Source organism: Papilio machaon, chromosome 20 (genome assembly GCF_912999745.1).
Source record: "Papilio machaon chromosome 20, ilPapMach1.1, whole genome shotgun sequence".
Classification (NCBI taxonomy): domain Eukaryota; kingdom Metazoa; phylum Arthropoda; class Insecta; order Lepidoptera; family Papilionidae; genus Papilio; species Papilio machaon.
Genome location: NC_060005.1, coordinates 1,732,668 through 1,876,846, shown reverse-complemented (window position 1 = coordinate 1,876,846; position 144,179 = coordinate 1,732,668). Strand labels below are relative to the sequence as shown.

Below are 144,179 nucleotides of genomic sequence, written 5' to 3'. Positions count from 1 at the left end.
GGCTTGCAATCTGCAGGTCCTGGGTTCGAATCCCGCAATGTACCAATGTGTTTTTCGACTCTCGATTTACATATGTACATTTATCCGACGTTCTTAAGGTGAAGGAAACATCGTGATGCAACCTGCACATATCTGAGAAGTAATTCAAAGATATGTGTGAAGTCAACCAACCCGCACGGGGCCAGCGTGGTTTACTATGGCCTGGTCACCCCTAACTCGGGCTAGGCTCCGAGCCCCTCAGTGGGGACGTACAATGAGCTGATGATTCTTATTTAAAAAAATACCTGCAAATTGTCAGGTCACCATGAATCCAATATATTATTTTCGTATTTAAGGGAAAAGATAAAACGAATTTTAGTTTTAATTTTTAAAAAATTAAGAAAAATTATTTTTTGATGTACCATTTTTAAAATTACTTTTTTATGTTCGTTGAGTTTTTTTGCCAGTTTTTTTTAGTATGGATTTTGGTCAGAGCGACCGAGGCGTCTGATTCCATTGACACAAGGCGCGTTTCATTTCCGGCCGCGCTGTCCATTGGCACATTGGAAAAAAAAACATGTCTCACTATTACACCAAACTTGATTTGACTGTGAACAACGAAAGCAGTGGAGATGTTCTTGCTTGTATTTTTATAAAAATATTATATTTTTGTCTATGTCTTCATACTTCTAATACAAAAATGTGCGTTTTTTACCTTCAGTTTGATACGTTATAATGATTTTTCTTCAAAAATTTATTCAATCTACAATATTGCCGTCGTTAAATATATGAACCTTTACTCATTTTCACGAATATAGTTCAAATTTAATTTTATGATATATTTTTATTTTTATGAGTTAATAACATAATTTAAACACCAACAATGGCTAACAATAAGAACTATTAGGCTTTAAGCGTGATATTCAATAGGTCGTTTTACGCATTTGAAATAGTATGACATTAACCTCTATGCATGTCTTAGTTCTATTCGATTCCGGCGTCAGTAAATTGAAAAGCAGACTCGAAAACCCCTTTAGTATGATGTGTCACTACTCACTACAATAGAGAACGGAGCACCTACACCCCACGACACAGACGGAGTTACGGAGTTATCGTTTTAAAAATTTGACACACGGAAAACGTTCCGGATGTAGATTGCTGATGTATGAATCTTTAAAAAACGTCAAATGAAAGAAACGAAAAAAATAAATAAAAATAAAAACTTTTTTTTACCATTTGGTTATTTTTTAACATAGTAACAATTATTCACTAACCTAAATTATAAGAACACAAATTAAAAAGTTTTGTTGTAAGTCAAGTAAAAAAAAAATCTAACGAAATTTAACGCATTCTAAATTTAAAAAAATAAATTAAATAACGTAATAAGATATAAGTTGCCAGTAAGAAACAAAGATTAGCAATATATCTGTTTTGTTTTCTATTACCATATTACTCCAAATTGTATATGTGTCGTGGCTCAAACTTAATTTCATAAAGTTTCTGTTCTGCGATCCATCACAGGGTTTTATTGAGTTACGACCCCAGCGCCCTCTACACGACGCCGACTTAAATTGCCGACACTCAAAACAATTATAACCATAAAAATTTTAGGTTATATTATTAATATTTATGTTAGTATACAGTAGGTAGAAAGTAATCATAAACTAAGTTGATAGAAATTACTGTTTTGGTTAAGTTTTTGTAAGAGTGAAAACTTTAAAATACTACCAAAATAAATACTCTCGTAAATGTTATGTACACGGATATTAACATATGTAAAAGATCTAATACTATATAATTGATAAGTTCTATGTGTGTTATAAATGTTGAGGTTATGTTGAAATAAATAAATAAATAAAGTGTGTGACTGTGGTTACAACTTATAAAGCAAACAATTTTATTAAGTTTAAAACTTAAAAATATAGATTAGACGATTGTATAAATAACCTATAGTAACTAAGCATGTACCCACTCGAGTTTCTTTTGACAGCCTATATTCGTCATGGTTCATAGGAACATAGTTAATTGATGCACATATCTTGATTCTTATTACCAAGGTGATAAAGTTTAAAACGTTTTAAATCATGCTTTAATGATGTGGTCTTAACACATGAGGCTGATCACACCCGCGGGTACCATACATCATACGCACGAGGGGATACGTATCGGACATTTTAAATTTGGAACAGAAGATCCATTTTCGAATTATGGCAGATTATAATTTGTTTTTAATTACGGCCAGAATTATATATTTATAGTAATCAATTGAAATATTAATTTTATTTTAATATGACATGTTTTAACGTAATTCCGATTTCAAAAACATTCTTTTCATAATTATGTTTATTCTTAAAAATACATTAAACAAAGATAACAATTATTATTAATTTTAAATATCACGCAAGTTTAAACTTCAAAAGTTAGTAATTTTGTCTAAATGACACTTTTATTTCACGACTTAATAAAATTTATAGCAAAGAATCACGGTTGTATTTTGTCAGTCTTCAAAGTCACAGGTGCTAATAATTATGAACATAAAACCAAGAAGGGTTCTTCAATCCTTCCCCTTTGGTATTAACACTGAGAAATTAAAGATAAGACATTGCAAGAAATGAAATTGGTCGCAAATACAATTGGATCTTTTGTTTCTTTGCGTACTTTACCAAAATATTAAGGAGGAAAATTTTATTTTGAATATTGTAAATTGATTTTTATACTTTGAAAGATTCAATAAAAAACCTTATTATAGTTTTAAGCATTTATTGAAACTCAACGGAGCGTCTTGCTTGAGTAGAAATTTGTTTTATACAATTTAAATCCAAACCCAAATGGGTCTTAGTAAATTGGTCGGTTTTTACATAATCTCGAGTTAATGATTCGAAATTATGTCGTCGTTTTGTAACTGCGATCTACTTTTGTGCCAGCATTGTTGATATTTTAAACCGCCATATTGTTAACGGCCATAAAGTTACATGTAGAATGAAGTAATTAAGTTGTTAAAAACTTATTAATTGCTGCATTATAACTCAAAATTTACATTCGACATCGATGTTACATAGGCTAATGTAAAAAATCATTATTAAATACGGCAGTATCACATTTAAAAAAAAATTCTGAGTCCAAAATCTCTGTATAAAACATATCGTCATCCCTGTCATTATATTTGATAAAGTAGAGATAACAATATGTTTTAAACGGATTTTTACTTCAGAAACCCTCAGTTACTGTACTTTAAATTATTTTCTAGCCTTCGTTTTATCTAAATGTCACGAAGACCACACATTTTATAGGGTATCTAACCTTTGCATACCCTGCTTTTGTCTATCGCGAGGTTGTTTAAAAAGGTCGCGAACTGGCAACCAAATATCACGGCCTTTGCGCCCTGCGGACTCCTGGGATTAGAACCCTAGAGTTAACAAGGTGATTAACTGTATCATAAATATTTTTTTACAGACAAAAGAAAAAAAGAACAAAAAAAGATTTATATTTCTCACATTTATAATTTTAGTCTGCAATAACACTAGTAAGTTAAATAAACAATAACACATCTACATAGTTTGCTATTCAGTTTTGACAGGCGTTGCGTTATTTTTCTATATCATAACTAGCATGGGTGTTGCCAGGGAGGTTTAGGGGTTACCTGTCCCCTAGAGAAACGAAAAAATACAAAATAGGTATTTAAACTACTTAGAAATAAATATACTAATAGAAATAAATAAAGATCCAGTCAAAAGCACCGCTGGCGACCTTCTTGGTTACTAAAATCTTCTAAATATCCGCACAAATGTTTTAAATTCTTTCTGGTATTCAAAATTAGCAGGCGCTTGATACAAATAAAAAAGCGTGTCGTTTATCTCATTCCGCACAAAGGGGTGAGATTGCGAGCTCATCGTCAACTCGACTGTGAATATCTTGGCGGGTGGCGACTTGTAAAAACATCAAACAACACTTTATAAAGGGGAGACAGCGACACAGCAGAGCACTGTTGCTGGTTATAATTTTTAGACGACATTCTGTTGTATTAATATTCTATGTTCGTATCATAGAATTCTACTACCGTGTAACTTGTATTAAGACATAATCTAGTGTCTCTTTTATCAAAGAGAATATGAAGAAAGGCAATATGTTTGAAAAAGTGTTGCGACAGTGGAAATTTCTTTAAATTGATATAATTTTTCTTTTAACTTACTGGTATAATTGGCAATGTTAAAAAGTAAATTTCTCAGCGAAAGTAAATCTACGGAAGAATACTTCTGTGCAACGACTGAAAGAGTTTGATCCTCAAATACATTTTACCAAGAGATTGCGAAGATTAAAAGGATGGGAAGATAGAAACCGTCTAAATAATGTAACAATTAGTAAGCAGTGAAAATGTGTAGTGAAATAAGCTGGGCCATCAAACATATAACATATAACTTTTGAATAAATACGAAAAAGCAAAACCGTATTTTTATAATTTGTATGAAAGGAGTACGACTTTAGAAATTATAATAAAAATATGTATGTATAAGGGCTTGTTATCGAAATACGTTAGAAACTTAGTTCTTTATTATTAATAATTTGCAAACTTTTTTTGTTATAATATTTTCAAGTATCAAGAAAGTTTTACCATCGTACACATAAATGCAAATGGCGGCCGAACAATAATCGCGAAGGTAAAACGATACGCATAAAAATATCACAAAAAAATCCAGCATCGTTCCCCACGGGCTGAGATTTAACATATCTAATGCGATTTACGTGTACACTCCCCTTAGCACCTTAGCGACTGTCTGTAATCGTTTTAAGACGCCGTTGACTTGTCTACCTCCTTTACTTTCCCGCCATTTTTAATGCAGAGGGGATCAATGCCGCAATACCTTTTTATTTGCTTGTTACTGTAAATGTTGAATTTAAATTTAGTTCTGCATGAATGGAAGGATTTTGGAGTGTATTTTTGGTTTTTACTGCTTAATTTTATACTTACAGGAAGTAGCTGACGCCCGCGACGCCATCTGCGCGAAATTAAAAAATAATAGTAAGTAGCCTATGTGTTCTTCCAGATTATAATCTACTTTTATGCCAAACATCAACAAGATCCGTTGAGCTGTTCCAGAGATATCTTGTAACAAACATCTATCCAACCAATCTAAAGTTTCGCATTTATAATATTAGGTCCTTACATATGAAATTGGCGTTTTGTATGGGAGGAACAAAAAGTCGAATATTTTTTAATATAATATATTTAATTAATCAAAGTATGAACTTTCTAAATTTTCTATGCACTTTTGCCATCTCATAGGTAGTTCATTGATCCCTTTACTAAAAAAAACAGTCGCACGGGAATCAATAAAATCTTTGAAGGCGATTTGGACTGCCCCATCGGAGTTGAATTTTTTCCCTTGCAAGAAGTTATCCAAATTTCGAAAAAAATGGTAATCTGTTGGAGCAAGGTCCGGGGAGTACGGAGGATGTCTTAGACTTTCCAATTGAAGCTCTTCTAATTTAGTAGCCGTCTGTTGCGCAGTGTGTGGTCTAGCGTTGTCGTGAAGCAGCAGTGGCGTGGAGCGATTGACCAGCCTAGGTTGTTTAGCCGCTAGCTTTTCCATCATGGTTTGCAATTGCTGACAATAGACATCAGCCGTAATAGTCTGGCCAGATTTGAGAAAACTGTAATGAACAATACCGGCACTAGTCCACCAAACGCTTACAAGTAACTTTTTTGGGGTTAATTTTCGCTTGGGGCAGGATTTTGCTGGCTGGCCGGGATCCAACCATTGCGCTGAGCGCTTCCGATTATCGTAAAGAACCCATTTTTCATCACAGGTAATGATTCGGTTTAAAATACCTTCATTATTGTGCCGGTTTAGTAATGTAAAGCAACAGTCGACGCGCGTTTGCCGGTTTGCTTCAGTCAATTCGTGAGGTACCCACCTTTCAAGCTTTTTAATCTTCCCAATTTGCTTCATGTGAATTAAAACAGTTTTATCACTAACATCGCAGCCTGCAGCTAAATCGGACGTGGTTTGCGATGGATCCGCTTCCACAATAGCCTTCAACTCTTCATTATCAACTTGAGTCTCAGGCCGTCCACGGGGCTTGTTCTGCAGATCGAAATTTCCAGAACGAAAACGTTGGAACCAAAAACGAACTGTGTTTTCTTTTGCAACACGACCGCCATACACATCATTCACCCTTCGAGTCGTTTCCGCAGCCCTAGTGCCACGGCGGAACTCGTACTCGTAAATAATGCGATATTTTAAGTTTTCCATTTTGTAAAATGAGTGACGCAAACAGAAAAAAACAGAAGAAAAAAAACAAATGAATGACGGTCATCGAACCACAAATACATGAGTCTATAGCTGTACAAATTTGAATTTGGAATTCCTTACCAAAGAGGAGAAATTCGTGATTAAAGTGGCCAGTACGAAAAACGCCAATTTCATATGTAAGGACCTAATATTATGTGAACCAATATATACTTTTAATGTTGCAGGATATTTTCTTACATATTAATAAAAAGGTTAAGTTTTTATGTTATTAATGGGAATGTTTAGATGGATGGATGGATGTTTGTTTAAAGGTCTTTCCTCATCGGATCAACGGATCTTGATGAAATTTGGTACAGACGTAGAACATAGTCTGGGAGAATACATAGGCTACTTATTAAGTTTTTCTTTTATTCTGCGTGGACGGAGTCGCGGGCGGCAGCTAGTTTGTCATAACTGCTAGGAGGCTGGCTGGAGCATTTTAAGCATTTTAATGTTATTTTCAGCGCACAAGGTAAACATGTTGTGAGAACATCTTTGTTTTGTGTCACAATGTATGCTAATTTTATAAAGTGCTCGATTATAAAATGAGCTTGTTTTCAGAAAAAAAAAACTAAACTACAGCGTGAAGAATCTTTGGAAAGAAAGCTTTTGTGTTGATAGAGGGCGCCCTGAATTAAACGGTACACTCATTTGCGGACAATGGTGATAGTTTTACCATATTTATAGGGTTTTATGGACAGTCCTTGTTTTTATAAAAGTGTTAAAATAAATGTCACAACTTAAAAACACATGACTTTTATTACCTAATGATACTTTAGTGACAACAGATTAAATAAATTTGACAGATTATGGTATTATGTTTACTTTTACTGAAATATTTTATCCTGGAATTTATTATTATAATATGGAAGGCTTGTATTTGACGCGTAGTTATGAGATAGTGAACCTCCATACTAACTTTAAGTAATTGGCCTCACTTTAGGGTTGTTTTTTTATCTGCGTTCAAGAGTGTTGTTTTTCTAGATCCAGTACGAGTATTTAAAAAAGATGAGTACCTACGAGAAACTACTGGGTTATTGAAATAATATCGGGCGAAAATGGCACTAAATAGGAGCAGAAATTGGTTTTATAATTAAAAATTTGTACCTTTGTACATATATTTTTCATTCATTGTCTCGTTTCTGGATATTTCTGTTCCGGGTTTACTTTGAGCTTATTTTGAAATCTGTTGAGCGCTAAGTTTAATGTTGAATTAATATTACTGCTACAAAATAAAATAAATAAACTTAAAATTAAACAGTCTGTGACAACCCTGCCTGTCAGAAGTGGTAGGTCGCCTAGTCTCCTACAATAGAAGTCCCATCACAATCACAATGCTTGGCGCCGTCATTATTTACAAATGACTGCATACATCTAACACAAACTATAACGCTTTGAAAACCGATTTGCGAATGCGAGCGTCCTTTTCACACTTAAGGAAAAAATTATATGAAAGAAAGAGATGATGATAAATGATTATTAGTTCCAGAACTGACAGTTAGTACAATTGTTACTGTTAAAAATTTATGAGATGAATACGAGTATGACTCAATGATTATAGTGGTTTGCAGAGATGCATTGTTTATGGAGTGTCTTATGTAGTATAACCATATTTAAAATATTACATAATAATTAACTTAATAGAAAACGTATTCAAGAGCGTTGTAGGCGCAGTTTAAACGCTTGACCGAACCGGATTGAAATCTATCCGTTCAGATTCGATCTTCCCTATGTTTGAATGTGTTTTTCGATTTACATAGGTATGTACGTTTATTCGAAATTCTTACGGTGAAGAAAAACGTCGTGAAGTAATCTGCACGTATCGGCAAATAAATTAAAATATATGTGTGAAGTCAAGTCACACTAAACGTGGTTGACTATAGTTCAATCACTCCTAAATTGGATAGGTTTTGAGCTCCTCAATGGGGAATACATGAGATGATGAAAAAATGTGTGTTATAATACAGCCAAGGACGTAAGGTGAAGATAAGGAATGTTAATGGTTCTTATCTAATTAGAAACCAGATACGATTGAGGATTTTATGTAGTTTCGTTATATTGTTGAAAAACCGGAGTCACTCAGAGTTGACGTTTTTTTATTATAATCTACTAGACAAATAGTTATTATTAATCTAACATTTAATACATGTCCGAATGTTGTCGGCATGGTAATTAATTGTATGTGATCATTCTAGCTGCAGGGCATATGAGGCAGAGTAAGGGACGCGGGGCGTAGGGCTAGTGCTGGGGAATTTCATTACGCCGCCGCCGACGGGGGCAGGCCAGATTAGAATACCGCGGCCATTGTCCATTGAGTTATAGTCCGGACCATGTAGCGGTAATAGAAGTCACTGTTAATTTTTAGATTTGGACAATTGTGAAAATATCGATTTTTTGGTATGACTGGTTTTAAGATGAGTATATGATTGCTTTTAGTGACACCGAATAAACTCATAATTATGTACATAACTTCCTTTCTAAATTAGAGTGGAATCTTAAAGCAACTGATCTATAAATATGTACCAAAAACATAACCCTAGTTCGAGTAAAAATAAGGTTAGTAGTAAGGACTAAAATTCTCAGAAGTCTATTTCAAAAGTGTCCAAATTCATAAATTGCCTACAACATGACGACAGACGGCGCGGCACAAATTGGCCGCGATTGGACCATTTAATTGTTTGAAATATGCACCACTCTGTGTAAGGAATAGTTCTGCCTGTCCAATACAACTACTGTAATTACGAACGGCCTCTTTGCATTAAGGCCATTTGATACGATGACGTCATATTGAGGTTTGAAGTTGACTTACGACTCTATTTTTAAGGTAATTTTTTTTTGTTTATTTTTTAGTAGAAAATGATGAAATATTAATTATATTTACATCTTACTAATATTATAAATGCGAATGTTTGTTTGTTTGAAGGTATCTCCACAACGGCTGAATGGATCTCGATGAAATTTGGCATGGATGTAGAACATAGTCTGGAAGAACATATAGGCTATTTTTTAAGGGTTTTTTTTTGTAATTCCGCGCGGACGGTGTGACGCGAGTGACAGCTATTTATCTACAAAACATACTGTTTTTCTGTAGAAACCAATGAGACTTGTAATTAATTTATTATAACTGATAAATAAATGTAGGTACTGCAAAAGTTACTTGATATACGACTATCATGTTATTGCGACCGGGTAGTAACATAAAAATTCTTTAGTGCATTATTTAAAATGTATTAAAAAGTGTTTTGAAAATTAATGAGACAGCTATAAGTCTTGTAAGTGGTCATAAATTAGGCTGCCCCTTCGAGAGCTGTACACAAATTAGTGTTTTTAGATAAAGCTCACTTAAGACAATATGATGTATAATTTAGAAGCACGTGTTCAACTAAATATAAATAAAACAGATGTAGTTTTTACACTAGACTAGACGATAAAAAAGGTCGAAATGTAACTTTTATTTACTATTATTAGTTAAGTGGCAGTATTATCGCGAAAGAAGTTTATTTAATTTTTTTTAGAATAATACTTGTTTTTCTTTAAAAATATTGTGGCCAATATAGTAGTCGTAGTAGTCTTTTTCTAAGATTTGACAACCAATGTTCTTACAATGAAGGTAAACAAGAAGAAAATCAAAGATATGTGTGAAGTCAAACAACCCGTATTTGGCCAGCGTGGTTGATTATGGCCTTGTCACCCTTGACTTAGGGTAGACACCGAGCCCCTCAGTGGAAACGTTTAGTAACTTGATGATGATGATTCTATGCTATAATAGTGTTAGTAATAGAATGGGCTTATACTGTACAAAACTTGTTTAAAACCGTATAGTCTTCCTCTCTTTCTCTTTGTACAAACAGAGATGAATATGTCTTATTTTGGTAGTGAAATTACCTAATTAAATGGATAATAATTGGAGTATTTTGGGTATATGCGCACAACTGACTTGGAGTTTTTAAAAGGGTGTTTTATATAGGAGGTATATGGTTTGTTACATAGGGTGATTTATTTAAGTTAGCGCAGGTGGGGTGGGGTCAAAGGTGAGACTGGCCAATAGGAGCGCCGACCGGATATGAGGGAAATAGCGCGTAACCACTTCCGGTATTTTAGCTTTTTTTTTTTAATTATTGCATCGCAAGTTCCGCCAGGTGTGATTTTTTTTAGGAGTTCGGTGGTTGGAAATAAACGGACCGCGATTATAAAATAGACATTCACAACCAAATTTCCAATCGGCGTGATATGGCGATATAAATTGAGCGATTTACCTCTTCTTCTACGTCTATACAAACTTGTTGTACATAGTTATCATCTAGTTGTTTAAAAAAAGAAAAACAATAAATAAATTGATTATATAGTTCTTATAGCTCTAAGAGATCGACTGTGTAATGAGTTTTTTGTAAATCGCTTCCTAACTTTAAACGGAACGGCTTAACGGATCTCGTGAAATTTAGCATAAATGTAGATCATAGTCTGGAAGAACACATAGGTTACTTATTACGTTTTTTTTTAATTATGCGCGGACGGTGTCGCGGGCTATAATTAGTCACTAGTACGTTTATAAAAATATTGATAGTAAAACTACTTGGTACATTTCAAGTGAAGGAAATACAAATTAATCGCTTGTTTTATTTATCTCGTGGCGTGCGACATCTTGCCGGATGCGAGCAGTTGACTCAGACTGCTGTTGTTTATCACAGGATGTTTTATTACGCAAGACTATTAAAAGAAATGAATCTTGCCTTAAATAATAATACCGTTTTAACTTATAAAGAAGAGACGTATAGAGGGTGATTTAATATAGCTAGGCTAGGTTTCAAGTCCTTTTTTTGGTTACGATGGAATATTCAATTAATCAAATTAATTAAATTTTAAATCTTATGTATTATGAGTTGAGCTTCTTGTATATTAGGTGACATAATTGAACCCAGGTTAATCGTTTATCACCAACTAACTGACATTACCAACGAAATAAGGGCTGACGACTCCTACATCACTACCGCATTGTTTTCCGGCAAATTGGAACCAGTGATTAATTTGCTTAACTTCCCCTAGCGTGTAATTTTCCCTGACAATTATAATAAAACCCCCATGTTCTCTTATGTCTTAACAAATTTGATATATAAATGGAAATGTTTTATTGAAGTTGTAGGTCTTTCTAAATTGGACGTCGTATCTTAAATCTTTGTATTTATTTAGGTGACAACAGTGTCTCGGCAAATAGATTGCTACGATATGGCTACGATCAATATTGCGGTAAGATTATTGTACATATAAATTAACGATTCAAGTTATTGTTTAATTGTGTTGTATTACGAACCTTTAACATATTCAGCGTATTTTAATAGCTGAATTGCCTTACTAGATACTTCTTTACAGTCATAGATAGTGGAGTAATTCCAAACACGTATTTTTTACCAAAGATTAAAAAAAGGTAATTTAAAACAGAGAATAACAGCGTCTGCAAAGATTTCGGGGTCACGAGCGTAACTCCTTTAATCTTTCACCATTGATAAGATAATTTCCTTGAACATAAATTTCGGTAAGCTTGTTTTTAACCTCAGTTTCGGCGAGGGGTTTGTCCTGACAACGATATCAGAATATTCCCTTGAGGCCTTGTTACAGTCCCTTAATTACGGACACACCTATTTTCCTCGATTTGCTAGACTTATTTGCTTGGCTATACTTACAACCTTGTCGCATTTAAATCTAACAAGGAACGTTCAGAGTTGTGGTGCGTTTTTGAATGCGGTTACTATGACAAAGTAATAGCAGTCAGAGATCTTGAGTTTCCTTGTAAACAGGGGAGATATTGTTTAATTTATTGAGACGTTCCCCCTTCGGTTTCGTGTTGTGTGTCAACGGGTTAATTTAAAATGTTAAGATAGAGTTACTAATTCAAATTATTCGTTGACTGAGATTTTTATTTCTAGTTCTTTGTTGGATCTGAAATAAGTTTGATTACATTACGTCTTAGGTGAATTGTTTACTTATTTATCTACCTAACTATTTATATTTATAATTTTTTTATTATGAAACTAGCTGACACCCGCGACTCTGTCCGAGCCGTAATAAGTGGCCTATGTTCTACATCTTAAACGTGTTAAATTTTATCAAGATCCGTTGAGCCATTCCTGAGATACGTTAAAACAAACATCCATCTAAACATTCGCATTTATAATATTAGTAAGAAGTAAGATTGGTAACTCATTAGTAAACGACTAGTATTCCTAACACTTGACCGTAATATTGTTAAATGGGTCCTATGTGGTATACTATACTTGAATTATACAAAAATGCAAATGTATTTTATTGAGGGGATTTAACACGGACGTTGTAATCTGGGTACAAATGGACCCGCAAATAAATCAGAGGTGACCCGGGAGCGTTTATGGTTAATGTTTATTTAATTTCACTGCTTTATCAGGATTTAACGGCGAACCTCTGCACCGAAAGTATGATGGGATGATTTACTTCGATTCTCATTTGTTTTCAAGTGTATAAAATTAAATAGTAATGTATGTAATTAAAGAAAGAAAAAAATAAAAACTTGAGAGGTGTGTTGGGACACCCGGATGGAACGAAGTTCCTTTCGATTAATTAGTGAAGGAACCAATGTTTATTCTATGAATAAAAAACTTAAGTCTTCACAAGAAGTACATTTTATTTCTATGAATTTTCGTTATATTTTGTCAAGTCGTTGCCATGATGAAGTAGCGCTCATTCGTCTATAGCAAAAAGTGTCGTGACAACTTTTCGTAAGAATTTTTTCCGTCTAGCCCCCTTTCACAACGCGCGATAAGGAACTTCGTTCCAAAAACTATTGCCACACAAAGAATATAAAACAAAAAATAAACACAAGGCACAATCTTGATACAATAGTGTGGTAAAAGGAAGCCAGCTCAGCGAAGCAGGAACAGACTAAACTGTCCCTGCGCAGGTTTTCAGCTGGCACCTTTACAAAAAACAATAATTAAAAAGGCAACAAAAAAAGATAGAATTACATTAACAACAAACAATGAATGGATGTAGAAATTACAAGATACGTAGAAGTACTGTGTGCATAGTAAAGAGTTACTTCTTTGATTTTTTCAATCATGATTTTTGTACTGTTTTAATTTGCTAAAGACTATCGTGTAAGCAGTCTAGATATAGACAAAATGTTTAAATCATGGAGAATGCTCTACCGACTTGGAATTATATTGTCAACTGACGGTTGGCTACCTCAAATTTTCAAAACTTGTATAATTCGTAAAGTAGACTATTTTAATTTATTTATTAAATCAAGTATATACTTAATAAAATAAGTCCTTTAGTAGTGGATAACTTAAGACTAATGGTATGGGGTGAGCAAGCTGTGATAAATACATCTGTCGAAGTGAAGGTGGCCAATGTTGTGGGATTACGAGCAATTGTCCGAGATAATCCCCGATCGACACGAGATTTAGGAACAAATTGTCCCTGCCTCTAGCTAATTGATGGCTACTTCGGGTCATTCAAAGTGATTGTGAGCATCTGCTAGAATTATTTAATTTCTGATAGTAAGGTATTAGTGCGTAATATTCCGGAATTAGACAGTTGTTCTTCATATTTTTAGTCAAAGAGATGACCTATCGAAGGAATGGTAAAGCATAATTCTGGAGATAATTATTATGGAGTATTGAATAAAACTTAACGCGGTTTAAGTTTATAAAAGCTAACAAGTAACTGAAAGCGGAAAAATAATTTGAATATTGAAATATGATATGATTATATGAAAGCTTTTATTTAGTTTTTTTTCTATACATATGAGTAAAATTGGAGTGTTGGTACGTAATATCGAGAAAAAGAAATCACATTTGTTTTTCGTGATGTATTTTTTATTTTATGTTTTACATTTCTGATAACGAAAAATCAATTTTTTTTGTCTGTATGTTCGTAAAGCCGCGTTTGTTCCGCGTTATCTCCGGAACGGCTGGATCTATTTTGACGGGACTTGGAAGGGAAGGTGGCTGATGCACGCAGGCATGTTATAGGCTATGTTTTTTAATTCTGCGTTGACGAAGTCCGACCGCAAGTTAAAAACAGAATGATAGTTAGTCCTATCTAAAATGTATTGGTCAGATTAACTTAGAAGTCGGAAAGATAAATAAATATATCTTTTAGAATAAATCTATCCATCGACTGATAAAATTAAAAATATGCGGATTAAGATTTGTTGTACTAATCAACTACGAATTTTTAACCTATAGTGAAATAATAGGTAAGTCCGAGCATTCAATTTGCTAAGTGGGAATGGACTGGCGTAATGACAGATTAGAGGGTTCCCAACCACCTGAGCAGGGCGAAATATGCAATAACTCAACCGCCCCACGCCACAGTAATTCACCCGGATCGCGGCCAATAAATTCGTCAGGGTGATTAGTACGTGCCTCTAAATGTGATACAAGTATGGAGAGAGCTTCTACACGATGTTTAGTGAAATAGAAGACACGAATTTGAGATTTTCCTTGCTAACGAGCATGGTATTTTATAGTTACAAAGCTATGTCTCTTGTCTTTTAGTTTTTAATGTTAAAAGGACAATGAAAAGGTAAATAAATATGCATTATGTTTTGACCTGAGTGAAAAAAACTATGTTAATATTCATTAATTTTATTTATTATTTAAAATAATAATTTTATCAATAAATTTACTAAGATTAAATTGTTAGTTTGCCTTCAGATTCTATCATATTTAGAAGATTGTCTTTCATTATATCCTTTTTAAGTTTTTCCGCGACATTTCCACTGTTCGTATTATTTATATCTGGTGCTTCTTTTATATTTATGCTTGTACCTACAACGACTAATTCAGATGTTCGGTTGCAAGACATTTGATTTAGTGTTATTTCAGGTTTATTTTTATCTGTAATTTCACTGACGTCCGTGATTTCTGGCTCTTGACGCTCAAGTTTAATGCCACCGTGTGGTTTTCCAGCATATTTTTTAGCACCTTTCTGAGTTAATGTGATTTTTTTTGACTTCGACTGTCCTCTTTCAAACGGAGCTCTATCGTTGTATACATGTCCTTTCATACTTCTATTAGCATAATTATTTCTTACCGTTTTATTGCTCTCCTTCTTATCTAAAATTGTAATATTTTTACTTTTTTTCGGGCGTATAAATGTATTATATTTCACAGGTTCTTTGAATTTAACCGGAGTTTCTTTATAGGTAGTTCTTGTAGGACACAAGATTCTGTGATCGTCCGTATCTTTTTCTGCAATGTCAGAATAATTGTTTGTTTTGCTATTTCTAAATAAAGTAACAGTTTTAGCAGCGACTAGTTTCTTTGTTGTGCTGTAAATTGATGACCTTAATGCCTTACTAGTCGACGTATAAATAGTAGGATTAGAAGTGCAATCAAAGCAGTACTTACTCTCTTTGTGGTTAGTGTTACAATCAGTTTTAATATGAGATTTAGTTGAGCCCGGGTTGTCATCTGGGTCAGGGTATGGAGTTCTAGTAACGCAAGCTGTTTTTTGCGAGGGTTCGTGCTGGATACCTAGATCTGAATACCGTAGAACCTTCGGAAAAAGTTCTCTCTTCCCTCCTGGCCCCTCGTTGTTTGGTCTGTTAAACTGCATGCTGTTTTCTTCGATTAAACTCTCTGTAGTCATTGATTTTTCCTTACGTGATACGCACACGTGCAGACAACTACGTCCACGGCGCTTTCTTTCCTTTTTTCTAGAACATTTTATATAAATCATAGCTGGAATACACCAGCATATTTCTAGGAACAGAATAATCGTAACTATCACCACTTTCTTTGAGGCAAAATGAAAATGTACATCCTTAGATTTAGCAGGTTTTTCATAGAAATCTGTCATTTTACTTAATTCCTTCGTCTTGTTAACCAAGCAAAGTACACTATCCAAGCCAAAGTACAAGTTCTCGTCATTCAAGTGCGGTAACACTGTGTTTATAAGCCACGTTTGAAAGCGTTTATTAAATTCTTCTTCGTCGGCCATTTTAATGGATCTTAGGCAACTCTTTGCTGTATCGTAATATTGAAATAGTACCGTACCGGACTCTGGTGCATTTAAAAACATGAAGGATTGGTTTTTAAGCGGCAGGAACATTATTGAGGATGTATTACTCCAAGTAACACTGGGCAAGGGTATTTTTAAACCTTTATCATCTTTTTCATAATAGACTAGATTGTCACAGGGAGAGTTTCCGCTACCCGAGGAGGTGAACGTCGGAGGTGGGGCGATGTTGATGGCGACGGACTTGAGGATTCTGATATTAGGCGCGCTCCAACTGCTGCCGTCGGTGTCGAGGTATTTCCTAACATCGTCGTAGAAACTGAACATCCTTATTGCACTCTTTTTACTGACCGTACCGCTGTAGAATGCAAACTTAGTGATAGGTAGAAGCCATTGCTTTAAGTAGCCTCCTAAGGTATCGGACACTGCGGTGGTGATTATGTCATTTATTTGTGGGTCGGGGCTAATATTTTTGATAGTTTTGTAAATATCTCTAAAGTATGTCAACAAGCGTTTGATGTATTCTTCATTAATTTCATTGCTGGTGTCAAGAGGTGGGATAAGATGTTGGGAATACCATCTTGCTTGGAGCATAGCTATGTCATCTCTGGTCCATTTGTTTTTTGTTTTATCCTCGTTGGAATAGAGCACTGTGCCGACGTTCGGTAGCATCTGACAGTAGCTTAGGGTGCCGCACAAGACGAACACCAACACAACATCTACAGCTGCACTTCTGTACATGTAAACTGAATTATAAAATAAATCTTTATAAAACTTACAAAAAACCCCTTTCAAAATGTCAATGTCAATTGCTAATGTGACATTTTTGTTTTAGTAATGAAAACTTGAATGTCAGTTGAAGATAACAGAGATCATAATTATTTTTGAAAAAAAAAAAAATCCATTTTATTTTATGAACAACTAGCTTTTGCCCGCGACTCTGTCCGTGCGCAATAAAAAACAACGTAATAAGTAGCCTATGTACTCTTCCAGACTATGTTCTACATGTGCCAAACTTCATCAAGATCCGTTGAGTCGTTTCGGAGATACCTTCAAACAAACATCCATCCATCTAAACATTCGCATTCATAATATTAGTAAGAGTTAAGATAAAACACGGAAATAAATCATCTGTTCATTTCTTTCATAGAGATTGCGAGAAATTGATGGCTGTTGAAGCCCATTGGTTGAAATGACAACTTTTTAAGGTCGAAGGTGATGAAAATAATAAATTAGTTACACATTACGATTCCATTCTTTTGTAATTAACTAATATTCGATTGACACCAGAATATTGATAAGTCATGTCATTCTAGTTCTTGACACCATGAAAATTAACAAAAAACTTTCTCCTCCCTTACCTGTTTACAATAAAAGCTGTATGCAGCGGTGTGTCAGTAGGCAGTTCTTTGACAATAATCGCAGGTGTCATTTGTCGTCGAAACCTTCTCATACGTGGAGCCATCTCAGCTGGGGTGTGTATAAATCACACGAGATACAAGGTGAAGGGTGCTGGGGGGTGTTGTTTTAATTAAACTACTACAAATCGATTAAATTACTTCATAAAAAAAAAAAAAAAAAAAATCCAGTTTATTAGCCAAAAACAAAACAAATCACACTTATAAGGATATCGATTAAAGAGAAAAACAAAAAAAAAATAGTTTTTGGCTAAATGGGAAGAGGCTCAGCTGATGCTGCCTCCAGCCTGTCACTGAAGGCCGCGCTGGTTTTCAGCCTCCCCGTAATTTATATACTAGTATATTACTCTAACAAGGTACAGACAATCCAGTACAGGGGCAGTTGAGAGTTCAGCCATTCATTCATTCATGTGTGTGCGAGTGTGTATATGTGTGCGTTTGTTTGTGCGATAGAGATAAATTTATAGAAATACATACATATATACTCATGTCATGTCATGTGTATATATATATATATATATATATATATATATATGTATATATATATATACACATATATAGTATATACACACACATAATAAACATATAAACATATAAGTAAAATATATTCAGATATATATAATACATACATAAAATACATACACATATGTACAGTGTGTTTAACATCGATAAAGTATTTATTCAATAAAATATTTATTCAGGACTGAAGGTTTAATAACAACAAACAAACAACAATACAGACCGGTTATAAGGGTAATTTAGTTTTTTTAATGTTAATGTAACGTAGGTTTTGAGTCAAACATTGTCTCCTTAGTAAAACAGTTTTATATTTATTTTTAAATGTTGCAATACTCATATTGTGCCGCATTGGAGGTGGCAGGTCATTCCAAATCTTAGATGCATTAAATTTAAAACAACCATTAAATCTAGCCGATCTTGAATACGCTACAGCCAGTAAGTTCTCACTAGCCGATCTTAGATTTCTATTAACAGCGTTTCTTCTAAAGGTTAATAACTCGAATAAGTATGTCGGGTTCTGTTTCCACATCACTTTCTGAGTTAGACAAGCGTATTGAAGTTCTCTTCGAGCCCTCATGTTAAGGATGTTGTTTTTGTTCATAAAAGGCGTTACGTGCTCTCGTTTTGGTACTGCAAAGCAGTATCTAACTTCTCATTCTCATTCTCTAACTTTCATCGTTTTTCAAATTTAACGATATTGTAAACTAATTTCCGCACTAAGTGGGGCACTTAGCGTTTTAAAACTGAGAGGAAGCTTTAATTCTTAGAGACACACATACAGACTACACGAGTAGTTTTTTTTAAATCATATGACCAAATTGTAAGTGCCGTTTAATTCATCCAATTTAGGAGATATTAAGTCATAGAGCACACTACAGATAGCGTGACTTACGTTTGCTAGTATATACGGTTGTTAATTGTCACAGAGTAACAATGACTGATGACCTGTCTGTTATTAAACTGTCTGTTAGTAATTACACTGTTAAGCATGCTATACTGCGGGCCTACAACTAATTTTGTTTTGTTATTTTCACAAATATGTTTAATTTTAATATGAAAACGTATATTTATATATACGCATATAATATGCTATTATTACCTTTGAAAATAAGATTGCTTAATCATGTTTTCATATTGTTTTTATAGATTATTTTATGTACATTGTTGTGAAGAAAATAAATAGATGGCTCCTATCTAAACTATCGTTAGTTTGAAACGCAAATTTTGTAAGAAAAAAAATCAAACTTTAGTACGATTAATAACGACGAATCAAATATGAACACGTTATTTCCAAATTTAATACACACATGTGTATTAATAAAGTTAATATATAAAATCATAAAGCGACCATCGCTTTAAAATAGCAAAATTGTGACTTGCGATAGTCTACATAGGAGCCATTGTTATTAAAAAAATTAAATTACAATATTTTTTAGCGTTTTAGATAATAGGAAAATATTAATGAGAAAATAATTTTAAATAATTTAACCAAAAATTTACCTTTCAAGGTGTTTAATGCCACATAAATTTTATGAATCAACGATTACGATATTTGCCACTAAATGTTATACTGTTAACTAAAATCACGTATAGATGTGAATAAAGCATGTGACAAACATTCACTAATTAATAGTCATGCGATTATGTTACAATTCTGTGTACCAACATAACAATATTATGTTACACGTCATTAGGAATGTTACAACCTTAGTATTATCAAGATAGATTGAACTTTGTTTAAGCCGTTAATATATATTGAAAATTAATTGATGTGTGTATAAAATAACATGACCTTTGTCCTTACTTTAGTCATGATCATCTCCCTGGCCTTTTCTATTCACGTGGGGTCGGCACACAAGGTTTTGTAAACCTAAAAGTTTTGGCTTAAGTTTTTACGGCCGGCCGCCTGCCTGTTGCCAACCCACTTGGGAGAATGTCTTATAATTAAATATTAAACTAAATAATTCAATATGACTTCTCAAAACTCTCCAAAATTTAAAATGAGTATGAAAACATTGAAGCATCGGTGGCTCAGGGGTTAAGCATTTGACTTGCAATCTGCAGGTCCTGGGTTCGAATCCCGCCATGTACCAATGTGTTTTTCGACTTTCGATTTACATAATATGTACATTTATCCGACATTCTTACGATGAAGGAAAACATCGTGATGCAACCTGAACATATCTGAGAAAAAATTCAATGATATGTGTGAAGTCAACCAACCCGCATTTGGCAAGCGTGGTTGACTATGGCCTAGTCACCCCTAACTTGGGGTAGGCTCCGAGCCCCTCGGTGGGGACGTATAGTGAGCTGATGATGAAGAAAACATTATAAATGGAATAACTTTAAGCTCTTGTATCTAGTGGTTAGTGATCCTTATTTACTTCTTATTTTAATGTGAATACTCGTATACATTTCTTTTGGTATGTCTGTTATATTGAAAATTTGAAAATTAATAAAATTATCTTTGTGAACGTATTGTTGGAATATTATATAATATTGGGGTAACACAGTTGTAACAAAGTGTTTTAGTATTATCATTAACTAGCTGTCGCCCGCGACTCTGTCCGCGCGGAATTAAAGGAGAAAATTGTATCTGTATTCTATATGTGTCAAATTTCATCAAGATCCGTTGAGCCGATTCGGAGATACCTTCAAAAAAACATCCATCCATCCATCTCCGCATTCGCATTTATAATATTAGTAAGACTAGTAAGATTAAAAACATAATTTGGAGTTATGGAAAAATAAGTATTTTTAAACCTTTTACACTTGTATCGCCACCTAATTCGTTTACTAAACTAAGCTATGTAAAAGTTTAACATTTAATAAACCAAACTAGGTTTAAGGAAAACTGGAATTATTTTTAAAAATCCCTAATATTAGTTTTTTCCGTTATCCAATAGTTTCTGACAATAGTAGATAAATCTAACATCAGATTTAGACATCTGTAAGTTGATTAAAGTTACCTCGTACGGTGTGAGTTATAGAGGTAGGAATTGAGATTTATTGGCATTAGTTAAACGTTCGCTCAGTACGAATATAATACTTTATCTGCTCTCAGAGTTCAATTAGTCACTAAGCGACACCCTTAGTGTAGATTTATCATTGATGAACTGATTTCGATAAAATTCTTATTTCGTTTAGAATAACTATAAATTTATATAACTATTAATTTATATATTGTAAAGAGGTAAATTTGTATTTTTGTATGTAACGTATAAACTCGAAAACTAGTGGAGCGATTTCGAAAATTCTATTTCGGTTAGAAAGGTACACTATTACTGAGTAAAATAGGCTATATTTATTCCTGGAATTTTATTTAATTCGCGGGTAAAATCTAGTTATAAATGAAATGTAACATGATTAAAGTCTTAATGCACACAAAATCATCAAATGGTTATTACAGTTACTTGGTGCAGATTTTTATAAATCTATACTAATCGGCTCCCTTAGTGATACAGACACTGAGTACGGCTTAAATTGTTTCCATACATATGTATTAAACATATAAATTGCAAACAAGTACATAATATTATTGTTAAGATGTAACAACGAAATGAAAACTTTTACGTTGCGTTCAGGAAATTACACTTCGACTCAATTTCCATCGCAGTAATCCGAACGGAAATCTACTCCCGCCATATCTCAACTCCGAACGCACCTTTTGCCTCTTTGTTGAAAATGCAATTTTTATTAAAGTTTTTAATTTAAAAAAAAAACATTCGCAGTGAAATATGTTTTGTTTTTTTTATTATATGGTATATCCTCTATAAATACTTGAATAATATATTATTAAATTAGTATCACTGTTTATTACCACAAAAATATAAAGGTAATCTAAAATACGAAAGTGCTTTGTCATAATGAACCAAAAAAAAAACGATTTCAAATGTAAAACATTGTCATGGAACGATTAACACAAAATTAAAAAAAAAAACTTGGCGAATTAATACATTCTTAACAATAAAACTAAAGCCGTAAATAAAGCCTTATTTTTATTATAAAAATAAAATGTCAAACGTAAAATCACAGCGTGAAGATTTTGGTATTATCACCATTAGATGGGGCGCCACCTAGCTGCAATGATTGACAGCTAATAACCGCAGATTTCCCCTGAGACAGCACAATTTGTCCCCCCGACTCCAATGCGGATTGGAATCATCGACTAGGCTACCTGACAGTCTCTATCGATACTGACAAGTTATTACAGCCTATGCAATTATTATACAACTATACAATTATACAACTTTATATTTCAGGGGATTATTTAAAAAAAAGCGTGTTTTAAAACAATTTAAAACTCAAATAATACATACTTTTTAATTCAGTTTTTTGATTTAATAATCGATTGATACATAGATAATGTACGCAAAAATTAACAAGAAAGTTATGCCTCTAATTAATATGGTTTATAACTAAATTTACTCATAAATTATTTTAATAAATACTACTACTTACTTTTATGAGCCTGGAACAAAGTCAATTCTTCATATTTTTCTTTGTTGTATGTTTTTCCAGCATTATTTATTAAGTGTTCCCGGGCAATTGTGTTTCGAATTAAATAAATAATTAACCAATAACAGTTGAAATGTCAGCGCAAATGGAATAACGAATAAGCATCGCTCCGAAATTGCGCCTATCAATATTTAAACTGACCACAGATAACGAAAAAATAGATTGCTTTTCTTTAAATTAAGTAGTCTATGGTTTGGTTAACAGTTATACGCGTTTCAGTGAGATTGTTTATGTAAAGAGTAAGTGTGAAATAAGATTATAACAATAATTTACATGTCCTATTTACATTTTGAATTCGCCTTTTATTTTAATTTCGTTAACTAAGATGTACGCAAAGTTTTATTATAAATCAGTATAAATCTTAACCTATCTGAATTTGCGCGGTACAATTTGACATGTGTCATCGCAATGTTGCCAGTTACAATGACGATGATTTCCCGCGTCAATAGAGCGCGCTACCGGCGTGTGCCGGACATCGTTACTCGTGCCACACGTCGGTAATAACTTTTAATATTTATTTAAATAATTGGACACTCTGATTGACATACACCTGGTTAGATATTGGACAGTAACTTTAGAGAAAAAGAATTGTTATTAATTTTTTAATTTAATGCATACAGTAGTTCAGAACAACGAGTGAAAACTGATAGATATCGAAATAATTTGTATAAAATGGTATGTTTGGTTGTCACCTGTAAAAACCTGTAAAAATGTAAATCGCAACAAAAAAGTAATTATGGAGGTGCTGGGATTTGAACCCAGGACTTTCAGCATGCGAAGCAGACACTCTACCACTGAGTTACACCCCCAGTGTTTCATACTTTTGAAATTCAGTGTCATAAGCAAATGCTTTTTTAATGTTGGTTTCTTTGTAATAATATTATGGAATGTTCGACAAGCAATAGTACTATGTTTAATGAAATAATTTATTTTCTTTATTTTGCTGTAAGTAGAAACATTTAAATAGATAATTTTTGTATCGTAAATAATGTTATGACGCGCAAGGGGAATATAGATGGCGTTGTTGTCATCTAAAGTTAGGAGTTAAAACTACAGTTCAATCTCGTGTTATCATCCCGTCTGTTTTTCCAGTTGCTCCCTTTTAATTAACTAGTGAAAATATTATTATCATTCCGCCTTTGTCACAGTTATTTATATTTTGCTGCTATAACAATTTCGACCTTAAAACTATCAGATTAAAATGTTAATTACAAAACTTAGTTGCATTACAATATTAACGCTTTCAAATGTTTCAAATTCAATATAAACTGTTTGGAAAACTAATTTAGTGATATTGTAATTTCAAAATGAGATTAAATGACTGTACAACGAGTTTTCATTTTTTTTCGCGCGTTCTATAATAGTAAAACAGTAGCGGCGTTGGTGCGTAAAGAACACATAAAAATCATTTTAAAACCCCTTTGTTCGACCTCCCCTTGTTTCAACCCCTTGCCTCACAGTAATGTATAATTTGCGGTGAGTTGTGATTGACTGGAGGGAATGTCTTGTTAGCTATTATTGTTTTTTTTTTATCTGTACGCAATACAAAAATAAAGTAAAATATTTGTTCTAAATACATACCTGCACATGAACATAATACAAAAAAGTAAGTTTTAATTAGTATCCTTTTTTACTTTTATGCGTAGGTAGTTCGAAAAAAGATTTCCTTTTTTGAGTTGCCTATATTTTAGTAAATTTTATTTCATCTGGCAACATATCGTTTCTAATTAACCATAGATTTGAGTTGTAATCTCTTGAGTCTATGGATAGCGTCGTTTACTTAAAAATATTGTTTTTTTTGTTGAATAATGTTCAGTCCTATTTCTTATGCATGATTTACATTATTCTTGTGTGTGTTGTGTTTAAATTATGCCAGCGGCGATTTTGAGCGCTACTGTCCTGAACTGTACTGAAAGAAAACTGTTTTGTTATGGTATGGCGAAACAAAAGCCAAATAACTTGGCAAATTGTCATAATTGCAGTTACATAAAAAAATACACACTTTCGAACTCTTATCATGGAGTGTAAACAAAATTCTTTGTCTATTGACGGTAAAGTTTTATTAATCTCAATAGAAGCGAGAGACAAATAATATATTTTACTTCACTCCGGATAACGTCCACTCTTTATAACGTCGCAAAATACTAAGGTAATAGAAAGTAACCTGAAGGTACGCCCTTTTAAAGCACGCACAGTTATCCAACATTGTTTTACTGCCCTAATAGCATTTGAAATTGGCACAATGACCTGAGCTTTGTGAGCCGGTACGGGAAAAGGGTAAGTAATAAGTTTTCTCAGTACTTAATTCAATAGCCGTTTATGAATTAATGATAGGTAATTTTTTGTTAATTTTTTCATCACTTTAATGGAAAAAAAAAATATTTACATGAAAAATGATATAGTAATAGTAAGTAATGCGGGAAGATATTTAATACAATTGCTTGTGCTGTAGCTTGTAGCTTGTGTTGTATGGAACAGGTAATGCTCTAACATTTGTACATCTTCCTCGCTTAGATTATAGCACGGACCACTAGTAGCTGGATTTCCTCTATTAAAATAATTGATTAGTAATAATGTTTTTTCGTGCGAAAATTAATATATTATTTTAAATTGGCCATACTAATTTCGAGAAATTTAACATCTCACAGATCTCACATATTGTTATTTGCTAAGCATCAACTAAAAAAATATATTAATTCCATAACGTGGTGCATTAATATTATTGGATCGAAATTTTGCAAGCTAGTTTTGCCACTGGCGTAATCTCAATACATTTTTAAATGCACATCGGTTAATATATTTCAATTTATCTCATTATACTATTCATTTTAAAACCTTCAATTTGTGTACCAAGTTATCGAATGCAATTCTGTGAGGATCCATACGGCTGATCGGATCGTGCACCGCAAGTAGAACGGGACAGTTATATACAACTGGAAGTATGAAGGAAGAGGACGGCGTGGTAAGATGACCAACGGCAGTTAGGGGTCAAGGGTGAACGCTCTCGGGTGAGATGTTAAGGTACTGGTTTGGGAAACACGAATGCCGACTTTGCCGAAGGCTATGGGATATCTATTTAGGTTGGCAACATTGAAATATTTATGCTTCGTGTTGGTAGTGTTGGTAGCATGCAAATTTATTATCTACGAGTATATGAACAGACGGTTCCGTTAACACAATTTGATTGGATAGATTCACATTTTACGATACTTGGCAGAATAACACTTGCGTTAGACTTATTTTTGCAAATATAACACAAATGTGTCAATGAATTGTTAGATTTTATTTAAACTTTTATATCGGAACAATTGGCTAGGATAGTCTAACGGCAAAGAAAACAACATTTAATTAAACGCACGTATGGAATAGATTCAATTAGAATTGTAATTATTTTTCGTCTATAGGCTGGTATAGACTAGAGCATTTATTTGTAACACAACAACGAGCCGCTCTATGATATGTTCTAGTGTATCATCCCTTTACGAACCAAATGTGTATTTTAAACTGTGGTTTTACCTGTATTATACCATTCGTAAGAACGTTACATTTCATAGAGATGCCTGAAAAAATGCCCTAGTCTATATTCACCTTACAACTTGAAATTTATATTTCACTATTGTCCAATTTCTTGTAAGAATTCCATAGAACTGTTATATTTATCCGGAAAAAATTAAATTGAATTAATCTAATAAGAAACCCATCAGACCAACATACAGATTCTAAATAGATTAATATTTTTCTTGTAATTGCTCTTACGTTATCAAAACTATTACGGTTTGAACTTGTCAATATCAAGGTACCAATTAGATGTGAAAAAAATTAACTGTAAAAAGGAAATAGTCGAATTAGTTTGGTTGAACCATTACGCTACGACTTGTGCTACGGCGCGTCAAACTGCAGAGCGAAGTTAGTTTCCCATAAGAATAAAATCGTGTTCGCAATATGATTTGTTTTGGGATGTATTAACGAGGGCAGTGGACCGTGAAATTTGTTGTAAGCAACGCGATATTAGTATACATTCACGTATGGTTGATTTACGACCCCTGGATACTAAATCCCTGGGAATGGCTGAGGTATGAAGTCAGTTAATGTAGAAATTGTTTTGTTTCTCTTTAAGATTTTAAATGACTTTAGGTTGATTTATGAAGTTCGATGAAGTGTAGTGGTTAGACGGCCGTGATTCTGTCGGTTCTAAATTCGATATTTAGCTTTTAGTTTTTAATATATCACAAAATTTATTTTGAGAACTACATAATTAAATGGACTAGTAACAAAATATATTATCTACAGTTATAATTTATATAACTATCAAGTAATAAATAATCGGTGAAGCAATAAAATCTTGTGCTTTTAAAAGACAATCCACAATGTCGCCCCCTAGCGTTACACATCGGAATTCTATGAGCCACGTATTCCAAACTTAAACTATGCGAAGGGGACTTCCTATTTCTTACTATAACATTGTTCGCGAAATTTCTGATATGATTATCTGTAACTTGTTTTCAATACATTGCTGTGTCTATTAGGAAAAATAATAATATGTAGTTGAATACTTAGCGAGCAATGTAAAGTGGGTTTAGATAAAGATTCGAATATTTTCACTAGTTTGACTGAATAAAAAAATTGATATTTTATTGCGTCCGGGGTCCACTTTCTGTCGTATTTTATTCTCTTTACGTAGTTTTCTACGCATTATATTTCTTTATACCAAGATACTTTTGCGGTTGAACCTTTTTAGATTTGAACAAAAATGACTTTTGTGACCTTGAAAGAAAGAAGATGTTAAAACAATTTTTTTGTTCCTTTCTTTGTGGTTTGTTTGGTGCGTTGCATACGTGTTGTCATACGCACGGACGGACAGTATATCATTTTCTTTGTACAAATGGCGAACAATATCTCTTGCAGCTTCCTAATCTCGTCAGATAAACAACGGGACTAACATTCGACTATTGTCTTCAAAGGGAACTTGTTACGATTTACATTCATACTATTTTTCTACGTAACGATTTCTTACCGTTATTCTCTGAGACCAAAATCTTTGTAGAAAACATATCGTCATTTCTGTCATTAACTTTGACAAAACAAAGATAACAATATGTTTTAAACCGGGATTTTAATGTTATATGTAAAGAATGTTTTACGTATTCTGTACTAGTTTTTCAACACATTGGGGAATGTACTAACAGCAAAAACATTGACTTTCTATGCAAATTGTACTCCTAAGTTCTTTCCTTAGTTAAAGAATCATTAATAACAGCTGTTGCTTTATTCAACTTGACTAGAAGTCCGAACTATAATGAAGTGTCTTGAATATACAGATTACCTTCTTGGTATTAAGATGTGTTTTTTTTATTTCTCAATTGAGTCTGGCGACTTGACATTATGTAAACCATTTAGTCGTTTCCTCTCTAAATTAAAGTTTCTTCTAAACTTCTAGTCGTATTTAAGTCTCTTCCCACGATCAATCATTTACTAAAGACGTTTAGTTAAATCCGTCATATCTTTATACCATTCACCCACATTCGATTCGTTTTCAATAAGTCGCATTGACAACTAAAAGGTTGACCCCTAAATACTGAAATAATACCGCAAACCATGTTTGGACTTACGAGACAATCTACAAAAGACCTTTGTATTTAACCAATATAGAAATGCGTTTTGAAAAACACAAGATATCGGAATCTGTGTTTTATTGCATTGGAATAAATGTTACGTGGGTGTGTTGTCTCAGTTAATTATAATGTTGTAAGTGTTGACAATATTTTAGTACATTTCCAATTGTCTAAGGTACAATATCGTGGGAATTGGGAAGCGAACAACAGTTTAGTTCGCTTTCAAAAGTTTTATATTGACCGCAAGACATGGCGGTTACTTTATAACACCGTATTTAAAGTGCTATTCTTATTGTGGAGTGGGTGTTATTCATCTTGATACTTTTTACTTATTACTACTAACTATTATTATATATACTAGCTGTCGTCCGCGACTCCGTCCATGCGGAGTTAAAAAAAACTTAATAAGTAGCATATGTTCTTCCAGACTATGTTCTACATTTGTGCCAAATTTCATCAAGATCAGTTGAGCAGTTCCGGAGATACCTTCAAACAAACATCCATCCATCTAAACTTTCGCTTTTATAATATTAGTAAGTTAGTTAGAATACATGTAGTCTAACAATTGAGTTTTGGGTTCTTTTAGATCTTGAAATATATTAATTGTAGGTCATTTTACTACGCTTGCGTAGGGCCTTATTATTATCTATTTTGGGGCTTCTAGGAAAGGTAATATGTATGTTTGGTCAATGTAGTATAATATTTTTTATAAATTATTCATAGTAATTAAATAAATGTAGCACTTATTTCATTGAGCTTCAAATCTCCTCATACAGGTAAACAGTGTATATGATATTTTATTTTAAGTAACAAGTATCAAGATATATTCATCTTAGTATAGTGCGCGGGCGCCGGCTGCGGACACTTGAGGGACATTGTTTACTCTGTGTAGTGTCCATGATGTGATATATCGTTATAAATATTACTTAGGGTTATTGTGGATACTATACTCTACATAAAAAAACAAGAACATAAATATATACACTGAAAAACTAATAATAAGGCAAAATGTTGAAAAGGCAAACCTTTCGAAGATTTTCGCGGGTCTGTACATATTATGTTCCATTATTGCCTCATGTAAGTTGTATGTAAGTTGAATAACTTGACTGATTTTAAAGACTAAAGTGCGTACTGAACTAAATCGTTAAGTAATTCCTAACCCCTAAGCGTAGATCTAGTTAGAAATCTACACTAAGCAACTGTTTAAGTAATCATCAAATGAAGAGTATTTTACCATGAACAGTAGTCGTAAAGATTTGTTTTTTGTTTGTACCAATTGTGTAGTTCAACCAAACAAATGTCAAGTAATTACTCAGACGTAAGAATTCGCGAGTTGACTTGGTATCGTTTGTGTGTGGGGTGCAGAAGTCAGCCAGTCAGTGATGGCAATCGTCGCGTTTTTCATTACCTTCCCTTCCCTTCCTCGTACCCCAACAACAAAACCAACGCGCCTTTTGTCTCTTAACCGTACGGTGGCGGGGTACTCGCGGTAATCATGATGCATTTAAACATAAACTGAACTATTTTGTAATTTTCATTTCTGAATTTTCTAACCGCTGTCTAGGGTTAAAATTTTGTGACCTGTACTTGGATTTCGTTTGAAGTGTGTAGGGCATCTTGGTTATTCAAACTCGTAAAAGTTACCAGACAAATGTCTGCTAATGACAAAATGCTATGCAAATCATTTAAGATAGTTTATTTGGTCAAATTTTACTGATGCTGAAAGTGTGAAAATGTCTATTTGAAGACTTGTTTATTTACCTAAAATAAAATAAACAAGTGGCTTGAATCAGCTGACATTAGCGAAAGTGATGGCAGAGGAAAATAAAGTTTTCCCCGCGATTAGGAAGGAGTTCAAAGTAAGAGTTTTGTCATCGAGGCATTGTGTTGTGATGGGTTCTTTAATAATGCGCGGTTTGTCGCCGCCCGGGACTCAACCGCTGTTAATAATGCCCTAGAAAGTACCTTCTGTTCCAATAATTAGTATTGCGTTTGTATTTAATATTTGTAATAATAAAATATTTGTTTTTTTTAAAAGTATTATTGTAATATTGATGGTGTATTTTAGTAATTTAGTTAATAACCAAAATTAAACCTGTTTTATTGCTATTACTTTTTTTGTAGTGTATCAAAGAAACTTTAAACTACACTAGCAGTTGCCTGTGACTTCTTCCGCGTGATTTACGAATCAAGTAATTAATACAGCTTATGTCACCCGGGGATAGTATAGCTTTCCAACAATGTAACAAATTTAAAAAAAATGTTGAGTAGTTTCGGAGCCTATTTTATGCAAACAACCAATGAAATCTTTCCTTTCTATAATATTATTATGAATATTATATTCTAATCAGAAAAATAAATAAAGATTGCTATACACGATCGATATTACGTGAAATATTCGCACAGGTGAGCACACATAATGTAAGTATATCAGTTACATCGTGGCGGAAGTTTAAAATGTATTCATTGTATCACCTGACTTATCGTTGGTTTCTGAGATCGAAATCTCCGTTTAAAACATATTGTTATCTCTGTTTCGTCAAAGATAATGAGAGGGATGACGATATGTTTGATAAAGATATTTTGGTATCAGAAACCAACGATTAATGAACGCGATGGCACACGCAATCCGCGAACACATTGGTGTCCGGGGGATTTAATTAATGCCTGGAAAAAGCTGCCTGATGGATCACCACCACTTAATTAATGGCTTTTGTTTGTGTCGCAATAATCCTAAACATAAGTATAAAATCTATATCAATATATATAAAAGAAAGTTGTGTTAGTTACACCATTTATAACTCAAGAACGGCTGAATCGATTTGACTGAAAATTGGTGGGCAGGTAGCTTAGAACCAGGAAAAGGACATAGGATAAGTTTTACCCCGTTTTCTATTTTTTTTTATTCCGCGCGGACGGAGTCGCGGGTAAAAGCTAGTCTTATATATATAAAAGAAAGTTGTATTAGTTACACCATTTATAACTCAAGAACGGCTGAATCGATTTGACTGAAAATTGGTGGGCAGGTAGCTTAGAACCAGGAATAGGACATAGGATAATTTTTACCCCGTTTTCTTTTTTTTTTTTATTCTGCGCGGACGGAGTCGCGGGTAAAAGCTAGTAACATAATACCTTTCAGTGACTTGTTTTTAAGGCATATTTTGCTTAATACCTGAATGTTGAAACATTACCTTAGGTAATCTATCGCTAACGTAAGTTTGTGTTGAAGGCTTACCTGAAACATTAGTTCATTGTACTGTAAAAAAGTTAACATGACTCAGTATTCAAGATATATTCTGTGATGTCCACCAATAACTAAGACGGGTAATACATTTAAGATTCCGACTCAGCTGTAAATAGTTCTTATAAGTTGGAACGAAGTTCCTTATCGCGCGTTGTGAAAGGGGGCTAGACGGAAAAAATTCTTACGAAAAGTTGTCACGACACTTTTTGCTATAGTAAGTATGTTAACGACGAATGAGCGCTACTTCACCATGGCAACGACGTGACAATATATAACGAAAATTCATAGAAATAAAATGTACTTCTTGTGAAGACTTAAGTTTTTTATTCATAGAATAAACATTGGTTCCTTCACTAATTAATAGAAAGGAACTTCGTTCCATCCGGGTGTCCCTTGACACCTCTCAAGTTTTTTTTTTACTTGATGTTTTTGCTAATTTTGTCTGTGTTGTAGTTGAATGGTTGGAGATAGATAGCTGATGAAATCTTTTTCTAACTCAATTGGATTATTTTACCTTTAGTATATCTTCAATTCGGCCTAATTAAACCTCGAGGATAGACGTTATCTTCGAACTTGCTTCCTTTCAGAGGATTTGAGCTTATCCTCTGTTATTTCCATACGAAAATATCACATTAATAACACCGTTAATAGGAATTATAGTTCTTATTACAATAGGATAGAGTTTAAATTCGTGTTTTTGTGTTTTAGCTTTTAGGTACATATTTTGATGTCGAGCAACCCTCCTTGGGTAGCATTAATAAGTAGAATTAAGATTAAAATGATATTAAATTTTGATATTGTGTTTTGTTCGGATTATTTTCAAGGAAATTTTAATATGACCGTCTTTTTTACTTTGAGTTTTCATCGCTTTGTGGCGCTGTTGAGCGCTGAATATGCGGTTATTGTAAAAACGTAGTCCTCTGATTTTGAAGTCTAGATTACCTTTGAAGTTGTATATGCATGACTAATGTCATGGTCAATTAGTTGCACAAATTTTACTTCTTACTTATATTAGAAATGCGAAAGTTTATATGGATGGATAGACCAATCTTTGTTAGAAGGTATCTCCGGAACGGCTCAACGGATCTTGATAAAATTTGGCAAAGATGTTGAACATAGTCTGGAAGAACACCTAGGCTACTTATTAAGTTTTTTCTTTAATTCCGCGCGAACGGAGCCACGGGATATAACTATCATATCATAAAACTAGCTGTCGCCCGCGACTTCGTCAACGCAAAATAAAAAAAATTAAAAGTCCAAAGCTCGTCAAAATGGGGCCAGACGTTCCGGAGATTATCCGTAACAAGCGTGTCGTTGCGGAGAGACATAAAGGCAAAAATTTTAAAAATTGATTTATCGTTATCTTTAACGCAAATATATAGTGTGTATCAAATAATTTTTTTCGATATAATAGACACTTCAATTTTATTAACTAGCTTTTACCCGCGACTCCGTCCGTGCGGAATAAAAAATAGAAAACGGGGTAAAAATTATCCTATGTCCTTTTCCTGGTTCTAAGCTACCTGCCCACCAATTTTCAGTCAAATCGATTCAGCCGTTCTTGAGTTATAAATAATGTAACTAATACGACTTTCTTTTATAGATATATATAGATATTTACGGAGCATCCTGCTACAAGTATTCTATACTTAAAAGGATGCTCCAACAACTGATGTAATATGTATAAGTGTTTTTTGTTTAAATAAAGTATTATTATTAAAGTATTATTATAGATGTAGAGATTTTCACATGTTCTCTACTATATGATATACCTAATCACAAAGAGGTTTATTATTGGTATAAACACTTTTTTCGATTCTTCTGGCGTTGCGGATGTCCATGGGCGTCGGATCAAATAATTCTCGGTCCGTTGCTCGTTTGCCCCCTTCTCCTATAAAAAAAAAAAAAAAAAAAAAAAACACATGACGTAATGTGGAACCTACAATAGTAAAAGTAACATGCGAATTTCTGAATTTTTGGGTCATTTAGTTGTTAATTTTAAAATAATTAATTGACCTATTACCTTATCAGCTACCTATTTGTATTGTTTGCAAACAATTCACTTGTAACAAGTCTTGTTGAAAACTGAAGTTTTTATAACTCGTTCGTCCGGCGACATATTTTGAATAATTAATATCGGAGAAGGGTCAGCGTCCCCCCCGCCTGTCCCGCAATCCCCGCTCCCCCGCCTTTCAATCATCTCTAATAAACTCCTATTGAAATGAGACCGTCTTTTTACAACCGTGACGAGATATAGCGACTTTTAAAAGACATTCATATTTTTTTTAATTTGTAAAACGAAAAATAGTTATTAGTTTGATGTCACTGGCTAGTATTTTATATCTTTTTAAATATACGCTGTTAAAAATAAATTGAATACTTTTTAAATTTTGTTCGCTTTGCAGTTTGTTAAAAGACAATTATACAAATTGAAAAAGTTGCAAATAAATAAAACAATAACAAAAAACAATCGAAAAAGCTTTCAAGAAGTTAAAAACAATTAGCTTCTTCAGATAACTTATTAAACTCAACCCTTCTATCAAAAAACGCCATAACAATGGTAGACAAAGCTGTGGTGAGGGTAAAAACACAAAAAATTGTCTCGCTGCCCGTTGACAACATCCATCTCAATCAATTCTATACTCCCGGAGGAGGAACCCTTCGGTCCCTGGAGGCACAACCCTTCGCGGTCGTAACCCAATTAATAGTGAGAGGGTAAACCCTACTTTGAACCGGACTCGCGTGAACCACAAAAATCAAATTGAAATGTTAAATTAATTTGCTCGCAAGAGTGTTATATGAGATGAGCTATAAATCATTTTAGGTTTGTCTGTCTGTACAAAAAGTTACTATGCATACTTGAAAAATATCTAAACTGATGTTTGAAATCTAGAGAGGAAGATGAAGAGAGAGGCAACTGTTTTCCGTTTGACCCTTGCCTCAAAAGTAATTCTTGCTTCTTCTAAATATCTATACAAAAATGGAGATATACTCGAATTAATATAATATGTAATTTGAATACCAAAAGCAAGCGTTTTCTCCTGAAATAGTATTAATCTTTCAACAATAAATGTGAAAAGTGAAATGTAAAATAAATCAGTTGGCGTAATAAAACATGTTAGGATTAAAGGCGTGATATTAACTTGCAAAGTGGTTGCGATACGACAAGATCGCAGCGGGCGAATAAATAAAGCACGTAGATTAATAGCCCGGTCGACAACTTGTCACTTTACCCTACAAAATAAAAATATGTACATAAACCAATGCTGCTTTAGTATGCGAAGAGTTAGCTTGTATTTATTGTTGAGGGGTAATGTATGCGCGTCAATGTAATAAATTGGTTTATAAAGGTGTCGGATATAGTATGAGTTATAGCCTCGCGGTCGCTTCGAGTGTGGTCGCGTGAAACGACACTCGCTTTTCAATCGATAACTATTAATGGTGGCCTAACTTAGGGCTGCTGTACACGAACTGCCTTAAGGAATTGCATCAACAGACTCGACTTGTCAGCATGCATACTTCGTAATTTACAAACGCTTTTAGAATGTAGCCAGATGTACGCAGATCGCTTAAATCTTTCGTTGCTAGTAGAGACGGTCCGTATATGGCTAACCTTAAGTTTGCTTTAAGTATAGAATAGCTGTTTTACTTGATGATATAAACTTTGTTATTATCTAACCACTAAGTACGTCTCTTGACAACTTGATTTATGTCTGTTTAGTTTTTTATAACTCATTTTTCTCTACCCTGGTCTTGACAATATCATCAACGTGATCTAAGGCAGTACATCCGCTGGTGAACTTGCGTCTGGTCCAGTAAAGATAATCTTACTAATAATAAATGCGAATGTTTCGATGGATGGATGGATGGATAGATGTTTGTTTGAAAGTATCTCCGAAACGGTCCAACGGATCTTGATGAAATTTGGCATAGATGTAGAACATAGTCTGGAAGAACACATAGGGTATTTATTACGTTTGTTCTTAATTCCGCGCGGACGGAGTCGCGGGCGACAGCTAGTATGGTATAAAGTTTAAAATTTTAAGTAACCATCTATTTCTTAGTGAATAGTTTGTTTTACTCAACCTTTAATTGATTATTCAAAATACCCTTAGTGACCAATCTACATAAATCGAAATCACATACTTAAGGGAAAAAAAAATTGTAGAATTAAACTTTTTGGAGGCCAAGAACTACTTTGCGCAAGCGGAGTAAATAAGAGTCGTACAACGATCTGTAAGTTATTGAATTAAGCTAAGCTAAAGTTATTAATTTCCTTCTAGTGTTATTTATTATTTAAGTTGGACTGTAGGCTCACAAATTACGATTACTGTTGAATTAAATAATGTTTATTGAACTATAGCACGCAAGTAACATAGATAATTTTTCTCTGATTTCGATATGTTAATATTTAATATGTTAGGAAATGTAAGAGTCCTTTCAGAAAGACAGGAGAGGAGAGGAGAGCAGAGCAGATTTTTTTAACAAGCGTAAAAAGGACGTGAAATGTAAAATTAAGCCTTGTTTCAATCGTATAAAGCTCAATTTTACTTGCGATGAAAATTGCTTTCTGACCCTTTTAAATGCTACATACTACGTGATTTTGGTATAGCAATTTCTAAATAGACAAAATAGGTACTTTTTACTAGAAAAAAGTTTCTCACTATTTATAATATGACATAAAACTACAAAGACTAAAATTCTGCTTAAATGGCTTACACAATCACGATGCTGCTTCCTCTTCATCGGATCTCTATTACACGTACTGTTACAAACGATAACATTATTTTCTTTATCATCCATTGCTCTCTTGCAATGATGTATATCTAGAGCAAGATAAACAGAAACTTCAATGAATGATGAATATAAGTTATTCACTTATAGGTTTACAGGGTTTTAGTGAAAGATAGATTATAGATAACCTAAGATAATCCCTAGATAGAATGCGATTTGCCTTGCCGTCGGCGGTATGAAATTTTTGATCTTGTTGGTAGCTGAGTCAATATTGGTTCATACATTTTTGCCTTTCATGTATATTGATGCGATGGATAGTCTGTGTATTGTGCACTAATCTTTAGATCGGCTTTATGTTACAATGCCTATAGCGCACCTAAAGGCATGGGAGCTTGTGATACTTTTAAATGTCGAGTTAACTGAGAGCTAATACTTTGAACCACGAATTGAATTTTTTTCTATCTTTGCCCGAATATTATTTAATATCCAAATGTCTTCATACGTTTTTATAACTTTCTGATGTTTAGTACATTTTTTTTTTCAAAATTATCATAAATAAACATTCTTGGTATCCATTGTCATGTCACGTCAAAGGCGTCAGTGTCGTGTTGGATTTTCGTATAATACTTTCATTAGTGCGTAGAATCGCCGCGGGGATACGTCAAGAATATCATTTGTCACCCAATGCCCACTATGTGGCCACACTCTTAGCTGATTGGAATTGATTGCAATCAGGACAATGGATACTTTTAGGTCCTTGTTTACTAATTAACAACTTTTTATTTCACAATTAGAGATACATCTTTAGATCTGTCTGTCTGAAGCGGTGGGTATAAGTCAAACGTTTAACACGTTTAACAGTGGTAGATCCCGCAACAACAATATTTGTTGGGCGCACGAATGGGCCGGGTCGACCGGTGCAATACCACGACCACACAGAAGACTGGCGTGAAGTGGAAGCTCGTCTGATGAGTGTGGTCCCGGAGGCCTAATTTTAGTCTTCTTTCCCTTCCCACGCTTTTCCTATTAGGAAAGGATAGGAAGGGGAAGTGGATTTGGCGGAAGAAAGGACACAAAGGAAGGGGAAATATTATCTGTCTGTGCGTCCCCTTCTCCGTTGATTAAAGGTAAGCAACGCGTCTGCATTTGCGGATGTCTATGGGCAACGGTCGCCTCGCTATTTCGGCGAATTCAGATGGCCGTTTGCTCGTTTGCCACCTTTTGATAACTCACTAGCGCTTAATTGTAGTTGTTATGTAATTTTTTTCTTTTGTGTCATTTTCTTTGTCTAAGTTATGAACATATTCTGACAGAACCAACTGCAACAGCAGCACCTCTCTCGTCGGTTCCGATATTTTAGTTTGACTATACTACTCTTTCGTACTTCTTTACAAAATGATTATTGTAATAAAGTGAAAATTTCTGCAAATCACAAGTAAAATATAACTAATATAGATAGAATAGATAATACTGTTTCATGTGTTGTGATGGTATTGGAGATTTAATAGAGATTTAATTAATTTTGTTTGCCAGTGACCAGTGCATTAAAAAATAATACACTACTGAAAAGGATTATCTATCGATATGAACAAAAAAAAACATCAAAGCTAGAACTTTTCCAATTTCCCGCCAAAAACCCTCAAAAGGATTTGCATGCGGTCCAAACAATAAGACCTTGTGTTTTGCGATATTTTCAATACCGCCGCATGAGTCCGCTCGAGTTAGGGGTCTGTCTATTGTGTCGGTCTTTAATATCTGTGGGAATGGACATACCGACTCCATTTAGGTAATTTATCATTCTTAAACGAGTGTAGACTATCCGCTATTATCCTTGTAGACTTTCAACTCTAAAGGGCGAACTTTACGACTTTTGTCCAGGCATGTTCATATTAATGGCGGATCTCACCCTAAGAGCTACCGGTCTCCTTTCGTATTGATTTTGGGCACTGGACAGAGGTCCGATGTCCGAAGCTTATGAATTATTACCTATTCGGGTTCCCATAAAATTATCAATTTGAAAATGTTGGGTTATCTTAGTTGACCCCTTGGTTTATTGAAATTAAAAACGACATTTTGATGGTAAGACGTGTAGTCGAATTCAATGGAATTAAGAAATTATATTTATACATACTGGCTAACAATTTCCTTTATTGTCTGTGGATTTATTTTAGAATGATTTATTCTTTAAATTAATTTCTAAATCATGTATGTTTTAATATCTCAGACTTGTAAAGCTTTGACTTGCTTGTTGATAGATATTTTTGTTATAATTTCCCATTTTTTTATTTAATTCGACTATGAAGGTTTGTTTGATTCATTTAGCCAATTCTTTTTGAATGAAAAAATGCAACATGCCAGTTTAAAATTATGTTATACAGAATAAAAAATAACTTATCTATTTATTCGTAAATCTTTATTTCAAACTCCAAAACGATTTTGATTGGTTATTGATATTTTAAGTTTTTCGTTTAAATTCTTCACCATAATTTTATACTAACCAGTTAACCACAAATTTTACTAAAGGTGTTTCCATTAATATTATTAGCATAAATAAGATTTTTTAAGCGCGTGTGCGTTGTCAGATTAACATGACAATTTGTGATGATCACAGCTTCCCTCGAAGTGACCGGGGTCAATGGTCATGTGACACAAGACTAGCACGCGACGGACTGCGTTTTAACACGATAAGGGATGGATTGAGAACATGTTTTTATGTTTTTTTTTAATCTTGATTCTTTAGGGATATTTATATTGCTGTGATTGATGCATCTTTTAATTTTTGAAATAGATACAAGTGTCATAGGTTTTATTTTTGGATCCAAGTAACTTGTAATTAGTTGGATTCATTTCAAATTTTATGTGTCAATAACACTAGAACCCGTGTTGCCATATTGTTTGAAGGCACGAGGAAGTATTATCCAGAGGTCGAGCAGAAGCTCAGTGTTGATAGTAACGGTACGTTTCATTGAAGATCCCAGGACCCTCGCAGTCGCATTTAGGTCTGACCACCGAGGTAGTTTTAGTGAGTAGTGAGTAGAAATCTAACCTAACCTTTCTTTCACATATTCCTCCCCCGAAACGGAAGGGTATCTTCTGAAGATTCCCCCTCCTCCAAATAAACACTACTTAGTATAGCTATTTGATACACTTAGTTTAAGTCTGTGGTTAAATTCTTATTTTACAAAAAAAAGGGTTTTTTTTTGGTTTATTATTTTCTGTAACACTTTTTCCCAACTACGGTTTAAATACGTGATAACTTATGGTTTAATTGGTTCAAATTTATTTAAATAATTAAGTGATTTGAAGTAAAATTGTTAGAAAATATTATTCCACAAATTATTTCAATATATTCAAGAATTGATCTGTCGTGTTGGAATCGATTCTAACTCATAGCAATTTTATTGTATCCAATATATTTTAATAAATATATCTAATTGCGTTATAGTTATAGTGTAATTTATTCTCGACGGATCGAAATATTGTAAGGGGCTTAACTCTATGATATACAGCAAGTAACTTTCTATAAATAACAGTATATTTATAGAAATAATATGAATGCAAAGCTGAAATTATTAGATGATATATATGCTAACGATTATGATATAAACTATTTTAAAATAACTTCTATAACAAGTAAATTTTGAAGATTTTGGTGCTCAACGGGAATTTTGAAATCTTATGTTAATTTTAATCCCAATGTGTACGTAATCTTGTCTAGAATAGTATATTTATTATCGGTATTTATAAAACTATGTCTATCTTATCAATATTATAAATGCGAATGTTTAGATGGATGGATGTTTGTTTGAAGGTATCTCCGAAACGGCTAAACGGATCTTGATGAAATTTGACACGGTTGTAGAACATAGTTTAGATGAACACATAGGCTATTTAGTAAGTTTTTGCCGCGCAAACAGAGTCACGGGCGATAGCTAGTTTTGAATAATGTTGGAGTTGTTATGTTTTGTTTAGAAATGTTTTTTTTGTATTAGGAAATTGTGTGTCTTTGATATACTTTTTAAAAATTCGGTATAAAATATTTTTTTATGCACAATTAATTTTTATATCTCAGCAACATCTTTTTTATGGTCATAGAACAAAAATTGACGAAGGTTTTTTCAATTTTTTGCCTCAATAATATAAATATAAACATACATAAGTACACATATATTTTTGAAGTACACCACACTTTTAATAATTAATATGAATAAACGTAAAATGAAATAAATGAAATTCGTGTTCATATAAAATTTAATATGAAATGTTTTGGCTCATTGGAAACTGTCATGTTTCCTGTAAGCGTATTATATCTCCAATACAACACCTGATTATTATACGTAATGAGCAGCTAACCCTTTGTTAGCCACCGATATTAATAAAAAGGGATGGTGAGGTCCCTTTGTGTATGTGTTTACTGGATGGAATGAATGCGTAGAGGTAGAAAAAAAATACAAGATGTAACGGATTGACGCGACAAACTTATATTTGCGGTTAGTAAAATAATTTATTTGATAATACAGTTTTAGGTCTTTGTGTTTAAGGTTTGTTTTTCTTTAGTTGTAAGTTTGTTGTTGTATGATGTATGTTTGTTAACTGTTTGAAGATGATCGGTGATCTACGACCTGTAGTTGTGTGGTTCTTTTGATTGACATTTTCGTTCGAGTCGCTGCGAGAGAAATTTCCGGAATCACGGATTCTCTATGAATGTATTGGAAATGTTTGTTATCTCAGTTATTTATTGATGTTAATTTTTTTTTTACATAAATTAGTGAGGTTTACGACCCCGGTTCAGATGATCATTTACGATTTTTTTTTACAGATTAATTAAACTTAAATATTTTAGTAGATATTAGTGATGCAACGGAAGTGTCTTACCGGAACCAGAAACGGAAACAGATATCAAAAATAAATTTTAGCAGAAACGGAAACGGAAACGGATGCGGAAACAGAAGTGTAAATAATAATAAAAACATATTTACAAAAATAATTTTTTCGGTAAAAACAGTTTGTATTCGTTTTTAATTTATTAAGGCATTGGATATCGGTGTCCTTTAGCCTTCAATGTATGTATTTTTACTGCGCTGCAATAAGTTAAAATACGCGTTTTTTTAATTTATTTTCAAGAAACAAAATTACACTATTTACAAATTAAAGTTCGCCAAACCACTCGTGTTGACAAACGACAAATATATTTCTAATTATATAATGATAATGATATATAATGATATGATAATGATAATGCCGAAAGGCCGCGCACGGACTGCGCGTCTCGCGCCGCGCATTTGGATCTCTCAGCCGTCGTAAAGTTCCGTTTTATCTCCGTTATAAAAGTTGCGGAAACAGAAGCAGAAACGGATGTTGAATAGCACGCGGAACTTCCGCACTTGCGGAAACGGAAACAGACATCCGTTGCATCACTAGTAGATATTAAGAACTAACAAAATAAATACCTATCACATATTATTAAATCTAGTTTTATAAAATTAGTTCAAAACCTTTTTTAAATTGCAACAAGCTGTTAAAGATTTCAACCCTTAACCAAACGATTGCTAAATAATAAATATTAATAAAAATTTCATACATTGTTTGTGGTATTACCATAATTTAAGGATTATGCAGATACCGTTTACGAAAAAAAAAACTGGACATACTGGCAACTAGGAATACAAAAGACGGTAAAAAAAAACAATGGTAGGGGCATATAGGTGACAATACTCACAATGGGCACTATGGGAAGCTAACAAAAGTCTCCTTACATTTTCTATTGTTTGTTTAACTACTAAGAGGTGACGGCAGAAAACAAATAGCTCTCCTTTATACCTTCATACCCCAAAGACGACTGTTATAACTTGGCATCTGAAACTCTTAAGATACATGATAAGTTTATTCTGAATGCGGTTCTTGTTAAACTGGTTTCGCGTATCTAATTGCTTATTATAATGATACTTGATATCGTTGGTATTTGATGATAGGCAACTTGTGGTGCAGTAAATAAGTTTGCACGAGTTCGTCGTGTTCGAGAAAGTCGTGGTATTCTTATCTATAAAATGAATAAGTAATCTAAGTAACTGATTAAATTATTAACACTAACTACACGCTATGATTACGTACAGACGGAACTAAGTAAAAAAATATAACATTATCTAAGTAGATAAAGACATATCAAATTGCATATCATGATCGGTTTGGTACTATCGAATCATCCTGGATCGGGATTTCATGTATAAAGTAAATTAAATCTTTCGTATAAATGTATTTTTGTGTGCAATGGTTCGGTTTATCTATGCCTAATGATGTACAGATAAAAGTTGATTAGTTAAAGAATTTCATCTCAAAGTGTGTTTCCTTATAAAATTGGTATTTATTTCTTTTTTCTTAAATCATTAGTCTTACTGATAACACTGGCCATAGCACAACTCATCAAGATTAATAAACGTCGTGTGAAAAAAAGAAAAAAACATATGTGTACAGTGACTTCGGTATTTATACAGATAAAATATTAACTAGAAATATCTTACGACGATGTGTTAACATTAAAAACGATGGTTTGAAAAATCGTTTCGATCGATCTTTTAATAAAATTAACGTGTTTAGAAATTTTAAGATAATAAACGTGAAAGGATAAATCATTTTCGCGCCACCGTCGACCATAGAGTAAAAACTAAAACTTTTTAATAGACTCAAAGTGGTCGCGACCGGTCTAACGGTGGGTTTTGATGATTCATCTATGATATTAATAAACCTTTTTACTGCAACACCTTTGTTTAACCCTTTTGTGACCGAAGTTAAAATTATGCACGGACCGTCCATTAACTTCTTGAGCTGGCCATTGTGATTTTTGTTTATGCTAATCTTAGTCCCGGAAATCCCGGACTGTGACTGATTGGTTTGCAAAAGTTTCTCATACCTTCACCGTGGGTCCCGGTCATCTAACGACTGTATGGGAAGTTGGCTTAGATTTGCATATTATTAGGATTTTTTTTAGTAATTCATGATTAGTTTTTTTAACTTTGAAATATAAATATTGTACAAAAAAAGTTGCTGAATTTTAATGATGGACTTAAATATATTTTGTGTGGACAAATAGTTGAAAACAATTGAATTTTAAAGAGCATATTTTTAATGTTAATATTGTTACTTTAATATATTGTGTAAAGAAAAAAGCAAAAGTTCGATGAAGTTGGATCAATGTAAATGTGAAATATAATCTGTCCTCAACCCTTGCCTGAGGCATGTTGGTTTGTTGGCGCGTTGGCACATTGGCTGGTTGGCTTGTTGGCTACGGGTTTTAATAATGCATTGGCCATTAGTTAACCCACAGATGCCACATCTTACGCTAATTCTAATTGAAGAGAATGGTTCCGAAAGGATTACACTCAAGAGAGGGTCTGTTTACATTTTTAGGCCTCTCTTTTATCTTTGACATGAAAATTAATACTGAAAACACACTTCGGTGTAAAATTACCTTTTCTAATAATCCTTTCTTTGGAAATGTATTTTATGACATTATGCCATATGTTATTCATAACATGACAATTAGGTTTAGGTACTTTTTAACCATTAGACTATATCTTTTTAACCAATTTTTAAGATCCTTATCGTCATGTTTTTCGGTATGCCACTAAATTAGAAATATACCTAAAGTGTTTAATGATAACACCACTTCGTATACCATTGTTACATGGGAAATCAGCCGTCTTAATGCCATATTCATAAAATATGTCCCTATAACGTATTATAAAGCCATTAACTCTAGTCGAAAAATCTCCTTTTTAAACAGGACACAGCATAATTAAATTTTGACGATGTGACGTACAAAGTGACTTTTTTAAAAGTCGCAGGAGGTGTTTGGCCGCAGATGGGCCTGAGTTGCGTTAATCTCCACCACTTGTTAAATATTAACGCACTCTAATTACACCCCCAAACCCTCAACCCCCGGCCACCCATCCTAATGGCTTTTAAAACTGATTCCCGCCCCTCACGATGCGTATTTGATGACAACTTTCGCTGTTTCGCAATAGAAGCGACTTTGCGCACGTGCTCTTTTGCACTTTAATCTTGATTTTACTTTGGTATACATTACTGTTTTTATTTCTAGAATATAATGAGCTGATGTTGTAAAACAGCAATGGATAGTATGGCAACATTTTAATGTAAACAGCTTGAAGTAATAGCGGTGTAAGTTAAGACATTAGACATATGTTACCCTCAAGTGATACCTGAATTTTTCGCTACAATACTTTTTTTATAAAACTTCCTTAAAAATATTCACAATATTTAAGTAAGCACAAACAATCTATTAATATAAAGATTATCATTATTGTATACTAGCTTTTACCCGCGACTCCGTCCGCGCGGAATAAAAAAAAATGCACACAAGATAAAAAAGTTCCTATGTCCGTCTCCTAGTTCTAAGCTACCTCCCCATCAATTTTCAGCTAAATTAGTTCGACCGATCTTGAGTTATAAATAGTGTAACTAACACGACTTTCTTTTATATTGATTGAGAAAATAAAAGTAAGAAATGCTTCATAAAAGTTCAAGAAAAACAAATAACAATATTATTTCAGCTGTTTATAATATTCTAGAGGTAAGATGAATCTTGTTTGCGTCTCTACAGTTAGAAAGGTCTCCTCCATCTGATACTTTGAACGATATTAATGATGTAGCGACAGATTTGCAAACTGGTCATTTGTACAAACAGTTCATTGATACATCGGGGAGACTTAGTATTGTACTAAAGCTAATAGTAAACGACAATTATTCAGCACCATTAGAAATATCATTAGTATATGTTACAGTTTGTTTTCTTTATAAGATCATTTATCAAGACGTGACAAAAGTCTGATGTTTTTTTGTTTAAAGCAAATATGGGAATTTCGGTATTTGGTAGCTATTTGTTGGATATCTTTTGTGTTATAAAGGTACGGGTGTTAAATTAATGATTTCGGTATAAGATGGAATGGTGATCTTTTACCCTTCTCAATTTGAAATGATTAATTGTATGTTTTAGCTAGTCGGTCAGTTGCGACATTTTTGTAAAATTTTCTAGCGTTCCGTAGCGTTACAGTGTGTCTATCTGAGGATAATGTGGATTCTAAATTAACTAAACGATAAAAGATCAATTTTATATTTTGTTTCTTTTCACCTATATGAAATTGATCTATAACAAAAACACATTTAGATTTCAAAAAATAATATGCACTATCTGGTCTAAAACATAGAAGGTATAATTTTAATTTTTTTCACAGTTTTATATGAACAGTTTAAAAATATTATTTTAATAGTGGTAGACGCTACCAACAACATCTGTTGCAAGAATCGGCCGGCTCGCCCAGTGCAATACCGCGACACAGAAAAAAAGGCGTGAAGTAGAAGCAATTCTGCGTTTCGTCTGATGAGTGTGGTACTGAAGGCCTAATTTTAGTCCTCTTTCCCTTCATACTCATTTCTTATAAGGAGAGAATGGGAAGGGGATGTGGTTTTGACGGAGGAGGGAATGCATAGGAATGGGAAATGTTATCTTTCTGTGCTTATATTTCGTGCGTCGATTGGTGGAGGGCAACGCATTTGAAAATGCGGATGTCTATGGTCAGTGGTCACTTCATTATTTCGGCGAATCAAGGTGGCTTGCTTGTTTATCACCCTATAATATATAAAAAAAAATTAACGTAAAATATATATGAAAGTGCTGGAGTAATATTACTGACTAGACAACGTATACATTTCGAACTTATATTTCATCTCCAGTTTGTTGACGTTTAAATGAATTGACAGAACGTGGCAAGTTTTTATTCCGCACAAAAAAAAGACAAGTAACAAAGCGCATTCACTTGTTTTACGCGATCTGCGAGCGAAGCGACATCTGTCAAGTGGAGACATGTCTTATCTTTAGGGAGGTGAAAAAACCCTTGGGGTGACTTCTTACCCCACGGACAGACAGACAAAATGTATTTATGACTATGTAAATTGGTTCAATTCTGTACAGATTTCTAAATTCGCGAAAGGTTGGTTGCTTTTCGGTGACAGTTGTTTTGTAACCTACTTTGTTTTTGACATCTTGACGTTTTGTGACACGGAAGATATTTTGTAAGAATTTTTTAAAGAGAATTTTTTATTGCAGTTATTTTTTACTTTCAATATTTCTGTATATATAGTATCACTCGGTTTTTGAAAAAGAACAACTCACTTGAACATTTTTTGTACTATTTTGAAACTTGGCATAGATGTAGAACATAGTTTGGAAGTATTCATAAGCTACTTATTACACTTTATTTAAAATGTAGTCGCGGGCGACAGTTAGTTATAGTATAAATATGTGTAAATAATGATTTTAATCAATGCATCCTTTGAAGTATTTTAAAATCTTCTATGCCATTACGAGCTTCATAAAGTGGACAATTTAAATGTCTTAATACCATTTAGTCTTTACTTTTTGACTGTAATGTCAACACCAATAGCTTTGGTAATATACTTACTCAGAAAAAATGAGGTGACAGGTCCACAAAATGTGTGGACAGCGGAGAGAGGGATCGCCACACTTTTTTCACTAAAGTCAATCCGACGCCTACTTGCTACACATGAGATAAAACTAATAAAAACTATAGTAACTATGTATTTAAATATTAAAAAAAAACTAGAATCTATATATATAAAAGAAAGTCATGTTAGTTGCACTATTTATAACTCAAGAACGGCTGAATCGATTTGACTGAAAATTGGTGGGCAAGTAGCTTAGAACCAGGAAACGGACATAGGATAATTTTTACCCCGTTTTCTATTTTTTATTCCGCGCGGACGGAGTCGCGGGTAAAAGCTAGTAGAAAATAAAGACAAAAAATTAGATATACGAATTCACAGAAAATACCAGGTGTCCAGTAAAGATTTTTTTTTATTTATATTTAGACATTTTATTGAACATTTACAATTAAGTGACAATTACATTGACTTGTCTATTAATTTTATAGGCCGAATTTTTATAATTTAATTTATATAATTAAAATTAAAGAAAAAAAATACACTAATAGCTTATGTAATGAGTATAGAAAGCTAACATCAAATTGTAAATCCAGTTATCGCTGGACATATCTTGTGCAAATTCTCTCATGTGATACCGTCACTCATAAATTTCATTGGGGTCGGTATTTCGATGGCGGTTGCTAAAACAATGTGCGTTGAGAGCCGATACTTTTAGATAAATTGTCCACCGTTAGCGGACACCGACGGGGGACTGTGGTTTTTTATCTGTTTTATTCTGTGTGAAACTATTGCCTTTACTGACTGGACTGGACTATTCAATTAATGGTTGATGGCTATTATTAAAATTGTAATGACAACTGAAAGCATTGAACAAAAGAATAAGATGAAAAAAGGGAGGGGATCCATAAGTAGGGGAATATTATCTTTCTTTGTGTCCTCTCTTCCGTCGATTAAAGGTAGGCAACGCATCTACCTATATAATTCGGCAGCGGTCACTTTGCTTTTTCGGCGAACTCAGGTGGCCGTTAACTCGTTTGCCACCTTCTTACTAATATTAAAAATGCGATAGTTTAATTGGATGTATAGATAGATGTTTTTAGGTGTCTCCGTAACGACTCAACGGATCTTGATGAAATTTGGCACAGATGTAGAACATAGTCATAGAACATATGGGATACTTATCAAGTTGTTTTTTAATTTCGCGCGGACGGATTCGTGGGTGACGATAGTATAATTAAAAAAAAGCAAATGCTCTAGTTAAACATTATTTGCATAAAAAAATTTAGGCGGTTAATTACGATGAAGGTTCTATGACAATAATTTCACAGAAAATTTCATAATTACAGCAAAAGTAAACTTTTTCTCGTACATATGTTACCTTTAACATGTTGTGTGCAGTCGAAAATGTTCGAAGTCGAAGTTTCACAATGAATTAATATAATTTATCTATGAATTTAATTAATAATCGTTTAAATAGGATTATAACTAAAGCAATATTACTATGAGCAGAAGAAATTTCATTTAATAAATAATGAATAGTGAAAAAATTACGATCAGAGAAGATACGAGCCGTCAAAATCTTTTGATGTAACAACATCCATTCTCACTCAGAGCTGTCAGCCTTTCCATACATCCCCATCAAATGTCCGAGAAGACCATAGCATGGTGTCTTCAGACACCCAACTCTAGTTAGCGATCCCTCCACCATGATGTCAATATTCCTAACCATTTGTAAAACTAACGCATTCAATGCTGCTTTACTACCAATAGGGATGTTTCTAACGTATTACAAGACAGTAATGGATGGAGTGTAAATGTGAATAAAGGTTATATTTTGAGTTAGTGGTGTAGGTTTGACGTGCGACTGTCAATCACAATCAGGCTCGACCACCCGCGCGATTAGGCGATGTTCTAGAACAGAAATGATTGGGAGTCGATATTTACTAAAGAAAAATTATTCAAATGATTGTTTTGAAGACCTAAATTGTATAATTGCTTGAAAACGTCATACTCAAAGGTGCTATAAAGTTATCTTTCTAGTGTGATAAGTATGCCTACAGAATAAACTTACCATTAACTTAGGAAGCATAAAAATTGGTTGACTCTAAGCAATAAAAAATAATAATAAAGTAGCAAGTACCAAGTAATTCATTCTCGAATCCACGCTGACATACAATATCTCGTAGATTAATAGACAACAAAGTCTCTCTTGATATAATTGCTGTAAAAATAAACTTATTTCACAGTGGTAATATTATACTAGAAATCTTAATAAAATTATAAATGCGAAAGTTAATATGTATGAATGGTTGATTGTTGGAAGGTATCCTCAGAAGGGCTAATCGGATTGCGATGAAATTTTGACATGTATGTAGAAGATAGTCTGCTAAAGAAGTCTTTTTTAATTCCGCGCGGACGGAGTTGCGGGCGACGGCTAGTATTTTATAAATCAAATGGCTACTGCTCATCTTTTCCTGTTCTGTAGGATCTTTAATAGTACGGGCATCGCTGGATACCGTTGTGTTATCGGGCGCATCTTGCACATCACAATACTCACGTAAGTTCTTTAAACTGTAGCCATTAGTGTGGCCGAGGTGCCGGGGCGTAAGTTATTAAACTACATCTTACTAATATTATAAATGCGAAAGTTTAGATCGATAGACGAATGGGTGGATGGATAGATGGATGGATGTTTCTTCGAAGGTATCTACGGAACGGCTCAACGGATCTTGATGAAATTTTGCACAAATATAGAACATAGTCTGGAAGAACTCATAGGCTAGTTTTTTTTTAATTCCACGCGGATGGAGTCGTGGGTGACAGCTAGTATATTATATTTGTCACAGAATAGAGGCCAGATTAACAGAAACAATTAAATAGTTGATTTAATTAAAGTCATGAGAAGTTCTTAAGATTACTTACAAAGGGGTTGTCAACATTTTAATATATATTTTTTTAATTTATGTGTTTCAAATTAGACTGATTTAAGGTTCGCAATAGCAACCGAAAAAGTCATAAAAAGTAACTAAAACTATCTTCAGGCCGATCTCATGGATCTATTATTAAGTTCGCCTTGACATGATGCGTATCTAACATAGGTGTATGTCGTAGATATTTCAGTTTTGTATAGAGCGTACTATAACAGTAGGTAAAAATCATTTGTATCAGTCACGAGGCTTCACCTTTGCGCAAGTATTCGCGGGTCGTGACCTCCGACCCCATTGGGCGACCTCTGCCCCGCCCAACGCCCTTTACCTAACTGAAATACTACTGAAGTGTCTACAAATTGATTATGAAAATATGTACTGAAACGTGGAGCTACGAATGAGACAAACGAGTCTTTACAAAGGATGTTGTAACTTTAGAATGTATTATTTTAGTAGAACTTTAGAATTTATTAAAAAATTAACAGAGAAAATATTGTTTTAAAGGATGAGTTCAAATACTTAACGTTCAAATTTTGGATTAAGTAAATAAAAGGAAGGTGTACCTTTGACTACGTCACGTCACTCCTCGGACATTTTGTAACAAATATTTGATAATAAACATAGTTTCAAAGAAGAAAAGACAAAGATAAAATTAACTAGAAATATCTATAAATTGTTTAAATGTCCAATCATATTTTAATTGTTTTCTATATTAAGGAACCACTACTTAATAGTTTGTTGAATTTGATTGCTCTGAGTTTGGTGACCACACATGCGGCGAGCGTGACTGACGGTTGATACACCTGCTTAAATTGTACGATTTTATAGACCCTCTATAGTCAATAATAGTAATAATCCTGGTGTACTTGATGTTTTTATTTGAAATATATGGATTTTGTATTCATAATTACTTTACATTAACAGTAAGAAGATATGTGTACGAAAATTTTGGAATAAAAAAAACCCATCAAAAAAAATATTGGTGTGGAATGTCCTTATCTGATGTTTTTTTTTCTGAATCTACATTTGGTAGTTGAATTGACCGTTACTATATACATACTTCCATCTCTTGTTTTATTTTACTTGACTAATTATAATTTGAAACTTCTTTTCTTATTTGTCTTTCTTAAAAACTAATGCTCTACATGTTACTACTTCTTACAAAAAGGTTGTACAATTGAAATTTTTCTAAATCTTTCACTGTTGGTAGCGGTGATTACTTATCATTAATACCGTATTGTATTCTATCTATTCTTATAATAAAAAAAACAGCAACACAACTCCTAGTAAAATCATAATTTCGTACAAACCTGTAATTTTGTAGCAATTAATTACTGCGGAAACTGTACTGATGTAGTTCCCACGTGCGCGGCGAATCTCGGCTTGCGTGTTTTGCACAGCTGTGATATGCACGCGACGTGATCCCACGATAGTGTGACAACACCTTTATCCGTTGGTGTATAATATCGTACAAGTACCTTATTTAATCTGCATCGCTATCGCTTTACAGTCGCTCTCACACGTGATATGACATCACCTTTATTGACAGTCTTAAAGTAGAAGTGTTATGTGGGCCTATCACGAATACTTGAGAAATTGCAATCTTATAGTTATCGATAAAATTTGTATTTAAATTTGTGCAGTACATCGAACGTCAAGTAGACCAAAAATCTCATACTAATGACAAAATTGACTATGACGATACGAAGGTAATAGTCACAAATTTTAGTGCTAGGTCCGCTGCGTTTTGTCCAATTTCCGAAATGCCATACGCAACCTCTTAAAATTAAAGGATAGAATAGGAATATTTTTTTCTGTTGTCTATTTCTATGTTCGTTAAAGTGTTAAAGGCAATTACAATTTAAGGTATTACGCAGATGTCTATGGGTAGCCATCACATAATACATATTTGGCACTTTTAAATTGTTTACTATTGCTAGCTTTTTCTACTAAAAAAAAAAAAAACAAATATACTTAGTGTAATTTAAAATTTAAAATCTTGTTAATATTATAAATGCGAATGTTTGGATGTATGTATGGATGAATTGATGAATGGATGGATAGATGTTTGTTAGAATTCTAGAGATATAGAATGGATTTCTCTGAAATTGTGCATAGTTGTAGAACATTGTTTGAAAGAACATATAGGTCACTAATTAAGATTTTTTAATTCCACACAGACGGAGTCGTGGGCGACAGCTAGTTTATAATAAATCTTGAGATTAATATCTGAGATTTCAAACTTGATTCTTTAAGTAAAATGAATTGAAATAAAATACGTTGTTTTATTAAAAGAGACTTGTTTATTGTTGAATTCGACGAGTCATACAACTGCACTCAGTCCCATACACACCCACTCTAATTACATTCATCTCTGTACATTATATGCAAATAAATACATTGCTTTTATATATTTGGCAGGAGAAGTTTGTCACGTTAGCCTGAGTTTCCACTGTGGAAAGCACGTAACAAAACATGTTATCTCACTTTATTTGAACCAGAATTAAAGAGATAACAATATGTTTTTGTACAAGTTTCTATCAGTGGAAACTGATATATGTAACAGGAAAATTATCTAAATTGTGTGAATATTAACTTTGGTGGTTAATTGAAAGTATACATTTAGTAATCGTAATTCTGATTTTTACAAAAAAAAAAAATATTAAGGATTTTTGTGCAATACGTAATTATTTACATTAACAATTTTCTTTTTATTAAATTATTTCGTCGGTTTATAACATCAGATGTAAAAGAATTTAATTTTTCTTTGGAATTTTTAGATATAAAATAACCACCAAAATCAACATAAAACATTTTTGAACATTTGCAATAAAATTAAATATTACTTCAAATAAACAAATTAAACTTTACACGACACACATAAAAACAATACAAAAATTTTTGTTTAAAAATCATAATATTTTTATTTTTGTACATTATGTACTAAAAAATAATATAAAAAATTTTAAAGAATCGAAAAAAGGAAACACTAAATGCTTTGAAGGAATTAATTTGTACAGATAAAATAGAAAAAAATCATTTGTTTTTTAAATACAGAGCACCAGTATGTTTTTGTTTTTAATATTGACTCGACAATTTTTATAATAATTTATTACGAGTGAAACACATTCAGTAAGAAGTTAATTTTTTTAATTTACAAATTAAGTTTTCTTTTGTTTCGTCTCTTTCAATTGTTTTTTTAATTGAATAGTTTTAAAATTCTTTTCTTCATGTTTAAATTCAAACTGAATGTATTTTCATTACTTTTGTTGTATTTTTAATAAATTTATTCCAGGTTTTATTTGATTAAATTATAAATTGATTTTTAAAGACCTCAAAAATCACTATTATCCCTAAATTATAATAACTACACACAAAGATTGCACGACCGACTTACATTGCTTTCAAACAATAAATTGCTCTTCGATTCATTAAAAAAAACAATCACTAAAAAGTATTGCGTATAAAAAGTTTTTTTCCGAAACCTAAATCAATTCCGAAGAAGGAAACATTTCGTCGAAACCACATCTCTATAGAACATGTCTCTCGTACCCTAATCATTATATTACATTCGGTAGATTTACAGTAATAAAAACATTTTATTTACATCATTAAATATTACAACTAACCTAATTTATTTTTTTATACAAAGGAACAAAATGAACTAATAAACTCTACTGACCCACTTTTTACTTAATGTCCGGCAAGGAGCAAGATTCTTGTCTTAAATTCAAGAGGTTGTCGATCATCAAAGACGTTTTATTTTTTGACTCCGATGTCGTCGCTTCGAACACGTCGGATTCCGTCGATTTTGACGCGTAGAACGTCGGATCAAAGGTCGGACAATCGGCCTTTTCTCTTCTGTAGTATTCCTCCGACTGTTCTTGGAACTCGCTGGATGACGTCACCGCGTCCTCCTGCGCCTCACTCTGGTATCTCTGGAGGTGGAACTGAGGCAGGTACGGCGAGAAGCCGTACGGCGAGGATCAGGCCGCCGCGAGCTGTCGCCACATCGTATGTCACATGGTCGCCATGTAGGGCCACGAGAACGAACTCCCGGACAGTAACATATCCCTTATCAATGTCTCTATGGGAGTTTTTCCGACGAGACGGACGAAGAATAGTTGTTCTATGACTTGTGAGCTGACGGTCCTTAAGGAAGGTAGTCGAAGCAGGAGTTTGCCGAACCTTGTTGGTTGGTTGGGATACTGACTCCTGCAATACTCTTCTAGCGCGCATTGTGATTTCTCTTGTAAGCTTTCTATGTGCGGTACATCGGATAGACCACACGCATCTGCAATGGAAACGGAAACAAGTTAAAATATTTGATAGGATTATCTAATATTTAATAACAACATAAAAAACTAACTTATAAATGTACGGTAAACATTTCTTTGCTAGAATATTCTAGTATCGGTTGGATGAATATGTTTAAATAGTTGCATAAGGAAATTAATGGTAATTACTAAGAAATGTAGACTGGCTTTCCATAGATTAAAGAAAAGTCCGATTATAAGATTAAAAGAAACAAAAAAATAACAATGATAATAAATAATTAAGTTGCAGCGAACATTTTCCTGGAAACATAATGATCATTTGTTTCCTTACCCATTAGGGTCGTGATAAAAACAAGACGTAACATAATAGTAAAATTTTCGCTACATTAAATTGTCTATATTCATTAATGTTGAAATTACTTGTATTGAATAATAAATACAACGAAATATTGTTTATAACGTATGCCTATTAACACGCACGTGGCAAAATTATTGGCCTCATGACATTTTTAGTGTTTAGTTTTGTAGTAACGTGTATTTTACGATTCGTTGTTTTGTTCTAATTGTCCTATTAACCTAAAATATTGGTATATAATTGTGATGGAGGTTCAAAGTTTGTCAAAAAACTTAACACATTCAGTGCTGAGTTACCCTGCGCCACTTTAATATAATCAAAATTGTATGCGTTTGGATGCGTTAATCCATTTTACTTAAGCAAGTGACACTAATATTTTTCAATATATTAAATCAATTTTGAAATCAAATACAAACAAATGAATGTGCTCAATTCATCTGTGGATTTTTTAATGCAACTATCTTTGCTTTTCAACTTCATTATTTTTTTAATAATTATAGAAATTCTGTAAAAATTCTAGGTTGTGTTCTAGGTTAAGACATACTTAATAATGTTATAAATGCGAATGTAACCAGAACTGCTACGCTGATCTCACTGAAATTTTGCATTGATGTAGAACATAGTCTGTAGGACCACATAGGTTACTAATTTTTTTTAAATTCCGTGCGGACTTAGTCGCGGTCAAAAGCTATTTGTAAATAAGTATGCAGTTTATCTGTCTACCCAAATTTTATAATTAATATGGTATATTATTATGAATTATGAAGGAAAGGAAATACCAAAGAAAGATTCCAGTAATAATCCTTTCCTACCCTCGTTGCGGGAATAAAAACATATCAACATAATAGTCCGTGAACGCAGACCGTCTTAATGCGATTAGTAAACCCCTCTGTACATTTGGCTGACATCCGAGGTAACATTAATATTTTTTTATTGTTATACGCAAGGAAGAAATGACTCGAGCAAACAAAAGGGTCATTATGATCCAAAGCAGATGTCGCACGATTAGTGCCTTGTTTTTCATAATTACTGTATGTCTTAAAATACTTGTACAAAAACATATCACAAAAAAAACAATCGCCTTATATGTTTTACTACAAGTTTAATGACAGTGGAAATTCACTAAGTAGATAGCAAACAATTATTGATAAAGACGTTCAGTATAACCAAGAAACATTTCATATAATGTATTTTAAAAAACATTTTTACTACATTGTCTTAATATTAGCATATAATGTCATAAAATAATCAACGAATGTTCTAGATTAAGGAATCAGTCTTCAAGGTCCACAACTAATTACAATTGCTACAATCGAGTGGCCTCTTTACACAATGTATCGGACAACTGATGCGTCATTGAAATTAAACCACTTGCTGTACAGCAAAGTATAAAGTACGGTTGGAAAATTATTTTCAAAAGTATAGATTTATTAAAGGTAAATTTAAATTTGAGCGCATGTATTAACATTATAGGTGAAGTAAAGTGTTCAGTTTAATGTTGGTTCATAATCTTTTTAATATTATAAACACGAATGTTTAGATCTCCAGAACAGCTGCATGAATTTTGATGAAACTTGGTATAGATGTAGAACACATAGGCTGATTAGTAAGTTTTTTTTAAATCCGCAAGGACGGAGTCGCGGTCGACAACTAGTTAATAATAAAACTTGAATTAATCTTCAGAATTTACTGTTAAGAAATTCGCCGATTTCTGAGCCAAAAAATAATGCTAGTGCATTATTTTTTGTTAGTAAGAGAAGTATTAAAAAAGATAAAAATCCAAGTTAAATAGTGGTCTAGCCCTGGAATAGAGCGACCCAAATGTTGTCATCTTCGAGTCTTGTATCAATTGTAACACGACCACGCCCCCTGGTAGCGGATGACGCAATAGTAATTGCGCTCACTTCCAACTAATTGCTATGACCATCTTAACTGCCAGCTGCTTTTGATAAAACCTTCTAATTGATGAACTGAACGCGTCTTTAAATGACTTACCGTGTATGGGAACGCAGCCTATGACACGTAATAGGATCTTTTTAAAAGGAATTATAATACTTAATAGGAACGCTTTTATTATTTTGACCTGAATGTTTTTAATTGAAAGTAATTATATGATTTTACTTATGTTGTCTTCAAGATACTTTATCACATTATTGTAAATGTATAGTTCACTTTGTTAAAGTTTGTAATAGGCTACCTATTATGTAAAAATATAATCGAGTTTAAATTATTATAAAGATTGTAAGAAACTTCAGCACCTTGAGAAGGCAATGTTATTTAAAAACATAGCTTTAGTTAAATAACTATTATTAATCAATGACGTCAATGCAAACAAAGATAAGAAATAGAAAGGTGTATAAACATTATTTTTCGAGACCAAAGATCATTCTAAGACGGCCCAATAGCAATTAACCCTGCGCCCAGCGACCGACGACGTAACAATGTAATATAGTTTAATTAAAACGACCCCGACGGTGCCGCAAACACGCGCTGATCGAACTGAATGATACGTCGAATTAATGAATGAACGCGACGACTGAATGAATGAACGGAATAAACCAGAAAATCAAGCAACAAACTAAACTTTTTGCACAATCAAAAATCAAACTACTAATGAAACAAAATACTGTCAACAGTACGTTATAACTGTTATAAAACGAACAACATTGTAAGCAACAACTACTTATACGAGTAAAACGTATTGACGATTTCTTGACCTAAATATTCTTTAAATATTAGCTAATATTTTGAATTACTCCACTCCAATTTATTCTGAGCAATATGGAATATGTTTTCACGATTCAGATCTCATGAAGAACAATATTTAGTAGCTTAAATAGTATTGATGGTGATGTCAACAGATTTGACCCGCTAAATCAATGTTCCATCAGCAGTAATGAACGTTCATAATGCGTTGCCGTCGCGGCGCCACTGTGCCCCAACATTGAATAGGAATTAATGCATCGAATGTAACTGACCACATAGAAATGTCATTGATACGATGTGTGATTGCTGTAAAAATACTGGCCAGTAATAGATAAAAATGAAAAAAATCGAGGATTAATTTTTTAATTATTTTTGGTTGTGACGTTTGTATGTTTTTTTATTTCGCGTTAAAGTCGTTAGTAAAATTGTATTAAGTACAGTTTTGTCAGCCAACATTTTTTATGATGGAATAAAAAAAATCTTCCAAATAATATTGATAGAGATTAAATGCAGTAATATATTGATTCCCCTACAGATTTTAGTACGCATGACGAATTTGATTACGATTTATTGAAAGTAAAGGGTGATCGCGGCCCGCATTATCGGGTGCCATGTTTATTTAGAAAAAAACAATAATTGCCACTTATTAAAGTACATATATGCGGGTGGTTGGAGTGTGACTGACTTTTTAATAGTTATTTTGAACAGTTTTTAAACTTTTAAGAAGAAAATACTATGACAGATAATAAAAATATAAAAATTCTAAAAGCTATTATTATTTATTTTATTACATTTTTACTTGCTATAATAATACATTGAAAATCAAAATTAGAGGACATATACGGAGATAAAAGATCAACATTGATTTGATGTCACAGATAAGAAAAGGCGAAGAAAGGTCGTACAAAACTTGCAAGAGGCGTGTACCGTAAGCAGATGTTTGCACTGAATGAAAAGAATGAATATTTGACGAACAATGAACGATTTGACATAATGCCGCTCTGTTCGACCGAATCTTATTAAAGCCGACGCGTACATGACTACGTAAGGAATTATGATTTAAAATATATAGTTACGTGATATCAGGTTAGGTAAAAATGGATTTATAATTGTTTTTTTTTCTTGTGAAACAGTCTTTGTTAAACTGTAAAGTATTTATATGTAATTAAAACGCAGAAGATTTGCAGTAAGGAAATAAATATATTAAAACTATTTTCTTTTTTTATTTCATTAAAATCTTTTAAACATATATATTACTAGCTGTTACCCGCGACTCTGACCGCACGATGTTAATAAAAAACTTATTAAGTAGCCGATGTGTTCTTCCAAACTATGTTTTACATGTGTGTCAAATTTCGTAAAGATCAGTTGAACCGTCCTAAAGATACCTTCTAACAAACATCCATCCATCCATTAATAAGATAACTACATACATTACTAGTTAGACTCTAAATTTTAAATAACTCTAATTCTAATGTTTTACAATCATGTAATCTGTTATTACACCATAAAGTGTGCCACGAATTAGTTTTATCTATTCACAGGGTGTTAATCAAACTAAACAAAGATGCAAACAGTAGCACCCTGTATACCCGACCCGGTTTTACTTAACAATGCCGCCTTTACAATCGTAAAATAATCTCGTAAGCAGATCGGAAATAGCGAAACAAATTTAGAGCCCACAATAGGAGCCCGCCGTTTGTCGCCAAGATTCCAATCTTCAGAATAAGACCCCGAGCCCTAATCGTGATCGGAGATGTTTATTTGTGTCAATTATATGGAACGCAACATACTTCAACTGAGTTTCCAATGTACTAAAACATATTACTAAATCTTACTAATATTATAAATGCGAATGTTTGGATGGATGTTTGTTTGAAGGTATCTTCAGAACGGCTAAACGGATCTCGATTAAACTTGGCATAATTATAAATCTTAGTCTAGAAGAATATATAGGCCTCTTATTGAGTTTTTTTTTAATTCCGCGCGGACGGAATCTCGGGCTACAGCTAGTATAACATATTATAAGAATAAATAAAGAAAATAGAAGAGTAAGATGATTTAAATTAATGTGTCATTTTGTTGTTAATTAAATAAAATACTATTATGTAGTAAAATCCATTTTTAATACCTAATTTTGAACTTCATTTTAGAGCTATTGTCGATAAATTCTGAATACAAACAGTGCCAAATACTTAGTTATCATAGTTGATTTTGAGAAGCGAACTTCTGAAGTTAGGAAGACTAGACTAGAAGTATGAATACTAAAATTATAAAAGCGAAACTTTGGATGGATGGCACATAGGCTACTTATTACGTTTTTTTTTTAATCCAGCGCGGACGGAGTCGGCGGATGACAGTTAATACTATATAACTTAAATAAAAAAAAGTAATTTGTAACATGCACATCAGAATATATATTTAATGGAATTGATGAGTTCGGATACTACATCAAAATATAGGCTATTTTTGTTTATTCCGCGCGGACGAAGTCGCTGGCAAAAGCTAGTAAGTTAAAATGATGTTAATGAACCGTATTCAATGAATTGTAGGCCGTTGTAATTTTTGTTTATTTAAACTTGAAATGTTTTTGAACGTAAATACATTGGAGAGCAATAAATTCCTAAATCTAACAATGAGTCAATAGACACAAATTGTACGCCATAAACACGTGTTCATAGACTAAAGGTACGCCATAAAAAGAGTCAAGGGTAATGTTTAATATTTACTTGGTGACGGGTTCGGTACATTATTAAATTTAAACATTAGTAATAAAGAATATAAAAAATAATATTTGTAAAAAATAGTAAAGCTAGAAAGAGATAAGTGTAAGATAATATTCAGTTAATTCAAAAAATGGCCAGCAATTGGCCTCTGAAAATTTTTATTAACGAATGCAGATTGTGTGTTTTGTTACATTTTTGGATGAATGGCTCTGGACTTCATGTTTATTCGTTACGGAATTCCAAAATTTATAAACGAAAAAAATATAAGTGACAAAATTTATAGTTGAGCAAAAACATCCTTATCTTTAGGAAGATAAAGTTGAAAATTATATTCAACATATATTTTTACATTTGAAAAGATCGAGATGCGTTCTATAATGATTTGAAATAGCATTAAATGGCGCGAAATAAAAGATGGCGATCTTATTGTGTAGCGAAATTTTAAATAAACACCTTTTGAGTGGGCGGGCGAGCGGGTGTTTGTAAATAAGTTTTGTTGCATTATCACAATGACTTTGCACAATGACCCATGCATGTGTCAACATTTTTTTTTAATTTTAGCAACGGTTGCGGTGTCAAAAATGTTATTGTAATAGATCAACATCGCATTTCCCCCGAAAAGAATATAAAATTATACAAACCTAACCTAACTTTAGATGTTACTATAGAAACTGGCTGAAAATACTTTCAATTCGATTTGCAAAAATAAATTCAAATAAGGAATGTTTCCGTGTAAGGCGCGAAGTTAAATGTTAAGGTGCGTTCACACAATACACGCGCTATCGCGACATCGCGTCCCGTAAACAACGCGCCGGGCGATTCGCAAACCGTTACTTTACTGCACTAGAGAAATATTTACTCAGACACGAAGCAAATTATTTTCACCTGTAAAATAATTCTACAAAGACGTGTTTGTTTATGAAGAAACTGAACACTATAAAAATGTTCTTTTGTATTACACAAGTAAGTAAATACTCTTTGATTAATGTTCGATGTTAATACAATGAAATAGTTTATCGTGAGTTTTTGTTTTGCATAAAACTCTTCATATACAACTTTAAAAATGCGACTCATGCTTATAATGTCTACATACCATTTCACTCGACAAAAGAACAATGCGAGGCGGCAACAACTGGGTTACAGTGTCGCGACACAAGTGTCACGGTGTCAGATAGTGTCCGAGTTCAGGCATAATACCTTGTCAGGTGCCCGCCTTATCTGCTTGTGCAACTGGGATTGTCTGTGCACACCTTTATTATTGTTATTATTTTAACTCGCAGTTTTTCGGGATTGATCTTTAATTTAATCATTTATTTATGTGTAAACAATTAGAGGCCAATAAATCGATGCGTACTTTAGGATTATATAATATGGTGTCCGTATTAAAAAATAATATTGAATATTAGTAACTTTTTTAGGAATCAGAGGAAAAACAACGAACGTAACAGTTGCTGATTGATGTTTTTGTATTCACTCATATTAATAGGTTAAATTTACCGAATTAACTTCACACGACTAGCGTGGCTACATTTTTAGATTTACGCGGTACAAATGTCAGCGATTCAAAATGGCCGACATTCCTATACAAACGAATACAAATACTAGCGACCAGCAACTGGACGATAAAGTGCGGAACTATCGAAATCGCATAAACACTAACGACTCGTCTCACTCGCAGACTATCGCCACGATACTTGAACCGGACGTTAGGGTTGTCACAATTTAAATATTCATTCCATTTACATTTTTTACGGCTAAATTTGGTGGCCTATAAGTTCATAGTGAAATACGAATGCTACTTAATTTTACCTTAATTGGATTGTTTTTTTTTCATCTTGTTGTATACTTTATTGTTAAACGTTGAAGATGTAAGCCCAAAGAAATGAAATATAAAAAATGTACTTCAGTACTTTTTATTCCCATAGTATTTGCGTGTACTTGCGATTTCAGTAACTACTGTGAAGCTATATTATCACTGAGTAACATATGCCATATTTATTACTAGTTTTTTTTTTATCCGCGCAGAAAAGACACGGTCAAAAGTCCTTTGCGTCCTTTTGTCAACCCTATGTTCAACGTGAGCGTACCGCCGGCGCATCCTTGTGATAACGTTAATGACGCCGTAAACTAAGCTTCGAAGAGAGAAGGAGAAGATAGGAATGCGGAAGAATTAACATTATAACGACGGGAGTAAATCACCTGCCAGTAATATCTGATTAGTGTACGGAGATTGAGTTTAGTGGTTGTATATCATGAGATTTCAATATGCGGGATACAATACAATACGTATTTTTTATATTACGGTTGAATTAGAATAATTTCAAGTTAACTATAATTTTTTTTCTTGTGTAGTTTTTCTTCTGCGATATGAAGCTTGTATTTAGTGTTATCTTTACGTTGGTAAAAATAAAAAATTGAAACAAATATTTCTAGTTTACCAAACATATAATTATATGAATGTTTCTAAAGAATCGATTATCAAATTTTATTTAATAACTTGAATGTTTTGTTAATAATTTCTAACCTTGTTGCTCTTTGTTTAATTTTAACACAAACATGTAACGCTTTAAAGCATTTCTAAATATCGTTTGGCTAATTATTCACCTCCTATAGCCTGATGGGTTGAATTCATCTAAATAACAAAAGAGACTGCTGACCGCTGAATGTAGCGGAAAAAGAAAGATTGACATATAGGGGGCTGCGGGGTGATGCGGGGGATAGGGGGAGGGGATGAGCTTCAGGATAAGTGTTTAAAGAGCTGATTGGATTTTAAATTTACAATTTTATCAGACGCATGTGAAGGGTTGCGGGTATTCAATGGATGTGTTAAATCGTTTCATTCGACACCATACACGATTTTGTGTGGATAAATTGAATTTTGATCGTATTTGTACAATACTCTTTTTTTGTTTATACCATTAGAGTAATTTAAGAGACCGGTCTCTATGAACTCTCTAAAACAAAAAACAAAAATACTAGGTTATTTCTGCCTCGTAATTGTTTAGAAAATGTATTAATTTTTTAAGATTTTAAGTTACATCGTATTCATTCACTACGTGAATTTTAATATCACCACACTATTCAAGTCACACAAGCCGGGAGCGGTTTTTTGATGAATGAACACATCAGAGCGGGGAGCATTGAATGACGGAGTGAACGAGATCGCTAAGCGTCGTACAACAAAAGGGCCGATCTTTGCACTTTGACATTTCGCGATATAATCACGTACTAGAGGCTCTTGCCATCGACAATACCACTCGACGTCACTCCGCGCGGATATCGGTGAGTATGCTCATCGCGACCTATTGTCTATGCCGTCGCTTTTTTCCAGTTTTAGGGTTAATGGAAGCGATTGAAGCACAATGTTTTGAAGGGTTTATTTAAAAGATTATTTCGCTCAGTTACCTACTTGAATTAGATCGAGAGAAAAATATGTTTTGATTAATATCTCCTTTATAAGTAACTAGCTTTTACCCGCGACTTCGTCCGCGCGGAAAAAAATGCACACAAGATAAAAAAAGTTCCTATGTCCATCTCCTGGTTCTAAGCTACCTGCCCATCAATTTTCAGCTAAATCAGTTCAACTGATCTTGAGTTATAAATAGTGTAACTAACACGACTTTCTTTTATATATATATAGATTTTTTCAGGTGACTTATTATTTTACTTCATATAGATGTACGTATATAAGTGACGTCTAAATGTACTGTAAGTGAGACGTGGACATGACACATAATTAAGGATATGCTCTTAATATTTTATGTCATGTATTTATTAGTACATAATATTTTATTTTGAATACACACCTGGTTCAACAGAACCGGTCATAGGCAAATATAGATACATAGGACGCATATGAAGAGGAATACACCTAACGGGAGGACGAATGTTGTCCGAGTTGCAAATAATGATCAACCTAGGGTTGTCACTCAAGAGACAATATTTATAACTATTGTTACTTAAACAGTGATAAAGTCTGAAAGTTAAAACAGTTAAAATGAAATAAGGAATTATTGTAACAAAAACTAAAATACTTAATTTATATATTCTGTAATTGTAGAATTAAGTAAGAAAACTAGACAGATAGATATATAATTATGAGTAATTATTCAACAAAAATATTTTTTATTTGTGAAATGTATTTTGTTCAGCCCTAACTCGGCAATGGAGTGAAATAGAGCCTCGCCTACACGTCATGGACGAATGGAGTGAAAAAATTCCAGTTCAAAAAGCCACGGCAGCCTCTGGCAAAAAGTCCCCATTGTCATGTATGTGGTCGTGATATATGTCCGCATGAGTTTTTTGTCACAGACTAAAAAAATGTTCTGTTGAACACGAGTGCACACAGATATTGCAAAGGATATGGGATTTTGAATACGTTAAGATACTTTTTAAACTATAATTTTTGTACTGGCATTTTAATTTACTCTATCAAAACTTTGTTTTACGTAACACACATATTATGAATGACAATTATTACAGTTCTGTCAATGAAGAACACAAATGGACACGTATCTTATTGTGTGATAAGTGGTAAAGATGATAAGAAATGATAGATCTAGCTGGACGTATAAAACATGATCGAACCCACATTTTCGGATAAAGACAGGGAGGGAGATGTTTTATTCCTGTATATTTCAAATATTAAATATCATATATTGAAATGATTACATGTTTAATCGTAACTTAGAATCAATGCGGTGTTCATAAAGCGATGTAATGATAGATAATCGATTGTTCAAACTGGGGTCGCCACAATGGGCTCGCCTGCGGGAATCAGAAACCGAAATACTTTTTTTCGTTGACGCGTGTCGTAATATGACACCATTGTAACAACACCCTCATTAGGGATGTCCATAATTATTTAATGTATGAATTTTATGTGAAATTATTTGTCGTGTTTTTTAATTCATTCATGTTGATTTAATTATGTTGTTATATATCTAGAGCATTCTTTATTTTATTTTAAATAAATACAATTAATAAATACAAATTTATTTTCAATTTATATTAAGCAGTAAATTTCATGTATAAAATTAAAATGTTATACTAACGAAATTAAAACAATAAAAATAACTATAATAAACTTCAAAAAGATGGCGTGAGTTGAGTTTTGAAGATAAAATCCTACTTTCAATACGTATTTTCTCAATTGATATGTTCAAATAAAAACCAATCAATAACTAATTATTTGCTTCTAACAATAACTATAGTAATTTTTTAACATTATAATGATGGCAATATGAGATGAAACTTAAGAACACTTAATAAAAAATTAAATCAATAAATCAATAAGTAGGGCTTTTTTATAATAATCGTTTAGAATTAATAAAAACGTCAGGCGTAACGAAGCGTCGTTGCATTGGCTAGTATGCGGGTTGAGAATTTCTAGGCCGTGACAAAAAGAAAATGGCGTCGCACCCTCTGTAAGACTCAGCGCTTTCTGAATGAGCTTAAACGATGAAAACCCAATTTGACGGACCGATTAACACGCTTATATCCAGAATTTACGTGCTATGATTGATTCTATTTCATTTTATGTAAGAAATATGCTTATTTTGATAAAAAAAGTTCTTAAAATTTTAATAATATTATAAATGCGAATATTTGGATGGATGGATGTTTGTTTGAAGGTGTCGCCGGAACGACTCAACGGATCTCTATGAAATTTGGCATAGATGTAGACCATAGTCTTAAAGAACACATAGGCTACTTATTATGTCATTTTTTTAATTACGCGCGGACGGAATAGCGGGCGACAGCTAGTTAAGTTAGATTGACGTAAAATTTTATAAAAATTAAAGAGAAGTGAAGATCTTTAGTCGCTGGAATTTAACATATATGTAGAACATATTCTGGAAGAATACATAGGTTAATAATAAACTTTTTTTAATTTTGCGCGGGCGGAGACACGTGCAGTAGCTAGTCTTAGCTAGTATTATAAATTCATATAAAGTACACTTTGCAGAGTCTACGAACGTTTTTCCGTATTTTTACACCCTTTTAAGTCCGTCGTTTCTGAATATACTTACCAACTCACGTAGAATCGCTAAATGGCCGTTAAGGAAGACCCTTAATGTAAATTTAATATAATAAATCTACACGATGAGACTGTTTATGTGACCATTAATCTAGCAATGCTTCGGTTAATTCTTTTGTTTGAAAGCTTATACGCATTGTATATCTGGAAGCATCAATCGAGGCTGTGTTGTCCGCTCGGTGGCTGCAAGTCGTGCTGAGAGCTCCATTGTACTCAATTCGGGCCCCCACTTAATTGTTTTTAATTCGCCGGCCCTGTAGGTTTTAATTACGCCCACGGAGCGCTAATGGCAACGCTTCGTGAGCGACCGATCGCGATGTTTGTCGTAGCGTACTGTTGTGCACACAAGTGATTGATTTTTTGCCAGATAATTAAATCTATCGTTAATAAAAAAACGTTTTTTATTATCTCGACTGAATACAGTGTTATGTTAATTGTAACATTTCAAACAACTATTTTAGTATATTTTTTTAATTGAGCAAATCATTTGATAAATTAAAATTGGTACAATAATAAACAAGGTCATTTAATTTAATGACAAATGTGTAAAGGGGTAGTTATTTAAATATCAACATTTTTTTTCGGTAAATCTAAATGTTAATTAGCTAGTCTTTATTTAGTAGTATAGTATGCTATTTGTCTAGTAAAATTTTTATAAATAAAACGAACAATAATAAATTGTCACATATGTCTTATGAGTGTGAGTGTACCAAGTGTACAGGTAGACTAGTACAGTGCGGGTCCGTCCTCATTTGGTTAATTCAGTCTCTGTTCAGATCCTCAATTAAACAGGAACAAGGACAAAAGAAAAACTTTGCGTTGGTCGCGCGTTGCGGGAAATCACGACCGGCTCAAATTAACAATTGCCACAACTTTTTAATGAGCTTTTTCGTTATAATCGAATGGGTTATACTTACTACATTTATGGTGTATATTTAAATTATTATCCTACTAAAGTAAGTAGGTACGTTTCTTGACAAAAGTCTGATATTTGAAATATATTACATAGAAATAAAAACATCATATACCTAGGGACTGCTCTGACCGAAGAGAAATGGTGAGATTTATTGAAGTAGTTGACGAAGCCGATGTACATTGTCAATTTTATTTCCATCTCATCTATCTTATATATACCTATATAAAAGAAAGTTGTGTTAGTTACACCATTTATAACTCAAGAACGGCTGAATCGATTTGACTGAAAATTGGTGGGCAGGTAGCTTACAACCAGGAATAGGACATAGGATAATTTTTACCCCGTTTTCTTTTTTCTTTTTTTTTTTATTCCGCGCGGACGGAGTCGCGGTTAAAAGCTAGTTATTGATAAATAATGGTTGAAAATTTAACTTACATCCTAATTCAATTATTCGAAAAAAATAAACCTTAAACTGGAAGATAATTCATGACAATAAATTTTTAACTGTACCTATGACCTTATAACACACATTATTATTTTTAAAATATTTTTTATTGTGTACAAAGATGAAACGTCACGGGTTAAGTTAGGCAATCCGATAAGCAATCTTAACAAAACGTGGTGGCAACCCTAACGCGAGGGGACGACCCTATCTCTGACCGCAATCGCAGCCGCGACTTTTGCGAGTATGTCGCAGCCCTATAGTACGCATGATGAGTCTAAAGATCACGTGATCTGAGTAATTAAAATTTACTGTTTTATTGTAAAACTAGCTATCGCTCGCGGCTCCGTCCGCGCGGAGTTAGAAAAAGCTTAATAAGTAGCCTAGTGTTCTTCCAAACTGTTATACATCTGTGCCAAATTTCATTAAGATTATTTGAGCTGTTCCAGAAATACCTTAAAACAATCATCTATCTATCCATCCATCCATACATCTAAACTGAATGAATGATTCCAATTTTAAAAGCGTTAAGACATTTTAGTGCAATGCAAAATTCTTGTGAATTACATAAAAAAAGGACAAAACTTTTTTTTATGGCATTGTCTGTTTTGACTAATTGAATGATCTAGAGTTTAAAACTAATAATTATTTAAATATTTTATAAAAAAATAGCATGTCTATCGTCAGATTTATCCCTCAAACAAAATCTCGTCTGCATAACTTTTTATAGCCAAGGGCTGGGATAATCATATCAGCGACGTCACTTGCGGTAATGCACACCCCTGCAACACGCGTCACCCCTGACCACTAATCAATTCTTAAAAAGAATCGTCAACGCTCTCATTTTCAATTGAACGCGTGAGGGCGAAGGTAACTTATAACCATAACAAAAACCACACAAACCAGTCATCAGTAAAACGACACCAAATAGCAAATTGTCACTCTTTGGTAACAACGCTTGGTAACAAGGAAATAGCTACTTTTATTTAGCAATAATGATATGAATGGGTGCAACGTAGAGATTAATATACTGTTCGCTTCTATATAATTTCATTTTATTTAATAAAAAATAAATATAATGTAGGTACAAGTGGCGATGAAATTGAATGCGTTATGCAAAGGGTTGAGAGAAAAATCTTCAGTGTTTTAAATGCGTATTAACGTTTTAGATGGATGGATGTTTTTTTGAAGGTATCTCCAGAACGGCACAACGGATTTTGATGAAATTTGGCATAAATGTAGGACATAGTCTGGAAGAACACATAGGTTACTTATTAAGTTTTTTAAATGCCGCACGGACAGCAGGGTTTTATATATTTTTTGGGCGTCTGTTTGAATATTATTCTTGTCAGCCATGTAGTCTCTATGCCTAAATTGACTGAATAGAGGTATCGCGTCGACGATTCAAAGTGTGTTTACGGAATGCGCTTAACGCCATATCTTCGACGCAAGTATCGAAGATGTCCGATATTTAAGTATCTATTATAGTTTAAATTTTCATAACAAATCCTATTTCATAAAAAGTGACATGTATCAAATATTTGAAGTACGCATCAGTTGTCCGGTATCAACGTTATTAATTAATTCGTTGTCGGGGCGGGACGTTGAATATTCATGTGGGCACAGCTCGTTAGGTCGTGGTCAGTATTAACAATCTGTCGCTGCAGAGGGTCCGAATAGGGTGCCGATACAGAATATCATATAGCCTTTGATAGCAAAAATGACAACGCTCAGGGCGCGAAAAGTTACAGTTAGTATAAACTTGGATTAGAAAACAATGAATGAATTCATAGATACAGAATAAAAAGCAATTCTGGTACATATTTTTAAAAATGTTGAAAGTACGAGTAAAGCGCAATTATTGCCATACTGGCTGTCGCTCTGTCCGCGTAGAATTAAAAAAAAAGTTATAAGTAGCCTATGTGGTCTTTCAGACTATGATCTACATCTGTGCCAAATGTCATCAAGATCCGTTGAGCCGTTCCGGAGATACCTTCAAACAAACATCCATCCATCTAAACATTCACATTTATAATATTAGTAAGATTCATGATTCTGGAGGTCTCAGATTTAAATTTTATTTTTAGTTTTTAATTCATCGTTTATAACGTAAGCTTTACTTTGATTTTTTTTACAATAATGTCATTTTTACAAAAAAATAGAATCAACATTTTTAATGTTACTACCAGGATGTCGTCAATGTTTTTTATTACCTATATCATAAATCACAATAACTTATTATGTATACAGAATGTTCTAATAATTTCAAATATCAAATATTTTTAATGTTCTTTGCTACAGTAATAATGTTTTGGAGCCGCTTGGTTCCGTATTCCGGTGATAGATAAATCTGCAATTGAATTCAGAAACCGGTCATATGACGGATACCTACGTCAATAGATTAACAATTTAAAGTAATTAAATAGACCTAATATTAATTTCAAAATGCACCTTAATATTACAAAGTTGTACAACTGTTCCTCGCGAAAATTTATATTCTTGTTTTCGTACAGACAAATGAATTAAGCATCGTAATATTTTCAATTATAACAACCCCGACATCGTCCCCGTGAAAATAATTAGTTATTCCTCCACAAGACACCGCGGAGTGTGATAACAGATTCTGTTTGGTAATATGGTAATATATTACAATATTACCAAACGGAATTAATTATTTGGTAATGCAAATTTTAATGTTTATGATTGTGTAGAATCTTTAGAACTTGTAAACTAATTATAAGGATATATATATAAATTATATGTTTTTTTTTTAATATGTATAATTTAAATATTAAAAGGAGACAGAGGCAGCTGCATGCAATGCTTATGTTAAAAAAAAAGATGGTAAATAAATAAAAAATAGCCAAGAAAAAAGGTTCGTTAGCATTTTATATTTCATACTTTTCTTACTAAAATATCTGGTTAGTTATAAAAAAAATTAAACAGAAATTTTAGAAAAAATCTGTCAGATGTAACAATTAATCCGCGTCGAAAAGCTAGTCGATGTCATAGGAGGAACACGATACGAAATAATTACTACGACTCCCTACAGACTGACAAACCCTCTACGGGGGACGTCTTTTTATCGGCGGGGGACCGCAAATTTCTATTTGCATATCTCTGCTCACATAAATCTCTGTTTCACTTATTAGCCCCTTTTCCCTACGCGGGTCGAAAGCCACTCGGACAAAGTTTGTTGCATAAAATTTGTTTAGTATTCGACAACGATCGGTGCGGTAAAAGGTTATGAATTTTTGCTTTTTTCAAATTTACATAGCTAAATTTTCTAAGTATTTGAAATCTTAGTACATTTTAATTAGTTAATTGCATTAAAAGAAAACATTATTAATTCAAAACAAAGTAAGAATAAATCTAAAATAAAGATTTAGTACTAATTACAAAAAAAAAATCTAAATAAATATTATTAGAATTGTTACAATATAATAACAGTCAAAATAATAAGGAATATTAATTAACAACAGAAAATTAACTCGAATTAAATTTAACTTGATTTATATTTTAAAAAATAAAGTACCAAAATGTTTAGTATATTGTGACAATATTATTACATTAACTACAAAAATAAAAGATAAAGTGAAAGGTAAAATAAAAATAAAAATTATAAAGAATACTTACATGTTGAAAGCAGTGTTGTGCCGATACCATGCGCCATCTCTCGGTGATTAGTGAAAAAGGGTTAAGTGGCCGTTACTTTTGAATGTAAAATTTGCTCAGAAAAAGAAATGAAAGGTTAGTACGATGATAAAAATGGTGATTGACAACAGTAACCTCCACCGATAACCCAAAATCATACACAAAAGTTCATGCATTTTATAGACATGACAAGTGCAAACAAAACATGCATAATGATAGCAAATTTAGTGGATTTGCTTTGTCGAAACACTCATGCAAAAAACATATTGTTATCTCTATAATTTTTTTTGGAAAAAACTGTGACAACAAAATATTTTGTACAGTTTTTAGGCAGAGCAAATCCACGGTTAAAAAGCAAGTGTTGTGTAAATAAAAAAGAACAAAAAACAAAAGCATTGACTCATATTTACTTTTTTTGGTGACTGATTAGTCACTGTTTGCCTTGAAAAGGCATTTACAGACACCGGGCTTGAGGAGGCCGGGCGCAGATGACGCTTAGCCTAAACCTCTTTTAAGAGTAACTAGGCTCGAGGGCTCAGGAGCCTCGGTTATTATTACCGGTACTTCGTTATTATTACCGGATTGTCATATTTGCTACTTTAAAAATTGAAATGTTAAATAATTAAACTACAATTAATTGACACATTAGACAGAACGAACGAAGATATTATACGATATTAAGAGTGATCATTATAGTTTTTAGCTACCAATTTTAAAACAATAACTTTAAAAATTATAAACACACATATACAAACCTGCGATATAACATAATTACATGCTAATAGCAATTATGTCAAAAAATATTATAAAAAATGATAGCTATTCATTTATCATAAGCCCTTCTTTTTTAACCTGATACAAAAAAGGTTTATTATAAATTTTTAACATCTGACTTAACCAACAAGGACACACACAAACTTTTGTACACATAACCTTCACCAGTTACAAAAAAAAAAAAAACAATATTTACCCAGTACAAATCATTAAAACAACTTTATTGTTTTATTTTTTATTTTTCTGTAAGACATTTTCATAATTGTGACATTAAACTGGATTTATTTAATCATATAACATATTATAGAAAAGTATTCCGTTTTTAATTGTACGAATACGACAAATTATTTTTACAAACAGTGTTTTGATTAAATATGAAGTCGTATTAACAACGCTTGTTAAAATCAATACTACCAACATACACGATTATTAACAGTAATACCAATTTGGCAGATTAATCAAGGTACAACGATTGTAATTAATTCGATCTTATCGTCCCCGTGTCGTGTCCGTGTCGTATATCACTACGCTACGCCCCCAGCGCCGCCTACCACGTGTTCGCAGATTTATCTCACGATAATCTTCCGTACACAGTACTGATAAAGATTTGTTAGGCTTTTTTATATCACTGATAGAAAGATCGTGTAACTGTCGTACCCATTATTTGATTGACAAGGATCGAAAGACAAAACTAAGACCCTCGATTAAAGGTAGACAATGCATCTGCAATTGCGGATGACTATGGGCAGCGATTGCTTCGCTTTTTAGACGTATTCATGTGGCGTTTGCTCGTTTGCCACCTTATGATATAAAAAAAAACTGTATGAAGTTTTTGATTGTAGTGATGCGACATTTGAAAGCCGAAATTATCTCTACACTTCTTGGTTATATTGTTTAGGTTGTCAACTACTTCCAGTGGTCATTACTTTACTATAGTATGTTATTTTACTCTGTCAGATTTTACTTGAATTAATAGAAATCAAATTAATTTAATCCCTAATTTTGTTTTCATTGCTTTATTAATTTTGTTATTAAGGATACAAGGTTTGCCTTCTGAATGAATTAAATGAGTTTATTATTTTATTTTAAATTAAATTAATTGAGAATATATGATGTATTATTATACACATTTAAGTATGTTACGTCTTAAATTCATGATATTTTTTTTATCTCTCATTGTTCTTGACTTTTTTATTGACAGCAAAAAGCTTAAGAGGGAATATCCGCCTTTTTACTTAAATGAAATTGGACATCCCCCACACGCTTTCGTACTAATAATATTTCTGAAGCAATTGGTACCAGGCGACAAGAGTCGACCAAATAAAATTCTTCGGTCAAGATGCTGAAACGTTTGTTCGCCAAAATAAAAAGACCTACGTTGCGCGAATCGCGAATACATTTTTTTATACATTGAATAACTTTGTCGTTTATACCAGAGGTCAGTGATTGCTGGTCGTATGATAGGCGTATGTGTTTATAAGTGCAGTTGGTTTGTGGAGAAATAAACTTTATTGCCTTGTGATAAGGTGTATGTGGCTGTTTGTACTTTGTAAATGGTTAATGTATATCAATTTCAGCAGTAGGTGCGGCGACGAAGCGGAGGGAACGTGACACGAATGTGTATTGGCGGACCTCACTATTGTTGAGTGACCGCGAAGCATAGGCATGGGACAATTATCGATAGCGAACTTTAAAGTATTGATTTACGTATCAGTACGACGATTCGTTTCTCTAATACTCTTTGTCGACAGTCAATAGCTTTAACAGTAGTTAATAGTTGTCACAGTTAATTTAGTAACATTTGAAAATATAATTTTAAAATTTTCAGTTCCTAAACTAAAAAGTTATTTTTTTATTCATTTGGTATTAAAGACATTTATTAACAGAAGTGGTACTGTTTTTTGGCTTTCTACGTTAAAAAAGTTTCGGTTTTATTTGTCCTTGTAAGAACATCACTATTTACGAAATTTGAAAACAATTGAAATGTATTCAAATATGTTTGAATTGTTCAAAGTTTTGAATAAATTAATAGACTATATTGTCATGAAGACGTTAGATTATGTTCCACTTAATTAAATTAAATAGATAAAGTTATACTTAACGTATAAACTTTACAGCTTTCTTGGCATAATGTTAATAACCTTTGTCTTTCTACAAAATTGAAAAAAAAAATCACAACTTTAAATATAAACTGCCTTTCTACAAAACCTTTCTTAATACAAAATAATAAAAAAATCGTAACTGAAATATAAAGTGTCAAATGTAAACCGGCCAGTATTAAACGCTATTGGATTAATTGAGCAATAAAAAACCACTCCGTACATTAAAAGCGAAAAAGTCGAATTGGGGGATTGCGCAACACTTCATTTCACGCATTTTATTCGAAAAGAGGGCCCGTGAGCGAGGCACTCGATAAATCTTATGGCGGAAACATTTTTTTGTTCGACGAAAATAGTTTCCTCTGTTTGGGGGTGAAATAGTTTTTAGGATGGGTGCGGTTGCTGCCCCCAATGTTTGTGGTGTTTTCTGTTATTAATCTTTTCTTGTGTTCGGGAATTTCGTTTGTAATTTTTCTTCGATGCGGACAATTGTAATGGAGATCAAACAATTTGGTACAACATGACAAACGGCAGGTTAAAAAGTCAATGTAATAATTAGCTCGTCAAAAGTATATAATTTAAAAATCGTAATTTTAACTACTTCATTGTTTAAAAGAAAAATCGTAGGGTCTGATCTATTTGAGGATTTATAATAATTTAAAAGTCGGCCCAAGCTTTTCACAATATTTGTTTAAGTATAATGGAGAAATTGTGCCAATGTTTGCCCAAACATTTGACCACAGGACTGGTGCTACTGACACCCAACATGCTGATTTATTAGATCCAACCCTTGGGATGTATAAACAACTACCGATATAGGCATCACATTTATCTCCATTTTTTTTAGGGAACCGTGAAATAAAAGATATTTTAGTATATTTTTTATATCGTGCTATAAAATAGAATAAGATTTTAAATACTAAAACTATAAGAGTTACTGTTTAACAATCTAATCCTTTTTGAATTAGAACTACTGCACCATATTGTCGTTAACACGTAATTATTCACGTGATCATTAAAATAACAACTAACAGAGTAAATAACATCGTAATTAATTTAACAAGCAACTGGATATTATCGGTACATTTAATACCCATCAAATAAACTATGATACGACTTAAACTATCGTTTTTCAACCATTAAATTTACTAATACGATTCAAAACATACCACTGAAACAAAACCTAAAGCATCTTCGTAAGTAGTTTATACGAGAGGTCAAATTATAATGGTCAATCGATTGCTTTCGGTAGGTGTTGAATTCGTTAACGACACCTATTAAAAATCTTACTTTAATTGCCTTTGAAAAATAACTTTATAATAAATTCCGGTTATTGATTCATTTAACGTTAGATTTGAATTGATCGTAACGACATTTTTATGTAAATACAATAAACATTTAATAATTTATATCAAGAAATTTACAATTAAATAAATATTAAAGTTACATTTTAATCCGAGAAATTAATATTTATAAAAGTAACAATAAAATATTTTTCTATAAATCATTTTAGAAATGGTCGCGCTTAAATCATTCTTAAGTTTATTGAGAACAACTTTTTTTTAATCTTTTGTTCGATATTTTACAGTTATTTTCCAGAGAAAGATAAGCATTTATTTTATACGTATTTATAATTTAAATACTTTATTATTTTAATGCTCAGGAGGTATGCCAGAACTGTGATAAGTGTAAATCCTGTCCTTCATTTTTATTCTCCTCGAAAGGGATAGAAGTAAATCACAAAGCGCTAGTTAGTTTAAATATTTATCCTAGAATACGTGACAAATTTATTAATTTCGGTAACCTACAAACATTTCCTTAAATCTCGGATCAATTTATGTTTTTTATACAATCTCTTAGCGGCCGCCCCTCACACCGTGTCCCGATAAATAAAGCGTCGACCAAAGTGAAACGACGCACGTAGTTAGAGGTCGGGGTGCATAAAAAATAAGCTCTCAAATGTAAGTGCATTTTCACACTACATCCATAAGTAATACTAAACTATAAATCTCCCTAAGAGCTGTTTATACAATTTCGCACTTTGCTTTTTTTTCTATTTTTTTGTTACGCAAAAAGCTAATGTTGACAATTTATATTCGGCCATGTTTTCATGTTATACCACCTTTTTGGATTTGATTATATAAGTAAAACAGTCTCAAAAGTATCCGTAGTTGCTTTCAGAAAATATTAGTTCGTCCGTGCTCGTCTTAGCGAGGGCATCGCAGTGCATACGAAAAACATACCTAATGCCCGAATACTGAAACGTCACTTAAATATGTAAGAGCGTCTTAAATTATAAGACCACGCTTAAACTCCAATATGGAATTTTCGTAAGTCAGTTAAAGACGCATCTCAACTTTGATGCCACTCAAGTCGTACCATGCTTAAAGGCCACTCAATATCACATTTCTTATACTGGATCGTCACTCAACGACATTTTGCTGTCAAAAGAACTGTCATGTCGACTTAAGTACGCCAACAATTTAAGAGTGGTCGCGGGCTATCTTAAAAGTAAAAATCTAAGGTGTTAACATGTCTGCTTCATCATAATCATCGCATTCGGACAAATAAAATTCTCATGTCACAATGTTCGTTCCCGTATTCCTCCGAAATGGCTTGACCGATTCTCATGAAATTTTGTGAGCATATTCAGTAGGTCTGAGAATCGGCCAAAATCTATTATTCATACCCCTATAAAGTTTTTTTTAACTGCGCACGAACGGAGTCGCGGGCGACAGCTAGTATTTATATAAAAATGCCGACTGAACGAGAATAATATATCGAAATCGCAAATAGGTTTGTAGCGACATCTGTCTGCGCCCGCTTAAACTACTTAAAAAGTGTCTTGATGATATTATGATTTATTAAAATTTTATTAATTTAAACTTGTCAAAACATAACGCCAGATGCTTTCCATTCTACAAAAGTATGGTCAAATTTTTTAAATTTTTTTATTTAAAAATACTTTAAACAGAAAGGATATTTTTTAACAACCTTCTTTGATTTTTGATTATTTAGTATTTTTATTTTAATTTTCTTTACTATTTGGGAATGAACACGTCTTACAACTATAGGTTGTCCAAGCCATGCTGCGTGAAACGGATACGTAAAGTGAATTTTAAGAAAACGTAATCGAGAACAAGTATTTTTTATACACTCTTTGACCGAAAACAAAGGATGTTGCCATGACGTAAAAATAATACGTCTACTTACGGAATCACGCTCTTACATGTCTTGATTTGCGTTTGTGTATACCACTTAAATTTTGACGTCTGTTAAATTGTAAGCAATGCTTACGAAAGGAGATATTTAAGTAACGTTTCAGTATTCGGGCATAAGAGATGCATATGCACTTTTAGCTAAAAGCACGAAGTCACCTACAGAACACCAAATATCAGACAAAAAAGGTTTAATGTTGTTTCTGTGTTGTTAACCTATGTACAAACTTAATGTACCATAAATATTAAAGTATACATTTAGTTTATTAATAAGGAATGTGATAAAGGCGTCGTTCGTATTGTTCCATACTCGATTAAGCTCCTCTACACAAGCACGTCGTGAGGCGAGCCGACACAAATTTATAGGGAAAAGTTCGCGACCGGCCAACCGGTCTACTAACTCTAGACAATATAATCCAGTCTTTAAACCCATAGATATAGAGTCCTATTTTCTACAAGTTATGTGAAAGCTTATCAGATACTTTCTTAATTGTACTTTAGACTTTAGTCACAGGATTATTGACTTTATTAAATTGTGTTAGATTTCATTTTTAATTGCAACTAAATATCGACCTTGCCGATGGTGGATCGCTCTCACCTCAGGGTTCACGTGTGAATCCACATTAACCTGCTAAATTAAGATGTATAATCAAGTGTACCCAAAGGTTTCTCCGCTGTTGACTTTTTAATTAGACGCGTTAAGATATGTTGAAAAGTTATGGAGCGTGCGGTATCAAATTCTTTAAAGTATTTACTGATACTTGTAAATTTGCTAGAACATTGTTTAAAAGATTTTTAACAAACAGTTTAATAAGTTTTCGTTTTAGAGCTATGCATTAAAACGACCGATGTCTTTGATTGATATAGAACAGATTTCTAATTGTAAAAATAACAGCATGTTTATTAGTATACTGCAATATCTTTTACCGTCATGCAGTATTGCAATTGCTCTGTGAGAATACTTATATGGTGGACATTGATTTAGTAGAGAGCCAGTGTGAGTGCCTAGGAAATGTATGATGCATCTAGTTAGACTTCTGTTTGTCTTATCTTGACACGCGGTTTACATGGGTTTTCATTGCATTTTATTTGTAAGAGATAGTTTTAGAAGGGCCATATGTTATTTTTATTTTGGTTTTTTAAACGATTCCTTAGAAGTAAAGATTATTTTTAATTAGCTTCTGTTATTTAACGTAAGTATTCTTTGTTAAAGAAAACTTTTAGATTAAAGTACAATTAAAGATTCCAATTGTCATTACAGTAATTAAAAAAAACTAGTGTGTACACAACTTAATAGCCGTGACTCGACTGATTGCGTCGTGGCATGCGTCCCCTCCCTTCCCCGGACGTAGACACCTGTCAACGTCGCACTGACAGAGCATAGTGTTGCCAGCTCAAGTTTTAAACTATTGACAGCTGTTATCTGATTCATCGAGATGGACGTTAAACACACATAGTGGATATGTTTAAAACGCGATTAGTAACTGTGCATGTTTATATACCAGTGGCGTATTTTGTTCACTGTTCTGTTTGGCAGTGGACATAGTGGAAAATGCACAAAGAGAGCGTAGTTGTTGTAACGGAACCTACTGTACGAAATGTTAATTTTCTTACCTTCGTTAGTAGTACGTAAAAAGTTACGTGAAAAAAAAATCTAAATTGCAAATTCTGTAAATGTGTTCTTTCAGCTTCGTACAATTCTAAATTAAATTAAAAATATAAAAAAAGAATTAAATGAAATTGATAGTTTTTTTAAGCCTTTTAAATTAGTTAATAATCGCTACTGCATTTGCCTTAAGAGGCAATCAGAACTTAAAACACTAACACCATATTCCGATCAAGAAAAGATAAAGTACATTTTGAGTAATTGAGAGTACGTTATCTTTTGTTTTGTTATCATTTCGGTGATGAAAATTCACGAGAATTATAACATAGATTTTTAACACCTTATCAACTTCCGAGGTGAATAAACTATAAACTATTATTTATATACCATTAGTGAGATCTAGTTTCTTACATGCTTGTGCGACTTACATAGTGATTACAACACTTTTTATTGGATTAAATGAAATACATTCCTAACAGCACACAACAACCCGGTAACAAGGGTTCAAGACAATATAAACATACTAGCTTTTACCCGCAACTTCGCGCGGAATAAAAAAATATCTTGTTAAGTATCCTAAGTAAGGCGTCACCCTAGTTAGTTAGTGCAATATCCTATGTATTGTTCCAGACAGTTTTCTACATCTATACCATATCCATCCAAACTAATATAATGTTAACAAACTATCGCACGCGACTTCGTCTACGCAGAATATAATGAAAAAAAGTAATAAAATAAGTAAAAAAAAATCTGATGTGTGAGACTTTTTTTTTCTATCTGTGCCAAATTTCAAAAATATATGTCGAACCATTATCGAGTGAATCAAACATTTTTGGATTATTAGGTAGTTTATGTTTTGTTTCAGATAGTATTCTACATCTATACCAAATTCTATCGACATACATGCAGCAGTTCTGGAGATACCTAGAACCATGCATCCAAACACTGACATTTATAACGCTAGTAAGATAACGTCCAGATATGCTTTAACAAGAAATGATATGTTTTAATATTTATATACAATTACGTCACTTATACTAGTTTCACACAAAAGAAAAACTTTACTGTACTATCCTAAAATATTTCCTCACTGCTCTTCCCTTGTGTAAAACAAGCATTAAACTGAAAAGGCAATAGACAAAGCTTCCCGCTTCAATAAAAGCAACCAATGCATAAATCGTTTGAACTCAAACAATAGCCTGTTATCGATTCGGTATCTAAACAAAGCTGGAGATCTGAATCGTCTTTTATCCATCTACGATACGAAAGCTATATGTTGCTTTCATAATTTTATTGCCATATTCAAACCAGGAATTACCCTGGTTTAATTATACCAATATATTGACAATAGTAGAAAAAAAAATGTTACATATGGTAACACTTAAGTAAAATACAAAGTGACATGTTAATTGTTAAATACGTGAAGATAATTCATTTATTAATTTGTACTTTTTTACTGAATAAATATAGGACTATGGTAAGAATTCATTATGAACAATAATAAATAACCTCTTGTATTTCTACTCGTGTTCATTCGCTTCACTCAGCTGCAAAGATATCAATCTAATCGATTTCTCGTGTTTATCGATATCCAATATTCGTATATCGATTTAATATCGATACTCAGCTATCAGTAGTCCATTTGTCACGAGTATCACGACTTGCTGGTTCTTAAATACGATAATATTAAACTTTGTACTTTTAAAGCTATACACTTTCAATTTCAACTGTACAGTTTTTACTGAACACTGGACTGTTCAGTTAAAAACGTATGCATGTAGACAATATTGTAATTATCAGTTAAACTACAGTTCTCGGTAGCTTACACACGAACTGTTCAGTAAAAATTTTCTTTCCTAAAGTTATGATCTTCAACAGCTTGATTGTTATATTGATTTTAATTACAAACATCTTAGTTAGAATGCAGAGTATTAAACAATATCGGCTAAAAAAATCTAAAACTTGCACTTAATCAAATAAACCCAAAATGTTTCTCCTGGGTACACTAATTATAATGCATAGTTCACATCCTTAACTAAACCATGGCATCATGTAACATGTACGTAAATTTTAATACGATCTCTCTATAGTCAACACCGCAATCTCAAGATGTATCAACCGCTACGACATCGGTTGGGGACATTAAAATTCATCCCGCACGTCACTAAAGGCCTGCTTAAACATTGCCTAACGCCGAGATACCGCCGATAACCATTAGGATCCCTTAATTTGTTCGCCAGGCCCTTCACCTATCCCTTCCGTATCCCTTTACAAATCGTTAAACGTGGAGTTAACGATACTGGATGTTTTCTAAAACACTTAGTTACTGAATAGTTTTTTTCCATGTTTCTTTTTAAACTATTTATAGTTGAATTACGTAAATTAGTATTTTATTTATCTTATGTTAAACTAGCTTTTTCCCGCGACTCCGTCCGCGCGGAATAAAAAAAAAAAAAAGAAAACGGGGTAAAAATTATCCTATGTCCTATTCCTGGTTCTAAGCTACCTGCCCACCAATTTTCAGTCAAATCGATTCAGCCGTTCTTGAGTTATAAATGGTGTAACTAACACGACTTTCTTTTATATATATAGATTAGAAAAAGCTTGAGGAAAATGTAATGGTGAGAAATAAAAAAAATGATGACTATATTTATAGAATAAAACTTAAGAGTTTTAAAAACTTTATTTGCATTTTAACTTTATATTTTTATATGTTATACTTATGTATTTTATATAACAAAATAATTGAAAACGTTAAAAAAACATAAGGCTAATATTAGTAAGACATAATAGTCATCTTAATTGTTTTTGTTTTAAATAAATAATATGGAAATTTTATATTTATAAAACGTGCCCATAAGTACGCCAAAATGTTGCTATAAATATTTCACATTTCGTTTTACATGTTGAGTTATTGAGAGTGAAGGAATTAAGGAAAATACGAAATGCTCTTTGATCATTACTTGTGCACAAGAGACTTGAGAGAGAATACTAGGGTTCAGAATAGACTAGAGTACCTATTTAATTTGTAACAAACTATTTTTTTTTTATGAAGCGGATCTAAGTGCAAACAAAATAATAAGTTCTTCTGTTATATTGTTACAAGCTAAGAATTAATATTATTTTCTATGACGCATGTAGTTACAGTAATTCTGTGAATTTTCAAGGGCGTAATGTCGCTAAGCCCTTTAGTTTGTGGCGTATCAGATGAGATATTCTAATGTTATTGTGGCCCTTAGAACTGAGATTGAATATCTCGCTTGATTTGTGCGCTTCCTTGTTTGTGTTCGGTTTTGTTTGACCTGAACCCTTCGGTTACGGCGGTTTTGTAGTTAATGACGTGCTAAAGGTTTGTAAACACATTGTAATTTTGATGTAGTTACAATATCCTAACCGATCAAGCAAGACCATTGAATATAAAGTCTAATGTGCATATTTCCAATTCCCTTTTTTCTTTAAGTTATATAGTACTAGCTGTCGTCTGCGACTACGTCCGTGCTAATTAAATATAAAAAAAACTTAATAAATAAAGTGTAATAAAAGTGGTGTATGTATATATATATATACACTTTTGTCACATTTGTATATATATACACAAACACAAAATCTGGCACAGATGTAGTTTCAGATAAAACGGGAATAAGAAACAATATTCTTATTTTTAGATTAAGAACAGCTACCAGAAACTTGTTAACATGCTCATAGATTTGTGACTATGGTTTTGTAAATTACAATTCATTATACGAAAAATTATCAACGGAGATAAAAGTTTCCGTCACTTAGTTTTATGATAATTTAAATCAATTTAAATGTTAACGTTAACATATAAAGTAATTATACATAGATATCATCTTTAGAGCTTCTGATTTTAATTAATTAAAATAAACCATGATAGAATATGTAAAAATTATGCAAGTAGCCAGACGAATTTATTAAACTGCGAAATTTTACAAATTGCGAAAAAATTATAAACTTAATTGGTGTTGTTTATTGTTTTAGAGTATAACCAGTTCAATAACTAAACTTAAGACATACCAATTGAATAGTAAATATACATTAGAGAGATGCCACAACGGCGTCTCGACACCGCAAACGTTTTCGTTACCTCGTTTGTCTGTCTGTCGTCATCGGTAATATGGCATCACTCTCATGATTATAAAATAACTAGCTGTCGCCTGCGACTCAGTCCGCACATAATAAAAAAAATAGGGGTATGAAAAATATATAGTAGCCGATTCTCAGAACTACCGAATTTCATATCAAATATTATAAAAATCCATCAAGTCGTTTTTTTTTTATAGGAGAAGGGGGCAAACGAGCAACGGACCGAAAGACGATCATCAAGTCGTTTCGGAGAAGTATGGTAACTAACATTGTGGAACAATTTTGTAAAGATATATAAATACTACTAAATAATCAAGATCCGTTGTACCGTTCCGGAGATACCTTCAAACAAATATCCATCTAAACATTCGCATTTATAATATTAGTATGATTGTTTTGTAATAGTCTTAATACCTTTTGATGGCCCACTAGCGCCACCCTGTTAACCTCAAAAAGTGTCACGAGACGCCTTTCGTACTATGCTTTCGTACTATAGCTGTCATGTCATGTCTTTTTCTTCTATGTCATTTTCTAAGCCCATGATGTGTTTCTACATTTTCTGTCAGAACTAATCGCATTAGCTGCGCCTTTTACAATATTTCAACAAAGATTATATGAATAAATATTTTTTAAAATAAAATTTAAAAAAGTTATATTAATTAAAGCTTAACTTATTAAATGTATTCAATGTAAATAGTAATTAAATGATTTAAAACAATAGTTTGAAGACCGCTTAGCTACAAACTCAAAGGTCAGGTAAACAAGGTCCTCCGCAAACAACTTCGATACAATAGTGCTGACTTGTACAATAATAAACAAAAGGGTTGCCAGCGTTGCTATACATGTTTTATGTCAATTAAAATAATAAATAATACATTAATTTAATAATAGAAAATAATATTTAAAAAAATAAGTTTTTCTATCAGTAAGTTCCGGACATTTTTCTTATAACTCGGAATTAAAAATAAATTTATTTTTAAAATGATGATCATAACAATTTTTAATTAATTTAAAATTAATGTAAGAGTATGAATAAAATATGAAATGTTTTAAATTGTGGCAACACTATAACCAGTATAAAATGACCTTCCTAAACAGTCAAATATTAGTAATTTAGTTTAACTGCGTGTATATTAAATGATGACTTTGGGGTTCTTGTTAGTGGTCATTAAATGCTTGTGACTGATAATAATATCCATATTAATGTCACACCAGGGTGCCGTCAGCGATCGTGTCGGTTAATTTTAAAGTCACACATACTTGCTTTAAGATTTACCGCTGGTTTCTGAGACCAAACTCTCTTTGACAAAACAAAGATAACAATATGTTTTAAACGGAGATTTCTATCTCAGAAACCCACGATTAGAAATGAAAATCAAGATAATCAATATACCTAGAAATATCGAAATATAGAAATCTTTTACTAAGCTATAAGCTATAGTATAGTGCATAGGCGCTGACTTAATTTGTTATCAATTAAAGCGACAATTGTTTATGCATTGACTGTTAAAAACAATAAGAATAAATCAAGTGAAAAAAAAAAGTAAGTAAGAATATATTTGTCACTATTATTGGATTTATAAGCCTTCCAACAAAAAGTAATCGTGTCGTTCTGAGACTGAAATGCCCGTTTAAAACATATTGTCTGTTTTTTTTTAATAATGACAGGGCAACAGGGATTACGCTATGTTTTGTACAGAGATTTTTGTCTCAGAAACTTACAGTATGATCTTAAACGTCTTATAACTAAATTCGTAACTAAATTGAATCTACTATCTCTGAAATCGGAATGCCCAATAGTCGAGACCTATTGTAATTTACAAAATTGTATCTATGATGATAAAGGCATTTGATTCAAGCATCAGAGTCCGAACGTATGACAGTCGCCGCGTCTTGCTATTCACTTGCAGCAGAAGTTGTGGTAGATAAGGTGACAACAGTACAAAGGATAGGTCCCAAGTCTGGAGGTGCGGATTTGAATGCGTCGCTATGAATGCCAACCTATATCAATGTTGAATTGATTTTCAGTCCGGATGTTCTCGAATAATCGGGTATTACTTATGTTTGATTTTTCAATAGATTTAATTGAAATTTACTGGTTGAATAAAAACAATAACGCATGGAAAAATAGCCTATTAGTGGGCAATATCGGATTTGAAAAAAAAATTGAAGTCGGTGGCTCATGTACTCGTACATTTATCCGTGATGCAACCTGCACATTTCTGCAAAGAAATTCAAAGACATATGTGAAGTCAACCATCACGCACTGAGCCAACGTGGTTGACTATGGCCTAGTCACCCCTAACTTAGAGTAGGCTCTCAGCCTCTCAGTGGGACTTACAGTGAGCTGATGAACACAAAGCAAGAACTCCTACGTCAAAATATAGTTTTTCTAGAGAAATATTCGTGTAACTTACATTACATTGTTGTAAATTCACGCTTAGCCTCTTGAATATAGTAAATATCAAAGGGATGGTAGCATTGGCAAGCTATAGAACCGCGTAATTGGTAGCGACACGTAATTCAATTAACCCATCCCCATGCCCCAGCGGTGGTCGCCCAAAAATTTATCACATCTCGTGTGCCGGCTATTTGCATATCTCTTACTGTGAGCACACGCTACACGGGTAAAATGATGCAACTGAAATTTACTAGTAATTATTTGTTTAATTTAAATAGTCTAATAGCGGCCACGTATTGAAACTTTAGTATATATAATAAAGAAAAAATAGGGTTATAATACGAGATCATCAATTTTTTACGAATCTATATTTTTAGATTATTATTATTTTTTTGGCTTAATATTATTCTATGTACTTAGTACACTAAATTTAAACCAGCGTGTAGGTAAAATTTATAGAAAAAAAAGATTAATTACCAAAATTTCAGATACATTATTATTAATATACGTACAGTAGAAAGTATAGGGTGAGGGTTAAAGATGAGACGGCAGCGGTCATACACAACATCTGCGGCCGCGGCAATGCTCGTGTTTGCGACCACTAATGCACGTACTGTGGTTATACTTGGCTAAATTATACTAATATTATAAATGCGAATGTTTGATTGATGGATGTTTGTTTGAAGGTATCTCCAGAACGACTCAACGGATCTCGATGAATTTTGGAGTAGGCTGGAAGAACACATAGGTTACGTTTTTTTGATTCCGATGGGACGGAGTCGCGGGCGAAAGCTAGTACTAACATAATTCTTGATAATATTTTTTACGAACATTACTATAATAATGAAACAATATCTACTATAGATATCACTATATAAATATGATTAAGGTAATTGAATCGCAAATTATAAATTTCAGTTGGAACGAAGTTCCTTATCGCGCGTTGTGAAAGGGGGCTAGACGGAAAAAATTCTTACGAAAAGTTGTCACGACTCTTTTTGCTATAGTAAATATGTTAACGACGAATGAGCGCTACTTCACCATGGCAACGACGTGACAATATTATAACGAAAATTCATAGAAATAAAATGTACCTACTTCTTGTGAAGACTTAAGTTTTTTATTCATAGAATAAACATTGGTTCCTTCACTAATTAATCGAAAGGAACTTCGTTCCATCTGGGTGTCCCTTGACACCTCTCAAATTTTTTTTTTTATCTTTAAAACCTCACGTTACCGCTTACATTTTTATCTTTAAACAAAAAGAACTAAAACAAATGAATAACAAATAAAACGTAATATACAATTTGTGATTGAGTGGAGGTTAAATAAAAAATAAATGAGAAATAGTAAGTATTTGTAATGCGTAACAGATGGTATCAGCAGCGCTTGTCAATGTCTATACGAAACTATATCAATCACGATCTCTTTATTTATTTATTTGTATAACATCTCTACGCAATCAATTCTATTTAGACCCTTTTTTCACTATGCTATTAGCCGCGCGATTGTGGACACAAGCGAATCCTGTTTCCAACATTGAATTTTAATCAAAACTTTTTAAAGACATAGTCTGTCCTATAATTCTACTTGAAAAAAAAAGAGGAACAACAATATGTACAGTAGTGGTACGGTATGTTCAGTCGCACACGTTCACAGTTGTACACATAATCGCGCTAGTGTAAAATGGATCTAACTCTATATTATCTCTGTATTTAAATGGATTGATGTACTTAGATGAACTAACAAGCCGGTTCCGCTGAGTAAATGGCTATATCTTTGTCTGTATTTTAGGTTTTTTATGATAGACATAGATAGAATATAGATATTTAGGCCTAAACTTTCAGCATGTCTATAAGAGAACATTCTTAAATTAAAATGCATAACTTTTAAATTGACCGTCGACAACAGATTTCGTTAACTTCATGGCTACATTAATGTGAAAGAAGTTGACGTTTGAAAGTCATTTTCATTTCTAAAACCTTTTTGTATCTGTCTTTGTTATTTTCAAAGAAAATATAAGGGATGATAATATTTATTCATTAAAGTCTTTACAGTTTAGGTTAAGGTCGATGACCGTTAACTTCTGAATTTAGAACTCAATTCACCAAACATCGGAATGATTTCAATAATTTGTGTTTTATTACACACTTGAGTGAGATTTTCTTTTAAATTTTTTATACAAAGGACAATATATAAATGGAATTGAATCGGTCACGGTAAAGCAGGCGTGAAGTTAAATATATCGAATGTTTTATTGTGTATTGTTCTCAAGAAGTTAACATTAACAAGGATTTTATTCCACTTTAATACTACTGTGGCCACGCTTTGTGTATTATCTATTATATATATAATTTTTTTTCTAATGATAATCACACAAATTCTAACGATCTAAAATTCACCGAACGATACGATTTTGAAAAAAAAAAAATACGTAGAACATAGTCTGGAAGAACACATAGGCTTCTTATTATGTTTTTTTTAATTGCGCGAGGACGGAGTCACGGGCGACAGCTAATTTGATATAATTTCGATTTTCCATCTTAATGTAACTCTATTTATTTCGAAGTATAATAGTGGAGATTCTTCTTAGAAGGCTTGTTTACAATTTTTATGTTAAATATGTACTATAGTGGTACTCCTTTCTTTGTAGGTAATTCTAACATCTATTGACTTTGGCGTTTACCAACTACCTTTTTAAAAGATAAAGAAAGTTAAGTAAAAGTTATAAAAGAAGCGATTCTTTTTACATTTTTAGTAATTCGAATGTTTTAGGATGTGTTTTCAAGCCCTATTCACTTGAATGCGTGGAATTGGCGACTCCGTCTCGAACTTTCACCTCTTTAATTATGGAAAATAAGTTGAAAGGAAAATGATCCGTTTTCCTTAACAAATAAAGTGTAATTTCGTTTGTGAATCACAGCAATAACGGTGCAATACGACCAAGTCTGGCATAGTACAAAACGGCTGTAAACAAAGATTATCATCTGCTAATTAATTACTGTTTAAAGTTGACATAAGTTTATGAAGGATATTAAAATACCTAGATTACTATGACCTATGGCTCTCTAAGTAATATAAACTTTAAAGAGGTGAACCTTTTCTGGTTAACAATGAGTAGTGTTCCTCAGAATAATTAGTAGTGAAAAGAGTTTTAAGGAAACCGCTTTCGTATGATACTGGCCACAACTTTATTTAGTATTTAAAAGCATATTCTCAGTTTTAGAGGAGACAGTGTTAAAATGTTGACACAAAATAAAGCCATTTGCCGTGAAAAATAAATAAAACATCCGTTTTCTTTATCGCGTTTTTGTCGCAAGATGTTTTGATATTTGTTCATTTGACACGCGCGGTTGTGACAAGGGTGGCCGCCGTTTCCAATCGGCAGAATTTCAATTTGCTCAATATTTGTTGTGTTTTTTTTTATTAACACAAAATGTCGTTGCCGGGTGATTCGGTACGCATCTGTGATCAGTTTATTGGTGTTTTTGAGGTCTTTGTCCCTTATGTTCGTCAATATTGTTTATTATCTTGTACGTTTTGTGTTAGGGTGATGGCATAAAATTCACGTCTCAAATCAGTACATTCGTAAAATTAAAGTACCTCAATATAAACGTTATTATGTTAAATCTTACTAATATTATTTAAGCGAAAGTTTACATGGATGTTTGTTAGAAGGTACTATCGAAACGGCTTAGCGGATCTTGATGAAATTTCGCAAAGGTGTAGAACATAGTCTGGAACAACACACAGGGTACTTATTTAATTTTATACTTACTACTTATTTAATCCCGTACGGACGGAGTCACGGGCGACAGCTATTATAAGTTATAAATATATCCTTACCAGACATATAAAACCCTCGCCATATTGCGAAAAATACGGAACTGATTTCTCTCATTACATTAGAAAGTGTTTTAACAAATAAACCGATTGAAGGGCCCTCAGACTAGAATTTTTATATTCTTGGTTAGGCTCTATAGTCGAAGATGGATAAGCGAGAACTGAAGCGGCAGACCTCTACAAGTGAGAGTTATTGTCCGGTTCAGATGGATTTCCTCCAAAAGCGAGAAACTTGGGTTAGAGGGAAACATCAATATGCGAGGAAAATATCACCTTAAACCAGACTATCCAGGTCCGAAAGTATTCAATTTAACCCTGAAATTCTAATGCCAAAAGAACTGTCGAAAAACATATAGCTATCGACAATATGTTTAAACTTTCGTGAGACATCATAATTAATTAATTAAGAAACGGCTTAACTCACTCAACACACACTCAGTGCGAGACGCGACGCGACCGCGAAGTCTTCGGATTAAACACTCGCCCTGAAGATGGACCCCCGATGGGTCCGAAACTAGTCGGTGCCGCCACCGGGCGATCAAAACGTGAGTTAAGCCGTTTCTTAATTAATTAATTAATCGACAATATGTTTTGATACAAGTGTATCGGCAGTGGAAACCGAAGGTGATAGGTTTTTGTTTTGTATAAAACTATTTTTATTATTAAAACTATCGTCTGTTTGTGGCATATAATTCAATTTACTAAACACACAAAGTCATATCACGTCAATATATCTTGACCGTCAATCGCACTGCGCAATTTCATGCCGCGATACATCGATGCTTTAGTTAAGTGTTGTGCACTGAATTTTGCCTTTTACGCTTCAATGGATACTGTACGAGGTATGGTCTACAAATTGCTTAGAATTTGCAAGTAATTGTATCACAATAGGGACTTAATTTTGGTAAGAGACGATATCTATGATTTCTCAGTTTAAAATATTTAACAATGTAACAAATTAAGGCGGCAAGGTGGACCGATGATTTGCATTTTCATACCAATAGCAAATTGAATCTCAACTTTTGGGGATATTGTTATATTTTTCTTCCCCTTTTGAGCTCACTTTGGGAAGCAAATCACGAAGTTTATTCGACACCCGAGTTTATATTTTTGACTAAGAATAGCTTTATGCACTTCGCGACATTTACTTTTACACGTTCATTTGTTTGCACAATTTCCTTAAAAAGGGGTACAAAGTTTTCACTTCACGTATTAACATGATAAGAAGTTGGTAAAAGGACCTTTTAATAGTCGTAGAAGTACACAGAAGGTAAAGACATAAGCCTTAGAAAATGTTTAACATCTTTGTTACTGTGTAAGGACGATACAATATAAAATAAACCATGTAATACTTTGATATATACTGAATGCATTATGCATTGCAAACACAAGTTATAAGAAGCAGCGTTTTTATTGACACACTATTGAAAAAAAGGTATTTACGAAATTATATCGAGAAGATTGGTGTTTTCGCTGATAGCCGATCTTGTCGTAGCACCTGTCATGAAAATGTTGCTATCCCCATCATTCTCTTTGTACAAATAGAGACAACAATAGTGTTCTCATACGTATGAATTCGATACTTGAAAATGACGCTTGGATATATTGACCGAGTTCAGTTAATCTTTTGAATTTCAAATTTTGTCTAAAATATTTGTAAAGTAACAATTAAAAACTTGATTTATCTTTATAAAGCGATTTTGTTTTCAATGTACACTCAAAACAAAGTCTTACTAATATTATAAATGCGAATATTTAGATGGATGGATGGATAGATCTCCAGAACGGTTCAACAGCATAATCTGGAACACACAGGAATAGAGTCGTGGGCAAAAGGTAGTAAATAATAAAACCGTATATGAATACAGATCGCTCTTAAATGTATCTAGTTAATTTCTTTAGAGTATAAAGCTTACTGTAGTTTTAAAATAATATTTAATCATTTGCACCACGCGGCAATATCTCGGAACGCAAGCGCCCGGGTCCCGAGCGTCCGACACTTTTTCAAAATCGTGACTCGCCCGGAGTCTTACCGTCACGACCTCTGTACCGTTAGCAGCACAACACACGCCGCACTTCCTGCTCTCTCTCATGTGCTATTTAATAAGCGTGAAAGAGACACTTGTGTGCAAGACCGTTTAAAAGACCCCGAAGGATAAGCCCGCAGCTCTATTACTTTTTTGTTCTTGACGCATTATGATTTTGTGCCTAGGTTTTTAGTAGCTACTAAATTTCAGTTTTAATGTTACTTAATATAGCTCTAACAAATAGTCATTATTGATATTATTTAACAAAGCTCACGATTTAACTCTCCCTTAAAATTAACTGTAATCTAAAGTAAATAATTTGAATTAACGATCGAATAATTGAGATGAATAGTGAATTTTCAGTGTTAGAACACTCGTATAAAAACATATCACTGTCCTTGTCTCTGTTTATGAAAATAAATTATACATGCAAAGTTGATTTCAATGGAAAGAAGAAATTATACCCATGTCACTGGCTGAAAACATTAATGGCCTACTAGCGATTGACACGCGGTTGTCAGTGTAGAAAAAAAATAGCCAAGTGACATCTGCACACAAGTATGCCGAACGTAATGTGTTATTTTTTTTTAAATTTACTCTGCATACAGATACAATTTATTTTTTAAAGTTTCATTGTAGAATTGATAATACAAACATGTCTGTTTTTAATTAGTCTTTGATCATAGACGTATAAAGGTAAATTATTTTAGATATGTTTGTTATAATTTCTCTATTCCGTTAAATTCACGCAAGTGTCCAGAGTATGTTATTGTATACCTAAAATATCTGTTAGATGGCGTGACTCTGCATGTCATAAATGCGCTTGAATATTTTACATTTACAATATACAATGGACGTGGATGTGCTCACAGTATTGTTAGGCAACACCCTTGAGAAATAATTATATGGATATTGCGTTGAAATTCTTTAACATAATACAAGTATTGACAAGGCAAAATATTATCTATATATATATAAAAGAAAGTCGTGTTAGTTACACTATTTATAAGTCAAGATCGGTCGAACTGATTTAGCTGAAAATTGATGGGGAGGTAGCTTAGAACTAGGAGACGGACATAGGAACTTTTTTATCTTTTTTTTTATTCCGCGCGGACGGAGTCGCGGATAGAACTATCGAGCAAGTATTTAATTTTAAAAACAAAAAACTCGACTTACTGTAGCAAAATAGAGCAAGCTTAGGTTATTAATATAAAAAATGTTCTTTTAATTTTTTTTAAATTCTTGGAATCTATTCTCAAAGTTACTATACCTATTAAATTTAAAACAATATCATAAAACCTGATTTAAAATAGATGAATGACTTCATTTATTGGGTGTCAGTACCTAATGCTTATGTTATGAGAGCAATACAATAGAAGAAATTATCTCGTTTGTTGCCGACTCGTACCGAAAGAAGGCGCATTTGTCTCTGCCCTACTTGACATTCGACCATAGATAATATCTTATCTTTAATGAAAAGATTTTATGCATATTATGTTGCTCATTTATTAACAAATAGCTAAATATATTTGTTGAATTGTTGTAGGAAATAATTACTTCTATACATTCTAATCTAATCTTTGCGCATTTTAAAATATTGTTTTAAATTAATAACTGAATTATAATATAATCATGTTACATATAGATTTTTTTTATGTGTTGTGCACAAAAATATTACTGGAGTGACTCAAAACCAAAGTTTAAGAGTAGTTTAAGAATAGAAATAATTAAATGAACCATTAAACTATAAATAAGAGCGTCGGTGGCTCAGGGGTTAAGCACTTGACTTGCAATCTGCAGGTCCTGGGTTCAAATCCTGCCATGTACCAATGTGATTTTCGATTTTCGATTTACATACATACATATGTACACATTTATCCGACGTTCTTACGATGAAGGAAAACATCGTGATGCAACCTGCACATGTCTGAGAAGAAATTCAATGATATGTGTGAAGTCAACCAACTCGCACTTGGCCAGCGTGGTTGACTAAGGCCTAGTTACTCCCAACTTAGGGTAGGCACTGAGCCCCTCGGTGGGGACGTATAGTGAGCTGATGATGAAACTATTACACAATCCAGATTAAATTGAAAGTTCTACTATAAACCGTTCACATCGTAAAGTTGTGAACACTATGTCCTACTATCGGTTCTCACATAAAACTCGACAGGTTGCGATTATCACCAGAGGACGTCTGCCAATGTTTCTGAGAAGCGACACTTTCGCTAACATGTAGCTAATCAGATATCAATAGGTTTTATGGAATTATACACATTTTTCGACTTATTGCGTTGACATATATTTTCTTTTGTTTTTGTTTCACTTTAATATTAATTTTATTAATAGCTAAGAATATTTGAAAATAAACTAATTCTTATCAAGTATTTATTTCTTGTTAAAAAATCATGTAACCGCCGTAACGAATGCCTCGATCAAGAAAAAATGTTTTAAAAGCTGAATGAAATCAAATATTTTTAATAGTACATACATCTAACCATTATTGATATAAAATAACATTGTATAATAAAACTGGAGCACCACACTAATATATGAACATAAAACGTAGTATATTTAAAAGCGCCGTACAGTAGTTCAAAGCATTGTACGCTGTCACTGGATATCCAACTCATGAAAGGAGTTACTAATACATTCACTACAAAACCGCTTTCCAATATAACTTGATCCCCGTGTCCGTAGTATTAGTTAATTTCAACATAAAAGCGAGTATCCAGATACGCTGGCCAGGTATACGCCCGAGGGTACCATGAATATGCAATGCCAATAAATGTAGTTTTATCCGCGCTAGTAACTTTCTCCGGTGACGGCCAACTCCACCGTCACACTCGCACCACACGACTAAATGTATTCCAGATTATCATGCGTTCATTATTTATGACTTCGAGAACCTGTAGTAACGTTATAAATCGTTTATAAACTTTAATCGATACTGTCGTCACTATTGCGTTAATTAATATCAATATTATAAATAAAAATAAAATATATTTTTATAATATTAATAATCTTAAAGTGTTTTGAATATTCTTTGGATTATTTTACTTAGTTCAGTATAAATTGCGGTAGTAATTTTTGATCGAAGGTTTACGTAACTCTTTAGCTCGTTTCACAAGTCTCGTAATTGAATCTAGGCATTGGGCGTGTAATAATACTAATGCAACGCTCCTATACGGGGAGGTTAATAATTATAATGTAAATTCATAATTAAAATAAAAGGAAGAATTAGTAGAAAAAGAAATGAAACAATGTTAGTTTTAATAAATTACCGAAATGTATTAATGAAATAATAAATAAGAAAATTATGTACACGAAATTAATACGGATACATATGTACGAATTACTAATATTTACATATTAAATATTTATCACTTTTTAAATTAATATCACTATCACAAATATTCCGTCTCGTTTCGAGAACAATAAGTCGCTGACTCCCCGTGACGTCAGTTTAACTGGATTTCAAGGAGCGTGAGTTATTATCCCCGTGTACAACTCGATTGTTGAACGCCCTACGACCGAAACGATCTACTCGCAATGCCAAACGGCAAACGCAAACATCCACCACCCCAAATGGTCAAAATCCCTTCACGTAGCATCAACCTCCCTGATCTGACTTAGGCTTCCCGCTCCCACCATCCCAGATTTTAAACGATGTGCTGGGTTCAGGTATCCGCGGACTACTAGTGTAGTTAGAGGGAAGACGGGTAGGTGTGGAGAGGAAGCTGCCGTAAGACAAGGAGGAGTTGACGCCCAAAGACGTGTCAAGCGTTGAATAGTACCCCGAAGAAGCGGCCGAGGGTGGCGGTGGCGCTGGAGGTTGCTGCACGCGAGTCGCCTCGGCGTACGCGTCGAGGTGTGTTCTAACCAACACAACCAGCTCGCCATAGTTAGTCACAGAACCGGCAGCGCCCGCCACCCTGTAAAGCAAAAGCCGCGCTTCCCCGAAAAGACTGTCCAAAATTTTACCTGTCGTGAAGAGGACGATCGCCTTCAGACAGGAGTACTCCGCCGAGTCCACGTGGAGTGCCTTCAGCTTCTCCACTTGCTCTTGGAAGATTCGTATGTGGTCCATGAAGGCGACCACGCGGTCCGCCGCCATGGGCGAGGCGTGCAGGCCCGCGGCGGCGAGCAGCGGCGCCACGTGGAGGGGCATCGAGCACTGGGATGCGTTTAGGACGAATAACTCCGACCACACAAGTCGTAGTAACGCGACCTGGTCGGTGACCTGGAGGTCGGGGAAGAAGGGGATGTTTCGCGCCCACTCGACGGCGGAGAAGAGCAGTCTCGCTGCCAGCTCGCAGATATTGTCTATGCCCATGACATTGGTGGGCTGGACGCACTGGCCGTATCGCGAGGTAGGGTAGGGCTCGGCTCGGAGCAGAAGTGATATGTAGGAGGAGAGGTAGGGGTGGCTGTTGAGGCCGCCGGCCGGGTCGCCGTTTGTGAGAGCAAACTGGCCGGGAAGAGCGAGTCCCGCGGGTTGCGTCGGTGGAACTCTGCCTCTTTGTACCGCTGAAACAAACGAAAAACACGTATTAAGAATAGTTTATTATTTAGATCACATAAACATGGTTTCAAGAAATATGCCAGGTCAAGTTTTCATGTTAAATGTAACTTATTAGTAGTACTATAATTTTCGTGTTAATAGCACAGAATAAATACGAAATTACTTAAATGATACGAGTAATAGTAAATTTATACGTATCTAACAATATCGAAGTGTTCGAAGCAGTAGTTGGCAATTAGCATGCAAGTACGTCATTATGGCAGCCACGTAATGGCGCGGTTTATGGTTTTCTAACAACTGTCAGACGAATGGCGGGAAACGGCATAATATGGCGTCCCATTGTGACGTCTTCAGACACTTTTGTGTGTTTGTAATTATTTTATGTGTTAGGGGATTGCTTGTGAGGTTCGTAAATGAATTTAAATAGCTGACAAATAATTAAGTTTGTAATAAAATAAGTATTTGTTTATGACTTATAATTATTGAGATAAAAGTTTTAATGGAACTTGTATGAGTTCTATATGTTGTATGTTAATGTATGTTGAGGTTCATATATCAACGTACGCAGTCAACGAATGATAACAATGAACGTTTTGATTGGTCAGTATTCTCGATAAATGTATTTATTATTACAAACATTGTCGATTATATTAAACAATATACAAAAGCAAAATAAAGTATAAATTACCATAATGTTATTTTTTATTATTGCTAAAAAATAGTTGTCTAATTTCTACAAATTATACACGTCTTTTAACGAATTAATAATTTCTTTTCATGTAAAAATAAACCGTTAAAAAAATTCTCTTACTCCATTCATTCCTTAACTTTTTTAAACTAGCTAAAAGGCATGGCTTTTATTTTTACTTAACTTTTAGTAGATGTTTACAATTTAGTTCAAGTTTAAGTTCATCTATAAAATAACTAATATTAAATTTTGTATGTTGTAAACGGTGCCGTCGTTTGTTGATGCAACAATTTAAGATAGCCCCAGTCCGGTGTAATTTCTATTAATGCGATTTAAATTGGTGACCGCCTATAATTTGACCTCTATTGCTCGGTATAAGGTCGACTCGCGGTATCGCACGTGTTTTTTTATATTCTATGTCACTCGATTGTCTATGCTCGGAAATGTTAAAAGAGGTTATACTAACCTCAATTAGAAAATATATGTCGTTCGTTAACTTTAATTATAGTAATTGTTGTCATATATTTGAAAATACAAAACTACAAATACCGATATTTAATTAATGTAGATATGATTATGTTTAAATATTATTTTTGTTTTTGTTTGAATAATGACATAAAAATTTTAAGACAAACAGAAGCAGTATTTTTACTAACATAACTTGATGGGACAAAAAGTGAAAGGAAAACCAAATTACGAACATGCAATGCTTTAGAATTATTTTATTACATAATTCTCTAGTCATTTTGACAAAATCTAGAAGAATATTAAGGATTTCACGTTCAGAATAACAAATCAAAAATGTCAAGCGACAAAAATATTTAGCAGTTTACAAAGTAAATACTTTTTCGTTTTGTCTATGTTTTTTTTTTCAACTAAAAGCCGTGACATCGCCGAGTCGTTTCGTCGAGATCAAGTGAAGTCGTAATAAATCGATTAATTTTATGTCACGACTTGTATCTGGTTGAACAGGTGTAAAAGATGGCTTCGTTTAAAAATTTTAGTGGCTCAATTTTGTGCACTAATTGGAAAAATAAATACATTGCCTTATTTATATTTATCGAGATAAAAATAATATATGTTTTTGATTACTTTAAGTTGTAAGATGCGACTTTAGGATCTTTAATTATTACTTAATTAATTAGTTTTTTTTAACAATTTGGCTTGCAAATTATCCATCTATAAGAACCGTAATTTCACAAAACGTAAATTACAAATACGAAACGTTTTACGCCATGTTATCATTTAAAAATACATCTCAAATTCGATAGCTTAAAAACCATCAAAATGAATTAAACTAAACCAGAACGCGAGAAATTTCTGAAATGTCTGGCATTTGAAGTGTACACGTTTTTTGGCGGGAACGACTGACAAAGCGCGCCGACTCGAATGCTGAGGCACGCGTTTCGATGTTTTTTTTCTTTTTTTTTTTCAAGCCGATGATGAAAAAAGGTAACGCTTAATTATGTTTTCGTTGAGTTATTTGAAATATGCGTATATAATACAATTTTATCTTTTCCCTTTGGCATAATTGTGACTTCATTCATTCAAGTTTAAAGTAAAATAATAACTAGATAACGTGTAAATTTTTGCTTTAAAAAAAGCCAAAAATTGTAGTAAAGCGAGTATTGTTGACATTTTCGCGAAATATTCTTGAAGGTTGAAAGTAAACTTTCTAATATAAAAACGTGTATACAAAATTCGTGTATATCAAGAAAAGATCATTAGAACGACATGCCTCTACAAATTATGGCTTCGTCTCACAACAATTCAATTAAAGTGTTACATAGCTACAGAATAATTCCGCTTGAATTAGAGTAATTGCGCTTGTGATTAGACAATAGTGATGTACTATATCGGTTCGGATCGTAAACGGAAATACAAACTATAAATTAACAAGATAGATAACATTGATTAAAGTAAACTTTAACAGCAACGTTGCAGCTAAATTAAATATAGTGCTTCTAATTAAAAGCTTTTTTAAAACTTGAAACAATCTTACCCAGTATCTTAGTCTAAATCTAGTACGTTAACAATAATATAAATTTGTTAGACTAAAAAAAGAAGCTAATATAGATAATCTTTAAAAGTACATCTTCCAACGTCAATGACATATTATTTTAGCAAATTAACAAAACATTTAATAATAAATGATATTTTGTGTTAGTATAAAATTCTTAAGTAAAATATTATCGATATTAACAATTACTATATAAAATATTTGTACATCCCTATTGTCCGGCTTAACGAATGTAGGCCGCGTTCTCTCCCACGCCGCGTCGACACCTCGCTAATAGCGCGTCATTACACTATCTGTCGATACATCTCGACTCGGATCGGGACATCACTATCTATAATCTACTTTGACAATAGAGAAAAGGACTAGGCACGAAGCCGTGATATACTAAATTAATTCAGACACTGGACGCGACATCACGTGCATGTAACACTGACGCTTAAGTAAGATTTAAACGTCTTTATGAATGCATATTAAAATAGCACACAAGGAAGCAAATTTAGAACTAATTGTTATTTTATTTGATAAATAGGAATCCGTTTGATAGATCCTGTCTCTTAAAATTCAAAGTCTACAATCGATGACCGCACGGTCGCACGGACAAAGCTATTGTTTTGTATCGCATCGCTTTGAAGCTAATAATTATCTTTTAAAAATTTAAATACTCTTGAAAGCTCATATTGTACATTGTCAGTTGAATAACGTGTTGAAATTTATATTTGTGCAACTTTTGGTCGAGATAAAATCGATCGGTTACTTAACAGCACTATTTTATCATGTAAATAGTATACCTATTTTAAAAGGCCTCAAATTAAATCTCAATGAAATGTAAGCATCTTTATGTTTTTTCTTTTTAGAGTAACAAGTATATGAACGATAAAAAAATGTGAAAAATTTAAAAGAAAATTGACAAAACAGATCACGCTTGACCCATTTACGTGAACTGGCCACTAAATTACCAGCTTATGGTATAAAATTGGTGTAATTCATAACACGTACAAAATCGACAACTATTTATATCGGGTTAATGTAAAATCAGCTTTGTTACCAAATAGCAAGGTTCATTGACAAAAAAATGACTATGTGAGAAGCTCATAATTTTGCTCTTGACATAGATTTCATGGTGGAAACGATTTGTTTCATTTTAGAGATGTCCGCAGTACTTTGATAATATCAATGTTTAATTTAACGTAACTTTTTCACCGCTTAACGTGGCTTTTAAACCTAGAAATCCACTGCACTTGTTTACCCTTACATTCTTTTTGACAAAATAGTGACAACAATATGTATTAATACAAGTTGTACAGCAATTGAAACCTACTATCTATATATATAAAAGTAAGTCGTGTTAGTTACACTATTTATAACTCAAGAACGGCTGAATCGATTTGACTGAAAATTGGTGGGCAGGTAGCTTAGAACCAGGAAACGGACATAGGATAATTTTTACCCCGTTTTCTATTTTTTAATCCGCGTGGACGGAGACGCGGGTTAAAGCTAGTAGTACACATTTCTTGTTGAAGAATCTTTTACTTTAAAGTAGCTTTTGTCTGCAAATTCTTCTGCGCGGAAATTAAAAAAAAACCTATTAAAAAGCCTATGTGTTCTTTAGTGTACAATAATGTATCTATACCTAATTTCATCTAGATCTAATCAGCTGAGATACCTTCTAACATACATCCATCCATTCATCCATTTAACTTTCTCATTTATAATATTAGTAAGAAGTAAGATTGTATACAGATATTATCTGTAACAAGGCTTAACTAATTCATCGGCAGTAATTACGATTGCTTGAGTAATTATTAAGAAGGACCGTTCTAAGAAAACAGGTTCTAGCAAAACCCATTCGATGATTGTAGAACTATTGAAGTGCTTTGAATATGATGACCCCGTTCTCATTTACAAAGCATTGGTTATTAAAATGTTTTATATTTACAATTAAAATAGATAAAATATAGATGTAATTTGAATTTTACTATAGATTTTTTTCATGTAGATTATGTTTTCACTTATTTTAGGCTCTAAATTAAGTGTCATTTACCAAATGGACTGGAAGTTTGTAGCACCTTTTAGAGAGTGGAAGCAACAAAAGGTTTTTTCCTTTGATTTGGTCGCCGTTATCACAGTACTTAATTAATTTAAGACATTACTAGACCAAATAAAAACAATGTCTTCCTAATTTTATAAATGCGAATATTTAGATGAATGTATGATTTGAAGGTATCTCCAGAACGGCTGTATGAATCTCGTTTAAATTTGACATAGATGTAGAACATATTCTGGAACAACACATAGACTACTAATTAGGTTTGTTATAAATTCCGCGCGGACGGAGTCGCGGACGACAGCTAGTGTACAAATAATCAGATATATACCTATTCAATTGACATGATTTTAATTTTATATTGAGTTTAATTTATAAATTCTTCTATGTATTAGTACATATAATTACATTTTGTACCCAATGAGTGTGTATAATATATATTTATTGATCAATTTACATACATAATATATTAACATAACATATATAATATACATAAATATATTTATAATTACATTGTAATACAAACTAGAACGTCGAAGGTTAATTATAGGTTTTTAAAAGGTTCGAAAAGGTTCAGAATCAGGGGAATTAATTGGTCCATTAAGATGGACATCCCCGAAGCCGTAGTATCAGGCTCGTTACTTCTACGAGATTGGTAAGATACATTAAGGCATGCGCGGCCATATATCTCGAATCAGTGGGTACAGAATGACAGCGGGAAACATAAGCGGAAGCGATTAAAACTATTAATTTTCCTTAAAAAAACATTTTCGCTAATTTACTTTATGTTTTTATAGTGTTATGTTACTGAATTATAAAATATTTTCATTTAAAGAATAAAAACATTTTAAATTAAAGTTGGAGAAATGTATGTATATCACCGAACATCTGATGATTGAACATTGCTGTCCTACGAAATGAAAACTTGAAATAGTGAGTACCCAATCATTTTTTAATCGATTTAGACCGTTTTAATGATTCTGTGTCCTTTAGTTAAGGATATTAAAGATCTAAATGACATTTATAAGGTATTCAAAAATCGCTTAAAATGGAACCACCCATGTAAATGTCCAAACCGAATGCCGACATTTCGAGATGTGAGTGCGCTACACAGCTTCATTTACCGTTCTCCTATTTATTTTAGTTGTTAGCCGGTATCTCTCTACGTCTCGATACAACTTGATAATCCGTTATTTATGTCGGACATTTTTCATACGGCGCAGCACGCGACCCAATGTCGCCTAACACGACAAATGTTGGATCGTCTCGCCTTTTGTTCCTCTAACGGTGTGTTTTGATATCATTAGGAATTTCTCGTATTTTACGACAGCTAGAAATATTGTCACTAATACACAGATTAGAGATTCGTTTGTGTTTAAGAGAAAGCGACATTTTGAAATTTTAAATCACTTATACTTTAGGCTATTTACAGACTGAACTTGTCGGCAATAAGCTATTATGTTACTGGTATGTTATAAAAATTGAACCGTGCACACATTGCAATTCGATTTGCAAATTCTAACTATCGGCAATTGTTTTCAGTATCTGCAATTGATGACTAATATTCTATCCTTGCGCCTCGAGTATCGCGTTGCGCTATTCGGTTAGTACAGGCAAAGTTAATTATGTATAGATTTTAAATCATATAGAGATTTGCTCCGCCATGTTGAAAATCACAGAGAATTTTTTCACAACGACCTTGACGAACAGATTGCCAGAAACTGGTGTTGGCGACGAAAGCACAAAATGTCGGCGAAGCATGAAATTGCAAGTCGCTTAACAAGTAAGTTCCCCAAGTCCGACGATTAGCGTTATTTTGTGTATGCAGATCTTAAATTAGTTTCTGATTGACACAACTAGCAACTGCAAACTGTAGTTTTAATAATTAAAAAAATGCAACTAAAGTTGCTAGTCTGTAAAACGCCTTAGATGCTCAACTTGGCGTCAACCAATCAATGAAGGAGTTAGTGACGCGAAATGATATGCTAATAGAGGATCATTTGGCATAAAAGTAGGTGTCAACGACGATTTGTACCGCCCACTGCAATATCGAAAATGAACGCGGAAGCCAACGAATATGTGCATAAATTTACCATTAAATCGGTATGTTAGTTTAAAGAAATTTATGATTAACTTTGTGATATAACAAGCTTTTAGACGCATACCATGGTAACTCACTCATAGTTGATAATGTGAAAATGTTTTCAAAGTAAGACAACCTAAAAGATTTGTGTATCCTTCAACATTTCACTGCTGAACTTAGCCTATTACACATTTAGGTTACGGAATTTCTTCATGTGGCACCATCCTGATACAACTTTCTTCCATTATTATGATATAATATGAATTCCAAGCGAATATAGTAAACTATGTATGCTATAAGTCACTGACCACGAAGTAACGAAGGCCCGAGATAATCATAATACGCTTGCAGATACGTGATTAAGCGGGGTCATGGAACGGTCGGCGGTCACCATCAGCTTACAACTATCCCACTCTAACACCTGTTAACATTAATACAGCTATCCTTGTCTAACGATTGCAGGGCGCCTGAACCGCTATACTAAACTGTGACCTCACGAAATTCAAGATACATTGATGACTCATGACGGCATAACAGACAGACTGACACACTGATGGACGCCACATGAATTCCAATATGATACAATGTGTAGTTTATTATGAAAGTAAAGAGAAAACCCAAGTTTAACTACAGTAAATTGTTTTCTAAATACGTGGGATGTGATAATATTATTTATTTTTAACTACCGCTGGCCCGCGTCTCTGTCTTCGCGGAAAAAAAATAAAAGGTAGTCTGTTTTCCACTACAATATTATTAATTATGTAGATATATTTAAATTTATTTAAATTGAGCATTCAGTTGCCTAAAATATTAGCGAAACTCGGGGCTACCTTAACAAGGTAAACTGTTATTTTTGCGACGCAAAAACAATAAGAATTAAATTGTTTAAACTTTCGTGAGACATAATTATACATTAATTAAGAACGTCTTAAGGTCGAGTAGCAACCGCGAAGTCTCGCTCTGAAAATGAACCCCCGACAGGTCCGAAACTAGTCGATGCCGTCACCGGACGATCACACGTGAGTTAAGTCATTCTTAATTAATTTAAAACAATTAAAAATGTTACTTAAGCTTTGATGATTGATAGAATCGTAGATATCTTTTTTAAAAACATTATAATTTTGTCATTTCTCCCGTACCCTCTAAAGAAATTAAATAACAATATTTTCGTATAGATATTTGAGTAATGAAAACGGTAGATGTACGCTTTATTGAGCCATCATTAAGTTTGCATAGTGAATTAGTATTCTTCGTTGGAGGTTCGATCGATATATCGTGTTTTCTTTCATTATACGTTAATAAATTTCGATTTTTATTGCACTTAATGCGATATTGATCGGCTATTGATCTATAAATGTATTTTAATATATTTAAAAAGTCTCTCTCTGTCAATAAATGTATCGTAAATTTAGACAAACTCCCGTTAATGTTTAGGCATTGCGTGTTTCAAGTTCCATTGAAATTAGTCGGTCGGAGTGAACTAGAGATAGGCGTTCAACTAGTTAAATTAACTGTTGATCAATCAACATAACAACCGGTAACCGTTTTTTAACTATAATTGAAATCAACTAGTCAAATAAAATCGATGCAGTAGTCATTAGACGTCTTTTTTTGCTCGCCAACTGTGTCTTTATTAAACATGATGGTCAACTTTCAACAAGTTGACAAAATGAACTGACAAACAAATTCAACAAGTTGGCAAAATCAAGTTAACAAAAGTTACGTTTCGTTAACGAAAAAAACAACCCATCTCTAAACGCATCTTCGAATATGTTATAAAGGTACAGTACTGAGGGCAAGAGCGAACAGGTTTGTAAGAACTAGTAACTTAGTATCCAATATAAGAGTATATACAAACATTACTCTATAGTACGATAGCCAAGCTAGGCTAGTGCCTAGTGTGAGAAAATTTCACTTGTAAGGACTTTCTTTGAAACATAAACCGCATTTAGAATTTATAGAGTGAGTATTGCTTAGAAATAACCATTTTCTATAGAATATTAATAGTCTAGGATAAAATTGTATATAGAAATTAAATCGTATTTATTTCAATAAAGATTTAACTTAAAAAACTTTATCATATTAAATTGAAATTTTAATTTCGTTTTTTATTTAAATTTTCTCAAATTCTTCTCTTATTAGTTCCGCAATTTTTGTTGCTGTCATCTAACAGCTTATTTTAAAAGGGAATCAGCTAGGTATAGATAAAGTACAAAGAAATTATGATGTCACATTTTCTATCCTTCTTTATTTATGTCACATTTTACCTGTAAAACTACTAAAGAGATAGCTTATAGCGTTAAGGTCGCGCTTGCTCGATTACTTATATAAATTAGCTGTAGTCATTTTTATGCACTTCTTGTAAGAGCAATAAGAGTTAAAAAAGTTCTTTAAAATGTCAAGATGCGGTCTTTATTTTAGTATCACAAATCAACACTGAATATATTTACTGTTACTTCATAATATTTCTGTCTCAGTTATCATATAATTATGATGAAAACAGAAAATAATTTAGCGACTTCAATTTTTTTTATAAATTAATTTTTTCGTGAAAGTGTTGAAGTTTAAAACAATTTATACTTGTAAATGTGTAATTTACTATAATATTGTTTATCGTGACTTATTAATTTTACATTGTTTTGTTTAAATGAAAAAATATATTATAAATTTTACTCGTAATATTATAATTTAACACACTCAGCCATAATTTTAATTAATTTGTTTTTAATGTATAACAATAATAATTATTTAATATGAAACTAAGATAGATGTAATTAAAAAGATTTAAAATCGCGATACTTATTTAAAATTAATTTTAACATAAATTCATTTTAATTATAACGTTACATCTTTTTACCTGAAAAATATTTTTTAGTTTTACAGATTTGGTTAGTAGTTTTCCTGATATAATTTGATATTTTTTATTAAATATAGGCTTTCCTTTAACATGGATGGAATAATGACAAACCCTTTGTAGTAAAAAAATAACTACAGATTTAATATTTCGCAAAATAAAGCAATAAATATTGAGCGCTCTTTATGTGCTTATTTCGTCACTTCGTATTATGTAATCCAATCTTTTAATAGTAAAGATAACTCGTAAAATAATACAGCAATATTTCTCGGAACACCATCACACGTCATAAACGAATTAGAATCGGTAAGGTAATGGTGCGCGCGCGCATAAATCACGGGCATAGTTCGTTAGGCGCGCTGCGGCTCTCCGGGGGTTCGTCTTCGATTCCCGCCTCGTGCACCGGCAATCGAAAACCCCCTGTAGGTGAGTATTTTGACGTGCTATATAGTGCGTTTGAATGATGAACCTTTTGAATTTATCTCGACTCGCGATAATGATACGGATCAACTCTTTGCTTTCTGTAATAATTCGAAGTATAGTTGAAATATCGAGTACTAGCTTTTACCCGCGACTCCGTCCGCGCGGAATAAAAAATAGAAAACGGGGTAAAAATTATCCTATGTCCGTTTCTTGGTTCTAAGCTACCTGCCCACCAATTTTCAGTAAAATCGATTCAGCCGTTCTTGAGTTATAAATAGTGTAACTAACACGACTTTCTTTTATATATATAGATATAGATTTTAGACTGTCTACGCTCGAAATGATATAAGAGATGTAAGTTTTTTTTATTCCGCACGGACGGTGTCGCGAACAACAGTTATCTTACTATCTTACTAATATTATAAATGCGAAAGTTTAGATGGGTGATGGATGTTTGAAGGTATCTCCAGAGCGGTTTAATTGATAGTGATGAAAGGCACGGTTATAGAACATATTCTGGAAGAACATATACGCTACGTATAAAGTTTTTTTTAATACCGCGCGGAGAGAGTCGCGGACAATAGCTAGTATTCATATAAATCCTTTCTAAATAACCCAATTAGAACCATGTCACATTTGTATATTATTAGAGATGAATCAATATTTTGTCGATGTCGATAAAATTATTTAAGACGTTATTTTTTACAATCTGATTATATTTATGTAAATTCAAACAAATCATATGCTAACACTTTAATTTAATAAACATATGAAATGTTTTCTACGATTGTATAAGATAGTTATTTATTGACGAAATTCCGCATACCGAAGTGTGAAATTCTTATGGAACAGGTTTAATTATTGCTTTGGATTCCATTTTGTTGCCTTTCATGTCTACATTAAAAGCAATATATTACCTTTTTAATTTTTCTCGACGTCTGTTTTCGGCCAATGTTGTTATTTAAATATTTATCGAGATTTTTAACATTTCATTAATAATTGTGTACTTCTAAATTTTAAATTATATTTACGCGATAAAATAAACATGTTCTGTCTAATTATTTCTCTGATTAAAAACGAGATAATAGTAAGTTTTTTTTTTAGAGATTTTCATCTGTGGCAACACACAGTTAACTTTATAAACAACTATTTTGGTGTGTTTTAACAACATGAGAGGTGTAATTATAATTATTCTTGCAATTGATTAAGGTAATTTGTTAATTCAGTAGTAATCTCTTTGTTAATATTCGAGATGAAGGCGTCTGTCAGAATTTGAAGCAAAAAAAAGTTAATTAAGGGATTGGTAGGACGGACCCAGAGCGGGTCGTCCATACATCATCTTACTGAATATAAATCACAGCTTGATTGATAGCCCTGGATATCTCACGCTTGTTGGCTACTTCCTTTTTTATAATATAACAGTATTAACGTTCGTTTCCACTACTAACATCAGTATAAAACGTAGTTTAATCTCTGTTTCTTTAAAGCGAATAAATGATATGACATTTATAGTATACAGTCGGACTTCGACAGTATTTCTACAGTGGAAATCCTCGGTTACATGATCATTCGCTCTTTGGCGCTGCTTTCTAAACTAACGAGGTCTTACAGCCATGTAACTGTCATAATTATTTTTTTATATAAAGATAAAAAATTGTTTAGTAATTTTAAGAGTTTATTAAAACTAGTGGCCGTCAATTGGTCAAACCATTATTAATAATCACTTCTCCAAAACAACAGTGACAAGTTTCACGTTAATCCTTTTCCGTAATTTCCTTAAAAAGGGGTCCAAAGTTGTTACTAAATAACTAAGAACTGTTGCAATTCAGTAACGTGTTTTTTTTTATTTGTTTAAAATTCATTACCGAATAAAACCACAGTTTTACTTTTGAAATTTAATACAGTTAATTGTTGCTTTTGGCTGGTTGTTGTGGAAGACTATCAGGTTTCTAGTTTACTCGTACTATTGAGTCGAAAGATCATATTTGTACATTACCTGCCTTCCTTTCTACACGTCTATTATACCCTTCCACAATTCATATGCAAATGACTACAAAACGTGCAGAAATATAATTACCTTAAGGTCGGCAAAATCGGTCGATTTGTTGTCTATTTTCTAATTAATGTTTTCACTGACCGATGTCCGGCAAAGGGTATGTCGGGGTAAATTTACACAAGTTTTTTTTTTCGCGACTTATATCGTGGGAATGTGTGTCTTTATGTGTGTATGATTGTATCTTTACGATGGTCGGCTCTGTTTTTCCCAGAATTTCGACCATTAAACTCCGAGGCCCGTAGACATCACAGTTATATGCTCAGAAGAAATGATAATATCTGTTAAGTGACGGAGTGGGTATCGTGTTCACGGAGCTGTTTCTACTGTGACTGTACCGCTGATTGTCGACGCGATTGTACCGCGTAATCCTAGAATCCGACTTTCGGTGATCGACCGCTTACTGCCGTACTCCGTTATTAATTTATACACTCCGTTTATTAGTGATAAATCTACTCTAAGGGAACCCCTTAGTGATCAATTAACGTCTCTGAGTGCGTCAGTTGATAGAGCTCTATCACGAGTACGCTTGATTACACTTGTAACAAAACTAGACGTCAATTCAAGTGGTGTCTGATGTATCTAAGAAATTACGTTGCATTTCTCACGGTGTAACAATGTTGTACTGACCCAAACAGACCCCACGGCGTATGGTCAGTTGGTCAACAATGCTCGCACCTGGAAGACAACACCCTCCTCAGAACGCAACGCGAATTCCTTTGACGTGCCCTTTGCCGCAAAGGCGTGCGCGAAGCTCTTATTGTTAAGAATAATGTGTGATGCAAACATTGCAGTAATTTGCGCCCCTGGGAACTACGATGACGCTTTTGACAGCTCTTGCATACATATTGTGCATGGTTTGCTATTAGTTAAGCCCTTTAGTAGTATAGCGTTATTATTATTGTGATCAATTTCCGATCTCATACTATTGCAGTCTTTTTTAGCTGTATAAAAATAATGTAAGTATCCGACGGTTTAACTTTTAATATTCAAATCTGTAGTAATATATATATATATATACTAGACTTATATCTGTAGCCAGAAGTTTAGAATTAGGCTAAACGAAAAATTGCGTGCCTTTTTTCATTCGTAAAGTCATAAATTAGTTTAATAAGTAAGTGTCGTATGCAGGTTCGTTCTCACTTAACAGTCGCTAAGTTTCGTCTACACTAAGGGTGGGAGACCCTCAGTGTAAATTTAGTATGACTTTAGGAACTTTGACTCTACGGATAAAGACACTTCTATGTTGTCAGTTTCACTTCTTTTATCTTTGGAATAGTACTTATAACTGTCTAGGTGTTGCCATAAAGCACGTGAAATGTTTCTAAATGACCGGTCCGGTATAAAAGTTATTAAGATACTTGCAAACAAAAGAGTGATTGATGTGCGGGAACAAAAGCGATGGCCGCCATTGTTGTAAAAGTGACGTACCCCAAACCTTTTGTTTAGACATATTTTTTATTCACTTATTTAATAAACTGGTTTCTTAATATGCTTAATTAATCAATTGAGTATGTTTTGTTTGATTTGTAAATAAATACTTTTTTAAATGTTAATTATGTTAACCGTCGAAAATATTATGTTGCATAAAAAAACATAAAGATTATTTATGGTAATAAAATTAATATTATTAAGTTGGAAATGACCTAAGCATAGCAATAAATAAATAAAAAATTGTACCGATTTGTAAAACTGTATTCTAGACTTTAAAACTGATGTCTAAATGTTTCCGAGTTATGTAACGGTCGTTGGAATTAACACTTCTCAAGTAAAGGAAAACAGGTCTTTTATTTAAGAAAATTTAAGTCACAATTACATATGTTATGCAATAAAAACTCAAGCTCGTGTAACTTAACTAAAAAAAAAAAAGATTTGCTAAAACGTTTTGTTTGCTACCAAACAAAGACAGAATGAAACTGACCACTTGGGTTGTCTATCCATTCGGGTAGTATCAAAATAAACATGATGAAACAAGAAAAAAAAACTATCATTAACAGATCTCAAACGCATATCAATGGACCTTTTGAACTTAAAACGTTTAAAGTAACACCTTCCTTAATATAGTACAGATAAAAAAGATCCCGTTCTCGTAAGACGATTAACGACAAAAGAGGTTTTTTTCTCCTTTCTATTACTAGTTAATCTCGAAAGGTGTCAGGAGCGCGATATGATTTCACCTTTCTTTTGTTTGTTGACATCAAACAAATCGTTTGTTACGAGATGTGTCGGGGTCGTGTAATGGGGTGCTTAAGGGTTGCATTGAGAGCAACGGGTTACCTTGTCCTTTCCGCTGTTTTATCTATTCTGTTAGGGTCATTGTTAATGTTTTGCGCCAACTAACATTCGTGATATCACAAGATTATTAGAGATTTTGCAAAAAATTGTTTAGCTTTCTAAAGTGTAAAGTTAAATTATAAAAATTAGTCCTCAAATTGTAGCTCTTTAACTTAAGCAAATATTATTTTAGAAAATAATAAATTAATGCATATAATTTTTTTTTAAGAATTAAGGAAGTAGTAAGGAGCTAGGTGGTTAGAATTTTTACCGCAAGTTCACGAAATCCTATCCAAAATAAAATAGTTTTGTCCATGTTTTTTTAAGGTCTAGATTCCTCGGTTATACGAAAATTTTCTCTTATTATATACAATACTTAGGTTGTTGACAGGTGTACAAAAGCAGAGATAATCGCAGGTCGCAGCGGGCGATATTCTCAACCTTTACCCCGTCTAATGGCTCGGACGTATCGAGCATTACCACAATATCACACCTGGTTCTAAATTACTGTTTGTTTTACGTATTTTTTTTTTTTTTTGAATTACTTTAAAATGTTTGTCAAATTATAAGTTGTCTAAGATCGTCGAAGTACGAAATATCATACATCATACTTATATTATAAATGCGAATGTTTAGATGGATGGTTGGATGTTTTTTTGAAGGTATCACCAGAACGGCTCAATGAATCTTGATGAAATTCGGCACAGATGTTGAACATACTCTGGAAGAACACACAAGCTACTTATTACGTTTTTTTTTTACTTCCACGCGGACGGAGACGCGGGCGATAGCTACTTAATAATAATTACAAGTAAAAAAGTTTAGATGAAGACAAAAGAAGCATATTACGTTTTAAAAACTTTTGTTCTATTCTAGTTCAAATTTAATTTCTATTCAGATTTAAGAGTAGGATTTTAAGATAAACTTTAAACATTTGAAGTTAATTTTATTTTAGTTAAAAATATATTTTTTTAAATGATATATTAAAATTCAAATTTTTTCAGATTAACTATGCTTTTACCTAACTTAAGTTGCGCTTTTATAGACGGATGTAAAACACTGTCATCAAGAACGTTAAAATAAACCAACGTATAAAAAATACAAGACTCTTTATAGTCATTTTATATAGTACTAATAAAACATCATAGTTGTAAACGTGTGGGACACTGGTTGACATTTTCTATGAAGTTATTTGAGAGGCTCAAAGTCACTACACAACGAGGACCTTGGCATAAAACATCAGGTATTTGGAAGGTCTTAAGTTTAATGACTTAAGTGACCAGTGAAGAAAGATAATTTGTTTAAACCTGTACATTTAACTAGAGCTAAGACAAGACATATTTTTATTCATAGAAGAAACGATGTCTTGCTTCTAGATTTTTAGAAATATTCTACAGACTGTTATAAGACTAAGCTTAGTTCAAGGTTAGCTCAAGTTTAAGTATTTGATAAACAATAAAAAATACTGTTTCTATGATTTATTATTATTAATATTATTTTTGATGTTTTAGGTACTTGGTAGACTTTATGTCTTTGATCAGTGGCTAATTATTCCTTATGGTAAAATTACAGACACTAGACACGGTACGCTCAGTGTTACATCGAAGTGTCTCTATGAACACTAGTGTCTCTTGATTCAACTATACAATTGTAAAAAAATTAATAGTTTCCAACATAAGTTGACTTTTTATATTACGGCATACGATAGTTTTTATTTATTTACATCTGATAATATTTTGTAACAAAAAATGTTAACTTACAATTCACTTGTCGCTTTACCTTCCTATCAATGTCACAGTCTATCATTACTCCTATCTAATTAATAGTTTTTACAAGTTTACATTGTATAAAATAATTATGTACTACACTACGACTAGTTTACTTATGCTTTATTCAAGGGACCATTAATCAAATCTGTCTTTAAAACAATAACCATCTATATTAATTCATTCATAATAACCTATTACGGCACATAACCGATCGTCAAACAGTTATTTAAAGTAAGCCCTTGGGCGGATGTCCAACTAATGACTCGCCAAGATTAATGGAATTCACTAATTACCATCGCGACAATCGACGAGCAATTTAAACTTTGTTTTTGTTGATAAAATTAAGATATAATTAAATTAAACGCACCTGAGATAATTCATATTTTATGAAGAAAAAAGATTCAATAGTTTCAATTTTACAAAACATATTTTCATCTCTAAAAAAATAACGTTATGTTTTTGTACATTTTGTAATAGAACACAGAATTTTTGAAATTTGACGTAATAAATTCTGGAGTAAACTGAGGCAACTACTTGACTATAGAAACTATATTTTACTAAAGTACGCGTCTTATTTATATGAAGGGTATTCCAATTTATGTAACTAGCTGTTGACCGCGACTTCTTCCGCGCAGAATTAAAAAATCTAGTAATACATAGATTTGTGGTCTCTGCCTACCACTCTGGGTTACGTCCGTGAGCTATGTTGTAATTTTTTAATTAATATGGCCTATGTAATCCGAGGATACTGAAATTTCTCATCAGTGACAGTATTTTACAAATCGATTTAGTAGTTTCGGAGTCTATTCAATTCAAACAAACAATCAAATCTTTTCTCTATATAATGTTATTGTATAAATAATTGACAAAATTTTCAGTAAATTAAAATATTAATAATCTACGAGTAATACTACCAGTAAATATAGTATTACACATTAGCATATGGAAGCAAGTAAATATAAAACTTATATGACATAGTACTTACAGGATGTAACTATGTACCGGAGGACAAAAAAAAAGAAAACTTTATTAACATAATCAAATGTCTCAATATAGGCATGTTAGTACAAACATAATAATGGTTAGTAAAATTTTCTTTTAAATACAATTCGTACAATCGAATCGATTTTTAATCGATATAATAAATCGACTCACCTTCTCTCCTCATGCCCATTTTGAGACATTTCCTGAGTCTGCAGTACTGGCATTGGTTTCTATGGTGTTGATCGATCGGACAGTTCCTATTACCCCGACAGGAGTATGTCAGGTTCCGTCGTACTGATCTCTTGAAAAATGATTTGCAACCTGTTGAACAAATATCGTTTTAAAAAAGGTAACATCGATCAGAAAAATATTACAAGCTTTCAAACAACAATTTCAATTTTGCAAAATTATAAAAAGACTTTAAACAAATTTAGATAGGACATAATTTTTTTTTTAAAGAAGTGTTATAGTAATCGATTTGTATTTTTTTATTCAGCTCATAGATACTTGTTCGATATTCAATTATTTTAGTTTATCTATATTATAATATATCTGGCTGTTTTTGAAATACTTTTATATTTTATTTGATTATAAAAATTAAAAAAGACACGTTGTCAGTATAAGCTTTAAACAGTAAAATGTAGGAAGCATGTTGCATCAGAATATATATTTATTACTTAGATAAAAATAATTAAACAGCCAATTTAGAATGTCGGACAATTGTTTCTAACTGTTCATAGTGCCTCATGTCAGCGCGCCTTGTTATTACTCTAATACTGTTTAATTATATTACCATAATCCAATATATTATTGTCTACTCGATCGTTAATTCGACCATTCGTATGGAAGTATTGAAAACTAAACGAAATAAAACAGTTAAAATATCCAAGATAACGATTTAAAAATAGTTATGTCCGCTCTCATGAATATGTTATACATAAACATTAAAATAAGAAATTATTTAAGACGCTGTTAAGATCCAATGCATTTTTTATAAAATTAATATTGATTTACATGTTAATAAGATTCAAAATCGTTATTTGATTAGTTGACAGTTTATAATTGGCGCGTGAATAGCGCGAGTTATGGCGGCAAAATATTATAGACGTTTGACACGTGTAAATAAATTATCACCACAGATTATTAAAAAATGAATAATGTTTATGGCAGCGAAATATGATGAATAGATACAATGCATGAATACAATTTTGAGTGGTCTGTGGTTACTAAAATAAAATGCAACGTAAACTCTATTTCTGCATTTGTTCTGTTTTAGAAAGATCTATGATTAATTTTCTTCTCATTTCTTGATCTTTTTTGGCATAATTTTTAAAGATACTTGTGATTTAAAAAAAAATAAAGGACAAACTATTTGTGGGTTGAAAACAAATGATTTTCAACAATTAATCATAAAGATTATGACTATTTTAAATAATATTAGAAAGTGCCTTTAAATTTAAAATGGCGTTCACACTTGCGTGTTATTAAGCCATAACATCATCGTAATAATGTATTGTAATGACTTAGTTTAAAATAAATCTTATAATATGAAATATTGAATGGGTTGTTTTATTTAAAGTAATTATGAGTTACAAGCTTTACACTGGTAACATCGCATGACGTCTATATTTTTATGATAACGTTTAATTTTTTGTTAAAACAAAATGTCTGACATAACCTCAAAATTTTATTACTACTTTTATTGTTGTCTAAAACTTGTTTATAATACTGACAAAGTTAAAAGTTTCAAGCGTTATTTTTATATAGTTGTTACAAATTGTAAAATAAAACTTTTATATTTTGTGACATAAACGTAATAATTTTTATTTTATTTTAGCGCGAAAAACTTCAATGTTAAATTGACACAATTTTATAAATAAATGTGCAACAAAACTAAAGAGTTTTTGAAGAGAATATTTTCTGTTAACAATTGATCAATAAGTTGATATTTCCAATTAACTGGCATAATAAATTATGTAAGCTTACAATTGTTACTTATTTTGAATTAAAAAGAAATTTAAAACAAAACATGGTAGGCAACCACTCAACTTTTGTGTAGTGTCTAACAAGGCAAAACTTAAACGTCTTTCCTAATATATTAAACTTGATACTACGCGTCGAATTGAATAAAATTATATTAGCAAAACGTTTCTAATATTGTTTAGGTGTATAAATCAGGTCCGTGGCTAAGATATCCGCATTCGAACGAGCACGAAACTGAAAATGCCTTCGCCGCCGACAATGCGGCATATTTCCCCGCCGCATCCGATACCGTTAGCAGAAGCTCCGTACGAAAGATAAGATTACTAAGGCTGTCTGCACACGAAACGTTAAAGATGCTTATAAAATTTTAACCTTTAACTATACATTTAGAACTATAATGCAATTTTTTGTCTTTACTTATAAATAATATCAAAAATCAATTATATTAAAATAATTTTTTTTGATGTTCAAAGAAATGTAATGTATAATTGTACGTGATTTAAAACGTTTCACAATTGTTTTTTACATTGATAAAACATATTAACGCATTTCAATTAAATCCTCTTTTATATTATTTATTTCAAATGGCAACTAAAAGTTATAATGATAAAGCATTCTATGTTATCACTAAAATTCATCTACAAAGTACTAATATAAAATAGTCTATTAAATTGTTATATTTTGAAATAACATATTTGTTTAACGAAACGCAACGTTTGCGGAAACCTAATTTTAGAGCTTCGCGTTGGCTCCCAATTACCACTATCGTTGGGAATATCAAGTCTTGCAAATTGTATTCGTCGCGAGATGATAACGGGTGCATTGACATAGAGATTTGAGCCGCGGAACAATGCTTGGGGATTAAAAAGATTATGTTGTATCCGCGAACTGCAAGCGGGGACTTTCTATGCATGAACACGCAAAGATACTAGAGAATGTACTGAGATAATTTTGCTGGCGTTTGTGAAAACATTTTAGTATATCCAATCTTTTTATTTCAAGTTTATATCAGAGTTTATTTACAGCAACAAAATACCGTAACAAGAATGGTAAATGTTGTTGTAGTAACGTTCTTTTTACATTTTATACTTAATATATTGAAGTCTATTGTATACGCAATACAACGGGTCAAAGAGAGGTAATTTGGGAGACAAAAATACTAACATTCCTTAGTCTTAGGACATTATGGTCAATAAAATATTCTTTTGGAAGTCTGTACGTTTATGAATCAGAGTATAGGGTTTTTCAACAAGAACTTTGTTTTTCAATTGGGGCCACACCAACAACATGACAGTTTTGACATTTAGTTTTTTGACCTATTCGTAGTAGATGCTTTGGCAAATGTTACAATGAATTCAATTTCGCTCGAAAATCGCATTAAAATAATTAAAATACATTATGAAAATGGTGCAATTTATTGCAAACCAAATTTCCCGAAATTCAGCTGTTAAATGGCCAGCCAGATCGTGTGATTTAACACCACTGGATTGTTTTTTGTGGGGCTATGTTAAGGACAGAATCTATACGGAGCCAATCGAATCGATCGCGGCCTTAAAACTCAAAATCCTTGACGTGATTAACGAAATAGACCCGCCATTTTGCTTTGATGCAAACTTTGATGAAAGAATCGACATCTGTCAGCGTGGTCGTGGTGGACATTTGCCAGATATCATTTTTCATTCATAATTGCCAAACTTTTCTCTTCGTAATACAATAAAAATTTGAATCATCTTCATCTAAACTCTTTGTTTTATTTTGTTTTAGAAAACAAAGTTCTTGTTGAAAAACCCTATAGATCACTTTTCAGTTTAACTGTCCGTTCAAGACCAGCCATCGGTAACTAGGCCGCAATGTATCGACACTAGCATACCACACTGGCCAGCTATAATTATGTAACCTCATTTAAATATAGTTTTTTCCTTTTAAAGAAATCTTAATTATTATTTATTGTTAAAAATTAGAAACTGGAAGAAATAAGTACAGACAGTAAAATATTTTTTTTGCATTCTGTGCAATGCAGTTAGAGTTATATTTTTAAAAAGTTATGTTCGTGATAATTGTTTTTTTTTACATTTGTTACAAAGAAATAAACTTTACAATTAAAGGTAACACCTAAGTAAAACGTAGAATTTAAGTTGATAAAGTAATAAATTATTAAGGTCATGTATGACTTGGTACTAAAAGCCATGCAATTATTTTATTGGTCATTTCAAATAACGACTCATTACTACTAATTTGCCTCTTGAGATTACCTAGTAAACTAACAAGCATTTATATTGACACGACAGACACAATATTAGTCTTGTCGGACGTACCAAGTTTTTTTTATATATTGAAAAAGCCAGCGCTTGACCACGATCCCACCCGATGAAGTGATGATGAAGTCTAAAGATGGTACGCGCTAGCTTCGTAAACGCCTATTCACTCTACTCTTGGTCCCCACATCGTACTTGGACGGAAAAACTGACGACGGCAACTTTCAATCCTTTGCAGTACGCACAAGGAACGATGATACAAACCTTTTCGTTCGAATGAGCGGCACGTCTACTACATTAGGATGGATTCCAGCCGTAAGTCTGAACGTTCGATGGTGAAATTTCGTCACGTATTTTTTGCTAGTTTCTTGCATAAAATTTAAGGTATCATTAAAAGTTACCAAGTCAACGCACGCACGAATATAACACGAATTAAACAGGTAGAAATTAGTTTCAAGATTGAATTAGAATGGAATCAATTGAAGCGGATAGTTATTAATGATGTTGTAATAAATCATAAGGCTTAACATCATTAGCTTAGCGTCTATAAGACTTTGAACTCAACCAAAACCTCGTATAAAGCTCTAAGCTTATGAACGAATTTCTCAAAACGAACTAAAACAATAGAAAATCGATCTTATTTTCGAAAATTAGTAAAGTAAAGGCTATTAACCGTTGATTTTTGAAACCAAAATCTCTGTATAAAACGAGTATTTTGGTTTCAGAAATCCACCATAAGTCGATTACGAATTTTAAAGCAAAAGGTATTAGAATAATTTTGCCAAGAAAGAAGTAATTTGTAAGTCATGGTTGGCACAAATAACTTAATTTTATCAGAATTTTTAACAACAATATTTTTATTGTTAACGAGCATTTTAAAAAATGAGTAACAAGTGACAGCCCTGAATATCAATAACTTCCCTTAATCATTTCATTAAGGCTGACTTGTACAAAAGAATGAGTTTAATGACAAATTACCCGCTTTAATGATTCCAACGGATCGGACCTTAATGATCTAGGTCCTGTGCCGCTCTCACGAACGTACACACATACACACGTGGAGTTTTGTACATGATTAATTCTAATATTTATATTTACTTAAATAATTTTTATCCAAATAAAGGTAATAATCATTATTACAGGTGCAATAGATAATTATTATTTATAAATTTGGCTGACTAACACAAGTGTAAAATGAAAAAATATGCATTTAATTGTGACAAACTTCAACAGCTCAAGGATTCAACGAGTTCGAAGCGTTTAGTGTCACTTGTTTTATATAATTTAAATCGGTTCAACGAACGATAATTAGTAAGAATTAATGACTTGTTTAATATTTAAAGAAAGAATTGAAAGAGTAAGCAAATGACATACCGAAATACAATAATATATTTTGGTTTAAATGAAACAAAATGCTGATAATACGGAATTGTGATGAGAGATTCAATTGATTGATTTAAAGCTCGCATATTGATCGGTATTTAAATATATTTTTTACAAATAATTACTAAATACTATCAAATCTATTATATAAAATTCTCGTGTCACAGTTTTCGTTGCCATACTCCTCCGAAACGGCTTGACCGATTTTGATGAAATTTTTTGTGCTTATCCGGTATCTATAAGAATCGGCCAACATCTATTTTTCATACCCCCCCCCCCATTTTTTAACTGCGCGCGGACGGAGTTGCGGGCGACAGCTAGTATATTATACAATTTAATTTTAACACTAGTAAAGTCAAGTCGGATATATACAGAAAACAAGAATGATAAAAAAACCGAATTCTATAGAAGCCTGGGATTTACGACGTGACAATCATGCGACTGTTACAATATTCGAGACATTAAATTTCAAATATGATCGTAAAAACACGTATAGCACACTAATATATGCTTTATTAAGATTATATAGCACTTATTTAATTCACATAAATAATATATTAAAGTGGAATCTAATTTTCATTAAAGAGCTAACGTAATTCGGACCTTAGGGTCGTTTTATTGACAGGTTTAGATGCGGACGAGTGCGCCACACACGCGCCGAATGGTGAATTCAATTTAAAAAGTGGAATGACATAAAAATAAATAAGTTGGGAGAGACACTTATGTTTAGAGTCGGTCGTAAAGATAGGGTTAACTGCGAGCGTATCGTCGGACAAAACATACCATAAACTGACCGGTTGTGCGGCGATAGTGCGGCGCGCGATAACGGAAATTAATATCGACTCATTTTTAATTTTATCGAAGCTTTCCTTCATACCTGTTATTGCTTTTAGAGCTCGAAGCGTGTTAGACGATAATCTAAACACATTTCTATGTATGTCCTTCATCTACGTGATTTAAATTCTGATAGTTCAGTGGTTGGATTTCGATTTATTAGGAATTCGAAGCATAAGTTTATTTATCAATTAAGCGCCATTGAAAACAAAAGGATCGTAATTAATTAAAAAAATTATATGAGTTATTATAGGTTTATTAAACTAATTGAATAAATTATTAAAAAAACAAAAAGATTTTTAGTTGATTTAAAGCCAAACTCTATAAATGTCAATTATAATTATTTTTTATTTTAGACTTGCAATAGTTTTATTAAAACATTTGAATTATAAACTATTCTTTTTATTCTGAATAAATACATATAACTTCATAACATCTACATTACTTATTAATCGATTAAGAAAGTCACTCGATTAAAAAGAGACATTAATCGATAAAGATCACCTACATCACTACTTACAGGTGTCAAACTTCATCCGTAATGTGGCTTACAAAGGCGAGCATTTAAGTCAAAAGCATTTGAATGGGGAACCTTGTCGTTTTAACAGCTGTTAAGTTATCAGGTGCGAGACGGTCGAGACAGCAGGAGACGATAATGCGACAAGGTTACACCTCGACCAGCGGGAGGTCCCACTCTTAATAAAGTGGATTTGTCGACATCAAAATAACAGTTTATGTTCGCGGCTAATCTGTATCGCTTTTTGTAGCGATGGGCTTCGAATGAGAAATGATAAAAAGCTTTAATTTATTACGTAATACCCAAAAATAACTATGTAACTTATACACCAATAGGATAATATCCACGAGATATGCAAATACCGTGATTGTTACTGAGGTTGTGCACAGCTAGCGTTGCCAGGCGTCCGGATAAAGCTGGACATAGGTAGGCTTTTTGATTGCGTGTCCGGGCAAAATAAACGGTGTCCGAGTTGTCCGGCTTTTGTTAGGCTTTTTACATTTCCCAAACGAGAGTGTACCTATTAATACTGAGACAAAATCCTAAATAATATAGGGTGTCCGACCTTTCTACCTAAATATCGACCTGGCAACCCTATGCACAGCCAAAACACGTGTAAGAAAATATATTGCCATTTGCCATCCGTTTAATCAAAGAAAGTTGAAAATATATACGGTTATAAAAATATTATTTTTTGAGGAAATACATATGTATTGTATACGCTTACTTGATGGCTTAATGCACTTTAAATTCACATTTTTTAAAAGTCCAACAATTGATAATAATTTCAACAGGAATATCTTGTCTTCGGTTTTTTTTCTAATATCTTTATAATTTAGATGTTTGTCGTTGATATATTTTTACATCATTAAGTTTGACGTATAAATTATTATTAGTCGAAGACATAAATACAGCATTTTAAAAAGAAAGAAAAAAAAAACTTGCGTACATTACCGAAAAGCTTAGATAAACGCCTGTCAGTAACTGTATCCATTCTCGATATTATCATACGAATGTATCGATTACAGGCCGTCGACATCGATTAAGTATCGACAAATAAAATCCGTTAATTATCTATAATGAGACATAGATGGCACTTCAACCGTGTCGACGCGTCCCCAATCTAATATTATTCCAAAATAAAACTCTTAAATCAAAATGTTTATTGGATTGACTCAAAATGTTTATCAGATTGAACATTTTAACGAAATATCACACCTCACTAATTTGTTATATTCGGGAAGTCTTTACTCGATAAGATTCGAATGTGTCACAAATAAATCGATTTCATATTTTTCTTTCTCGTTATTGATACTGGCCAGTTATAAATTAAATGTCATAATAGAAAATGTACATTTTAAAAAGATGAATGTTTTGAACTGTAAATATTTTACATTTAACGTTTAAAATTTAATAAATAAAAATTCGATCTTTTTATATGTAAATCGTGTTAAGAACCGATAACGAAATGTAGAGAAAGAAGAAAACTTTATGTTTTTTAAAAAAATATTCCAATCAACTCGCTTGCAGCCATTGCTTATCGCGACTTCAACTGTTAAATGACCGGATTTAAAATTTGTTCCAAAATTTTAAACCCGACCTAACCTTCAGTTGTGACAGTCGTCGAGCTTTACGGTGAGAACTTAGTGTGTAGGATTTTTTTTTGGAACGAAGTTCTTTATCGCGCTTTGTGAAATGGGGTTTGACGGAAAAAATTCTTACGAAAAGTTGTCACGACACTTTTTGCTATAGTAAGTATGTTAACGACGAATGAGCGCTACTTCACCATGGCAACGACGTGACAATATATAACGAAAATTCATAGAAATAAAATGTACTTCTTGTGAAGACTTAAGTTTTTTATTCATAGAATAAACATTGGTTCCTTCACTAATTAATTGAAAGGAACTTCGTTCCATCCGGGTGTCCCAACACACCTCTCAAGTTTTTTTTTACTTTCATGTAAACTGTGCAGTTATAACTGAAGATGTGTTTGGCTTTATAGGGAATTTGAAAGACAAAATGATCCGTGTATTAACATTTAATTGCATAATTTAATATTCTTATCGTTGGTTTCTGAGACCAAAATCACTGTATAGAACATATTGTTATCTCAGTTTTGTCACAGATAAAGAGAGGGATGACGATAACTTTTATACAGGGATTTTGGACTCATAAGTCAACTATAAATTGTTTTGTTTGTTTTTAATACCTACTCGTAGCCTACTTATGTAATGTTAATTAGTAATTTCTATACTCAAGCTTACTTGATATTGGCAAAAATGCTATTTGTGACTCGCATTCGATTTATAAAAATATCGTTATTCTAACTAAAGTATAATTGAGACATAAAGGTCGCAACCTTTTTGGCGCCACTGGCCATTGTTGCATTTGATAAGAACAAATGAACGAATTGCCGGAATTAATGATGTATTTTAATTTGGGCCGCCGATTTAGTTTGATATTTGGCGACAATTTTTTTTATTTTAGTTCCTTTAATAAAAATAGAGAGGAAGTTGATAGCGTTTTTTTTATGATTCTTTTTTTAAATAATATGTTCAATCTTATACACCAGAATTGACTGGGTCTGTATGTAAATGTTCCATAAAAATGTGAATTGACCGTAACTTTCAACTTCTGTTTTTTTTTTTTTTTTGGAAATTGACATCAACGAAACAAACAAACAAAATTTTTCACTAACATCATTTTTCTTTCGATCTAAAATTACCAATTAAATATTATCTCCATCTAATCTAATTAAAATCTCGTAGATTTTTAAACAAAACGCATTAAAGAATGCAAGGGGAATGTAAAAAAAGTAAGGTTAGGTTAACACCTTCGACCGGTCGAGGTCACGGCCTAAACACCGTCGGCTGATCATAAAACAATTTGTTTGACAAATCATAATTTGAAACAAAAAATGCATATCGCATAGTTTTACAGGAGTACCACTTTTTGTTACCAAAGGTGCAGGATGCAGTCAGGAGTTTATTTTAACTAACTTTTGCCTGCGACTTTATCCGCGCGGAATTAAAAAACTTCATTCACTCATCTAAAGTTTTACATATTAAAATATAATGTAAGCTGTCTGATGACAAACCGGTCAATTTATAATTAAAGATGTTATAAAAAATACCATTTTTATAACCTTTTTAAATCTTCATATTGACATTTGTTATTTTTTATCTGTAGTCAGTACACACGATACATACAAAGCTGATTAAAAGACAACAAGCCTTTCTATTAACGTGTTAATTTATAAATATAAATCATTGTTTAATCTTATCCAGTTACCAAAGTAAACGTAACTTATAATTAAAATTATCTAAATGTAATTCTTGTCTTAAGAAAAATCAACAGAAAAGTAATCACAGTCAGGATTAAATAAGATAAACTTTTAAATCAACGTCCAAATAACACGTATCACTAATTGTGGATTTATTCTCTATTCTATTCATCTCTTTCATTTACTTTAAAGAAAACTGAAACAATAATAAATGTCGCGGAGGTGAAGTCGACGGCGCGATAAGACATCAACACTAAAAATCATTTAACATCTTTCTTTTGGTCTCTTCGAATAATCTATGCATTGTTTTAACTTTCCAAGTAATTGACAGTGGTAGATCCCGTAACAACAATATTTATTGGGTGCACGAATGGGTTGGATCGACTAGTGAAGTACCACGACCACACAGAAGACAAGCGCAAAGTGAAAGCAATTCCGGCTGATAGAGATGTATGGAAGAATACATACTGTGCAGATTCTGCATAAGGGAACGGTCATGAAGATGAAGAACAATGACTCATTAAACTTGTTTAAAATAAGATCATTTCTGTTATTTTCTTAACTCTGTCAATTTAAATTCAAAGCAAAAATTAAAATTTTATTATATTGTACCACAGTTTGTTAATTTAAATACACTAAGGGACTGCTTAAGTGTTAATTAGTCTAGAGATTGACAGTTAAACATTAATATGAGTAAAATTATGTTGGTAGAGATAGCGCTTGCGTCGGTAAACGCTTTAATAATATGCTGTTGTAAATATGAAAAAAGCTTATTAGTAAGCGAAATTCTTTATGAATTAGACGAAATTAGTGGTTTGTTATTTTGTAGATTAACCCGAAAACAACTGAATTAATTTAAGTTTTCAGTCTTATTATGTAACAAATACACTGAACCGCAACGATCGAAAAATAATAAGTAATTGGATCACCATCTAAGCATTGAGTATTTAAAAAAGGACGAAACTCCTTTTAAATAACATCAATAAATCATAAAATGTGAATCTTTTTATAAATATTTTACGACAATTTAATAAAAAATCGTAAAAATTATAATAACCATTATTTAAAAAAAAAAAACTTTCAAGTCAATCACGGCACATGTTATTTTAGCTGAACCTATCTCCACAATAAAATACTTAGAAACTTTTTGGAGGTGGTTAAAAAAGACATAAGTCAATTAAACTGACGCATACTATAAATTAAAATTTAAATCAGAATATACCTACATAGTTGGACTTAAGAAATGTTTGTATTCAATTTTAATTTCATTTTTGTTATCAATTAACCATAAAGTTCCCCCCCCTGTATCGCGGCAATTACCTACTTCTGTATCAGTCTGATTACCATAAAAGTGACGACCCTTATCTATGGAGACAGGCAGTTTGTGAAAACTTTGTCTTGTTGCATTCTCATTAGAGGAAAAGCCGCGGGAAAATATTATTATACAGGTTAGAGGGGACTTAATTACTTTTCATTGTTTTAAACTTGATTTGTGAAATTATTATAAATTCATTTAATTTTCTACATCACTGAAATGTACAAAAAATTGTTTCTAATTTTAAGATTTATTAGTATTAATCGTTTAAACTTCTCAAGTTTTCGTATGGTTTATTTTCTAAAAATGTTTTTGTTTCGTCAACTTGTTTACTAATTTTTAAACTGATTCTTGTATTATATGTGTACAAATCTAACTAAAATTAAGATTATGTATTTAAAATCCAATCTTTAAATATTATCGTTTGGGATTGCTTGTGTTCGTAACAGGTTCGTTTCCGAAAATTATCCAAGTTAACTTTATAAAGGATAAGTAAATCGGTTCAACGTAATCAGTATTTCTGTTAGCAAAGTTGACTTTACTTCGATCGTCACTTATTTTCCATACCGTTCACTATCTAATGATAAGTCGCGCATCGTTACGATCTCGAGAAGCGAACCCAGCACCGCTAACCTACATTCCAACGCGCAATCACTGCGGCGAGCGACGCGACCTTTGACACCGCACTTTCACTTCACTACCTACCCTCGCACGTGAACTGGCCGTAGTGCTTGCCGGAGGATTTGTCCCCGCAGACCACGCACTCGACGTTCTGGCCCTTGTCGGCGGCGGAGGAGCCGCTCTGCGTGGAGGCGGCCTGGCTGGCAGGAGTCGAGGGAAGCAGCTCGTCCTCGCGCCAGGGACCGCGGAAGCCGAGCTCGAGCGGCGGGAGGTCGGGGCCGCGCGGGCATAGCCCCGGCCCGCCGACCCCGCCGTACACTAGCGCGCCGTGCGTGATGGTGCCGGTTGATGTCACTGCGCGTGAAACGGCGGGCGCGCACCCGTGTGTCAAGGGTCGCGGCTGTGTCGCGACTGAGCCCGGGTCGGGCCAGGCCTCGCCGCGGCGCCATTGGCCCGGTGGCCCGGGGGCAGGGAGCGAAGGCCCCGCCACCTCGACCGGGACCCCCCGCCCCCCGCCCCCCACGCTCGCCCCCCGCGCCCATTGCCCGCCCGCACGGGGGGCAGAGGGAGGGGGACGGGTGGAAATCTTTCAGCCGCGTACCGTCGGTAAGAAAATCTGTTGGGCGGACTTTAATTCTTATTTATATTCATCTACTTTTACTTTAATATTAATTACATTTGAATTGAATTTTTAAAACCAATATCAAATGTTTAAGTAGTTTTATTTGTCATCTGACTTGGTATAAAACTAATCTTTTTTTTTATTAATACTAACATTACGAAGAGGAAAGATTTGTATTTTTATTAATGATGTATGAGAGAGTTATGATTTAAAAAAAAACCTATAAAAAAATCAAAGCTAGCATATCTGTATCTTCTGCTCACAAAAATCACTTTTGCTTAAGAAAAAAAAAAGTCTCAAGTATTTGTGGCATTATTTTTTGTTTTAATATAAGATGATTCTTATCCTAAACAATAAGCATGCCCGAAATATCAGCTCGCAGTCCGGGCGCGGAAGTGTTTACAAGGATTTTATTTAATAACCGGGACATCAACGGGAAGGATACTGAAATTACAGAAAAGAGATCAGACATATTTATTATGCCAACAAGGTCGGGTCACCAATAAGTTATAACATAATTTATTCCTAAATTAAAAATCTTTATAAAAAACCAAAAACAGTTCCTTTCCTATTTTTTAAACAATAGATAGTCTTCTTATATTTTAGCTATATTAATAGACTCATATTCACCAACGCTACCGTGCAGGATACTCGGCGTCAAGTTACGCCGGTCTGCCGGCTCTCCGGACTAGCAACTCTCGCTACTAGACATGCATTCTGACAAATAAATAACTTTTTGGTACTACAATATACCTACTAATAATATAAATCTTTTTGGTTTAAAAAATAAACTTCGATGTTAAAATATTAGTGGTTTTATAGGAAATTATTCATTAATTTAATTTTTAATAAAATCTTTTTTAAAATAAAATGACTTATTAGTCTTTTCTCGGTAATTAGAAATAATAATAATTAAAACAAATTAATTTTATGTAAGATTACTCCGATTTAAATAATCTTTGCCATTTAAATATATTTCTTTTAATAAAATAAGAGTAACTTTTATTAAATTAAAATAAATATTTGCGGCTTGTTGTTGCGTGGGCGGCGAGGGGCGTGGCCGCACTCCCGCGCAGCCACCACCAATTGGAATCTGTTCACACTTCTTGATATTTTAAATTTGTGTTTCACTTACACGTGTTTACATAATATTTTTTAGTTTTTTTCCTTATACGTTTATTTAGAATATGATGAACTTGGTTTATAATAAAATTGCAAACCATTTAAATTAAAAAGAATTTAAAAAATGTAATATTCGTTTAGAAATTGATGAATTTATAAAATTCCAATAAGATTTTGTCGACCGAAGTCACTTTTTAATTTTATTTCCATAATTTTGCTAATAAATATGCATTAATCTAAATAAATAGCCGTTTTCTTTGAGTTTTATATGTTTAAAGTTACCGTAATTTTGTATATTGGCTAATGGTAAAGTGACGAAGAACACAATTTGTTGGTAACATACCTTTCAGTTAATAAGAAAATATTGTATAACTTGAGAAAAATGTATAAAGTTTTCAACATTCGGAGGTGGCAGTTTCCATATTACGAAGACGTCGGGCGCTCACCCCGGGAGGTGAAAGTGCGGGGGTGAAGTCGCGGCGAGGTGAAGAGGTGTAGGGGGTGAGACAGGGCGGGTCAGAGGTCGCGCCGCCCCGCCCCGCCTACGCCTACCTCTTTTATATAAATAAATTAGGTCTTGAAGTTAAAGTCTACCAGATAAGGTAACAAACACATCGATAGGTCCTATGTATGAGGTCCCAAGTAACAAATTGATTACTTTTTTTGTGTTAAAAGCTACCTCTCAGTTTAACTAATAACATGTACTAAACAAAAACACATTTACAACGTTAAATGTTATATTTTGGTAAAGTAAAAAGGCCTGTGTGGCGTATTTTTCTTTATGGTAGAAACTTTGAGAGCTTCTCCTGAAAAGTTGTCAATTTGCACATTGGCCCTTATTCGTAGGAGCCATCGACATATCGTTACATACTAGTTAACATAAAAACATACAAATTAACTCTAAATGTTAAGGTAAATACCAACAGTTAATTTACTATCAGTAGTAGAACTTAGCTTTGATTTCTAATGACCAGTGCCAAAACTTAAATATTTTACTGTTAGGAAAGAACTTTTCGGAACGCAGCGCTCCGTACCTACTCACAACGCTGAGTCGTAGACGCAACCCATCTATTCGGTTAGTAAAGGCATAGTGACTTCATGTCAATTGTATAAATTTGCATCTTGAAAATCGTAGCGACTTTTTTCGTCACGTTCTTGACAAACAGATAGCGAGATACCTTTGGAGATGATAGAAATGTCGGTGACCGGTGCTGTGTACAAACGTACATGATATTGTAATGCGTCGCTAAACAACTCAAATCGCCAGGTTACGAAGATTCACGTTGCTTTGTGTATAAGGGCTTTATGAGCATAAACTTTAATTCAAAGAAATAGAACATTTTCTTTTAAGAATTTAAATCTTGTCTAGTGTGTCGACTTAATAAAATAGTCTGTGGTCCATACTGAAGTCTATGAACTAGTGTCCTTCTAGAAGTAAAGATGAAACTTTTATCGCTTCAGCAGTAACGTTTTTAGGTCTACCAGCGCCCTAGGCGAGATTTACGAAGGTATCTTTTTTGCTCATGCCTTGGGTGGCATTAACAGAGTTATGTAAAACTTTATAGTTCGCAGACCTGCACGGTCGCCCTACCATGCCCTGTCCTAATACCGTCCCTGTATTTAAGCTACTCCGTCAAATACTACTACTGTAAGAAATTTGAAGCGGTTCAATTTTACCGTACTTGTAGATAAAGTACTTTCTATATTGTATGAGAGTGTTGCGTTCAACAAGTTTGCCCCAAACGCGAGAGAAATTAATTAAGAGAAAAGAAAAAGAGAGAAATCAATCAAATACGAGAGAAGTTAATAGAGTCGAACTCCAAAAGAGACGTTAGAGAAAACGAGAAAAGAGAAAAGTTAATGTAGCGTATTGTATCTGGTCTCGGGCATGAATATAAATTGCCCTAGGAAATATTTTAAATATACAGATTTGTACGTCAACTAAAACCTCATATATCTCTAGTTTATTTTGGTAAAATATTTAAATTTTAAAATTCAGTCATAACGTAAATTAAAACAGAAAACAAAAACAGAAAAAAAGCCCCATCCTCCATTGACTTGGCAGACTGAAAGGTTCCTTGAAAAACAGCCGCAAAGTACCTGCACCCAATTACTCAGTCAGGCTCGACCCGGGGGCGTGGGGGGTGTCTCCCACCTCCCACCTGGCGTGGGGGGTCGGGGAGTATGCCGGCGACAGACACCGGGCCGATCAATGTAAGATGAAGTACTTTCCTGCAAGTACTTTACAGAACTTTATCTTCAACTACTTACATGCATTACTAGAATTTGTTTGCTGGGATAAAAAATAATAGTCTATACTCGTTAATTGAAAAGCTCTGTATTAATTCATCGATTGAACGTGCCAAAATAAAATCTATTTTAATAAAAAGATTGGCCAATTTTATATTAAAAGGCATTTCAAAGAAAACATAAAAAATACAACGCCCCTAATACGTAAAACAATCTTCACTAAATCAAGACAAGACAAGGTTGAACAAAAAATATATTAAAACATGTGTCTACGCATACTAAAGTACAAACACTTATTAAGACATTCAACGAAACAATTTTAGAATAGCATGGAAGAGGCCCGTAAAGAGTGGTATAAATCAGTCAGTTCCCATCACAATTTAAAACAAGATCGATAGTCAAATAAAAGCAAAATCAGTGAACGCGTACATGTCAACTAAATCAAACGTTGTTTTGTTCGCGTGCTTGTCGGGTTATCCGCTCGGATACTACGCACGGATAAATTAGGAACGTCTGGTACTCGATTTGTTTCATTTGCGGCCATCAATATCGTATCGACTAGGTGATTATGTAGTTATAATTAGATAGTTAATTGCGCATTAGCATTTAATATGCAAATCTGACTTCACTACTTGCTAAGACCCTGAACAACTGGTTACAGGAGAATCAGTGGTTCTTTTCTTCTATCTCTTGATCTTTTTTGAGCCGTTTTAGAGATTCATTTACGTAAAATAATCCGTTGTAAATTTAATTTGGATGTATAAAGCATCTGCAGTTCCTCTGGTATTGGTAACGTCCATGAGTGTTGATGATCACCTCGATGTTCACGCTCATCGTTTGCCTTTCTTTTATATAAAAAACTCTACTACATGTCTGTTCCTATTCCACTCAATAACCTTATTAGTTTCGATGTTTATTCCACTAAATTTCGACTTTAATACCTCGTAATATTTGAACTCAATAAGTTTGTTTTTGTACAAGATAGTTTCAAAACGAAGACGTGATGACATGTAAAGAAGCGTTTTAGATAACGCACACATACGAACGCAAGTGCACTGATAAACCTATGACCCTATTCCCCCCTCCTCACCTCTCCCCTGGCCCCTTATCGCTAAGAAAAATAGGTTATAAATGTATCTTGGTTATATATGTATTTACTTAATTAAGACTGATTTAATATTTTGTCGTAAAATTTAATTAACCTGATACGAATGTTTACAACATGTTCTTATAAAGTGACTCTAATGTAGTTGATTTTCTATACTAAGTGTACACTAAAGGTCTGCCTTAAATGACTATGAGGCAGTTAATACAGCGGTCATCAATTACACGGATTAAAAAGCCCAGCTTTGTGTGGCCAGTTCGTGACGGTCTCATCTCCCATGGGAAATGTACTGAGGGATATTTCATATTGATTTTTGGATTATTATCATTTCGTTTATGAATACCTGTGAGTGATCATTGCGGATTATTCTAGAACATACATGACTTATGGCTATAACTCTTGAATTTAGCTTTGAAATGTGCTCGAAATGATAAAATAGTGCTCAGTTTTTTTTATTTACAAGTATTTTGTTAGAGAATCGTAAATGTATATTTTTGGAACGAAGTTCCTTATCGCACGTTGTGAAAGGGGGCTAGGCGGAAAAAATTCTTACGAAAAGTTGTCACGACACTTTTTGCTATATCACCATGGCAACGACGTGACAATATATAACGAAAATTCATAGAAATAAAATGTACTTCTTGTGATGACTTAAGTTTTTTATGCATAGAATAAACGTTGGTTCCTTCACTAATTAATTGAAAGGAACTTCGTTCCATCCGGGTGTCCCTTAACACCTCTCAAGTTTTTTTTATATTATAAGGTTATCACCTGAGTCTGCCTAAACAGCGAAGCGCTGCTATAGACATCCGCAATTGCAGATGCGTTGCCTAACTTTAATCGACAGAGGAGGGGACGTATAGAAAGAGGATATATCATCTTCATATGCGTCTTTTAAGAAAAGAGTGGAAAGGGAACGTGGTCTAATATTAGGCCTCCGGCACGACATTGGTTTATAATAAAAACTTTGTGTGCAATTCACCATAGATCGGATTTTAGTATATTGCTGAGCTGCTATTCAACAAATCCAATAACTCACGCCACTTTACACAGCCTAATGCACGCGAACGCGCCTTTTCGGGCTTACGCCGTCAACCTCGGGCCCTCCCTCAGTTAATCGTCTAGATTAAGTGGTATTAAACGCTCCCACACAATCCTATCGCTTGCCAACAAATCTGATTTTCAGTGCACTTTAATCCGATATCATCGGCTCACTTTCACCATGTTAATTTGCGTAAGCAATCTAGAACAACGCATACATTGCTGCTTTGCATCTTAAAAAGCATATTGCGTTGGTATAAAACCATCTATGAGTGGGATACATTGCGTAACGAGTGATGAAAATAGGGTGGTAGCGCAAAGCTCTCGCTGTGTAGTCAATTAAGTGATCAGCCAGGGGTTCTGCACAATTGGTCGCCTCCGCACAATGCATCAGTGGCGCCGCGGCGACATTGTGAATCATCGGCCGAGGTTTTATTAGACTGATTAGGGTGACGTTTTGTAGAGGGATTTGTAATTGAGAGGATCGCGATGCGAATTTGTATTGTCAGAGGTGTGAGTTAAACCTGTAAACAATGACAAGAACATGTAATGATACAATGTTAAATTTTAACTTAAAAAATTATCTGTGGTCAATTATATGTAGCCATGTATTTCTCTTTTTATTTAAGTTTAGTAATGCTTATTCAATACTAAACGTTTCTGACTACACAATCCTAATCAGATATTTAAGATCAAAATAGGCTTTGAGTCACTTTTGGATCGTGTATTTATTTCTTGTAATTGCTTTCTTAAAATTCAATATTATAGAACATCCAGCTATAACGGTTTAAATATTGGAAATTTTACTCAAAATTTCGCTTACAATTTACGTCTGTTTTTCGCCTATTTTTCCGTGGAGAGGCGTCAAAATCGCCGCCTCGTAAAGCGCGGCCGTGCGTGAAATCGCATCGGCGAGTATTGGACCGCGACCAACGGTTGCGCGCCTCTGACCGATCACGGATTACAATTCGTTTTTATTAAATGAGATATTTTAATTTTAGAATTTTTTTTTACAACTTATATGATTGAAACAGACATGTTGAATTTTTTACTTTGTTAAAAAACAACATCAGTGTTGCTAGTTTTCTCGCTAATCTTACTCATACTATTAATGCGAATATTTGGATGGACGATGGATGGATGGATGTTTGTTTGAGGTATCTCCAGAACGGTGGCATGAATCTTGATGAAATTTGGCATAGATATAGAACATAGTCTGGAAGAACACATAGGCGGCTTAGTAAGTTTATTTTCAATTTCGCGCGGACGGAGTCGAGGGCGACAGCTAGTATAATATAAATATATTTTTACAATCGCTTCAGTGATTTTTGAGTAAAACTGAACCAATAAAAACTTTCCTCTTAAAAGATATAACTATACTTAAAAATTTTGTACACTTAAGAGATATTTCTGACACATATTATATCATAATTGATGTACTATTTAACCCTCATCTTATTCGGGATTAAGGGGTTACACGCGTTGCCACATTTAACCCTAAAATGGCACCGGATGACAAAACCATCTTAAGATTATTGTTATAAAAAACATACAAAAAAATTATCGCTTTAATTTTTTTATATCATCTCTAATTTATCAAAAAAATGTTCATAATAAAAATCGTAGGCTATCGTTATTTAAATGTGTTTCGGAAATTGATTTTTTTTTTTACTTATAAAATGTAGAGATAAAAGTTTATGTATTTTTATCAATGTTTAATGGAACATTTTTGGCTATATCAGAAATAGGAAATGAACAAATATTTTATTTAGTGGTTAAAAATTCATCAACATATTTATAACAAACATGAAAACAACTGTTTTTGTAAATACGCTAAAAAAAAAGTAATTTCCTTTTTTAAATCCAAACTAAAAATTTTCAAAAAATTATCATTCAACACAAAATCTTTGGTAAACAACAAAATAGATTTCGACCAAAACTTCACGAATAAATTAAAATTGAAAAACGAATTTCATTTGTTTTGTCAAAATCAAGAGTCTCTTGTTGAAGCGCCAAAAAGCTGACAACAATATACCCAATCAGGCGTCAAGAAAAGTTTCACAGGATTTCTTGAAGCAGATTATTTACAAATCCTCGACACCCAAGTAAAAAGTAAAACGCGGGCTGCCTGTCAATATTGTCACAAAACATTTAAAAAAAAAAGTATAAATTCAAAAAAGGAACGTCGAAAAAAGTTTGAATGTGGGCTAATTTTCGATCTCAATAGCCACTATGTATGTAAGCATCGGGGCGTTATACAAATTAATTCATACGTCTACAGATATTTAAAAAAAACGTGAAGACCGTTAGCTTTTAAAGCATTTTTGTATCTTTTATTTACGGTGTAAAAATTGGGTTACTTAACGGGAGCGAAGGGTCCTTTGTGCGATTTCTTGAGGGATATTTTTTTGCGCAAAGAGCGGTAAAAAAACCATCCGTGCTACGGTCACGTGTGCCGCAAAGACGTTTTCGATGTTTGCGCAAATAAAGATTAACGGTTATTGATGGATTATGGATAATTCTCGATTATTAATGATGAAGTCGTATTATTGAGTTATTATTAATTTCTTAATATGTTCACGACTTCTTATTTTATCTACATCACTTATGCGAAAAATGTTGTTACGATTTTTTACTCTAATTTCATTTAATATACATGAATTTACATTTATTTTATTTTATTTATTTTATATAACTTATTAGAAAGACAATAATATTATAGACTTACTTGCAACAATTTTTGTCCAACCGACTTTATATGTTCGATATTTCAAATGTTATAAAAAAAATATTCCACATGTTTCAAAATAACATTGTCGTAACTGAAAATTATAACTTTAAATATAACTCAAGGTACCATAGACACATAACCGTTTCTGAAGTGATAGATTAATAACTTCAAGATCCGGTTTAGACGTCCTATTCACCGATTGTCGTAAGAAAAGATAAGCTTTTTTCAAACAAACCAGATTTCAAACAGTTTAATACACGAGGGTTCCAAACTATACAGGTCATAGTTCACCATCGTCTTTTACACAGTAGAAAAAAGTCGTTAAGATTCCTGTATATAAAAAAACTCGAAGTAAAAAAGGGACGTATGTCTAATATTGTGAATATTGATGAAGAAAGAAATCTGGTTTTCGGATTTGCCTATATATTGTAGTTTTATTCATACCACATGTGTGGTCTCACGGTTTATGTTCACGTGTTTAACGTGTTCTGAGAATTAAACTTGGATTCGTATCGCGACTTCGTTACGTTGATTTATTCTAAAAATAGATAAGAAACATCCTTTAACTAACGATGCTATGTAAAATTTTATATACACTTTATTTATCTCTACATCGTTTCATATACAAAAGGTGTTTGATAAAAAGTATCTATAGGGTTGAATCTTTTCATCTTGACAAAGGGCACGTGGTACATTACAGAATCCTTGCGCACGATTCGTGTACCCTTTAGCCTTAAGTAAAAGGGATAAAAAGGGATTGTACTCGAGATAAACGGGTACAATAGGGGACGGTACGAGGTGGGTTTGGATGTCGCACGCGTTGGGTTAACCAAAGATGAACGTAAGGGTTGGATGCTGCGAGCACGCGACATCTCGTCACACTAGTTCTGAGATGTTTATTTGTTAATTTAAGTGCCCGTTATCACGCATTTTATAGTACGTGAAGTATTTAACCTTTGTTGACAGATTGAAAAGGATTGAAGACTTTTTACGTGAACGGTTATGATGCGTACATTTGAGATTAATAATAAAGTTTTATTGACTATATTAAAATCAAATAAACCGCATAAGGGTAAATAAGATTGATATGAGTAACCTACGATCTTAATTTTTACTTTACGAAGCCATATTGTATTGTTTTTGCTATCAAAAACTGTGATTGCCAATTTTACGGCGATCCATGAAATGATATCAATTATCACAAAAATTATTATTGAATAGCATAAATCTTAGGTATATATATAAAAGAAAGTCGTGCTAGTTACACTATTTATAACTCAAGAACGGCTGAATCGATTTGACTGAAAATTGGTGGGCAGGTAGCTTAGAACCAGGAAACGGACATAGGATAATTTTTACCCCGTTTTCTATTTTTTATTCCGCGCGGACGGAGTCGCGGGTAAAAGCTAGTTAATAATAAAAGATAATATTCCTCGCATAAACAAAACACATATGGTAAGTGTGGGATAACATTTTTTTTTGTTACGATTTAAGGTTACTAATCTCTACGTCATGTCATAGAAATATAGGCGTGATGATTCGGTCAACGTTAGTGCGGGATTTCTCAACGTAAATCTCTAATAAAAAAACTATCCTCAAACGCACTTACCGGGAAATACAAAAACCGATGATGGGCTGAAAAAGTCGGGCAAAAACCGTCGTAAATTTGTCAAGCGACTCCGCCTCAATAACGTTTCGGTTTTGTTTTTTCATTTACAATTTCTTGGACTTTCGTAAGATTTGGTGTGAACGTTGCAAATTCTATTGCTCAAAATAATCTTCTTTAAATTAAAGGTGTAAAAATTTAAATAATTATACGTAACAAAAGTTTCCAATATTCAAGTTTCGTAAATATCTGAAAATTAGACTCATTTAATTTAATATTTTTACTAAATAACTAAATTTAATTTCTTTTATACAATCTTTAACTAACAAAAGACTTAACTGCCCACTTGGTACTCAGAGATATATGAATATGCGTTTGTACATGAAAATATATAAAACGCTACTACGTCCGCGCGGAATTTAAAATATAATAATAACAAAATAAGCTCTAAAAAATAATACTAATAAAAAAAATAGTGTTCTTCCAGACATCCGCGGCAAATTTTATCAAGATCCGTTGAGCCCTTCTGGAGATACCTTCCAACAAACATTGATGGCCATCCATTCATCTAAACATTAGCACTATTAGCAATATTAGTAAGATATAGTCAAAAGTTCTATTACCCTCTAACAGTGTAACCTCACCTCATCAAAATTCGAGTACAGACGCATTCATAACAACGTTAGATCAACAGACCTCTGATCTCGTAATGTCTCTCAATAACATATTAGCAACCAGCTGACCTCTACTGCGTTACAATTACTTTTCTAGTTTGCATATAATTGTCTATAATACTTGTCATTTAATCATGCAAATAGTTGAAGTTAAACTGTATTCAATGTTATTTTAATAGCAAATTAAGTTACTTAGTGTAAACTAAGGGTTTAACTTCGTGACCATTAAGTAAGTGAACCTTGAAGCAGACGTAAAATTTTTATAACACTTTTTGGTAATATTTTTTTTCTAAATTTGGTTTGAATTCCATACTTTAATTTAGTGAGTTAATATAAATACGATAATAGGTACATACTAATTAGTTTTATTTTTTTTTATAACGCAAATGTCCAAAACTTAACTCTATTTCAAATGAACCAATTAAAAATAAAATAAACAAAACCAACAAACAACGTCAGGCGAATTTGGTAGTTAATCAATCACCCTCAATTCCCGGGGGCGAGGAATATTAAACAGGCTCTAATCAAGACAACATATTCATTACAAGGCCATTAGACTACGCGAAAACATCACCATTGTGCCTACCACAATACCGCTTCATATCAATTTCTTTGGTAAAATTACAAATTTTATACTACAATTAATTTACCAATAATCATAGGATTATAATACTTATTGCTTTGTCATAAAGATCATTACATCTTTGTGTATATTCAGTTGTAAGTTTGTATTTGTGGGTATATTTTTGACATAGAATAGGATACTTGAGCCAAATTAATGGCTTATCTGTGATCAGCTCGACGGTTATTGTGTCACTTGGAGATCGGGCAGAGCTGCTACCATCTATTGTAACTATGTAGGGCTGCGTTCTTTACTAACTAAATTCAAAAATATTTTGTTCAGACTTTGCCAATTTAATTTAATTACATAAATATCTGATTGAACATTTACACTTTACGAGATTCACAGTTTGACTATTTTTATCCGACTTCATTTTTAATTTTTTTATATGTGTTACCGCGATGCTCCGCCCCTGGTGGTCCGATTTTGATAAAAAATACTTTAATCGAAAGGAACTGCTTGCAGATGGGTCCCATTTTTTTTTAAATAAGTAGAAGACTAGTAGATTTTGAATTGAGCTTCAAAATTCGTTGCGAAAAACAGGGACATTTTTGCTTTCAGCGCTTACGTAGGCTAAACTATAGGACCTACATAAAAATGACTTATGGAAGAATTGTAGCTCTTTAAATGTGCTAAATAAAAGTCCGTTATAGCAAATATCTATCTTTTATAGTTTTCTCACAATAACCATTTTTATTAAATATAATGTAAGAATTAATTCTTTATTACGTAATTTTTGAACATACTCTAATGTCTATGTACGTGGGACACTCAGAAAGTTTTGCGAAACTAAAAAAAAATGTTCTATAGGTAAATATATTTTTATTACATCTTTTCAAAGTACTCTTCACCAGTCTCTATACAAAGTTTCATGCGTCTGAACCAGTTTTCAAAACACTTTTTCCAGTCCGCCGCAGACACCTCGTTTACAGCCTGCTCGAGCGCTGAGAGCGCATCATCTGGCGACGAAAACTGAATCCCTTTGAGTTGATTTTTTATTTTTGGGAATAAGAAGAAGTCACACGGTGCTAGGTTAAGGTTGTAAGGAGGGTGACCTAAGAGTTTGACCAGTCTGCTGTCTAGGAAGTCCCTCGTTGTGATTGAGGTGTGGGCGGGCACATTATCGCGGTAGAGCAGTAGCCCGCTTTTGGTCGCTTGTTGCTCACAACAGAGAAAACTTCTGCCAAGCAATTGGTAGTATACAATTCGGCGTAAATGGTTCTTTGATTTCGTAAAGGAATTGACACCAAGTAGCCAGTCAAATTGAAAAAGTTCGCGATCAAAATCTTCCCCCCGCCTCTAGCTTGCTTTACTTTGGTAGGCATTGATTCGTTTTGAAACACCCAAACTGTCGACTGGCACTTTGTTTCTGGATCGAATTGATAAATACAGGATTCATCACCTTTAACGATGTCGTAAACACGCCGAGACTAGCCTGCTTCAAATTTGTCTATCATATCATGGCACCAATCCACCCTTGCCTGCTTTTGAACATCGGTGAGGTTGTGTGGCACCCTGCGTGAAACTATGCTCTGCACCCGTAGATGCACGTGTAGAAACCCGTTAAGGCTTCCTGATCCAATCTGCAGTATATGCTGAATCTCTTGATATGTAATTCGTCTATTATCTTGGACCAAATTTTTCAGTGCTAGCACGTCTCCTTCCGTAATAGCCGTCAAAGGGCGACCACTTCTTTCTTCATCCCCCAAAGTTAGTCAACCTCGCTTAAATTCATTATATCAACGATACACGGTTGCCTTAGAAGGGCCTTCATCCAATAATACCATTTGAAGTCTATCGTACGATTCGTCCGGTTTCAGGCGACATTTAAAATCGTAAAAAATCATAGCGCGAAAATGTTCTCGACGCAAATCCATTTTCAATGAGACAAGGTAATTTTAATAAGCTCGCAGAAAATGTGTAGGGTAGTTTTGAATTTAGAACGTACCTATTTTTACTTATAACTAATCATATTTTTAAATAAAATATAACAGACCAGTGTCACATACATAAAAACTTTTTTTCGCAATACTTTCTGAGTGACCTGGTATAAATACAATGTAATGACGTTATGAAAAGACTGACACGTCCTAAATTAATTAAAATTAAAATTCTAATTTTAAATAAAAATTTAAATAATGTCAAAGCCTAAGTAATTTGTATTTGGCTACAATAAATCTTTATTTTTTTTAACACATTCACTTCTGTATAATTTACGGTGTTAAAACTTTGTCATATAATCTGTACTAATATTATAAAAAAGAAAGATTTGTTTATTTGTTTGTTTGCATTGAGTATGCTCTGAAACTACTGAGGCGATTTGAAAAATTCTTTCACTGTTGGAAAGCTACACTTAGCTTAGTGGTATAGTGATACCAGGGTGACATAGGCTATTTTTATTACTAGAATTATTTGAAGAAGTCACATGCAGTTGCTAGTATTTAATAATAATATATTTCTATCTAAATAATAGTACACCCCTAATATTGCCTAGGGGTGTACGGTGGTGCATTGTGCGCGGGTTATCTGCAGCATCTAGACTTTTGTAACTGACGTAATCAGCGCAGTATCGTATTTTTTGTTATTATTATATTACTAGCGTTTGCCCGCGACTCCGTTCGCGTGGAGTAAAATAAACATGCGTTATTCTAGACTATGTTCTTCATCTGTATCTTTCAATCAGATATGTAGAACCGCTCCGGAGATATCGAGACAATATTTATGTAAAAACAAAATAAACGTATCTCACGGGAACCGTACACATTTCAGGGATATTATGTTGCCTATGCTTCTTCCGGACTGCTTTCTTCATCGAGATCGGTTAAACCCTTCTGGAGATACGTAGTAACTTTCAAACTTTCGCATTTTTAATGATAAGGAAGATAGTAAGAAGTAATATTATTATTAGTTATTACCTTTTATTGCGTCCCTCAATTTTAAAAACATATTCTTCCATCTCAACGACGGACGTCTTGTTATTCTTTTACAGTTAGAGAAATAAATTAAAAATAACATACTTTTTTTTTAATTTCCTACGACGTTGACGTAACTAATCCGTCTCAGTTCAGAATTTTGAATAACAACAATGGATCTGCGTCCAGAAATCGTATGAAAATTGCAATTACAAAAAAAAATGCTGCAATATAAAAATAAAATTTAGCCGTCATGGGAAGAAACTGTTATCAAGTTCACGGTAAACTAATAAGGGATTTCTGTCCACAAAAGGGACATTTCGATTTGATACAGAAACTATCGATACAGAGAATGACATATGTTTTGAATACTGCAGCGACAATTTTTTTTTTAAATCTTGACCACCCTAGTTTGTCTATGAATAAGAATGGACGAAGGGGCAAAGGCAATTATTGCGTGTTCCCTAAGTAGCTCGGAAAGGGAGAATATAACAATAGAATTCACTGCACCTTGGCTGGTCGTGTGTCTTTTAGTAAGCCGCCTTATTTTGCTTACAAAATATGATTTTGGATTAGATAAGAATTGTAAAGAGATTTTACTATGTCGTATGCAATGTTTATTTAATATAATTTTCAGAAAAAAAAACAATTGTTTCTCCTACATTATGTCCCTATTAAATATTAACTTTGATTCATTTCGTTGTATAATGTTCTAAAATAGTAAAGTCTAGGTAATAAATTGCTGTTAAGAACTTTTAATTTAGCAGTTGAATATATGATATAGTCATTATTAAATGTTAACAAAAAAACAAAATAAATGTAAGTTAAAGAAATTCGTTTTTATAAGCTTTTTATACATTATGCAAAAATTACACAGCTCCCATGACATTTCACATTTTTTTTTATAAATAAAAACTATTTTTGTGACAACTTCGTTTAACAAACCGTTAATTTTAAGGGCGTGTGATTTCTTCTATTTAAAATAGAGCTTGTTAGTGGTCAGTCGTAACGTTTTTTTTTTATTTTGCAAAAAAAATTGCAAATTTGTACAACACTCACGGCGAGTGGCTGAAAAAACATTCCCTTGTCCTTTTATAATATTTTTATAGATTAAATATTTATGACCGCCTTTAAATTTGAATGCACCTGAATACAATGATTTACTTCTTGTATAAACCGTTAACACTATAAAAAAAGTTGTTCGTTGCTGTTCGAATTATTTTATTTTTTAAATATGGAACAGGAGTTAGTGCTACTCGTTCATCCAGAATTGTATATCGGATTTATTAGCTCTTCTCGTTATTAATACATTCAATATCAATTTATTTCTGTCGACTTCTTATTGACTCCGTCCGCGTGGAATTAAAAAAAAACTTAATAATTAGCCTATGTGTTCTCCCAGACTAAGGTCTACCGTTTTCCGTTCAGAAAATACCTTCAAACAAACATCCGTCCATCCATCCATCTAAACATTCGCACTTATATTAGTAAGATTTTAAAATTATTTCATTTTTCGTTTCATAATTTTGTTACTCTCATAATGTGTAAACTCTAGTTAAAATTTACACGTAAAATCCAAATATAATAAAAGACTTAATTTCGAATCAATAAAGTCTGGTAGTTTCGTAAGACAGTACCTAATTGGAGTATGTAAACACGACGTAATTTGATGCTCTAACCTTCCGCGTACTGAGGGGCCATTTCTATCCCTAGCCATTTACCATAAAGGACTATAACCTTCCGGTGGAATGAGATATTTTAGAGCAAATATTACGTCAATATCGTACCCCTATCCATCAAAGAGGGCAGCAAAGAGGGTACAATGTTGACAAAAATTTGTGAAATTATTATTTACACGGGACCGCGAAATAAACGGTTGCGGGACTCTTAGGTAACGGTTTTATTATTTAATTAAATATGTATTTAGAAATCTCAAATACTTTTATTATTCAAAAAAATTATATTATTTCATTAGATACTAGCTTTTACCCGCGACTTCGTCCGCGCGGAATAAAAAAATGCACACAAGATAAAAAAGTTCCTATGTCCGTCTCCTAGTTCTAAGCTACCTCCCCATAAATTTTCAGCCAAATCAGTTCGACTGATCTTGAGTTATAAATAGTGTAACTAACACGACTTTCTTTTATATATATAGATTGCATCTTTTTAAATCACTTTACATTGATTTGATCACTTTCAAAGTAATTAAAAATTTATAAAAATCTTGAAATGTTTCATTTTGTTTATAACTTAAGACACTTTATTCTTTAAACTTTATCATAAAATTACAAAATAACTTATCATTACTTGTTTACAGCCATAACATCAACCAGTTAAAATTTTTTTTTTCGATGCCAAGCTGTGTCGCCTGCAACTCTGTCCGCGCGGAATTAAACAAAAAAAATCTTAATAAGTAGTGTATGCGTTCTTTCGGTCTATGTGCTACTTCTGTGCCGAATTTCATTAAGATCCATTGAGCCGTTCCGGAGATACCCTTAAACAAACATCCATCCATACATCTAAAATTTCGCATTTATAATATTAGTAAGGTGACCAACAAGAACCGATGAATTACGCGAACTAGTTAATAAATTCAAGTAGATTGAAAAATAAATCCTCAAAAACAGAGAGGGTACCTACTGTAAAAATATCTTCAATTCTGTACAAAATCCGCGTCCCCCCTTCCCCTACCTGACCACTGCGTCCCCTTCGGTACCTTCTCACGGCCGCCGTATAATTTAGCTATAAATAAAATTGCACTGTAAAATTTCTTGGACAGTAGCAATCGGCTTTTACTTAGTATTCTAACGTGGAGACGGCTTATTTAAAAATCAATGGTCAATTTAATTATTTCTCTTACGTATAGATACTACATGCCATGTAGAATTGACATTTTCAATAGTAATGTCGTAAAGTGGCAAAATTGCAGATTGAGTTTTCACACTAAATTTTACAGAAGTTCACTAACTTTAAAGCACAGAAAGTACAGTAATAGTCTTGACTACAAATGAACTTGATTGATATATTAACAATAATACTTCCTACGAAGTAAAATGCATCTGTATCGTAATAAAAGTTAACTCCATATTAGCAGTCCTCGATAGTTTCAGCTAGATTGTGCGCGGGTATGTCGGAGCTGCGCCCGAGGACACGCGAAATAGATGTCTCTGATTCAACAGTAATACTTCCTGCATTCACTAACATTATATAAATTTATTGTATTTGCAACACGAGTTATGATTACTTAGATAATATTTATTTGTTTATATTGTTGGTGGTAAATCATAACTTGGCCATTTTTGTTCGAATTTATCACAACATTTCTTAAATCTATCTTATATATATAAAAGAAAGTCGTGTTAGTTACACCATTTATAACTCAAGAACGGCTGAATCGATTTGACTGAAAATTGGTGGGCAGGTAGCTTAGAACCAGGAAACGGACATAGGATAATTTTTACCCCGTTTTCTATTTTTTATTCCGCGCGGATGGAGTCGCGGGTAAAAGCTAGTATGGTCTAAAGTAACATATTTCCAAGTCGAATGTAAATAAAAAAGGAGGGACGGTGCAGGGTTAGGTTGTGTAAATCCTAGGGCGTGAATATGGCATATTTTACCAACGGACGTCAGCTTAAAGGGATAACTAACCCTTTACGAATCTGATTTGTGACCCGTATCCATTGTTTGCGGTGACGTAATGTCATGACGTTTTGAAATAAAAATGTTCAATTGCCATTTTTTAGTAATGCGCAATAAGTTTTGTTCCAGATATCAACTTAAATAAAAAAATAAATATAAAGGCTCTTGATGATGATTATGATATCAACTTAGTAGAATGAAATAGGTAACTAAGATAAATTGTAAATTTTAAGATTGTGAACGCCTTTAATTTTTTTTAGGAATTAATGCGGTATTTATTTATTTTTAGTTTCATTACACAATAAATATACCAATTTTGAATGTTCTTTTGTTTTTATTTTGTAACAATCAGTAAGAAATAGTCAAAATAAAACAAATCTAGCATTCAGTTAATATATAAAATACAGGTTGAATGTATTTAATAGGAAATCTTACTTTGAGTACAATGGAAACGGTTTCCGTAGATATCTTTCCTCCTCCCTTCGACCGCATATCGTAAAGTTTTATCGTGCAATTTTTCTAACGTAATGTATCTTTAACATCCGCACATCTAAAACTGTATTAAAGGATTTATTTACACTGTCCCGATGGTATACTTTACTATCAAAATTACCATTAAGTGATGCAATAAACTGAATACATATCTGAAATACAAAAAAACACACATACGAAGAATCATTTGGTTGAATATCTCTCTAGTACAGGTCAAAAGGTGTGGTAAATACAACGACTTAATAAAATACAGTAGTTAAGTAGAAATCTTATCAAATATTAGAATTATTCTACATATTATTTACTAGCGACCCGCCCCGGTTCGCTTCGCTTCGCACGGGTGCAATGCAAAATATACCTACTACAGAATGTCCTTATACACAACGTTCACAGCGTTCACATTAGAAACCTTTAAATTTATCAGTGTTTCTCTACTATATTATGCATTTATTATACATACAAACCTTCCTTAAGAATCACTCTATCTATTAAAAAAACCGCGTCAAAATCCGTTGCGTAGTTTTAAAGATCTAAGCATACATACGGACATA

The 144,179-nt window shown here is 33.0% G+C and overlaps 2 protein-coding genes and 1 non-coding gene across 3 annotated transcripts; all 3 read right to left on the bottom strand.

Annotated features, from left to right (window-relative positions):
- Nucleotides 1–23,457: 23,457 nt before the first annotated feature.
- Nucleotides 23,458–23,529, bottom strand: Trnaa-cgc. The gene has a single exon. It is a non-coding gene; the product is annotated as a tRNA-Ala (tRNA).
- Nucleotides 23,530–53,040: 29,511 nt separating this feature from the next.
- Nucleotides 53,041–112,882, bottom strand: LOC106709984 (steroid receptor seven-up, isoforms B/C). Its single transcript, XM_045682725.1, has 4 exons — nt 112,790–112,882; nt 112,620–112,628; nt 94,886–95,431; nt 53,041–54,010 (listed from the first exon to the last, which is right to left on the bottom strand). The coding sequence occupies exons 1-4, from the start codon at nt 112,806–112,808 to the stop codon at nt 53,736–53,738; spliced, it is 849 nt and encodes a 282-aa protein (XP_045538681.1). The 5' UTR covers nt 112,809–112,882; the 3' UTR covers nt 53,041–53,735.
- Nucleotides 112,883–124,888: 12,006 nt separating this feature from the next.
- On the bottom strand, nt 124,889–125,906 carry LOC123722148 (retinoic acid receptor RXR-beta-like). The gene is made up of 2 exons (XM_045682991.1): nt 125,889–125,906; nt 124,889–125,398 (listed from the first exon to the last, which is right to left on the bottom strand). The coding sequence occupies exons 1-2, from the start codon at nt 125,904–125,906 to the stop codon at nt 124,889–124,891; spliced, it is 528 nt and encodes a 175-aa protein (XP_045538947.1).
- Nucleotides 125,907–144,179: the final 18,273 nt, after the last annotated feature.

Coding starts and splice junctions, on each gene's coding strand:
- LOC106709984 (XM_045682725.1), bottom strand. Junction 54,011..94,885: donor GATCGTCCTCTTCACGACAG/GTAAAATTTTGG, acceptor TTTCCATTGCAG/ATGCGTGTGGTCTATCCGAT.